The sequence below is a fragment of the Mytilus galloprovincialis genome, chromosome 4, assembly GCF_965363235.1.
Source record: "Mytilus galloprovincialis chromosome 4, xbMytGall1.hap1.1, whole genome shotgun sequence".
Lineage (NCBI taxonomy): Eukaryota > Metazoa > Mollusca > Bivalvia > Mytilida > Mytilidae > Mytilus > Mytilus galloprovincialis.
Window position 1 is genome coordinate 14,224,600 of NC_134841.1, and position 122,050 is coordinate 14,346,649.

General features: G+C 31.9%; 4 protein-coding genes across 10 annotated transcripts; 2 read left to right on the forward strand and 2 right to left on the reverse strand.

Moving 5' to 3' along the window:
* The first annotated feature begins 23,258 nt into the window (after positions 1–23,258).
* On the forward strand, positions 23,259–43,820 carry LOC143071413 (EP300-interacting inhibitor of differentiation 3-like). Its single transcript, XM_076245675.1, has 10 exons — positions 23,259–23,471; positions 28,554–28,634; positions 29,197–29,327; positions 29,763–29,890; positions 30,439–30,544; positions 36,089–36,188; positions 37,128–37,219; positions 37,853–37,901; positions 38,063–38,157; positions 41,080–43,820. The coding sequence occupies exons 1-10, from the start codon at positions 23,321–23,323 to the stop codon at positions 41,212–41,214; spliced, it is 1,068 nt and encodes a 355-aa protein (XP_076101790.1). The 5' UTR covers positions 23,259–23,320; the 3' UTR covers positions 41,215–43,820.
* Positions 43,821–45,470: 1,650 nt separating this feature from the next.
* LOC143071414 (ectonucleoside triphosphate diphosphohydrolase 7-like) lies at positions 45,471–66,721 on the reverse strand. Its single transcript, XM_076245676.1, has 10 exons — positions 66,450–66,721; positions 61,584–61,969; positions 60,387–60,537; positions 59,584–59,747; positions 59,066–59,199; positions 58,680–58,885; positions 57,093–57,417; positions 56,473–56,555; positions 55,602–55,763; positions 45,471–53,987 (listed from the first exon to the last, which is right to left on the reverse strand). The coding sequence occupies exons 1-10, from the start codon at positions 66,455–66,457 to the stop codon at positions 53,738–53,740; spliced, it is 1,869 nt and encodes a 622-aa protein (XP_076101791.1). The 5' UTR covers positions 66,458–66,721; the 3' UTR covers positions 45,471–53,737.
* Positions 66,722–66,892: 171 nt separating this feature from the next.
* On the forward strand, positions 66,893–73,160 carry LOC143071415 (vesicle transport protein SEC20-like). Of its 2 annotated transcripts, none has more exons than XM_076245677.1 (6): positions 66,893–67,051; positions 69,923–70,015; positions 70,565–70,728; positions 71,546–71,647; positions 72,173–72,294; positions 72,930–73,160. In XM_076245677.1, exons 1-6 carry the CDS (start codon positions 66,971–66,973, stop codon positions 73,115–73,117), a joined length of 750 nt encoding a protein of 249 aa, XP_076101792.1. In that variant the 5' UTR covers positions 66,893–66,970; the 3' UTR covers positions 73,118–73,160. The 2 variants fall into 2 exon arrangements, with proteins under 2 accessions (XP_076101792.1, XP_076101793.1); XM_076245678.1 differs by having other exon boundaries at positions 70,565–70,656.
* Positions 73,161–80,244: 7,084 nt separating this feature from the next.
* Positions 80,245–118,781, reverse strand: LOC143071416 (histone-lysine N-methyltransferase NSD2-like). Of its 6 annotated transcripts, none has more exons than XM_076245679.1 (20): positions 118,704–118,781; positions 112,293–112,598; positions 109,955–110,476; positions 108,819–109,532; positions 108,040–108,155; positions 107,260–107,355; positions 106,422–106,472; positions 104,359–104,596; positions 102,395–102,595; positions 100,166–100,351; positions 99,478–99,634; positions 98,884–99,012; positions 97,334–97,413; positions 93,762–93,874; positions 89,691–89,960; positions 88,617–88,738; positions 83,763–83,899; positions 83,229–83,335; positions 82,323–82,533; positions 80,245–80,860 (listed from the first exon to the last, which is right to left on the reverse strand). In XM_076245679.1, exons 2-20 carry the CDS (start codon positions 112,588–112,590, stop codon positions 80,460–80,462), a joined length of 4,149 nt encoding a protein of 1,382 aa, XP_076101794.1. In that variant the 5' UTR covers positions 112,591–112,598; positions 118,704–118,781; the 3' UTR covers positions 80,245–80,459. The 6 variants fall into 6 exon arrangements, with proteins under 6 accessions (XP_076101794.1, XP_076101795.1, XP_076101796.1 ...); XM_076245680.1 differs by lacking the exon at positions 118,704–118,781 and adding an exon at positions 118,586–118,674; XM_076245681.1 differs by lacking the exon at positions 118,704–118,781 and adding an exon at positions 118,409–118,433.
* Between the last annotated feature and the right edge of the window lie 3,269 nt (positions 118,782–122,050).

The window sequence follows — 122,050 nt, forward strand, 5'->3', positions numbered from 1 at the left end:
CAAGTTCTCTCAGATCTCCTGTGCCAAGTTAGGAGCCTGAAATTCAAAAGTAAAATAGTATGGGAATGGGGAATGAGTCAATGAGACAACAACCGGACCAAAGAGCAGAGAACAGTTGCTGACTATCAATCTTTTTTCCTTCATTGTTTTTCTATACATAAATAAAGGCAACAGTAGTATACCGCTGTTCAAAACTCATAAATCGATTAAGAAAAAAAAATCTGGGTTACAAACTGGCCTTTAATTTTCTGATGTCGGGCCTTTTATAACTTGCTACACGGTATGGGATGATGCTGTTCGTTGTCAATTGTAGTACAATGATTTATAGTTGTTAACTTCAACGTGATTTGGTAAAAAGTAAAATCACAAAAATACTGATCTCCAAGGAAAATTCAAAAAGGAAAGTCCCCAATCAAATAGCAAAATCAAAAGTTCAAACACATCAAACGAATGGATAACAACTGTCATATTCCTGACTTGGTACAGGCATTTTCTTATGTAGAAAATGGTGGATTGAACCTGGTTTTATAGCTAGCGAAACCTCTCATTTGTATGACAGTCACATCAAATTCCATTATATTGTCACCGATGCGTGAACAAAACAAACAGACACAATAGGCACAAAATGTCAAAAATAGAGTACAGCAGTCAACATTGTGTTATCATCTTAATCACTATAAAAACGATAAATGTAACGAAGAAGCACAAAAAGGCATACATCAAAATTAACATCCTCATTTTGCTTATTTATACGATTTTATTTATCTGTGTAAAATGCACCCATAAAGAATGGAGGGTTTTAAGTACTGGTGTAAAATTGCGCGTTTGAAATTCGCACAGGTAGACATGAAATAATTTTGTCGTTCAAAGTATGACGGGATACATAAATACAGTCACGTAAATTGGTGGAAAGTTTTCTTACTGGGAATCATACCATATGTTAGACTTTTTTTTACATTTATCAGTATTCCCGCAGCAAATTATGATAAACGTCAACAGGCTGCATGCTTTATTGGGGAAATTATAACACAAGTGGTACCAGTGAATAAAAAATGTGAACTACTCGAAAGGGAACAAACCATATCAAATCTTTTTTTTATTTTTAATCAAATGAAGTTGTTAAATAGTCAAATGAATGAGTTCATAAGAGCATTTGGCTGGAATATTGCTTTCAAATTAACAGTTAAAGTCCCATAACTCTTGAAAAACAATACCAAAACTTCTTATCTTAATCGACAGGGTGCCTTACTGATTGAAGCAAATGAATCCATGTATACTCGAGTTAGTGCGCGACGTGTTAAAATCGTAATTTTAAAAGTTAAGGGCAAATTACACTTGAATTCCAATAGAACAATATTCTAAAAGTATATTACCTTTTATCTGGTAGTAAGTTTTATAATTCTTACACTATTTTCAAAATTGAAAGGAAACTTTTTCCATCGATTCAAATATTACATACAGATTTCTCTAGTCATTGTACGACGTATGGAAGGGTGGAAAGATTTATTGTAGTACGTCTTGTCTATGACGAGCATATAAAAGGCAGCAAATCGATTCAGATCATTCTAAAGAGAAAACAAGTTGAATGTCAAACAAAAAGGATATGGAGAAAATAAAGATATGGTGTAATAGAGAAGAAACTTGTATGGAAAATACAGTTTTTACCTTTTTATATTTTTTGTTTCTATAATTCGTTTATCAAAAAACCTCTAGGAGATCACGGGAAGATCTTAAGATATTGAATAAGAACATTTTTTTTATAATTGTTTTACTATAAACACAGAAAAAGGCAAAGGGGGAATTAAATAGTATTTAAGCACATACAACTGTTTGTTAATTTAAAGAAACAGAAATGATTCAAAGTTATCAACTAAATTGCGTTGGCGGCTATAAAGGAATTGAAAGATAGTTAATATGCTATCAAAGCTCTATGATCATCTATTTCTTTTCTTGTCACAAAACTTCCATCGATTCTATGTAAAAGACAGGAAAGGTTTTGTTTTTATTTTAAGAATCATCAATGATAAAAATACAAACCCACCACCGTGGATGTTTGAAAGAACGAATTATAGGCGTCTGTGTGTTTGATGTTCGTTGAGTTCCTGCTTTAATCCTGTGTGCTATAGACAAGATTGTACACATGTCATTCTACTTGTTATTGTCTATTCATCGACATTTTTTACTAATTAAACGTGTGATCTAAGTGACATTTTTATTTCCGCAGGTCTTAATAGATTCTTACTGTTTTATTTTGTCTGCACGGTGACATTTCTAACGTCATTCCGAACGCTCAAAGCATTTGTTTGTAATGTAGGTAGGGTTGGAATAACAAACAACCGTCTTAAAGGGTTTTCGTCTAGTGGGTATTAAAGGAATACTCAATCCATGGACATTGAACTTGTTAACGTTGTCTCATTGTATTATTTAGATTGCCGTGAAATGCACTTGTTAAGTAGAATAGAAATCTATTTTACTTTATGTAACAGATAATTAATTAATTCAACTTTTTAATAAACTGATTAACAATTCCATAAAAAATCAGGAATTTCCTGGTTCAAGCTTAAATATAATTGTAATCATGAATGAATTTTCTAGAATGTTTTTCTTTTCGTTGAAAGCGATGAAGTCAATAGTCAGTATTAAGCATGACCTTAGTTCACTGGGATTTTTTATTTGAAGTTAAGAAAAATTTATAGGATTAATACATCCATTGGAATGAGAATGAAGGAGTGACAGCATAAATACAGCGAAATGCCAAATCTAAGATTTAAGTGCAATAAGGGTCCTTTAACAAAGCGATAATTTGTGTTTACCAACCAAAGCAAACAACCAGGTATGGTCTTATTTAGTGCATTATTGTTAGAATTTGATCGAATCTAAACAAAATAGATTTTCCACAATTTTCTAATGTATAGCTTTAAAAAAAGCTAAAATGTTTCTATGTGTTTTTTTTATGTTATTTTTTTATTTTGCAATGAAATTCTGTACATTGATTATATTCTCAAATATTAGTATGCAAAACGACGATTCTATATTAGCATTTAAGTAGGTGGAGCTTTTCAGAGTAAGTGTCAACAGAGGGGCGAAAGATACCAGAGGGGCATTGTGACGTCTGCTTTGGACCTTTTTATACTGGTGTCAGTGTCCTGTTAGATCTTCGTAAATAAATGCAATTTTGCTACAGGGTGGATAATAAACTCGGAAACAAATTGTCCACTAGCAGAGACATCGACCCAAGGATAATATAAGAAGGGCAAAAGATACCAGCGGAAAAGTTAAACTCAAGACAGTACACAAGACACAACATAGAATACAAAGGACTAAAAACCACACCAAACACTGGGGTGATCTCAGGTGCTGCAGAAGGGTGAGCAGATCCTGCTGCATATTTGCCATCCGTCGTGTTGCTCGTTTTATTACAAACCAGGTAAATAGTCTAATTTTGTAGGTCACATTCATGAAAAGGGAATGGGATTGTAGTTACGACGTAAGGAACATATCCGATATCATCTGTGAAACGGTTATTTCATAACGGTAAATCAACTCGTCATGGCGTCCGTAAAATTTACGAAGGGATGATTTCAACCTCACTATTTGAAACTCTTGGTTTAATAGCTTCCTTGTGAGCAGCAATCCGCTGTCAAGGAAATGAAAGTCCAGGAATATTTTATCAATTGGGAGATATACTCCGTATGCAGGCACTCATGGATTGTTGCTACATAGAAATGGAAAGTTCACAATTGGGAAGCTGAGATCATCTCGTTTGTCGTTTGTTTTCAACCAACCCTCATTGTCAATTTCTAGATGTAGATCAAGAAATGAGGCAGACTTAACTGTATCTGTTGTATGCTTTCTCTCTAGTACAAAGGGACAAATCCGTTCAACATAGTTACCAGATTGAGAACATCATCTATAGAGCGGAAAGTAAAGTTAAAGGATACTGCTAACTCTTAACACTTTCCTAAGAAGTTTCTGTATGAATTCAGCCTCATAATAATAGAGAAACAAGTCGGCTAGGAGAATGTTACACTTGGTTTCCATTGGAATGCCGACAGTCTGTTGAAAAACGTGTCCTCCAAACGTAACAAATATGTTGTCAATCAAGAAATCAAACATGCATTCGTTCATTGAAACACAATGAATAGATATGGTGCCTTTTTAATTTCGAGTTTTCTGCTCAGCATTTGCTCAAATTTTCTTTTTTTTTTATTTTATGTTTTATCTACTTGTGCTAATAATGCATGTAACTCTGTTTAACAAACAATCAAATGTTCTGCACATATTTATTTTGATTTCCCGTCAAGATAAATTAATTCTTCTTCTGTCTGTTTTCTCTGAGTAGTATCTACATCTCAACAACAATTACAAGTTCATTTTCCGATTGACGGGTTGCGTGCGTTAGTTTAGACATTTGACTTATAGTTCAATAGTTCAATTAGTTCACATCTTACATTAAACAAAATCTTCAGATGATATCATAACCTTGCCGTTATTGGTAAGGAATTGTGTTTTTTGTAAAAGTCAATAGCAAAAATACCAAACTCCATTGAAAATTCAAATGGAAAGTCCCTTATCAAATGATAAAATCAAAAGCTAAAACACATCATAGGAAGGGAAAACAACTGGTATAGTCCTATGACTTGGTACAAGCATTTCGTATTGTAGAAAATGGTGACTGAAACCTGGTATTCAATGCTAGATTTTTAATTCTAATAGGTAATTATAAACTAATATTCACAGACATATTCATGAAATGAAGACAATGTTTTGTTTTGTTTTATCTACCATTTGTTTGAATTCGATTGCTCCAGTTGAGTCTTGCGTAGACGTAGCGTACATCTAGGGTAAGAAAACCATAAGCCTTGTATCTCAGATTAATTTTGACATTAATTCATTTTGATTGAATTTCAATTGTAAATAAATTATCGACAGACTATTAATGATGTACGTTTCTAGAATTGTTTAGACCTACTAGTGATAGTCAGTGACCCTGTATGATTATCAGCATATTACATAGAACATTTAAATAGAATTTCTATAGTATGACGCCATCCAACTTTCTTTGTTTCTAGTCCTAGCATCTTATGACTATGTTCACTCATTTTTATTTAGTCCTTGTTACACAAATTTTGCTTCAATAGTTACATTCATGATTGTGTGGTCCAGTTTCTACTAAAAACAACTTTCTGTCTGTCAATCCATATATTTTGCTAGTTTCATTTAGTTGTATGTTAGCCATACTATGCGACGACAGTTTCTATTTGTCGAATATGATATTTTTTTTCAAATGTGATGCATACATAGTAATACTTGAATTAATCGCTTGCTTTTTTTTTCTCTTGGTTGACACTTGTCACAAGTTGATTTGCATTTTGATATAATGTTAAAAATGTATGGGAAGGAAGTCAGGCTCTAGAGAAAAAATAATTAATCCAGAAAACTACAGAGCATCATGAAATCAGTGATGAGATATATTAAACTTTTTGTACGCAATTCCAATTATCGTAAACAGATCGATCAATGACAATTGTCATTTTCAAAACATACTACTAGTAGTATAAACATCTTTGCACTTACAAAGTTTGCTGATTTATTTTATTTTGTACGACTGTTTTAGTGAATGCCCCACCACTACATATATTTTGGAAGTGAAGTGTCATAACATTAAAGTTAAAAATTTTGTTGCACTAGATACGCATTTTTCGACAATTGACGATTCCAGATTAATGCTCGAGACAAAATTGTTTGAAAATCCAAACTTATAAAACTGTTGCAGAGATGATCACATAATGAAGGACCTTATATAGTTAAATATGGATACGAATTAGAGCTTTGCACGAAGTGAAAATTCTAAAATGGAAAATTTCATAAAATCTGAAAAAGTCTAACGCTATCCAGTAACGGAACAAGTGGAAAACAACTTCTATATTCATGACTTGGTACAGGCATTTTACGCAGCAAATAGTGAATTAAACATATTTATAGCTAGCTTAATATGCCACTGGTATAGCAGTAGTGTATAGTTCCATTATATTGACTGATATATTCCTTGATTTTAAATCATTTCAAAAATTTATAACAGCAAATCCAATCAAATAATACCCACATGTTCATTGCAGTGCCGAAGTAAAAATTAAAATGTTTCCAGACACTGCTACCAAAATTAATAGATCATACATTTACGTTAATGTGTTTGACAAATTTCCCCATTGCACGTATTATTGTTTTTATCCTATAACAAAGTATGCGAATTGTAATGTATGGTCAGTAATTTAAAAAAGCACAAATGTAAAGTATAACACAAATACATACCAGTGTGTTTATTTTCAAGTCTTTCGAAACACCCAGATATAGATAGCCAGGGCCGTATTTGGTATGACTTTTCGGAATGGTATGATTTAAGGATCATCAGATGAAATATATTTTTTCAATATTATTTGGATTTCAAACTGCTTCGATTCAAGCACCACTTATGAGTCTAATGACGACTAAACTCATGTCTACTAAATTATAAGCCTGTCATCTTTGATGAGTATTTACAACCACTCAGTAGATACCACTGTTGCATCACGTCAGTATTTTTTTTGGTTTTGACAATATTTTGTTTTAATTGAATTTAAATTGTAAAAAAGTATGAAATGTTCTTTTTTTTTTAGACTTGTCTACACCAAATAGTTATATGCAGTGACCCCTGTATGCCATTATGATGCGCGGAACATTCAGAAAGAAGGTTTGTTATGCATAGGGTAGAAATACTACTAGAAATGATGACCTTCCAAACAAAACACTGTTTACAAATTACAAATACAAAGTAAATATCTATCACAACCTTTCTGCCACATCTCATCTTAGATCGAACATAAAGATATGTCAATACAATGTTTATGATTACGGAAAACATCTTCCTTAAGAATAATTCCTTAAATCTCAACGGGCACTTGTTTCACAATTAATTATTTCTCTCTTAATTCAATAAAGACGAAGTCAGATCTAGATTTATTTCCCAAATTGACTTGTTGATACCAAGATGTAATTTGTATAACTTGAGGTATAAAGATATCATTATTCACACAGATTTCCAGACCATTTCATTACGGAATGAGACTATATAGTCAGTTCGGCAATTAATTTACTATTGATTAGGGAAAACAAAAACAATTAATTTAGTGTGTTTGATGAAAAGACAAATTTACTGAAATAATGTAAAGATCATTTTTGAATGATGTATATAAGCAAGAACATCCGTTTCGAATCAAGTAATTACTAGCTATAGCAAGTTGTCATAATTAAGAACAAAATTGAAATAAAAATCAAATGTGATGTGCCATGTCTAGCTTCATAAATAGGAAAAAAACATATACTATGAAAACTCGTAACTTGTAATTTTTTTTAATGGTTAAACATTTTAACACCCAATTTGATATAATAGTATATAAAGAGAAAAATGCCCCTTGGCAAAGAGAGACGAAACATACCAAAAGGACAATCAAACTCGTAATTGCAAAATAAACTGACCAACAGAAAAACCATAGTACACAAAACACAACACAGAAAACTTAAGACTGAGCAACAGTCAGGTGACCCGGAAGTGTAAGCAGATCCTGCTCCACATGTGGCACCCGTCGGGTTGCTCGTGTTAGTACAAAGTAATAAGTCTAATTCGAAAGTTCACATTCAGAAAAAGGAGACGGGATTGTGATTACGACAATGGGGACATATCCGTTATCATATTCAATAGTTATTAACAGTCAACTACCAAGTAAGCACACATAGGAAAAGAGGAGATCGCATATACAATCAAATTTCTATTCAAAGACTTCTCCAAGCTATCTTCGTCATTCATTAAATGTTCATAAAAATACAAAAACATGTGAGACATAAAAAAAAGACTAAAGAAAAAAGTAAAATGTATTTTGATATACGTAGAAATGCAAGTAATATGCAACTCTAGGTGAAAGTGTTTACACTTTGGCCCAATAAGACGTAATGAGAAACACCACAGAAGAAAGAGGAAAAGTAGAACCCATGTATCAATTATGGAATAAGTATAAGGACACCAGACAACAATACAGAAACAAGATATAAATATAGGAACGAAGATAAATGTATATTAAACTAGAAACCATGTTATGAAAATGAGAGCATTTCAAACTAGTTCTGTGAGAAACTCATATTCACATTAAAGGCGGTGATGGGGTTGTGTGCTTCGATGGGTAAGCATATACTGTTTTGTGTCCGACATGCGTATTTGTCGGAACCAAATATGTTGTTCAAGGTTAAAAGAACACGGGACACTTGTAAAATATTTCTGCGATCATTGGGAAATATTCATCTAATAACTGTAAACTAACGCGTGATGGTGACTTTTTAACTTTTGTTGTGATTTTTTAATGTGTATCGTATGCTACCCACAATAGTTTATGTTGAAGTCGGGGCCGTTTTAGCTACCAGGAAATGATAACGTGTGAAATAAGGTTTCTGGGTAAAATTGCTCTTTGGTATTTATCAATGAATATATTTAAGTCTAGTTACGAAGAATGTTTTGTTGGTTTTTTTAGGTCTATTTACTTTTACTCCATTGCAATGATGAGATGTAGACTTTTCGCTTGGTAGTATTTCCAAGATGCAAATACTTCACATAGTCATTGTTGAAGGCCGTACGGTGACCTATAGTTGTTAATGTCTGTGTCATTTTGGTCTTTTGTGGATAGTTGTCTCATTGGCAATCATACCACATCTTCTTTTTTATAGTGGAAGCTGAAAGTTTTCTGGTGTTTCCGACTTATGATGTGTTTTAATACCTTAATATCTACTGCCTTTTTTCAACCTTTGAAATCACAACAACTGCTCTAACATCAACCACTAACCCTAGCAGAAAGAATAATAAGGCTTTATTTATGTGTCTAGTTACTGGGTTCATGGTATAATAATTTCCGTCTTTTGAAAGGAATTCTTCAAGCTTTATCATGTCATCACAATGACTATATGTCTTGATTTCTTACACACGAACTTGTTGTTTTTGAAATGGGTGGTTTCAGTTGTTTTAGTGCTATTGTATGGATTTAAGGGTCATTTGATTTTAAGAAAAAGATGACGGAATATATAAACTCATAGATACCAGAGTTGTATATTGTGTACGCAAGACGTGCATTTCGTATACGAAAGACTCACCAGAGACGCTTGAATCACATACGTTGAAAAGGCAACAGAAAGTACGAAGTAAAAGAGCATAGGATTAAAGACCCCCTGATCAGTAAAATCTTAGATAATTAATACAAGTGCCTACCTACAGGTTGGTTAATGTATTGCCTGTCTTTATTGAAATTTTAGGATTATCACTTTCCTTTTTACTTTCTTTTCTGTTTTGCTATACAGATACTTAGCAGTAAAACAAAACACAATATACGTGCTTCAAAAGTAAGATTAGAAATTTTTTTTCAATCTCAACAAAAAGCAAAGTAAAATTCCTAATCCTCGCCTAAAATGGTATTTTTTTATTGCAGTTATTTTGTATTTTGTATATTCCAATGCTGCAATGGGATCGAGAATTACTTTTTGTTTATGCTTTTGTTGCAGCATTTTATATTTAATTTGTCAGCAAATTGATATACATGTAATTATGTGTATTTAATGATCACAGTTGGGGAGTATTCCATTATCTTTATTTTATGCCAGATCTAGAGATCAGAAGATAGGGAAAAGTTTCTATATGAAGGATCAAGAATTTATATAACGAAAAAAATAAATAAAAATATTACATTCAAGGAATCAAACATAATAAAGAATGCAAAACACTCACCGAAAGAAAACCTTTCAATATTGTTTATCAACGATACCAACATAAGGATTGAGGTTTGATTGTAACTCTTAAAATGTGATTATCAAACAATTATGAAAATAGAGAAATGTTATCTAACTGCTAGTGTGACAACCAGCCGCAGACGATGAAAGGTATTGAAAGTGTAAAACACAGCAAAAACGTTTGAGACATCGATTAAGAGCTTGACATATCTTTAGACTCGTGGCTATTGTTACAGTTTGCTGACCTAAACATAGGTTGTTTTAATTGTGTTGTTTATTGTGCCGTTATGCGACTATCTATGTGTGTATACTCCATATCTCTTTAAGATATTTCAAACATGTAAAAACGTGACATAACCCTTGCCAATAAGTATCGTTTTTTATATGTTTTGTTATTTGATTTTGTCATGTGATTATGGACTTTCCGAATTGATTTTCCTCTAAGTTCAGTATTTTTGTGATTTTACTTTTTATTTAAAGGTTCTTTGTCATGTAACCGATCAACTTTCCAATAAAAAACGGATTGCGATATCCTTTGCAAGATATCTTTTCGGTAATACATCGACGAACTTCATTAAATTCTAACAAGAAACCGGACCGAACGCAACACCATGAAAAGGGTAAAAGGAATGAAATATCTGAAAATATAAATGGAAAGTTGGGAACGAGAAATCAGCTCTAAATAGTGTAAATACTTTTATTGTGATAAAATCAAGTCAGAGGGACTATATAAAACAAGTATGTAAGGATTGAAAAACAAGTGCAATAGCTCTGATACAAATTCATCTCTAACTCATCATAGATATCAAGAATAACTTACGTTCAGGGTAAAGTTTTCTTGTACAACAAAGATGTCAAAATCCAAAACGATCAACTTATTTGTTTGGTTTATCTCTTAAATTATGATTTCAAATACAAGACTTTTCCCGTTAGAAAGTATGATTTTTTTTAATGTAACATCAGGTTTTAGCATGGAAATTCTATATTAGCACTTGCGTGGTATTACCAACTTCTTCTCATAGATACCAGAAATATAATATTTATAAGAATGTTTTTTTCTTGTTAAACAGAGATATCAAATCCAAAACGGTTCACTTGTCTGATTGTTTTTTTTTTTAAATTAAATTGTGATTACAAAAACCAAATTTTTCTGGAGTTAACTTTATTAAGGTAAACGACACTTACCAAAGAGGAAATCCTGGATAATTATAGGTATGCTCTATGTCTCTTTGGAATATCAACCAAAGATGAAGAACTGGATCTTCCATCACTGTATTGGATACCTAAACTACATAAGTGTCCTTACAAACAACGATAGATTGACGAGTCTTCCAAGTGCTCCACGAAAGAAACTTTTTCTAAATTATTAACTTCAATTTTATCTGTAATCAAAGCAGGGCTTCAAAGTTAGTTAGAAACTGTCTGTTCTATGGGTGGCGGGAATCAGATGTGGATACTTGACAATTCCAAAGATCATTAAGAGTACAGACAATCTTAGATTCTTTCATCTTGTATTAGTATTTAAACATTTGACGTTTCTACACAAGCTTTCCCCATTCCAAACTTAAAGACATATTGAAAGAGTTGGTATTACTTTGTTTCATAAAACAAAATGGCCAACGTAGATACAAGTATCTATTCTTAGGGAGGGGGAAATCCTACTTTGTAAAGGATCACTCTGATTCAAACAAAAAGTCTCTGAAAGTTACATTATCAAGATGCTTGATTTCTTGATTGACAACATATTTGTTACGTTTTTTTCATCTAATTATCGGCTTTCCCATGGGAAGCAATTGTGTCCCTCTTCTTGTCGACTTGTTCCTTTATTCTTATGAGGCTGACTGCATACAAGAACTTCTTATGAAGAAAGAAAAGAATTTATCAATTTTCATTAACTTTACTTTCTGCTATATAGGTGATGTTGACGTTTCTCACTAAATAATTCAAAATTTGGTGACTATGTTGAACTATTCCATCGAACTAGAGATAAAACAGATACAGTTAAGTCTGCCTCATATCTTGACTTACATTTATAAATTGACAGTGGAGTAGGTTGAAAACAAAACTTTACAACAAAAAAGATGATTTCAGCTTCCCTATTGTAAACTTTCAATTTCTATGTAGCAACATTTTAGCTGCACCTGCATACGGAGAATATATCTCCCCAATTGATACGATATTCCCCGGCTTGTATTTCCTATCACGATTTCCTTGATAGACGGTTGATGCTCACATGGAAGCTATTAAACAAAGAGTTCCAAATGATGAAGTTGAAATAGTTCCTTCGTAAATTTTACGGACGCCATCACGAGTTGGTTAACCGTTATGGAATATTTGTTTCATTGATGATATCGGACATTTCCCGTATGTCGTAACTACAATCTCGTTCCCTTTTCACAAATGTGACCTACCGAATTAGACTAGTTACCGGGTTTATAATACCATGAGCAACACGTTCAGTGCCACATGTGAAAAAGGATCTGCTTACCCTTCTGGAGCACCCGATATTACCCCAAGATGTTGCTTAGTCTTTAGTTTTCTATGATGTGTCTTGTGTACTATTATTTGTCTGTTGGTGTTTTTTTTTTCTTTTTTTATTCATGGCGTTTTTTATTTTTGAGTTTGACTGTCCCTCTGGTATCTTTCGCCCCTCTTTTTGAAGAGCTTATACAACCAAAAAGGACGCAAATTATAGTCAAGTACCGACAAGGAATCAGAGCTATGCATGAGAGACTGAGATATATTTTTAGATAAAAAATATTTCAAAAATTTCAAACAGTTAATTCCAAAAGAACAAAATCGTGTTTTTTTATGCCACTACCGAAGTACTGGCTACTGAGCAGGTGAAATAAGTTTCGTTAAAATCATACAGATTATGTATCAGTCGAAAGTAAAAATCATTTCAAACAACTTTATTCGTTTTTCAGTTGCTGTTGATTATTTTACGATGTTGACTTCTTTTAACAGTCTCAACATAACGGAAAATAAAATTTAGCTTATATATATTGTCAAGAGAAAGAAGATTGAAGAATCCATAAAGCGTTTAATTCGGTTATATATCCCAAGCTAATGTCTTTACTTTGAGTAAGTTATAGAAAATCTATTTCATTTATAAAAACACTCAAGGGAAGCGAAAAAAATTATTCTTACCCAACGGCAATTTATTTTAATGATAGTTTTTATCTTTAAAACGACAGTATAATATAATTGTCCAGGAGGAGACAATTGAATGACGTTTGTACTGATCATTTCTCCATGTTTGGGCGATTCCAATACTCTTAGGACAGTTGTACTTTCTGTCATCATTGATACTTTGTAGAGGTCATGGAGTCAATAGTTAACATCATGCTTTAAGTTGTTTTAAATTTGATTAAACGCAGACATTGTACTGAACACCATGTAAAACACGTTTAAACTTTCTAAAATGGTATTGAGTGCTACAAAATATCCTCACATATCGTCAGCTTTTTTATGTATGTTGTTTTTTTTTTTTTTTTTTTTTTTTTTTTTTTTTTTTTTTTTTTTTTTTTTGGGGGGGGGGGGGAGGGGTTTAAAGTGAAAACAAAGGTTTTTGTTGTTTATTTGTATTATTTTTTATTTTAGACGAATTTATTAGTTTTGTCTTTTCATTTCCAGATGCGTTGATTTTGGGATTAGTTACATTATTTATATGATCTAAAGTGCAAACTAAAATGGAACAAGTTTGTCAAGCAAATATTCGCGCCTTTTTATGTTGTTGTAAGATGTCAATCTTAATAACAATGTTTGAGCAGACATTAATAAAAACAAAGCAAGAAAACCAAACCAAACCTTTAACTTGTAAGAATTAAGATAACAGCTGGAAGAATTGAATGCTCCTTTTTGTAAATGTATTGGGGCTATAAAAGCGTTGACTGAAGTGCAATTTGTATAAAGCCCGTGAAAATATATGATTTGCATCTTTATAAATTGTGTCTTTTTACACTTTTGTGTTTTCTTTTCAACAATAGAATTTATTCATTTTACTATATCAATATGTTAGTATTTACTTTTAAGATTAGTTTTCAGGGCATACGATACAGTGACAGGGGAAGTAATGACATTGCTAACGTAAAATGTTATTTTCGCGACGTCTAATGGAAATGTTTCGACTGGGTTTTTTGTTATGATTTTTAAAAACTTATTTAACTTGAAAACGAGTACATAAACCCATCTTTTTTTTAAAATGGCATTATGTTTAATACCGTATTAAGGTTATATGTGCCAATTTAAATGAAAAAGTCAACATTGAAATTTGTTTAAATTAAATAAATATACCGCAAAAAAGGCCTTTTTCTTCTAAAATCCTGGGGCCTGGTTTTCGAAAGTATCTTATGACTAAGACATGTCTTATGATGGTCTTATGACATGTCATAGTCGTAAGATATGTTTTCGAAAGTGTCCCAAGTTACGATTTGTCATAACTTTTGTCGTAAAATTAAGACCCCTCGCGACATGACTTATGATGGTCTTATGATTGTCAACTAAAATTTTAATCACTTCTCATGTATAATTTCATGTTAATTGTAATACAAATATTTGTTGTGTTTCTCAGTATGCTAAATAGTAAAGATTTTATTTTCTCAACTACTTGAATTAAAATTTGAATCTCCTGCGACATAAAATTTGGAATTCTTTTTTAACTCCTGGTTTTGTATAATGAATATACATATTATTTCGTTCCTAGTATATTTGACAGTTACTGTACTTTATTAACGGTGCACGGGCATTTCGTTAAGCGGGTACTCGATGTACCGAATCTAAAAAGTATTCACAGTTAAATAACAATGCATGTATGATAATACACGAAAGCGAAGTTCAAGATTTATTATATATTACAAACTAAATTTAAACAAATTATCAACTCATATTTCAATTCCTTTTTGCATAAAATTTCATGTTCATTATAATGAAAAAAAAAATAATTCGTAAATATTTAGAATTGTAATAATTAATATGCTCATACTTTTCATTTTCATTTTTATATTCATCACTTTTTAATCATTATCTAAAATAATAGAAAATAATGTTCCCTTATGACAGTCTTATGATACTTTCGAAAACCAAAGAACAAATTAGGAGCATATTTATGTAATGAAGATTTTCTTAATGTTTCTATTGAAGTAAAAAAAAATATGTATGTCCATCCAAAGGATAAAAATATTTAAAAAAAAAACACGAAATTTTTAGTAAATGTTTCAAATTTCGACCCCTTTTATCTCTGAAAGTATCACATGAAGGTATATTTTTTTTATCTCATATTTGAATTGCTTAGTAAAAAATAGATTGTATGCAAATGTTCGTAAAAATTCATAATGGGATCGCAACTTTATCGTATGCCCTTTTAGAAGAACGTTACCATATGGTAGATATTCGGTCGACAATGAATTGAACAGAATAAGGTTAGTTTTATATTTCCATATAACCTCTTTGTGCCCTACAGTAGTTACACAGATAAATGTAACCAATATATGCATGTCCCCATATAATGTTATCATACAAAATGTGAAATATAAATGAATTTTATAAATTATAATTGCATTTAAAGCGAGGAAAGTTGGTAGCTTTGCACGAGGTAAATATTTCTACTTATGTTGGTGCAGATAGTTTAAAGTGATATTATTATTATATTATCATTCTCAGGTTTTTAATATAATTCGTTTTATCAGATGAGAACGTAATTTCTACACAGGCACTTGTCTCAGAAAAAAAATTCCTATATACTATTAAGGTATATAGGAAATTTTTTTCTGAGACAACTGCCTGTGAATGTCTATTCTTGTTTAATTTTCTGTGATGTGATCGTAATCAAACGATCATGGTCCGTTCTGAACTCAATGGTCAGAAAAAAACATTAAGCAAACTTGACAAACAATATGTCACGCATCAATGATTTATTATTTAGTAATGTGAATGGTTGCAGAGAGATAAATTAATAGGCAGTGAACACTCTCGAATTAATTTTCTGGTAACACTATTTGGCCTTATGGCTATCGATTTAGATTGCATCATGGACATACAATGTTAGGTTTAACCATATATAATATATGTCTACAAATACTTGTTAATCGTTAGTTCAAAAACTTTGCCTATATTGACTGTAACCTTCTCGAGTTATTTAATTTTGTTTGACATATTACTTGTCCACCGACTTCACGCGAGACATTCAACTTACATCATAAGCAGCCAGGCAAACGGGTCAGGTTTGCCATTAACTTAAAAGTTCTCGTAGAGTAAAAGTACAGTTTTATTTCTTTGTTTCATTTGGGTAAAAATGAGGTGGAATGTACAAAAGGAACAATCAAAACTCATACATGTAATTCGTAGAGAAATTGGGGGAAAAACGACGAAAAGACGAACAACAGCCTACAAAACACAATTTTAAACTGAGCACAAAAATTAATAGTTATTCTGCTCCAAATGTGGTATACGTAGCTTTGGTAATGTTAATTAGTTTAAATTCTGTGATGGCTCAATAAAAAAAAAGACGAAGGAATTATGGCTACGACAATAGAAAACGTCGGTGCCATCTGAGGCGTAGATATTCCATAACGGCAAACTAACTCACACTGCGTCCGTAAATCTTTTAAAGGAAAAATTACAACTTTATCACAAGGAACCTATGTTTCAATAGCTTCCTGGTTAGTGGAAATCCTTTTTCAAAGAAACTATATTGTATTAGGAACGCAAACATTAAAAATAGTTTTTCAATTGTGCTCATACTCCATGTGCAAGCGCCGTATACTGTGTTACTACATAGAAATGGAATGTTCGCAATTAGAAAGTTGAAATTATCACTAAAGTTCATACATAAGCCGACTTAGACTGACAATTTCTAGATGTATGTCAAGATGGTAGACGGTCATTAATATATGGCAATTGTAAAAGGTAGTTGATTGAGACATCGTGATGAGTAGGTGGTGTTTATTGACATTGGCTATGGCTGTGTCTATTTCGTGGATTACAGTTGAAAATGTTGTATGTTATATAGCATATGTTTAGTTCTGCAGCAGGGACGAGATATATAAATCATAAAGTCTGTCATTGTAATCATATGATGTTGCAGTTTTCAGTTCTCAAATCCTTGAATCATAATTTTGTCCACGGAAATTTTGCAATTGTACGGGCATAACAATGTGGAAACTTGCATACGGGGTTTATATCTCCCAATTGATACGATATTCCCGTGCTTGCATTTCCTATCATGATTTTCTTGATAGAGGGTTGCTGCATCCAGGAAGCTATTAAACCAAGAGTTCCAAATGGTAAAGTTGAAATCATCCCTTTGTAAATTTCACGGACGCCATTACGAGTTGGTTGACCGTTATGGAATAACTGTTTCACAGATGATATCGGATATGTTCCTTACGTCGTAACTACTATCCCCTTCCCTTTCATGAATGTGACCTATCGAATTAGACTAGTTACCGGATTTGTTATAACATGAGCAACAGGACGGGTGCCACATGGGGAGCAGGATTTACTTACCCTTCCGCAGCACCTGAGATCACCTCTAGTTTTTGGTGGGGTTCGTGTTGCTTATTCTTTAGTTTTCTATATTGTGTCATGTGTACTATTGTTGGTATGTTTGTCTTTTTCCTTTTTAGCTATGGCGTTGTCAGTTTATTTTCGATTTATGAGTTTGACTGTCCCTCTAGTATCTTTCGTCCCTCTTTTGCACCAATCAAAAAAATAATGAATGGGTTATGATAAATTAAGATATAAAACCATGTCCTTTCAACTATAGAAGGACAATTTAAGATATTGGTAAACAGTGTACAGGTCGACAATTGTGTTCAAATGACATGGTTATAAAGTAAACAATTTAGGTTTTCGTACGGCCGTCAGCTATACCGTATACATTCAGTGTACCTTTATAATATACAAATGCTTAGAAGAGAAAAATGTTGAATATTTAATAAAAAAAAAAAAACAAACAGCTTTATTTATAACCATTTAACTTACTAAAAACAAATATGACAGAAATGAACAAATAAAATCCACTGATTTACAGGTTCCTGATTTGGGACAGGCACATTAAGAATATGGCAGTGTTAAACATACTTGTACGCGTTCAACCTTCCCCTTTAAGAAATTATCAAAGTCATTAAAAATTTAAAAAATAACAAAGCCGCTGGATATGATGGAATAAGAAACGAGTTTATTAGGTAAAGGGTCCTCAATGCTCTTCAACTTTGTTTTTGTTTGGCTTTTTAACTATTTTGATCTGAACGTCACTGATGAGTCTTATGTAGACGAAACGCGCGTCTGGCGTATAAAATTATAATCCTGGTACTTTTGATAACTATTTACACCACTGGGTCGATGCCACTGCTGGTGGACGTTTCGTCCCCGAGGGTATCACCAGCCCAGTAGTCAGCACTTCGGTGTTGACATGAATATCAATTATATGGCCATTTTTATAAATTTCTGTTTACAAAACTTTGAATTTTTCGAAAAACTAAGGATTGTCTTACCCCAGGAGTAGATTACCGTAGCCGTATTCAGTGGCGTAGCTGGGTCATTTTTACGTGTACGCCCGAGCTTTGGCGAGGGGTCTAAGGGGGTGCCAACCGCTCAATGTCAAAGCACCTGCTGGTAGTGGTTTCGAGGAGACGAAGTCCCCGAAAGCTATCGAGTTATCGAGAATGAGATCTACCAGTCCTGTCAGTAAAAATTCATTAATAGCAACATACTTTTGAATCTAATTGGTTTATTTTTATGTTTAATTTTGAAATATGTTTAACTTATTCATCGTGTTAAACTGGAAACTAGTGGTCATTGGTTTTAGAGAAAACGTCCAAACCAATATTACTTTCAAATATGTTTAAAGAGAGCCGTGAGTGAGCATACAATCGACAAAAGCACCTTTTAATGGACATGCAAATTTAAACCTAACAGGTGCAATATAAAAATTCCCTGGAACACCTATGATTTCTTCCCACAAAAAGTGAATCAATTTATCAGTCCCTTAAATTGTTTTTTTTTTTTAAAACTAAAATTCTCTTTTTATATTTTTTCTTGATCTAGAATATCAAAGTGTGCCAATATTTCATGACAATCTATGATGTTTTATAAATTGATAATGAAAAAACAATTAATTGCGTAAAGAAAGTCCGGCTATGCGTAAAGATCAGAAAATAAACGTAAACAAATGCTTTCAACATTTTAAAAACCTCTTTCAAACTTTTATCAAATTCGATAAAGGTTTGACAAAGTAGTAAAATGTTTAATTAAGAATAAACAAACTTTAAGCCCAAACTGTGACCACTTATTAATTGAAGAAAGAATACCTTTTATCCGTTAAATGCGGGAAAATTAAAGCATTATTATATTGCTCTGGATACTTTTTTGATCATAAACATTTTTCTTCCAACTTTCGTAAAATTTCACGGAGAGCCATTCAAAACACTTTATCAATTCGAAATCTTAATATTGACGCCGCCGACGACGCTTTGACTCGCTTTTTAGACATAAATCACAGGCTCGACAAAAAATGCAAACCGCATATCGAATCTCCGAGCAGATAATGAATTGTATAAATATAAGAAAAGTACGCAGAATTCAAAGTAGATTCAGACTTTTACAGAAAATTGGAAAAAATCTATAATAGGATCTAGTTGATTAAAGTAAATTCAGTCCATTTTTATTCACAATTACAATCCACTGCAAAAAGAATCACACGGCTGATGTGCTTTTAACCAGATTTTCTTATTTTATTTATTTTTTTTTTTTCATTTACAAAATTTAAGTGTACGCCCGGGCGTTTTGACGTAAACGTAGCTACGCGCATGGTATTTGGCACAACTTTTTGGAATTTTGGGTCTTCAATGCTCTACAACTTTGTATTTGTTTGGCTTTTTAACTTTTTGATCTGAGCGTCACTGATGAGTCTTATGTAGACGAAACGCGCGTCTGGCGTATAAAATTATAATCCTGGTACTTTTGATAACTATTATTAAAAATTCCATGTCTGTATGTTTACCTCTTAACGTAAAATTGTTCAATTTTGTATTCGACCGATTATACCCGAAATCTGGTCAATGGGAATAATTAATTTCATTTATAAGAATAAAGGAGCTCTGAACGATCCAGACTCGTATCGAGGTATTACACTGGTATCATGTTTAGGTAAAGTATTTACAGCTATACTAGACAAGTTTGCACACGAAGTAGAATTACTCTCAAAATGCCAAGCGGGATTTGGAAAAGGGTATTCCACACTTGATAATATATTTAGTTTATATTGTTTGTTTCAACTTTATTTACTCTCTGGAAAACGTTTATTCTGTACATTTGTAGATTTCAAGAAAGCCTTTGATACTGTCTGGAGGGTAGGACTGTGACAAAAGCTTATTTCTAGTAACATAACCGGCAAAATATTTAACTCTATTTATAACCTCTATTCTAATGTCAAATCATGTGTAAGACATAACTCGGGTTGTTCAAATTTCTTTCCGTGCGAAGTTGGAGTTAGGCAAGGTGAATACCTATCACCCTTTCTTATGTCTCTTTTCCTTAATGATCTTAAAAGCTATTTTATTCATGATATAACAGGTTTAGAAAAGGTAAATGAATACTGTATCAATGAACTAACCATTTACATTCGAATTTTCTTGTTATTATATGCTGATGATACAATATTATTGGCAGAATCAGCTAACTATTTACAAATAATGTTAAACAAGTTTGATGAATACTGTACTGACTGGAAACTAAATGTAAACATTGATAAGACAAAAGTAATGGTGTTTGAGAAAGCGAAGCGTAAAAGAAATATGAGATTTATGCTAAGGGGCGAGGAGTTACAGCTCACTGACAGTTATAATTACCTGGGATTATTAATAAGATACAATTGTAATTTTAATTCATCAAAGAAAAAACTTGTTGAACAATCACAAAAAGCACTGTATGCATTATACTATAAGTTAAGAAATGTAAACATCCCTTCAGATCTTCAGTTTCGACTATTTGATTGTATGTAAACTATTTCAAAACACCCGTTCTCGTTTATTTCGGTTTTTATGCGATTCCCTCAGTACAACACTACATAAACATTAACTGAAAAGGTGTTTCGCCATATCCGTAAACAAACATATAAGAACAGGGTTTGTATTAAAAATATCAATATATTGTTTTATTTTCAGTTTAGCGGGGGATAATACCTCGGCAATAGATATACAAACTATTTTTATGACTCTCTCCTAACTTAAACATTTTTTTCATTCTCTAAATCTAAAATCAAACAATTTAAAATTGCATTTACATAAAAAAAAAAAAAAAAAAAAAAAAAAAAAAAAAAACGCGATGCATGGTCGGTGTCTTCCTGCTTAAAAAAACATTGAATCATGCATGTTCTGAGTATAGTTAGTAACTTTGAGCGCAACAAATGATACAATTGGTAATTTTATCACAATAATTTATGATAAATCCTTCATGTATTGATATACGATTCCCAATTGAGTTGCTAATATATATATAGATATATATCGATGAATTATAATACCCTGAGTTTTCAGTGGCCTTTCAAATTTCCCGCGCTTTATACCAGTCAATACCTATCACGCCATCGCGGCAGGGCCTATAAAACAAATTGTCAGTTTATTTTCGTCCTGAACATGCAGGACATAATAGGCACTAGACGTAATGATAACAATCGATCAATATAAATTAAAATTATTGACAATATCAATATACGAATACGTGTAAAAATTAAAAGGTGCTCCAATAAATGGAGGGATGTCAACAGAAGATATTTTTTCGCGGGATGATGACGTAGATTAGGTATCATGTGTAAAAACGTCCGAACATTTATTCCGCCCAGACTAATTTCTTTAGTTTTTTTTTTCAATTTTTTTGATACCGTAGTAGAACCACTTTAAATCTAAAATGCTACAAATGAAATTATTGCATTTTTTTTTAGCGATACGGTCTCGTGCTCTTGTAAATTAGAAGAAATGTAAAATTGCCGAAACGTATCACTAAACTCTTATTTGGGATCTAGTTATATTATTTATATAAACTTATATGATGCATGATACAACAGTGCTATAAGTTCTTTTTTTTTTTAGCATTTTTTTCTATTCTTTATGAAGTTTTTCCCATTACACTCTATTTCTTATATATTAATGCCCAATTGTCCTGTATTGCATTCTTTATCTTTTTTTTTTTTTTTTTTTTTTTTTTTTTTATCTATTTCTTATATTTTAGTGCCCATTTGTTCTGTATTCTTTATTTTTTAGCCCCATTTATTCTGCACTTTTCGCCCATTATTCTTTGTTCTTTAAACCCCATCTAGACCCTCATACGGTGTATTAGGAACAGTGTCGTAAAGCAAAGATATTCGCCGGCATACGTTCGGAGGGTTTAGAAAAATGCCAACGGTTAAAGTGCCAATGAAATGAAATATATGTAGTATTTGAACTTGAAAAAAGAAAGTCGAAGTCTTTATTCATCAGATTTGAAACGAACACGCGATACCGTTTGTTATGACAATATACTCTTTCTGAATTGTATCAGAGACATATAATACATGTATTATATGTCTCTGATTGTATCATTGTTTCCGACTGCTTTGTTAGCTTAGTTCTTTAGATCCATACTTTCTAAATAGCCAGTGTCACTAAGACGACATCTTGAGTCCTGAAAATCTTTCTAGACTCACCATTTTAAAAACTGATGAGTCCAAAGATGCATCACGATTTCAATATTTTGTATAAACTATAAACACACTAATCATCATTTTATACCAAAAGTTTAAAAGTATTATGAATTAAATGTTATTTCATTATCTCTATTAGGTCGAGGGGGCAATATTAAATCATATTGCAATAAAATATCTTCAAAGAGAAGACTCTTCTTACTGTTGTACTCACCATGACCAAAAAAGAAGTCCTTGGACTCGCCTTCAACAATCATTAGTGAGAACCCTGATACTAGTAAACAAAAAGCCAGCTATATAATATTTTACCGGGTATCCGCATGTGTATCATCTCCCATAGGTTTAACATAGCAAACTGAATTCGCCAGAACCCCCGCTTCCCCTAATATTACTCAGGATCTTTGATTTCAAAGTTCCTCGCTAGACACTATGTTTCCCTATACTGTAAGTTTGATTTCTCTATTGACATTTTTTTCTGTATTATTGATTAGTTATTAAAATAAAAATAACCCTAAATTTCAGAATTCATGATGCAATAAAATCAGTTTTGTGATTGTATGATCGAAAATATGAGGTAAATTACAAGTTTATCTGTCAATATGACAGAAGTTTTTTTTTTTATCCCCTTTAACTATATATGAATAATTATCGCTTGTTTGACAACCCAAACAAAATTATGATGTTTAAAATAAAATTCGTAATTTTAGGCAATCGGGTCGAAAGCATTAATTTAGCTACACTCTCAAAAATCTTCCGGGGAAAAAAGTGGAAAATCCGGAACAAAATTCTGGATAATATTTACACCTTACACCATGTAAATATTGTGAAAAATGCAAAATAATGTCGAAGCGGGCAAATAAGAATACAAACAACCAGGCGGAAGATGAAGATGATGGAGAAATCCCTCAGGAATACTTACGAAATACCCAAGATAAGGGCGAAAGGCTTAGGATACGAACTGGCTACAGAACACTCATAGAAGATTTGAATAGTTCGTGTTATATGAAATTTCTGAAAACAATTTGAAAAAAATACGTTTTTTCTATGCACCACTATACAAATCCATGACTGTTTTAAAATGGTGTTTCAAGCCCATGATGAAATTGGGCCCACCCCAGTTTCATGTGTGGTGGTGGTGTGTGTGTGGGGATACAAGTCAAATCGGCACCCTTAAACTGTTAAAAAATGTAGTTCAAATCGGCACTTGGTTAAATTGGCATCTCGTGATATTGTTGGCTTTTTTCAAAACTTTTGGGGGCATTTATGGTTGGATTTTTATAAATAAGGCCAAGACGTAGAATTGTCTAAAGTATGTTTGTTTATTTGATAATAGCTTTATTTTCAGGTGTTTTTGTTTTCTCTGATGTGAACACAAACAATATTTTTTTATGATTCAATTTGGTTGAATATACATGTATTGCGAAATTTCTGAACAGAAATTAATATTTGTGTTTATCTTGTGAAAAAATGAAAATGATCCACACAAAATATATAACCAAATAAACAAATAAACCTGTGCCATTCTGCTTCTGTTGGTACCAATTTGCTTAAAATCAAATTAAACCAAAAATGAACTCAAAATATTTTTTTGAAAAAATGTAGTTATTTATACAATATCCAGGTGTAATGATAAGTCGTTATCCTAAGGCTATTTTTTTCTTATTTTTTCTGTACACTTAGCTTTCATTTTTTATTACCATGCATTGTCAAGCTTGGTAACTCATAATTATTTGTCAGTAACTAAATGTACGATGCTGTCCCATACTGAACCTTCTGACCTTGTTTGTTTACATTTAAATTTCAATGGCGTCAAAATCACGTGATTTCAATTCGTTCTACCCAATCAAATTGCTCTACTGTCAATTAGGGGATTTTCCAGTCTACGGCAATTACGTTATTTCTTTGTGGGATATTGCTTCAAAATAGTTTGCAATGATTTTGGGTTTTATTCAACAGGAAAACTCTTTTTTTGCCATCCCTTTTGACATCAATGGAATTGTGTATGAATATTTATCTACAGTCATGATGGTCAGAATATCGATCTTTTTATATTTTTATAATGAATAAAAAGAAAATTCTATGAAAAATAAATGTAAATTATTTTTCATTAACCTACTCTATATTCCTGTACAAAATTATGGCATGGGCATCGTTTTTTCAATTAGTTTTCCTTTCATTTTGGTTGGGCTTTTTTCGCGGGAAAATCGCGAAAGACGTAAGGAGCATGTCATTTTGAAATTCCTAAAAATACGATTTGCTTGACCTGTATTGCCTGCCACAAGATTGATGACGCTGAATGGAATGTACACAAAGCAATGGAGGCCGGTAGTGGGATTTTGTAAAGTTCTAGAATGTTTTTAGACATTCGGAAGTCGGGATTGAAACGAGCATTAGAAATTTGGCATTTTTTAGCAATAATTGAGAACAACAATGAAAACTTACCTTCAGAAATGTTTTTTTATTCAAAAGTGCAGAAAAAATGTATTCTACATTGTTTTTCTACGCCGGAAGTAGCGTAGTGACGTCAATGCGGAGTTTCCCCGTGTGTTAAGTTCAAACACAAATACATAACGAACTGACAAGATGAACGATTTTAGACTACTACAGGATATATAGCGAAAAATGTCATGTGATGAATACTTATGGCCACTCTTTGTACATATATAAATTTATTGTTTTTAAAAAGTTTTATCTTTAATTCATCGGTTACATTATTAACATTTTTGTTGTTTTATCTATTTACAGGTAGCTATTGCTGTTTTTTCATCAAAAACTTAATAAAACAATGAAGCCCTTAAATACCCAAGCTGTTGTTTAATTTTAAGAGAATATAAAAATACAAAGGGAAACTACAAGTTCCTTTCATCACTACTCAAACTAAGCATGCTAAGTAGCAACTGAGGTGGATTTTTTTTCAGGAAACTTCAAACAGAATTAAATCAACAATTATGCAAAAAGTTCAACTGGTTAAAACACGGATAAGAATATCCAATGACTACATCCGGTGCCGATTTGACTAGAATTTGTGTGTGTGTGTGTGGTGGGGGTCAATAGTATGTCCCTGTTCACCTAAATGCATTGATCCACCTTTAAGTTGGTTTCAAGCCCCCCACAGAACTCCCCTTTTCCCTGAATGCGCACCTGCAACAGAACCGCATGTGCTCGCAAGTTTTTGGTGTAAAAGTAGAAAATTGAAATTTGAATATTCAGATGTAACCAGATGCAGAGAGCATGAATTTCATTACAAAATAGCTTGTCTCCAGCAGTTTCAAACCTGGGAGTCTGTGTTACAAGGCAGTGTGTTCAACCACTGAGCTAAAGAAGTACTTCCTTAGCTCAACTGCTTAAGGCTGACTTAGTATCTACTACATTTTCTAAGGGAAGTAATCTTGTCACAGTGGCAGATACAGGCAACCAAAAAAATATCAAAATCATGTACATTTTATACTAAGGAATCTGGGTCGGCCCCTCCTAAATCACTTTCAATCCCATTCACTTCCGTCCCCTTCCACTTTTCCACATGACACATTTCATTTTTGCATTTGCACCCTTTTGAAAGGTTCTGTTTTGAAAATTTTTAATCATGGTATTGTTTTAAATACTGTATTGCTAAAGATATGATAGATTAAAGAGAACAATTTTTTTGTTGTGCAAAAATAAAGAGACATTTTAAAAACAAAAATGGTTTTTTTTTAAGTGCTTTGGGAATTATTTTTGACAAATTGAAAAGTGTTAACAAGATTGATGTATGTACTCAGTGTTCTCCCCAGGCCGTTTTAGCGCCGCGATTTTCAGCGCTATTTCAATTTCCCGCTGTCCTATTGCACTGACCGCGTCGCTATCCCGTTCAACCGCGTCGCTATATTTTTTTTCGTATTTTTTAAAATTTCCCGCTTATTTTTCTTTTCGGATCACGTGATTGACTGGTTAACGATTTTTGAAAATTATTTCTGTTGTATTAAAGTAACTCCGCGTGACCAGTCTAATAAATTTTACAAAATGGCGTCGTTGAGAGATCAAAATAAACAAAGATTTCAACATTGACATCTATTTAATGAATATATAGAGGCATATATGAATGAAATGAGAAGAAATAAATTGACCGCATTTCCCAACGACATTCACAAACTTGTTTAACGAACTTTGAACAAACACTGATTTTAACAACGATCAAACTGGCTTCAATGAGCTAGTCTTTGAAGTATTAATTATCACCCAATCGAACTAATACCTGTTTAATCAGCAATTCTACAGTAATGAATTTTACCCTTTGAAAACAATTAAGAGGATATGATTAGAAAAACAAACCCCAAGCTGATACTAGACTTGAGAAATTCACTTTCTCGATGTCCAGCTTGGGTGAAGCCAAGTTAAACGTCGTAAGGTTAACAGAACACTGCTACATTTTTTAGCTTTATAAAGATCCCGAAACGTATGAAAGGAACGGACAGTGCTAACAGAGACATATAATACATGTCTCGGGTGCTGAAAAGTTCATTTCTATATTATATATAAAGGGAAGTTTTACCCCCTTCTCTGACAACGTTGTCTCGACCATTTTTTGAACCATCTACGATTATATCATTACTTTTTTTGCGTTTACAACCGAACTGTCGAACCTGTATTGCTTGAAAGAAGCATCCCTGTTATCAAGGGATTCATTATAAGCCCGTATTTTACGATTACTTGACCATACATGGCTCTTTTTCAAATGGATAAGGGAATAAAACAAAACGAAAATTTTGTGTAAATATATATAAAATATCGATATTTGTCAACCAATCATCAATATATCTTAATTAAATATTGCTTTAAATTTAATGTAAACAGAGGATGGCTTGGATAAGGAATATTATTTAATGCTAAAAAAAGACTCAGGTGTAAACAGGAAGTTATGTCAGCCAGTAAGGGAGATAATTTGGGAGGGAAAGACCTAAAAGAAGTATTGTCAAATCTTGACAAACTTATCTGGTGGCATGTATTCAAATGTTTATAAAATTATCAAACAAAACCTGTAAAGGTGGTAGTTGTTTCAATTGGCATACATAATGTATTTGATTGGTAATTCACCTTTGAAATAAAAAAAATCTCTTTAAAATATTTTTAAAGGATTTCTTTCATATTCATAATTGGAATAGGTTAGCCTTTTTTTTAAGCAAGTCTTTGATAAGATTTGAATATTATTAAAAGGTCAATTTCATTTCTTCCTTTGAAATACTATACTCATTTTTATTGAAAAGTTGTACTTTGCTAGAAATGTTAATAAAAGTAAATGTAAAAAATACCAATCTTGTCATAGAAAACTTTCTCACAGAAGCTGACAATGACTTTATTGTTGGTCCTACATGTTCTGCAACATCACCTGTTAGTGATAAGAAATCTTCACATCTAGGCAGTCTGGTATAGACCCACCATGGAAAAGACTTCTCCTTGGGTTTTATAGACAGATGATATGAGGATTATATGTATTTACAATGGAGACAAAAAGACTTTTCTTCTATCATGTCTATATCCAGACAATAACATTAGCAAACAAAGGGGTAACTTCCATGAGCATCATGAGGACATCATTACAAGAGAAAACATCAATAGCATTATATAAGAAAAACACATAACAAATCAATTACAAACCAACCGCGCGCCGCGACAAAGTTACTGAGAATTGTCGAAAATCACGCGCTTACCACAGCGCTATCCAAAAATCCTGGGGAGAACACTGATGTACTTATGGTTTTTGGGGGCCTTACATGTAGTATGCCAACTCTGAAAAAAGCTGATTTTTATAATAACTACAGAAGTACGACTGGCACAGCTGACAGAAGAATAACGATCCTAAAATTGAGAAGAAATGAGAGCTGTGAGATCCCAAAATTTGAGCAATACAATCAAATGACTTATTATACAATAGATCAAAGTGAATGAGTCATTAGAGTAGTTGAGGTTTATTTAAACATAAACATGCACATTTAAACAAAGTAACATATAAACTATGTCATTGACAAAACATTAAAGTATTTTGGATATATATGATATGAAACATGTATATATATATATTATATCTTATTTATTTCAGACAAAAAGCATGAATTAGTGAATCCAGAAAACAACACTTTAACAGAGGCATTAGAAGTAGCCAATACTCTGAATAAAGATGGTATGTATATATTATTTGTTTTTGTACATGTAAGTAAAACAAGGGATATGCACCTTATATGACATCAGATGCATGTACTTTGACATAACAATATTGATTCCTTGTATTAATTGTTTGTTAAAAGGGAAAATTTAAATGTTTGTATATGGACTGCTTTGGCATCCCACTGCCCCAACAAGTCCCATTAAGGCTGGCTTATTTTCAAAAAAATCTTGAACTGTTGAGATTGGATCTTTCATGTTGTACAGCCACATTACATGTAGCTATAAGAACATTAAAATAATTGATATTTACTTTTTGTAACTCACCACTCAAATGATAATCCTTCACTATAATCATAATAAGGACCTGGTTTAGAGACTTAAAATATATTTTTCTTTTAAAAAATGAATAATTTAAATTCTTCTAGTATTTGAGCACTTGTACATGATTCTTCAAAAGGTATGTTTATCCTGGCCTAAAAAAAATCATACTTATTGATTTCATCTTTTTTTGTATCAGAAATTTAAAGTGCTATTAATTTTGTAAACATGTAAATGTAGGTGAACTTTTTAATTTTCAGTCAGGACACCTAGAGAAGGGGCTCTTGATTCAACAGCTATACTCACAATATCCAGTTTAGCCAGACAACAGGCAGACAACTTAAACACAGATTTTGTTAGATTTGAACCTATAGAATTTGCTGAGAAATTGGTTTGTACAATATATGTGCTTTTGATTGTTTTAATTTTATACTTCTGCTCAAAGGGATGGGGTTTAACATTTAAAAATGAGATGTGGTTTGATAAGAATTTTAGTCAACTATCCGCCAAAGACCAAATGACAAAGACATATGTAAGATAGGAACAACTAAAAAAATGTACAAGTAAATGTACAGCATTCAAGAATTACTACCAAAATCAAAAGTGTAAGTAATATTTCAAAAAGGCAGGAGCAGGTGACAAAAAGTAAATCAATTCCAAGAAGAAAACCAATGAAATAATCTATGTTAAAAGCAATAATATGAAAGCAATTATTGGCTTTTGACAGGCGTATAAGAAATATTGATTTAAAAAACAGAAATCCATCAAAGTAAATGATTAACATTAAAAAATGCAGCTGGTATTTTAATGTTGGTTGTTTTTTCAGGTAGCATTTATACAGAGAGAGAACAATGCTCCTTCAGATTCACAAAGCAGGATTTCACCTGATGGATGGAAAAACCTTGGTGCCGCAGGGCAGAAGCTGTTTAGTAAAAACCCACCATTTCATTTCATGTATGTTATTAATATCAAAATAAAAAGATATGGTATGATTGCAAGTGAAACAACTTGCCACCAAAGATCAAAATGACATAGAAGTTAACAATTATAGGTCACAATACGGCCTTCAACAATGGGCAATTATTAATTAATGTCTTGCTTGATGTTTTAAAAGGATATCATCATATGGCACAAATTTTTACAATTAACTTGCATTGGCTACCTGTACAAATGTATTTAAAGTTATTCAACCTATGGGTTTGTATTTAGAGTTAGTAAGGTAATTCTGAAAAACCGCTTGAATCAAAAGCTGGCTTAATACAAATTGACAATACTTTGAACTGCACCAAATGTTGAATTACCAATTAAAGTACAACAAACTTACAATTTATACCTGATGTATGAACAGCAGTATCAACAAAAGATAGAACATAAAGTTATAAAAAAGATATTTCAATGTTAAAAACACAAATTCTAAAGTTATTTCAAAAAACTTGTGTTGACACAACCAAACATATTTCTTAATGATGTTCTGATATGGTACAGTTTTTATTGTTTTACAGGGCAGGGTCTTTTGACAGAGATGTGAAAGAAAGACCACAAAGAAATCCTAATGTAAAAAAAATTACTGATAAGGAAACTATTGACAAAGAGACAATTCCGAAGAAGGTAATACTCCTTATGTTATATTGAGTATTGGCTACATCTAAAATTAGTTTATAGAAAGATTGTTTATCTGACCTTGACTAAAACTGACTCTTTTTTCAAGGTTAAGTTGTCTTGACAATAGTCTATCTGGCCTTGACTTTGTCTGACACTTGTTCAAGGTGAAGTTTTTGTATTAAGATCAGCTTCTCCAATAAGTAATAGTGGGTTAACCTTTTTGCTATATATTTGTAACACTCAGAAACGTGTCCTTCCCCCCCCAAACGTGTCCGATTCCCCCAAACGTGTCCACATCAACGTCACTCAGTGACTGAACTGCAAAAACATGTCTAGTTGTCAAAGGGCGCCAAAGCGTGTCATTTGTATAAACGCTCAATCGTGTCCATTTTTTAATAAACCCCCAATCGTGTCCATTTTTGGAAAATTGACGCTTTCAGCGGCATGTTTCCGATACTAGTGAACTGAACTTCCATTACATTTCTCTGCCTACCGCGCTTGGTTCGTATTTACTTTCCATTACATTTCTCCGTCTACCGCGTTTAGTTTCGTATTTACTATTTCATATACAAACTGGAATTTGCTTTTATTGGTATCATTTTTGTGTAGTAATCAACCGGGAACCAGTTTACATACCTCTGGTCCTTCTTATTACCAAAAAGATCGAAGTGTACCAACCAATGTTGTTAAGATACTCATAAATCTATTTTTACAACTTTATTGATTATGTGAAGTAAAACTAAAACATTGTTAAAACATTAAAGATATATAATTAATCGGGGAAAACTTGATAGTCTTTTCTTTTTACAAACAACTGCCTTTTTTATAAGAAAATATAATGTGTCCTTGTTGGTCCACTTTCTACTGGTTATGAGACAGATCGAAGTACTGGAAATCCGACTCAATCTTTGTTTACAAAGTTACAACAGTAGGCCGAGTTCAATTGAAACTCTCGAGTTAACTTTACTTACTCGGGTATCAACAAAACGATTTTACTTGAACCACTCGAGTTAACCCCTTGTACCCTGGTTCCAACCCTCACCGGGCCAGGGTTAAACTCGAGAAACACTTGAATGACGTCAAACCAATGAGAATATTTTATTTTTTATGCTTGGTCAGGCCTTACCCTAGAGTTACTTTGATTTGTTCTGAATATCAACTCTAGTGCGTTCACGTGATAATCTATTAACTCTGAATTCGATTGAAGAGTTTCAAGTGAACTCGGCCGTAGAGTCTGTAACAGACTGTATCTGTATGACATGTATATAAATTGTCGATATCGATGCTGGCTTAAATACAACGGTTTTATTGGCGGGGCGGGAGAACAGATTTGAAGCTCTCTATGTTTGATGCATGCACAGCAGTGTCGTCTAGCTGATTCGGCGCGATCACTGTTACGGAATTCTAGTCAAATCGGCACTTGGTTAAATCGGCACCTGGTTAATTCGGCATCCGGTATAGTCAAATCGGCATCTAGTCAAATTGGCACCTGGTAAAATTGGCACTTGATATAGTCAATTCGGCACCCATGTTAGATTTGTTTAATATATATTTTAACAGTATTTTAAGCAAAAACAGTAGAAATAAGGAATGGGTTGTCCAGAAATTTTACAGTATTTACCCAAGAAGAGTTAGATAAGGAAGGGGTTGGCCAGAAATATTAACCTTATTTTATCATGTTTATTCACATTTTTAAGGGTTGAATTATTTATATATATTATTGATGCCTAATTGACTTTAAATAGGTGCCGCTTTGACTAGATGTCGATTTAACCAGGTGCCGATTTGACTTTTTCTATTGGTGCCGATTTGACTTGTACTGTCTTGTACCCTATTATTAAGGCCCTAAAGTGAGTTTGAATATTGTACGGTGTTTTACTTGGTTGAATGTCAATACACTCACAGTAAGAGTTATTCTTTACTTGCTTTTCCACAATAATTGTTGCATGGTATTCTTTGAATTTCTCGGCAGATATGGTTCTCTTCGGACATGCTATTAAGAGGAATTCGTCTGGTTAAATAGCGTGAATCAGTCCCCCAACTTCTTTGTACATAAATACTAACTTTGGCTTCAACGCCTTGTTCGTCCTTGTCTGGAGATTTTGTTGTAGTTCCAGTTTGGCAAGTTTTTTGGAGACTTATCCATCCTCTTTTGACTTGTAATCTCTGGTGATAAATTTTGCCGCTTGACATGTTTATTTTTGTTACCGAGTAGGGGTTGCATACGATAGCTCCATATTAAATTATGAGATCAATTCCTAAAGGTCTAGTTCATTATTGAATCTGACACAAATTTCAATAACTGGAATGCCACCCAAGATGAATATATGGGGCCATAATAAATAATAGGTTTGTTTGCCCAAACGCTACCTACCCAGAAAAAAGTTGCCTTCTCAAATTCTTTTATTGTCCTGATTTGAAGAAGTTTTTTTTTTTAAATCAAATAGGCATGAAGACTAATAAACATCTGATACTTCATTTTTTTTTTTGAAAGAAAATGCCTACCTACCTACCCACTGTCTCAACCTTTGGGTAGGGATTGGGCAAACCAAAATATTTTTAAGTGTGGCCTGGTTACCCTCTATAACAGCATAATTACTTAATACCATGATGGTTCAATGGCATAAACTTAAATGGAGACATAATTTAACATGAAAGATTGTGGATTAGTGTAAAATAAAAAACTAGCTTACTATGATATATGGTTAAAGAATGAATATCAAATTATATGGGTCATGGGCAGAGTTGTTATAAAATATCAATATGGCAGTGAAGTGGTTTCAAGTTTCATATAAAGGGACCTGACTGACATGAAATAAAAAAATCAAAGGAGAATCCCTATTTGTCTAATCTTCAATGTGAAATAAAACAAGTATAACAATATTGTGTAAATCTACAGAAATAGAATTTGCTTCAAGTAACAGAAATAACTACATTTGTGTATGTCATTAGTAACTTATTTAATGAGTATGTGGGCAATTAGTCCTATAACATATGACCTCAGGAGCATTATTTACTATTTCTATTTACTGTTCTGATATTTTTTTTAACTATCAATGTGTCACACTTTGCATTCAAAAATTTAAAAAAATGAAAATATCAGTATAAAAACGTTAAAAATTGAATAAGAATGCGAAGTCATATGTTATAGGACTAGTGGGGTATAAGAGCTTATTACAACAGGCTCTTCATAATCATTTGGTTTGAAAGGATACTAATAGTCTGTATTCTTGATTTAGAAAAATGTAATTGCAAGAAAGAAAAAAATACACATTACTTAGAATGCTTTTGATCATTCAGGTAGTTTTTATTTAGTACGTACAAAAGAACAGCCAGTAGTCATTGGATATTGTAGATCATATAAATAGTCTTGACCTATTTATTAGTACAAAAGAACAGCTAGTAATCATTGGATATTGTATATCATTCCAGTATTCTTGACCTATTTATCTGTACAAAAAACCCAGACTGTAGTCATTGGATACTGTAGATCATTCATGTAGTCTTGACCTATTTATTTGTACAAAAAAAAACCACAGCCAGTAGTCATTGGATACGGTAGATCATTTAGGTAGTCTTGACTCTTGACCTATTCATTTGTATTAAAAAAAACCAGTCAGTTGTCATCTTAACTTCACACACTTATATACGTATATCAATTATATCCTTACGAGACATGTTGCAATGTTCAACTTATTACGGTATGTGAAAATCAAGACTTGCATAAAAAATATCCCAATATTAGAGGCAGTGGCGTTATTTTTCCTCAGAGCTTTCAGCTCTTTGATTTAATAAACCCCCAATCGTGTCCAATCCTCTAACGTGTCCATACCAAGCTTTTAATTTTACTGGAACTATCATTCGTGTTCATATTATAAAAATGTAGGTTATTTCTGTGTTTTTTTTATTATTTTCCTTGTATACTCATTTTACGATCTTTTACTATTTCATTAAAAGATCAAAATAAATTACTTAAATTCTTTTTCTATGCTCATTAAAATGTTTGTAGCATTTCACTCTTTATAATGTGCCATACGTTGTATTATGGAAGGCAACATTTTTTTTAATTTCTGCAACTTTTATTTGAAACGGCCTCTATATTACATAACAGACATTGAAGTAGTTTCTTACTGAAGTCATAAACAAATCGGTCTTTACTCGCATTTATTTTTCTTTAGATTAAAATCTAAACTAGTGGTCATCCCAAATAACCGTAAAAATTAACGCCCAATTTCAAATTCCCGGTTTGATGATATAACCTATCTACAGTATATATCGTTAATATGATATCGTTCAAATAACGAATGAAATATTTGGCACTGGAGGTTTTTTCTCTTGTTTGTGTGTCTTTAGTGACGCTTGTAACCTAAAATTTTATCAAAAATTAGAACTGTTAAGAAAAGATGGGAGGTCAATTCGACTGAAAGCCCACCTTGCAATATTCTGAGTAATATTAAAGGCATCATCGGAGTTTATTAGTATAAAATAATTTACATAGTAAACAATTAATTCAACTGTACTGACTAGAATTATTTGTATGTTCGCTTTAAAAGAGCATGAAATATTTACAACTGGACAAATTAAGTCAAAAGTTAACGCATATGTTACATATTAAATTTTCAGTAATGATAATCATTAACAACCGGCATTGAACAAGTTAATGCTAATAAATTACTACTTCATCAACTGTGTTCCCCATCATAGAACTGCCGTGGACTTTATTGATGTCGCGTTTAGGACATGTATTAGCGCTAAAAAACACGAGACGTTCTGGCGTTTAAAAGTGGACACGTTTGGGCGAATAACAATAGTATCGGGCACGTTTGGGGGTTCTGAAATCGGACATGTTTGGGGAATATTGAATATTATGGACACGTTTGGGGAGAATAGACACGTTTGGGGGAATCGGACACGTTTGGGGGGAAGGACACGTTTGGGAGTATAACATATATAATGATGGTTCAGTGTAATTCTCCATTGTTCAAGGTTCATTTTACCGTGGCCTTGTTTTCACAGATCACTTAGAAGTTAAGTTTTTGTGATATCTGAGTTTGATCTCAAAGGCTTGACATATAATTCAACATTAATCAATAAAACAGGCAAGACATATTCAGTTTGTGCACTCTTGTTAGTTTACGATGAATGGCAATGAATGCACATCTTAACAAGGTCTAAAAGGGGTATTTGTTTATTGAAACTTATCAAGAAAGTAACATTTAAGTATCAAATTTGTTTATATGGTTTTAAACAAGAAAGAGTATTATAAAGTGTACCCATCTGTTTTTCAAATGAACAATAAAGTAGCAACTGGTTCATTATTGGATCTGCAACCAAATGAATCTCAAACTTCTAAACAAATTTCAGATTTTGAAATATAAGGTACTTTTAAACTGTCAGCACCTTATTATATTGTGCAATTCCTACTTTTTAACTTTTGTTGTTTAAATTAAGAATATATAGCAAAACAAAGTCTTGTTTATATCAATAGGGAAGAGAATAGGGAACTAATTACTGAAATGTTCTCAATTTTTCTATATTTTTGTTTTTCAGATGCAATCTTTTGATGGCAGTGGTGGTAAAAATGAAGCCACAACTGCAGAAGTAGAAAGAGTGTTGGATATTTTACAGAAACTTTATAAACAAACAGATGGTACTACTTTTTTCTTTGTTTTGCTTTCTCATACATATGCTATAATGATTTTGCTTTAGGTGGTACCCAACACCTTAACTAAAATTAATTTGGCTCGTTTAATTTTCATAAAATTTTGACAAAGTATTTACTTTGACCCGTTGACAAAAATATAAAAATTTCAAAAAATTTTAACCAACCGTTTTATCAGAAAAACTACACTGGTTATATAGCAGTTTGACAAACACTTATTTTGATCATCGAGAAGCTTAATATTCCCTAAACAACACAAGGTAATTAAAACGTTTAGCTGATTTTACAGAGTTATCTCCCTGTAGTGTTAGGTACCACCTTAAAGACAAATTGATATATAGTTACTTTAAAAAAAGGAACAGTAATCAACTTGTGATAAAACTTTGAGAGTCATATTAATGAATGGCTTTTATCTGTCACACTTTACGAACAGCATTAGAGTAATATTATCACCATGTTTCGAGAAGTGACTATATGATGAATAACCTTTAGAACAATATTTTTTTTTAGATTGATATATCAGTAGCCATCATGGCCATATGTCAATCTAATACATGTACAGAGGTAATGATTATATAAAATGAATAGCTGAAAACCCAAAATCTCAACACTGAATGTCACAGGAGCAACTAATATGAATGTATGGGAGTATTCAACCATACAGATATGCGGACAGCTCTAGTTTCCATATTGACTGCAGTAAGGATTTACTAGACAAACTTAAATTGGGTGTAGTCTTGACAGTGGAAAAAGAGGAGGTAATGCTAACATAATCCTATAATATTAGCTGAAGCATGCCACTGGTTGCTGGATTTTCTCACTGTGTTGCAGACCCATTGGTAGCCTTAGTATGTTTTTTACTCTATGGTCAGGTTTTTATCTTTTTCACACATTCCCATTTCAATTCTCAATTTTATTATATTTCAGAAAATCCAATTTGTTTCTTTGAATTTGTTTTAAATCCAGAATCATTTGGTCAGACTATAGAGAATATATTTTACACATCATTTTTGATAAAGGTAAGTGGCTTCTTTACTTAGTAACTGTGCATGATTGAGTTGCATTAATCCCTTATCATAAATAAATAAAGGTTGAAATAGGCCTCCTGACATATGAGTAGAAAAACAGACATGAATGTTAAAATGTATTGAATCATGGCTGAAAACATCTTATCTTCTATTAAGGACAGTTGGAAATTCAAAATTTGTATAGTGCATTATTCATTGAAACTTGATTTCATGTGTATGTGGGTACAGGTTGAACCACACATTTAAATGTTCAATTTATTACAAATTTTCTTAAGTCTTGTATACAGACATTGACAAAACCACAAAATCAAATATTCATGAAATTTAGTCCCCACCAAAATAAAATAAACTCAATCTACAGTACAAGAATAATGTGTATATATATTAATACACAAATATTAAAACAAAATATATATTAAAGTTTGATTTGGTGAACACATTTTAAATATTGAAAGAAGAAAAATTTGGTTACCAGAATTTTTTTGCAGTAATTGTCTTGGCAAATATGCTAAATATTCAGTTTAGATAACATAAAATTTGCACATCCCCTTTATTTTTTGTTTTAAAAACCATGCTGAATATTCAGTTTAAAGAATTTGCACAGCCTCTTTATTTTTTTTGCAGGATGGTTTAGCAAAGACAACACTTGATGAAGATAATTTACCATTAATAGGTAATTACCATTAAAGTTATGAAGTAATGAAGAAAGCCCAAGAAACATATGCATGTACTGGTAAAAAAATTGAAGAAAGAAGTAATGGGTGAACATCAATGAGACAGCAACCAAACAATAAACAAGTCAATGTTTTCAAAGTATATGGTTTTATTTTTCAGAGCCTGTAGAGAACAATGAAGGTGAAAGAAATAAGCAACAGAGCAAAACTAGGAACCACCAAACAATTCTGTCTATAACTCCAGCTGAATGGAAGGTATGTAATGAATTTTAAGGAACATTGTTTTTTATGTTCTTATTTCAAAAACTATAAGCCAGGTAAACTCAATTTAGTGAACGTCTGGCTGTGTTCATCTGACCTTTTTGGGAGTAGATTTTGATTCATTCTCAGCTGTAAATGTTTGTCTCTGCTGGCTCCTGCTTATGTCATGTTGATTTCTCATATTTTTCAATAAACCAATAACACATAAAATGCAAAGATTTCTCAGATTTCACCAAAGTTTTTTTGTTTATTTTTATACGACCGCAAAAATTTTAATTTTTCGTCGTATATTGCTATCACGTTGGCGTCGTCTTCTGCGTCGTCGTCGTCCGAATACTTTTAGTTTTTGCACTCTAACTTTAGTAAAAGTAAATAGAAATCTATGAAATTTTGACACAAGGTTTATGACCACAAAAGGAAGGTTGGGAATGATTTTGGGAGTTTTGGTTCTAACAGTTTAGGAATTAAGGGCCAAAAAAGGGCCAAAATAAGCATTATTCTTGGTTTTCGCACAATAACTTTAGTTTAAGTAAATAGAAATCAATGAAATTTAAACACAAGGTTTATGACCACAAAAGGAAGGTTGGTATTGATTTTGGGAGTTGAGGTCTGAACAGTTTAGGAATTAGGGGCCAAAAAGGGGCCCACATAAGCATTATTCTTGGTTTTCGCACCATAACTTTAGTTTAAGAAAATAGAAATCTATGAAATTTAAACACAAGGTTTATCCCACTAAAGGAAGGTTGGGTTTGAATTTGGGAGTTTTGGTCCCAACAGTTTAGGAAGAAGGGGCCCAAAGGGTCCAAAATTGAACTTAGTTTGATTTCATCAAAAATTGAATAATTAGGGTTCTTTGATATGCCGAATCTAACTGTGTATGTAGATTCTTAATTTTTGGTCTCGTTTTCAAATTGGCCTACATTAAGGTCCAAAGGGTCCAAAATTAAACTTAGTTTGATTTTGACAAAAATTGAATCCTTGGGGTTCTTTGATATGCTGAATCTAAAAATGTACTTAGATTTTTTATTATTGGCCCAGTTTTCAAGTTGGTCCAAATCGGGTCCAAATTAAACTTTGTTTGATTTCATCAAAAATTGAATAATTGGGGTTCTTTGATATGCCAAATCTTACTGTGTATGTAGATTCTTGTGCAATAGCAAGAAATTTTCAATTGCACAGTATTGCTCAATAGCAAGAAATCTTCAATTGCACAGTATTGTGCGATAGCAAATATTTTCAATTGCACAGTATTGTGCAATAGCAAGAAATATCTAATTGCACAATATTGTGCAATAGCAAGAAATTTTCAATTGATTGGAGTTATCTTTCTTTGTCCAGAATAGTAGTTGAATCAACGTAAATCATTGTTTTATACAATAAACAATGTATATTCACTTTTACTACCAACTGATAATTTAAAACAATCTTTACCATTCAGTGATAACAAGCACCTTTTGTTACATTTTAATATATTATGATGTATTTAAATGAGTAGTTATTGTTGCAAACTCCATTAAAAATTTGAATTGAGATCAGTTTTGGAAAAAGGGAAAGGGGGATGTGAAAAAAAAAAATGGGGGGGGGGGGTGTTAAATTTTTCTCATTTCAGATTTCATAAATAAAAAGAAAATTTCTTCAAACATTTTTTTGAGAGGATTAATATTCAACAGCATAGTGAATTGCTCAAAGGAAAAAAAAGTATTTTAAGTTCATTAGACCACATTCATTCTGTGTCAGAAACCTATGCTGTGTCAACTATATAATCACAATCCAAATTTAGAGCTGAATCCAGCTTGAATGTTGTGTCCATACTTGCCCCAACCGTTCAGGGTTCAACCTCTGCGGTCGTATAAAGCTGCACCCTGCGGAGCATCTGGTTCACAGTTAAATTACTTTGAAAAAAGTTAATGACAGAACTATATATATATCTTTGTTAAAACTTAGATATATATAGGTGTTATACCACCAATTGATTTTCCCCTAAAAGTCCCTGTTAAATTGCAATTTTCAAAAATAATACAGAATTTATCTTTGTTTCTAATAAAGAAATAGTTGGTATGAGTAAAGTTTTATCCTGTCTAGACAAAACTTCAATTACGTTTCATTGCATTTAAGAAAATAACCATCACTGGAGGTTAATCAATCAAAATATCACCCTTTTTTCCTGTGTACCAGCTTAAGAAACCATGTAACTTGAAGTTTTCAAAATATTTTATAGAAACACCCAAGATATATGCTTATGACTCAGAAATATTTTACTGCAAGGAAATGTAGGAATATTGCCCTACTACTGTCAAATTCAAGGCAATATTTTTATGCCCCACTTACTTCACATGTTCCTAATGATATGATCTTTCTAATTTTAGTTCCAAGTTAAAGTTTTGACCCCAATTTCACGGTCCACTGAACATGAAAAATGATAGTGCGAGTGGGGCATCTGTGTACTATGGACAAATTCTTGTTTTACTCTTTTTTGTATGTAACCAGATGTTATGTACTATGATTTGTTGGTATTGGACCTGAAAAGACTGGTCTTACATTTCTATGAATGCCACTAGATGAAGGGGGCGTTAAGTATTACCCTCGACTGTCCCTTGTTCCATCCCAAAAATATTTTCATAAATAACCTTGAGCTGTGGCATTTTTGTCCTCAGACACATTTTTATGCCCCACCTGCGATAGTAGATATACTTTCTTTTGTTTTTATGCATCATTTATGGGCATTATGTTTTCTCGTTCATCCATCTGAACCGCTTCAGGTTAAAGGTAAACTATGGACACATTCTTGTTCCATATGAGTTTGTCTAGTGTGTTGTAGAAAACTTTCAATGAAGGTAATAAATATTTGATGACGTTCCTTCTGTTGTAATGAAATGATCAGATTTAACTTAGAATTTATTTTTTTTTTCATTTTAGGAATTGATACGTGTCTATCAAATCGAAGAACCACTTATACCAACAAGAGATCATACAAAACCTCCAGCTAAAAAACCATTAATAGAATCCAAAACACAGAATAATACAACTCCACGTGTAAAAGGAAAGAAATGATTTACATAAACAGAAGCTGAAATACTGAATGGTAAGCCACCATCTTGGAAAGGAAATAAATGAAGCACATAAAGAAGAAGATGGGAAAAACTACAGAACAACCTAGATTGAAATGATAGATACAAATAGATACAGACTTTCTTTTCAATGTGCCTTAACTTTTTCATATTTCTAACCAACAGTTAATACTCATAAACCAACACTTTTTTCAGTGTTTTTTAAGGACATATACAATAATGTGCAAATAAGACTCATGTAAAACCAAATTTCAGTGAAACTTATTTAACATTTCTTAGGTATTATTATTTCTATTTTTTTGTTGTTTTGTTGTTATCTAGTCATGTAAACAATTAGGAGATGCTTTTTCACTGATGACTTTCCATTTTGAAATTTTGTAAACTTAAAAGATGTGTCTATATATTCAGTACTTACATTTCATCATAGAAAAAAACAGTTTTGGATGAATATGTCAGGTTTGGAAAAAGATATTGAACAATTTTGTTTTTTTGGTGTGTAACATTTTATTTTTAATTGTGAAATATTTACTGTTGGAAAATATGTTATGTAATTGTATTATTTGTACAAAAAAAACTGCTGAAAGGTTCTTTTCAAATTTGAATTAAGGTTACCACTCATCAATACCTTGGATAAGTAAGATAATTTGAAAAATCATAAATGGGAGATCATTAAGAAGGAAGGGGGTGAATTAAAAAATTCAAATTAACTCAGGGATTGTGCCTTATTGTTTTTTAATCAGATTCTCTTTAAACTCTTTAAATCTTGATAAAGATTTGAACTATTCAGACCCTAATAAGTTTGATTATCTTTAAAGTCTTGAAGGGAGGCCATTTATTAGAAGGCTACATGTTCAAATGAGCATTGTGTTAGTGAACTTGTTCATTAAAGATTATTTCATTACCGGTATATTTAAATTGGTAGCAGCCAGAAAGAGTGCATTCCTATTTCCATACTCGTACATGTTTTGTTTTCAACATTGTAGATATTTAAGTCACCTTTACTTGCATTTGTTTTACTTTTTTACCTGTTAGGCCATGCAATTTTAGAATTGTATGATACTTTTGAAAACGACCACTAGTGTTTATTGCACACACAAAATGATAAAAATTCCTGTTGGTTTTTTTTTAACCAGTCTCTTACAAGTGCAATGCTACAACATCTTTAAAAACTGACAGCTTTTGAAAATTAAACTCCTCTGGCAGAGCTTGCTGTTATACTGAAGTGAAACCAAGTGGAGAGCCAACATACTTACCCAACTTTTAATTCTACAGATGACGCAACATTTATAACTATAAGTTAGCAATAATTTTTATCATTAGATTTTATTATGGGCAGCAAACTATTTAGATAGATCATGTGAAACTCTTGTGTTCAACTTTTGATGTCACTTATAATCAAAGGAATGTGTATTTCATCTTACATTAATACAATTAGTTTTTTTATTACATGTTTTCTTCATTTACTTCATTCTAAGTTACTGAACAAAGATGTACATTTTATTTTGTGATAACATTTTTAGTTTTTAGTTTTTAATGTATCAATTGTTTTTAAACTAATGTGTGAGAAATGTTTCCTAGATTAAGGTAAACATGCTGTAAATATTATACATGTTTTAGTCTTTTAGTGGTCTGGTACAATGTAAAATCAGTGTTAAACCATCGACCCTAGATGATTAATGCATGGTGTCAACCGAATGCATTAGTAAATGCCTTTATCTTTCAAAAAATTATATCTGTCTTTTTTTACATAGACGCTTTCATTTAAAATTCATGATTTTTCCTTTCAGTCAACCCCACCCCATATAAAATACAAAATTGTAATAATTTCTAGGGAAAACACTGTATTAAGCTCTTACATACTTTCTTTTTATTTGATCTGCATCTTCTTCCTTATTGGATTAATAATATTTGACTAAATATTTTTTGGTATTGAAATAAAGTATACCTTACAGCTATGTATAAATCATATCACTGATGTTAAAAACTTGAAGAAATTTAAAGTGTACTGTACATGTATATAATTGTTAATGACAATCAATAAATGTGTTTCTTATTATTAAAATTACTTGCCTTTGTTTCAAATGTTTCTTGTGAAAACAAATGTTTAATATGTATTAAGAATAGTGCTGATGTCAATCTTCTAAAATGGTTTCCTAAACACTAGACACTGAATGAGTTTTGTTTTACAGGTCTAAAAGATATTCCTATAAAATTATTTTGATGTATTTCGAAAAATATAAATATCTTCTGTTCATCAGACAGGTAAATACTCTTTATCAAGTCTCCCATATGATTTATTTATTCATTTCCTACCATCTTAAAGAAAAGTTCAGAATTTTGGTAAAATAGTCAATCCACTTAAACTAAAAATCTGCAGATAGTAATGCCGTTTTGGGAAAGATGAGGGGAAATTTTGTTGATTTGTCCATTTCCTTGAATACTTGATTTGGGAGACTTGAATCACTATCTGTATGAGGTTGTAAGTTTCATAGAACTCATTTCATAACATATTGTTATTTTATTATTTTTATAGTGCCAATTGTTTTTATTGAATTATTAAAAATGAAATAAAATGTGAATAAAAACATCTTTCTGTTTCATTACTGATATAACCATTGAAATACATAATCCTTTTTTTTTTCGAACTGGAGAACATGCATAAAATTGAGAATTGAAATGGGAAATATGTGAAAGAGACAACCCGACCAAAGGGCAAATAACAGCCAAAGTCCACCTACAGCAAGAAAATTCCACACCAAAACATATAAATGAAATAAAAAAAAAATCATAAAAGACTAACAAAGGCCAGAGGCTCCTAGTAAAGTTTTCGATGAGTCTCTTACAACTCTTTCACCAACAGTTTATATTTTTTAAAAGCATTCATGAATATATATTGCTTGCATAAGTAAACAAAACATCAAATACAGGTTTATGTTTATATGATGTACTATATTGAACTGGTGCCTTATTAACTCTTCATTCTGTGCATCAAAACCAGAAAAGCCTAAATAAAACTTCTAATTTTACTGCATTTACACCTTGGATATGTTTACACTTCCACTTTATTTTATTTTCCTCTAAAAAGACAATTTTTCATAAGAAATAGAAAATTTTGAAGACTCCTTCCGCTTGACAATATCATATCTTTCTTTCTCATAAGTCATTACAATGGCAGCTTTACAAGGTAGTTCTATAACAAACAATTTCAATTACCAACATGGAATGTATCTCTAATTCTGTGCAAAATGAAAGGAAAATTTACGAACAACAATTTGTAAAAGGAATAAAATGAATTACACAAAGCCCTGGACACCTCCAAAAGAGTACATATACAAACAAAAACAACAATTAATGGCACATAGTGAATGTAACACAACATAGTACAGACGTAACAAGAAGTTGTCCTAAGTACATGGATGCCCCATCTGCACTATCATTTTCTATGTTCAATGGGGTAAAATCTCTAATTTGGCATTAAAATTAGAAAGATCATATCATAAGGAACATGTGTACTAAGTTTCAAGTTGAACTTCATCAAAAACTACCTTGACCAAAAACTTTAACCTGAAGTGGGACAAATTGAGGAAGGAAAGAACGAACAGATGCACAGACCAGGAAACATAATCCCATAAATGGGGCATAAAAAAGGAGCTCTTTATAGCTTGTTGTTCAGTGTGAGCCAAGGCCCCATGTTAAAGACAGTACTTTGACCTATAATGGTTTACTTTTATAAATTGTGACTTGGATGGAGAGGTGTCTCATTGGCACTCATACTACATCTTACTTTTTAAAAAAAAAACAGGTTGGAATTAAATTCTTTCCAGAGAATTGCTTTTCAACCTAAAATACCAGAATATGAAATACTACAAGATTTCCTCATTAATGAGTATCATTTGGGCTCAGGGGATAGGTGTCTCAATGGCAATCCCCATATTTATATCAATAATCAGCAAACTGATAAGCATACCTATTTAGCTATGTCTCACGAACTGGAAATTCTCTGCTAGCAAGACAATAAATAAAGACATTTACAGGTCTATCAATAAGAGAACATTGTCATTTCCATAAGTCAAGCTCCAAGTCTAGACAAAGTATTGATGAAGAATCTTACAGACAGTCAAAGATCTGACACTAGCTTGAACACGTGAACTCTTGACCATAGTTTTTAACTTTTTTCTTATAAACCTATTGGTATACTATAATTTTATTCTGGACTGCAAAATGAAATCAACAGTAACGAATGTTTAAACATTTATTAAAAAGACAAAAAATATTGAATAACAAATATTTCAAACAAATATAAATATCACAAATCAAATATCATTTTTGTTAATATAAACCGTCATTTAACTTACTAAACTTCCAAATAGAGATTTTCAATATCACACCCTAATCAACCTAAGACGTCAGTATAATCCCAAGAGCTTTGATAAAGAAATAACATTGGTAAAGGGTTGATACAGTGTGTGATATTGAAAGTCGTATTGTATATGTAACAGCCACTATGTTCCGTCAATTACTTTTTTCCGGCCGAACTTTTCAACTAGTTATTTTGTTCCCATTGAACTTTCCAACTAGTTGGTTTTTTCCAAGTGCAGTTGAAAAGTGCCGGAACAATGTAGTTAGTTGAAAAGTTCTGGTGGAACAGAACAACTAGTTAATTCAGTCAGAATGTTGCCTTCATAAGGAATAAGTTGTAATTTATTGTTATACATTAATCTGAAATTGATATTTTTAAAAGTACCCACATGAGGAGGAACTTTTGGGCTAGTTTGTTAGTTCCAGTTTTGACTTATTTGCCAAAGAGGAACTGTGTGACTAGTTGATAAGTTCCTTTTGACTTTTGTAATCAGTATCTTGGGTCACCTTTGAAAGGTTCAAATATAATATGTTGCGCTTTTACTTTGAATCAATTCTCCAAATGGAACTTTGTGACTGGTTGATAAGTTCTGTAGCAACTTTTGGGCTAGTTTGTTAGTTCCTGTTTTGACTAATTTGGCAAAAAGGGACTTTCTAACTAGTTGATATGTTCCGTTGGAACTTTTCAACTAGTCACTTTGTTCCGGTGGAACTTTTAAACCAGAGGAAGAACAAAGTAACTAGTTATTAAGTTCCTCCGGAACTTTTCGGCTAGTTAGTTCTTTCCACTCGGAACTTTCCAACGTCGGAACAAAAGAGCATTTACATATACACTTTATAATATACCTTAAATAAAAGCTTTTCTATTGACATAATGTAAAATCAAGCCTTCAACAATGACTTGTATCAATATCATCATTAATTGTTGTACATAGTAATAGACTAATTGCCATTTATTGTATTACATCAAAAAGTGTACTTGCAATCACCACTTAATATAAAATAAATACAATAAAACCATTAAAACAAATACTTTAATAACTGGTCAGCCTTTCTTCAAATCAAAATCTAGACAATAATTTCATTTAAAGAGTTCACAAGAGAGTGTGAGTTGCAGGTCTGTAGCTAAGAATTTCCAGGTGAGGTGGGTGTTACATGGACCTGTGAAGCCTGAATTTTACAGTTACAATTCAAACAAATCATCGACTTCAACTGTACTTATTTGTTTTCAAGGGGGGTTTGTACAAACCCCTCAAACCGCCCTGGTCACAGGTTTGGGTTGAAATGTCTCACCTACTTTACTGACCAAGATTAATTTTATGTTTAAAGATTTAAAAACAGAGGATTTACTACAAGTATCACATACACTTAATATTATCAATGATCAATGACCATGAAGTCAAGGTCAGATACATTCTACCAAACAGACATGTACACCTGAATAAATCCATACACCACATACACATATAGTTGACCTTTTACCTATAGTATCCAAGAAACAGACCAGACCATGAAAACTTTACATTAACCAATTCAATGAAATACGATAATGAGGACAACGACAGATGATACCTGCCAGAAAAAAAAATTAATGATAACCACAAAAATACTAAATTTGGGAAAAGAATTTGTCATTTGTTCACTGAAAAATGTATTTTATTTTTATATCAGATTGGTTCTGTTCAACTTAAAACTGAATATAAATTCTATTTTTGTAGCTATTGAAAGATGTCAAAATATAAATTTCATATTCTTTATATGTATATGTAAATATTTAATTGTATATTTTAGAAATAAGGTATAACCTTCCAACACTGTCAACAGAAACAAACTTAACATCTATATATAGAATTGAGGTTTTTTTTCGTTTCTTGTTGTTGCCATCTTTTGGTAAAAACCACTTATAATAACATTTATGAATTATTAATAAATGTGACTGTATAAATGAAGTTAAACATTTAAAAATGACTATATATAATAGACAGATTTTTATGTTAGCTCCACAGTAAGCAATCTACTGTGTAATTTAGGATCAATATGGGAAACAACAATAATTTAAAGTCTATGAGGACTAATGACTTGTTTTTTTTGCATCATAAGCTATCAAATTCGTTGGGATAAAATAACATTGTATTAATACATGGAGTTGTATATAATTAGTTTTCATATTCTTACCATAAATTCAGATTTTTGTTAACTCACTTCCCACTATACATTTTTAAGTACATACTGACATTTAAGTTCTACAATATGAAATCATTTTGATATTCGACAACATACATACACTAGACACCCAATGAAGGCACTATCGAAATAAATGAATGGGTAGTTTTATGAAAAAGTTGAAATTACTAATTCTGGCATATATTCAATTTACAAAGTGCCTTTAACAATCAATGTTAAAGTTAAAATGCAACAGCCCACAAGGGATGATAATAAAATAAACAAATAACTCATCATAATATAAGCAAATAAATATATTATAGGAACAAATTTATCATCAGCAAGTTAATCAAAATACACATAAAATGCTTTGAAAAAAAAGTTATATTTATAAAGAAGTTGCCATTTTTGTGTCATTCCATATTCTCATATCATCATAGCTTTTACACAAACTTTCATTTTTAATAACAACTAAGATAATAATGGATGGGAACATTTTTTTTGTCCTTTTCCCTTACAAACCCCCAAAATAAATTCCTGTGCACTCAGGATGGACAAATCTTTGAAACCATAGGTACAAATGTCTGTGTTCTGTGAAAAGATGGTTTGTTGGGGAAATGGCTATAAACTGGTTTTAAAATAAACACAATGGGACTAAGTAGCAAATAAGCATGTCACTGTGTACTTATTCTATTTTGTTGAAAAGGGGGGGGGGGGGGAATCAAAGAAAATATTTATCCTGTATTCAAATAATACTTTCACAGGGTTTAGGATGAACTATAAGACAAACTATTTTCTGAGTGATTTATTGTCCCAGATTTCATTGGTAAACATCACTGTAATTGCTTATTACAATTTGGGGGGAAATGTAAAATATTCCTATTTATAAACAAATACCCTGTAATAAATATATAAAACAACCAGATGCTCCGCAGGGCACAGCTTTATACGACTGCAGAGGTTGAACCCTGAACAGTTGGGGCAAGTATGGACACAACATAGGTTTCTGACACAGAATGAATGTGGTCTAAGAACTTTAACTTAAAAACTTAAAAATTTTAAATTGGACATTTACCTATTATGGTCCAATATCCAAAATCTAAATATATGGTTAGATTCAGCATATCATAGAACCCCCAAGAATTCAATTTTTGATGAAATAAATAATGTTCAATTTTAGACCCTATAGACCTCAATATGGACCAATTTGATGGCCAGAATATTAAAAATCTAAATACATGGTTATATTCAGCATATTGAAGAACTCCATATATTCAATTTTTGTTGAAATCAAAGTTTAATTTTGGACCCCGATTTGGACCAACTTGAAAACTGGGCCCATAATAAAATATCTAAGTACATGTTTAGACTTAGCATATCAAAGAACCCCAAGAATTCAATTTTTGTAAAAATCAAACTAAGTTTAATTTTGGACCCTTTGGACCTTAATGTAGACCGATTTAAAACAGGACCAAAAATTAAAAATCACATACACGGTTAGATTTGGCATATCAAAGAACCCCAATAATTCATTTTTTGATGAAATCAAACAAAGTTTAATTTTGGACCCTTTTGGCCCCTAATTCTTTGACTGTTGGGACTAAAACTCCCAAAATCAATCCCAACCTTCCTTTTGTGGTCATAAACCTTGTGTTAAAATTTCATAGATTTCTATTAACTTATACTAAAGTTATGGTGCAAAAACCAAGAAAAATGCTTATTTGGGACCTTTTTTTGGCCCCTTATTCCTAAACTGTTGGGACCAAAACTCCCAAAATCAATCCAACCTTCCTTTTGTGGTCTTAAACCTTATGTTAAAATTTCATAGATTTCTGTTTACTTATACTTAAGTTTTGTGCGAAAACCAAGAAAAATGCTTATTTGGGCCCTTTTTGGCCCCTAAATCCTAAACTGTTGGGACCAAAACTCCCAAAATCAATCCCAACTTTCCTTTTATGGTCATAAACCTTGTGTTTAAATGTCATAGATTTCTATTTACTTATACTAAAGTTATAGTGCGAAAACCAAATGTCTTCGGACGACAACGACGATGCCAACGTCATACCAATATAGAACCAAAAATTTTTTAATTTTTGCAGTCGTATAAAAAAATGCCATATCCGATATTATGTTTGTTGAGTCAGTGGGACTAGAAATACATGCAGATTACAAAAAAAATGATAACAATCATTCAAGTAGCCAATTATATAAAAGTCAACAACTCATACAATTTGAATTACAATCACAAATATATTGCAACCTGTCATATAAAACAAACCACATTATTTGCAACAAATAAATATAGAACAAATAAACTGCCATTTCTGTTACATTGAAATTCAAAAAAACCTTTTTGTTAACCTCAAATACTCAAATTCATGTGGCTTTCTTTCTTGCAGACTTTCAAAAAATGTTTGGTCTTCAAAGCTCTTCAACATCGTATCTTATTGGTTCAAGTGTAACAGATGAGTCTTTTGTAGAAGAAACACATGTCTCACATACAAAAGTACATGCCTAGTATCTTTGAAGTATTTGTTTATATATATATATTTATAATTAAAGTTTAATGAGGGATTTAATAAAGCCTATACAAATCCTTTATAAAATGGTTTGAATAATAATATCAGATTATTACATGGCATTTTTCATATCGCATGTATTATCAGCCCTAGGTTCAATATCAGCCCAAGAGCCGCATGGCTCGAGGGCTGATATTGACCAAGGGCTGATAATACATGCGATATGAAAAATGGCATGTTATGATCTTTTTATCATATGCTTCAACAGTAGAGAAAAATAACAGATTATATATTGATCCTTTTACGTGGTTCCCGAAGATTAAAGAGTAAAAATGTTCACAGCCGTCGGACCCAAAATTGATACATTCAATATGAAATCTTTCTATCATATGCCTCAACAGAGAGAGAGAAAAAACATTTTGATATGGACGAATCGACAAAAAAATAATACAACAATATACATAATGATCATTGTTTGGAAAAGTCAACTTTCTAAAGAAACTTTCTAAATTATGTTTCAGAAAAACTTAAAAAATGCATTTATTAAATAATTTGTTTGTTTGTTTTTTTAATTTTAATTTTTTTATTATTTTAAACAATATACTTTCCAGTATTCAAATAATTGTTTTGTACACTACTTTGTAATGTTTTTCACTGAAAACGTAGCATTAAGGTGTATTTTCCGGAATTGGCTGAGTATTACCGGAATGCCATGTGATAACGTTACGGAAAGGCATGTGATAACAATCGAAGCATGTGATAAACTTTTCATATCAGCCCGCTAAGCACCAATTCATAAAAATATGGAATTTACGTCAATTTAATGCTATTATCATACTGTAAAATTTATATGTTATTTAGTCTAAGTATATGATAACATATAATATTTTACATATTTCTGATTATCAATAGACCATACATTATTGCAGTGACACTGAGTAAGGGCAATCCTCCTACTTGAATTTGAAATCATTTTATGCATATAAAAATAAGTTGATGTATTATGAATGTGAATGAGACTATACACCAGAGACCAAATGCTGTAGCTGTAAGCAACTATATATCACTGTACAGCCTTCAATAATGAGCAAAACCCATACCATATAACAAGCTATAACAGCATTGACATGTCAAAATGTTAAAGTCAGAAAAACAAACTGCTTGATTTATGTACACAACAATCATACCTGCCAACTTTTGAAAATGGCCATGGGGGTTTTTGTGCGCGGCACCATTTTTGAGGGTAGAATTTTTTGCGGCATTTTTTTGTGTGATGATTTGGCTCCTAAAAGTGTCTGACATACTTCTTTTTTGGGGGGTGATAGTTGAAGATGCTATTATAACCTATCTTTTTTTAAATTGTTTGATTGTTGTATTCTTTTTGTTGAGATAAACACCAGTAAGATGACTTTATGTTTGTCTGATACATTGTCAAGAAATAAAAAAAAAGTAATAATTTTAATAATTTAATAACAAAAAAACCAACAATATATGAGGGTCTGGAAATGGGGGGGGGGGGGGGGGGTCTGTTGTTCTGTAAACATTTAATTTTCACCCCTTTTTTCTCTAATCTTCAAAAAATTAACCTCTTTTTTTTCTAATCTTCAAAAAATTTGACCACGCATTTCTCCAATTTTCATTTTTTTTTGCCCGTTATTCCCTTATCTTCATTTTTTAAGGGCATTATATTCTTTAATCATTTAACCACATCCAAACCCTCATATATTATATAGATCAATATCACAAGCAGTACTAGAATGTTTGGAGACATCATTAAGGCCACCGTGGTCAACTTTAAAGTCTCTGTTGCAAACTTTACAAAAGGCATGTGACAATCCTAACGTTGATTTAGACAACCAGCCCCTGTACTTGACATCATTCTCCCATTTCTCTAAGTATTTGCACGAAGCAACACGCTTTTTTTTCTTAGGCGGTGACAGAACTATTTTGCAAGTGATAACTCGCCCATCATGATTCCAATTTTTTATAAATTTAACACCCTAGCTAAAAAAAAAACAACTCAAAATTTCGATTCTTTGATTGTTTACTATGCCAACATTAATCTACTGGTGAATGCATGATCACTAAATTTTGATTGGATGAAATTTGTCAGACAAGATTTGTCTCCCTTGGGAAAACTTTCAAAAGTTCAAAATCGGGAACAAAAATATTTTTCGTGTAAATTTTACTAAAATCGTGTTTTTTGGCTATTTTCACGATCACGATCGTGTAATCGGGACAGAGGGTCAAATTCATGTAATACACGCCTAAATCGTGAAAGTTGGCAGGTATGAACAATTAAAAAACAAAAAATGGTAGATACCAACCGTAAACAACCACTGACTTGAGACAGGCACATACAGAATGTGGCTGGGTTAAAACATGTTGGTGAGCACTCTACTTCCCCTACCCTAACCTATGACAATGATGTTATGGTATATGGATTATATCTTGTTTTGAGCTTTTAAAACATCTGACTGCCAAATTTACATCAATATATGCTCACAAATATTGATAATGTAAATGTTTTATTAATGTTTCACAGTAACCACAAAAATCTAACTTTAAGAAAAAATCTGATATACACAATCATACCAGAACAACCACATCCATAATTGAAAAAAGTTTAAAAAACATACTGTAGACTTCAAATTGCTGCTGCATGTATCTTATAAAGACACAACACCCACAAACTTTAAAAACAAGTCTAAAAGTTACTTAATTCTCAATTAATCATACTTTTAGTGGATAAAATTTTGAATATGTTGAACCGTTTTCAAAATTTCTTGCTTATCTCTTAATGACTTTTAATGAAGAATGTAATTACTTGTATTAAAAACATACAAAGTTTTATATGCTTTATGAGAACATAGTAATTTTTCTCATCCATTACTCTGCACTAATTTTAAGTTTATCATTAATGTTGATTCATTTATTTTCGTGGGTACCAATTTTCATGGATGGCAGGAAAGTTGCCTTTCGTGAATATGTGATTTAGAGGTTTTGCCAAAGTCTACATACAACATGATAAAAAAATTGGTAATTCGTTGAACATTTGATTTCGTAGTTCACCTGTACCCCAAAAAAACCATGAAAATTGGTATCCAACAAATAATAATGAATCTTCAGTATTAAAATTAGTATTATTAAAAGTCTATTTAAATTATTATACATAAAGTTCATATACAACATATTATGATAAAATATTGGACCTAGAAACATGATGGTCTATTTTAACTAGCTTGGCACCATTACTATATTACTTACCTTATGAATTATGTATATAAAACATGTGATTTACTTCATTATAAATGCATGGTTCACAAAATCTAATGGATATCAAAATATTTAGTAGGATTTACAGATAAAATTAGATATCTAAATATCACTTGAACACAAAATGATTTGAACACTTCCGTAACTTTACTGATTGTATATGACACTTTAAGAGTAATCTTTCACATTTCAAGGATACTGGTATCCATTTCCATATCTAACTCCTGGTTCATTCTGTCCCTCCTCGGTCATAAAATAGGACATAGATGGCACTCTAGAAAGATCAGCTTTTGGACACAACTTTAACCTTTTCACATATAAAGTGATAGCAGTTATTACAATTATAAAACATAATATAATTAGATATTCATTATGGAGTATTGTTCTTCGTAATGTCCATGTATGTTTCTTCTGTGTTTGTGACGTTTTCTCTATATCCCTGAAAAATAAAGGCATTATGTTAAGGTGGTACCCAACACTTTCACTAAAATTAATTTGGCTCGTTTAATTTTCATAAAATTTGGACAAAGTATTTACTTTGACCCTTTGACAAAAATATAAAAATTTAAAAAACTTTGAACCAACTGTTTTGTCAGAAAAATTACACTGGTTATATAGCAATTTGACAAACACCAATTTTGATCATTGAGAAGCTTATTATTCCTTTTACAACGCAACATAATTAAAACGTTAAGCTGACTTTACAGAGTTATTAGAGTTATCTCCTTGCAGTGTTAGGTACCACCTTAATATGGATTTAACCCCTGCACACCACAGGGAAGGATATTTCTTTAGTTAAGTATGGTAAACTTGGAAATTATTGCACTCTTTTTAAAATCGTGCTAAGTTTGACAGTGTTGTAATCGCAATAATCTAAACTCACATTTTATTTTTATATGAATCAAACAGGTTTTTTTCCAAATATCACAAAATTAAAATCGCATTTTAGTCCAAAATGACAAAATCGCAATAATAAATGCTTGTTATAATTTCTGAATTTAAAGTATGTCAAATATCTTAATTTCATTAAATAAGGCACTTTGAAATTCAAACATTTAACAATACTGGTATCAATATTAAATAATTCTGATTTGAGGACAGCATCATCCAAAACTTGTATTTGTATGACTGATACAGAAAGATAGATCATTGATCTTTTCTATTGTTTCACTCTTTCATTTTGTAGTTTTATTCTCCTGATATAGGTTTGTAGTAATTTTTAATGGTTTGGGAATGTCGTGTCAATTATTTTCTTGATTTGAATCAGGTATTGACTGGCTTTCTATCATTCTTAAAAAGAGTTAAGATAAACACAACATTTTGTAAACTTATTCTGTGATCTTTTGTTTGTTGTTAATATATTTTGACATGAATTATTTGTAACCTGATTTTATCATTGTCATAGCATTGAATAAAGTCTAAATGACAAAAGGGCATAACTCATAGCAGATAAGGAGGTCATTTTTTGTCAAACAAATTCTGCTACTGCATCAAGTAGAATACTGTGTACATCTCTCCATTCAAAAGTTAAAAAAAAAGACTTCATCAGCTCACCTGTTGACAATAATAATTATTTACCATGTATGGATAATACTGGAACTAAGTATTATAATTCAAAAGACTAATTTTTTTTATCAATTCTTTTGTTTGCTGAACACCCTATTTTTTTTACATTTCTTACATATCAATACAAAAGACAATACTGTGGATTGATTTATCTTCGTGGGTACCAACTTTCATGGAATGAAGACGACCTGTTGGATATTTGACTTCATGGTTTTGCCACAGTCTGTGAAATTTGTCAATCATTGAACATTTAAATTGGTGGTTCAACTGTACCAACGAATATAAAAAAGAAGATGTGGTATGATTGCCAATGAGACAACTATCCACAAAAGACCAAAATGACACAGAAATTAACAACTATAGGTCACCGTACAGCCTTCAACAATGAGCAAAGGCCCAAAGCGCATAGTCAGAAACCCACTTATAGGTATCCAACAAATAATAATTGATCCAAAGTACCAAAAGTAGGCAATATCTCCCCACATACCTGAGAGGTAGATAACGGGTTCTGTGTAGAAGAGCACCTAGCGTCCATTGTACTTCTTTGTTTTGTATATATTGTACAGATCGTAAACTGTGGTAACTTTTAGGAAACTTTAATCCTTCATGTAATACTGTAGTAATCCACGATGCTTTAAAACATTGTTGTCTGTATAAAAAAAAATACATAATAAAAATACTTTAGAAATATTATGTCATTCAATGCCTTAACATTTTTTTTAATACCATTTATATGTTTTTCAGATAGACTTACTTATTAACTGCATTTGAAAGCTTTAAAGCTAAATAACTGAAAAAACGTTCTTATTCTTTGTTAATTCAAGATCCAAGGAATAGAAATTCATAAAACAATAAAAATGATATTTTAATTTCCTATGGGTTTTTTTTCGCAAAAAACTTCAATGAAGTCATATTTACATATTTTTTTTAGAAAACTTCATATATTTGTGTCAACTTTTTGTTTAGTATCTAAGTAATGCAAAATTATTGTGTTGCCTGAGATGGTCTGGAATTCAACTCAAGGTTGTATGAACAGTAAACACTTTAGATTTTCTTCCAAAATTTAAAAATTGTGATCTCTACATCAGGTGCAATAGTTTCTTGAAAAGTTATAAGATCTTTCAAGACTTTAAATCATTATTCAGTGTCAGTTTGTTGAATGTCAACCCTATATTGTGTTCCTTTTGAGGTGTATAATGTCAACCCTATATTGTGTTCCTTTTGAGGTGTATAATGTCAACCCTATATTGTGTTCCTTTTGAGGTGTATAATTTATCTAGAATTATTTTTATCAAAACACTTTATAAACAGCTATTAAATACAGAACTGTAAATAAACGGTTTCTATCATCCTTTTACCTGAATCTTTTCTCGTCAGCTTGAGGAAACAGTTTTTGCTCATACCATGACTGTAATGTCATCCAGTTTGTACTACAAAACCTCTGTTATCAAAAGAGAAAGCAAGTAAATATCGATTAATAATAAGATTCAACAAATAATTGTGTCTGTTTATACAGTATAGAAATATGATTTTTACATACAACTGTTTAGTAAAAGATTAGTTTCATTCAATATAAGTTTTTATCTCCTATTTAGAAATGAAATAAGGGTCGCTAATTTTTGTGTGATTTTATTTTCATAGATGAGAGGTTATTGTAGTATTCAAAACATTTTCTCTATACATTACTGATTATCACCTGTATTCTTTTTTCAAATACGTAGATCTTGCAATTTTCTATTCCGAAACAAATAATGATATCTTTTATATACACTATCAATATTTTAATACATTCATAAAACAAGAATGTGTCCAGAAAAATACCTTAACAAAAACTTGAAGCGGAACAGATAGAAGATTGAACAGACGTACGAATGAACTTACGAACGGACAAACAGACACTAAGACCAAAAAACATTTTGCCTCTAAGATGGGCATCAAACTTAAGAAAATATCCTTTTTATCTATTTATACCACATACCTTAGCCTCTTCCTCAAACCTTTTGCTGTAATAGAGACCACCAATCCTGAACACATCCTGCATGGTATACCAGAATTCTGAAAACCCATAAAATTCACTGTTTCTGAAAATAATCTCTGGTTGGTGTACACCATTCATGGAACAGGAATCCTGCTCACATAACCTTGACCTGTTCAGGAGAGGTGTGAGGGAATGCTGGCAGGCTGAGTAGTTACCTGCCCCTTCTAGTACATAGCCTTTCTTTATTTCATATGACAGATCTTCTGGCAGACATGGATCTTTTATTATAACTTTTCTGTGATGGTGGAATGGGTGAATACCTTCACTTAAATACAAAGAAACAAATTAATTCATAAAAATTAAACTTATAAATAATATGTACATGTAATTTTAAAATATGATAATAATTTCAGTGTGCATCAAGACCAAAAGTTTCAGACAGTCTCAATTAAGTAAATACTTCTGCACACAAATAAATGTTTTGGATGGTTGCCATTTTTTAAAGACAATGATACAGTCGACTCTCGTTATCTCGAAGTCAGCCGGACCAGAGAAATATTTCGAGATACACGTAGTTCGACTCAAACAAAAACCTGAAGTTTGACAGAACAAGGGACACAACTCTTGCTGAACTTGGTAAAGCTAAAATAAATCCGGTCGAATATGGGAAGGGGATCGATATTCTGGTATCAGATCCATGTATTTGTATGTCATGGTCTTTCTTTGTTATAATAACATTATTTTTACTTATTCAATTGTTTCAGTTACATTTTTTCCTATGGCTTTTATCAGAGAGAGAGTAGTTTCATTATTCAGGTCGTTTATATTTGACAAAATGGTTTATACAAGATATTTTAGATAGTTTAGATTTCTCTTCATTTTGTTTTATCTCACTCTTTCTTTTCAAAAGAAAACACAACAAGATTAAAGACGCCGATTGAGTAGCTTTTAGGTGATTATCAACGGAAGGCATAATCCTTACTTTATACACACCCAAGCTCATTAGTTTAAATCACAATTAATTGTTTTGTAAACATTTTAAATACTTTTTCATGAACATTAACAATGTATCACTAATTATTTATAAAAATTCTATAAAAGATAATCTCAGGTAAACACTCGTGGAAATAGCATGTCATAAATCAATACAGTGGTCAGTGACTGGAAATTTAATTACACGTGTATTGTCAGATTACCTCTTCAATCCATTTAAAAATGCCGGAGGTCATGTTTCGACATATGTGTATTAGTTCGAGATAAATTATGAATTTTGAATGCTTTTGTTAACCTTGGGATCGTTAATTTAGTTCGACTCAACCGAAATTTCGACTCATCCAATTTCGACTCATCAGGAGTCGAATTACATACATTTATATGGAACAAAGTATGGGACCACGTGAAAACTTCGACTCATCCAAAATTTCGAGTCAACCGAGTTCGAGACAACGAGAGTTAACTGTATAACAATTATGGTGTCTAGTTCTACTAGTTTTACTAATTATCCTTGCTAAATTTCTTCTGTGTCAAGATTATATGAAGAGATGATAATGAAACATTTTTTTTCCAATATGGCCAAAAAAGAATCACCTTTTATTAATCTTCACTAATGCTTCATGTTCTTTCTGTATGCTAAGACTAGCTTTGTTGACCAACATCTCTTCATATCTCTCTTCAGCTTCGTTAGCACCAAATCCCAGGAACGTGGTCACATACACTTTATAAGTATGGTCAAGGTCGTTATTCTGACATCCAAGGTTAAACTCAGCTATTCTGTGTTTTGGTATAGATGAATCCTGATGCAAATGAAAGTTAAAACTATGCAGTTGACAATAAAAGCTTAATTGTTATTATTTTATATCTATAAGAATAGAAACGGATAATAGGCATTTAAATTCTGTAATATTTGATTCAATTTGTCTGAAACACATGTTCACAATTCACTTAAAATTTTTACTGTACATGTATCTTGTTACCTTTCCTGTGACTTCAAAAGCAATCTGGAAAGATCCACCTCCCATATCTAACATACCAACTGTTCTCCGTCGCATGTGTGGACGTGCAGACGAATCTTCATTCTTAAGGGACTCCACCCAAACTAATGGATGTTCTGAAAAACAAATTGCATAAAAGCTCAACATTAATTTAACACAATTTTACCATGAAGTTTCAATCTTATTTGGAATATTGGCATTAGGTTAAACCGTTAAACCGTCTCAAAATCAATGATACAAAGTCTTGTATGTACATCAACTTTATCAAATTACTTCTGCCGGTAATGCTTATCAATTTTCTAGAATTCAAAATCATTAAATATTCAAATGATTCCTTGTTTATACGTCTTCACACTGAGTGGCAACCCAGGCTTGTAAAATTGCTCTCGGGCCTGTAAAAATCATATCTACAGGCCAACAGCACCTAACTAAAAATTTTCAAAATTTGAGCTTCGGTAGATTTAGCAGTTCATCGTGAAGACTGTATACCACTATCATACCTTCTTCTCCGTGTCCAAACTTCTGTAGAACATAATTAACAGCAATCCAGGCATACACTCCTTCCAACTTTCCACTTATAACTTCAAAATTGGAGTCAGAAAATACAAATGGGAAACTTTTAGGTATATCATTCTTTAAATCTTCAAATATTGCTTTTTGACTTCTGAAATTACATAAGAAAATAACATATTTTCAGTGTTATGAGTGTCTTTGTTACATGTCTCAACAAACACAATGTACCTGTAAAGTACTACTTTGAGCTTTCCTTTAGTAATGGTGAGCTATCTTTACATAAAATTACACAAAACAAAATAAGTTTTTTCATGCAACTGCCTTTTGATGATCTGTAATATATGTATCAACATCATAAATTGTGTGGTGTGTGTTGTTTGTTTCATGTTTTTTGCTGATCAAGATATTTTTAAGACAAGGTAATGTACCCACAAAAGTTGTCTATTACAGTGGTTGACTTGTATTATATATAAATTTAATATTAGATTTTGGTTGTTTGAGATGATTTCATTCAAAATCTATTTAGTTCTCAGGCAATTTGGATCATGCCACAAGCATGTGACAAGGTTTGGTGGTACCTGCTGATGTTGATATTTTGGTATCATTCATTCAGCTGGTATTCATGTATATTCTAATCTGATATTTTTGTAATAACAACAAGCAGCTACTGATAAAAAATTTCCAATTTTTGTGTTCCAAATTTCAAATTATTTAATTCAGTTTGTCATTTTCTAAAAAAATGTTTGAGTTAAGTGTATGTGGAAGTAATTATTATGGCAAAGATACTAACTCCTGTGGGATCATCCTCATACCAGCTGTTGCCAGTATAAACAGTTGTGTATCAGCATGGTGAACAGACGGGATATGAGATGCAGCATATTTCAACAAGGGATTGATATAATCACTAGCAGCACCAGGGTTCTTCTCAAATGTATCTAAACCTGCAAATGAACTTCATGATTATTTTAACTTGCATTATTGTTGATGTATCATTTAGATAAAAAAAAAAGTTCAATTTATATATGTTTATAAATAACATAAATGCCCTGAATATTGTTCTCATCAGCACTACCATCATTATAAAATATAATCCTGATCACTTTCGCAAAATCATCAAGTTGTTGTGCCTTTTATTTAGGAGTTGATATGTCCTTGTACATTTATTACTTTGGACTGAAGAGTTGTTTAATCAGATCATTATATTTTCACCAGCAAGTCCACATCAACAACAGTTACATATACATCACAGTACATGTTGTCACACTTTGTGTATAATTGATTTTGCATAAGTACATGTTGTCATACATGTGTATAATTGTTATATTACTTGAGCAAATATTGTCCTTCTTTGTGTAAAAATGATACAGTCTCTGCACATATTGTCATACTTTGTGTCATCTTGTCATTCAGTGGTTGTTGTTTGTTAATGTGTTACATAATTGTTTTTGTTCATTTTTTGTACATAAATTAGGGGTTAGTTTTCTTGTTTGAATTATTTTACATTGTCATTTCTGGGCCTTTTATAGCTGACTATGCAGTATGGGCATTGCTCATTGTTGAAGGTCATACACTGACTATAGAAGTTAATTTCTGTGTCATTTGGTCTCTTGTGGAGAATTGTCTCAATTGCAATCATACCACATCTTCTAAAGTTATCAATTTTCAAATCTGCGTTGCAGCTTGTTCCTGTTTCCCAATAGTTTGAAATTTCAAACAATTATATACAATGACACAGGACCTGAATTAATATTGGCTGTGGTCTGCTGTGCTGTTATACCACTTTGGGCATTACTCATTTTTAAGGTGACCTATAGTTGTTAATTTCTGTGTCATTTGGTCTCTTGTGGAGAGTTGTCTCATTAGCAATCATACCATATCTTCTTTTTTACATGTATATTTGTGTAAAAATGATACAATCATGACCATGTACTAGTATTACCTGTGTACATGTTTACAAACAGTTAATTTTGTGTATAAATGATATTACCTGGACTAATTTTCTTGACCACAGGTTTTCCAGTTGGGTCCATTAACTGCTGTATACTAAGTAGATCACTTGGATTCCCTGAATGTGGTGGCCAAAAATAAATAAATATTCGACTTCCACTACTTCCACAATCTATCACTATACCAAAATGTACATTTGGTCCGAAGTCAATTTTAGTTGGAACAGAGGCCAAGGGTCTTTTGATATGTAAGTCCTGTGCATCCTTATCATAGCTAAACACAAATATATCGATGGAAAGGAAAACCAAAATTCCCAATAAAATAAATACTGTTACTAGGACAATCAGTTGCCGTGACGATAAATTATGGAGTTGTTTATTCATACAGGTACATAGTTGAATCATTGAATTACAGTTAAAATATATTCTGAAATATAAATGAAAAGTAAGTATAAATAACAGTAAAATAAAAAGATGCATAAAGTAAAAACAGAGCCTACACATGAAATTCACAATTCATAGCAATTAGTACAAATACATGTAAATAATTATTTTTTCAAAGACTACTGTTATATTTGTAATCTGGTGTAAATTTATAAGAATGGTGAAAAAGTTAAGGTTGCATTTCTGTAAATATAGACAATGCAATTTCCCATAGGAACTCCTTTTACGACTAAAACTGTACCACTTTTACTATGAAGTTTTGAAAAAAATCTTATCCTAGAATTGAAAGTTCATATGCACTACATTTTTTTTCAAGGGTCAAACTATAGGGCTGTGCAGCATATTTTCAATGTTTATATGCCCTGAACTTCTCAGAGTTTAAACTCACACCAATTTTCTTAACTACCCCTACCTGGAATGCCTGGAATGAAGGATTACCACAGATTTCAATGTAAACAATATGCACATGTACATTGTATATTTACTGGTAACATTCCCAAGTTATGTCTCTGTGAGTTGGAACACAGAGAACATAACTGGGAACCAGTATGTGAACAAAATTAATTTTCTATGAATATTCTAGATCTCCCCAAGAGAGGCGTGGTTTGAGAAAGTCTGTATTTACAAAGTGCAACCTTAAAGGGGCAAGACTTTCATTGAAACCCCCTTGCAAGTGTATTTTACTTTTTCCATGAAATAGGGGTTCATTTTAATGAAGTCTTTGACTTTTCACAAAAAAAAACTTTAGTCTTACCTTACCATGTAGGCATTGTATAAAAAAAAAAATAAAACAAGCATATACCTGGAAGTGTTTTTTGTATTTCGAGATAAACTTTTGAAGAAACTTAATAAACTTTAAAAACTCAGTGAAACAAAAAATTAATGGTACAACTAGTATCATATATAAATTTCTAGTGAAAAGGTTTTTGATTTACCTGTGTTGAAGAAAATCAATAACATCAAACCTTTTTTCAACATGTAACTTATAAGATACATGAAAATCTAATTTGTAAACATGTAATTATATAAACATTACATTTTTTGTATATCAACTGCTGGCACTCATTGTAGTTTACCATGTTAACATTGCAAAACATCATGTCTTTGTTATGCTTCTTTTATTTGGATGATGTTAGTTTATAAACCAATTGAGAATTGAACTAAGGGTTGAGTGCAGAAAAAGTTGAAATTAACGTACATGTGTATGCAAGCCATAAAAGTGATACATGTATTAAACCCCTAACAGGAGGGATTGTTCTGACATGAAAGTAGCTGCTAGTAGTCCTTTAATAAGAGGACACCATCTTATGGTCCTTTGATAATTAATGTATCATTGTTATTTTGCTTAGTTTCTTTTGTTACATGAACATGTACATGTAAAAGCTATTCTGAAATCAGCTCAGACTTCTTTAAAACTGACTTTTACTGTGCATATTGTTGTGTGTTTCTATATTCTACATTGGCTAGAGGTATAGCGGAGGGTTGAGATCTCACAAAACATGTTTAACCCCACTGTGTTTTTGCACCTTTCCAAAGTCAGGAGCCTCTGGCCTTTGTTAGTCAGATAGTCTTGTATGTTTTTTTTCAAATTTTAGTTCATTTACATGTTTTGAAGTTTAGAATGACATCCATTTTCACTGAACTAGTACAAATTTTTATTTCGAGGCCAGCTGAGACCCACCTTAGGATGTAGAATGTTCTCCCTGTGGTAGCCATTGGTACAAACTAGTATGCAAGGATTTACATTGTACATGTACAAGCACAGGGGCGAGTATCATTATGACATAGATGTGTTTGGGCAGAAATATATGCCACTCAATTGGTGTGTTATACATTGTGTTAATAGCGCTATTTACACAATGTATAATGCATAACAATCGACTGGCATACACATGTACATGTGCATGTATATTAATTTGGCTTTTAATGTCGATCCAGGCCCAAGTCGATCTGTCACAAGTTTTAGCGATCATAATCTTGATTGAATTGAGTAATTACAACTGGTGTAACTATAGTTTACTATTAAAGTAAACATGTTAAAAAAAAATAATTATAAACATAATAAATAGAATAATGAATAATGATTTGATTTAAACTAATCTATTACATGTGTAACAAGCAATTTGGTTGATTTACGATTTTTGGTGTGAGGGTCCCAGATGCAAGAGCTGTACTCAAGCTTAGGTCTGACTGGAAGCAAGTTAACTCGTACCACCGGAAACTCGTACCAAAACTCGTAACAACGTAAAGTCGTACCACTGGGAAGTCGTACCATTAAAAATATATTCAAAAATACGAATGTTTTATGGTGTTTTTTCTTTGTAAACTTAATAAAAAAAAGTTGAATTACTGGAAATTTATACTGGATTTTAATGAAAACTTAGACAAAAATACATTGTTTTTTTTAACTTAGACACTAATATAAATGTGATTTCTAAATTACCCTGCTAATTATTATATTATATTTCTTTGATTGAGTGATTAAATTAATAAACAAAACAGATGGACAGTCAAACTCATAACTCTTAAATAGAAATAAACTGACAATATTATGCTGCCAACACTACCATTACGTCTACTGGCTACCATTAGAACCATCATCAATAAAAATTTACCGGATGGACAGTCAAACTCATAAAAAGAAGTAAACGCCATGGCTAATAAATAAGACAAACCAGATGGGATGATATTAGGTACCATTTCTTTTTTTTTTTTTTTTTTTTTAAACTTTTCATATATCATGCATTTTTGACACATAAAATTAAGATGACTTTACTTTGTATTTTATAAGAGTAGTCATACATGTATTATGATACCATTATATAACAACAACAAATGGAAGTTTTTAATGACCTTGACTGGCTATACAGCCCTTGCACGGTCGACCCATTATATAAACAACAAATGGAAGTTTTTAACGACCTTGACTGGCTATACAGCCCTTGCACGGTCGGGAAATTATATAAAATATGTCCTGAATATTATATATAATAAATTTCATACTTTTAACTGTTGGTCATAAACAATTTACCTTTAAAACACAATAAATTAATTCTTTAAATGAATAAAATTCCTTTGAGAAACAAAAGAACAGTACCCAAATCTATTCAATGTTACTGATTTTGAACGATTAAAAATTAAATCCAGTAGTTATCAGTAAAAGTTTTAAAAAGAGACAACAAAGCAAATCTGCCACGGTATTGTCTATCCGATACACAAGGAACATTAGCTACAAATTGGTCATTGTACTTTCAAATTATATACACTTTACAGACTTAAAGAGTGAAATTACAGTATACATGGTATATATTCATCATTAAACACCAATCAAATGCATTTAAATAAGTTGGTACGAGTTAGCAGTGGTACGAGTTTGCATTGGTATGAGTTTTTTTTTTAGTGGTACGAGTTGACGTTGGTACGAGTTCACATTGGTACGCGATAACTATAATTCTAAATGACATGTATGCCTTTTCTTTTATTTTTTGGGATGAAACTTTAAGGTTACGTTTTAGAAAATTAAGTTGTCTGTTTCCATTAGCTGTTACATTATTTATGTGTTTATTCCATTTTAGATCAGATTGGATGGTTATGCCTAAATATTTTGTAGCTGTTTCAGTTTGGAGGATGTGACCATGAAGGATGTAGTCCTGCACGGTATCGGGACCGTTCGCCCTAATAACATGTTCGCCCTAGGTCCGTTCGCTCTGAGTTCGTTCGCCCAGAGTCCGTTCGCCCTACTATAAAAATATTAATATTCAGGGCATTGAAGTTGAATAAACTTATTCAGATATTTCAATGGTATATATATATATCATGTATATTTTTGAAATTTATGGAAACATTGAAATATTTAAAAGTTCATGGCTTGTTTTTGATCATTAATTGTTCAATTACAAAATAATTCGGATAACTGATTATTGTGAAACTTGTCTTCTGATGGATTAATAATAAAAACAAACGTTTTATTTTGATAAAATATTCAGCTTGAAATTAATAAAACTAATGATGTACGAACTGTAAATTATGAAACGGATTTACAAGTTCATTTATTTATACTGCATACTTTCATGATTGACTGATTACCATTATTTTGTTAACAAAATTAATATCAATAAAGATAAATACATTGTATTCCAGTATTCTACTCTGCAAATCAAAGGGAAAATGATAAATTGATTGCGGCAATATAAATATTCTGTCAATTTTTCAACAAACTTTAACATAATTTGTTCAAACACTTAAAATAATGCGACTAGACAACAATTAGAAAAAAAATAATAATCAGGGCGAATGGACCCTGGGCGAACAGGTATCAGGGCGAACATGAATCAGGGCGAACGGACCCGGATTCGTCCTGCACCAAAATATCATATGTTACGCACCTGTGCTTCAGAAATTGAATGCAAGTGTTGTGATTGCCAAGTTAGTGATATTATTGCAGATCATGAAAAAGTACTCACCTTCCCATATAAACTACAGTTCCTTTACAGGATATATAGAAAACAACTGTCAGTGTCAAGAGTGGTGGAAGCCAGTCTGGTTGAAAGGTACGCACGATCTGTTATGCTTCCTCTGTTATTGTCTTTAACCGAAATTCATAAAATAAAATATAATCCTTATTCTAAAAATTTGCATTTCTGGTTTTAGATGTTGCATTTAAACATAGTTTTAAATATAGTTTGACATGTCAACGTGGTTACTCTTCCCAGCCGGAAGTAAACATTAACGTAAGTGTCTTTTGCTTCAATTTTTAGTTTTTTTTTAGTTTTTTAGAAAAATAATTTTATTATTTGTTTTTTTACCAATTTGTGTTAAACTACTCTCAATACAAATATTAATAGTTTGTTTCATATGATTAAGTTTTGTTCTTCGGATTTAATATTTTGCGACAACTAACAATCGTCATTTCTAATGTTTACTTCCGGACACATGTCAAAGTTATTTTCGTTTTGATCACAGCTGGATTTTGTTGTTTTGCTTCATGGCTGCTGAAGACATCCAAGTTAGAATTTGTCTCCAAGAAATAGTAAAGTTAGATTTAGAGATCAAAGCTTGTATTCAGGTAAAGGTTAATTCTGGTCACATCAACTAAAGCATTTAGGAACATTTTAGACTCTCCTTACATTTACATGAAGATATCTTAAGGTTCATCATAACAAATGGACAAGTAGTATTTTTGTAAGAGATAAATTTGTCCTGGTAAAAAATGTCTGGGCGGACACATATAACTAGTAGAAAAAGTCCATGGTTACAAAATTTACTAGTATTTTTTGTCTGATGTAAGTAATTTATGTCCTCAGACTAATTTTCCTAGAAATTCTTGTCCATGTCATTAATATTCCTAGGTAAAAACGTCATGTCCTCTTAATAGGAAAAATATTAATAAATCAAATCATTTACGTTTAAACAATGGAAACTTTTAAGAGTTGTGTATAAATTTATATTTTTAATAAAGTGTATGTCCCCAGACTAATTTTCCTAGGAAATCATGTCCATCATCATTAATATTCCTAGGGGAAATTGTCCATGCCCTTTATTTTGAAAGGTAAATACAAATGTTATGTTTTGATATTGTTATAAAGAGTTGTGTATCAATTCTTTTAATAAAGTTTATGTTCCCAGACTAATTTTCCTAGGAAATTGTCCATGTCATTAATATTCCTAGGTAAAATAGTCCTGTATTTCAAAAGGAACATTTTAATGAAACAAATTATTTACATGAAAATACAATTTTTATGTTTTAAAATATTGTTCGGATCAAGAGCTTGGGCATTAAAAATTTAATGAAATGAATGTCCCCAGACTAATTTTCCTAGGAAATCATGTCCATTTCAATAATATTGCTAGGTAAAATGTCAGACCTATATTTTAAAAGATAAATATAAATGTTATGTTTCAATATTCAGTTTTAGAGTTGTGTTATAATATTTTAATACAATTGATGTCCTCTGACTAATTTTCCTAGGAAAATCGTGCCCATGTCAATAATATTCCTAGGTAAAATCGTCAAAGACGATGATTTTAAAAGATCAATATGAATGTTATTTTTCAATATTTGGTTATAGATTTATTAAAATCTATATCCCCAGACTTATTTTCCTAGGACATCATGTCCATGTCATTAACATTCCTAGGTTATAACATCACTTTCCTTTATTTTAAAAGGGAAAAAAATAATGAAACTTTCAAATCTTAAATAAGAATATGATTCTGTTTTTATTTTCAATAATTGTTATAATATGATAAAAATTACTAGTATAACGTCTTAGGACAATTTTTCCTAGGAAAATAAGTGCCAGACATATTTTACTACCTATGGACTTATTTTACTAGGAAAATTGGTCCTGGGACTATCATTCCTAGTAAAATAATGATCATGGACTTGATTTCCTAGGAAAAAAGTCTGGCAGACGGATTTTACTACCCGACCATATTTACTGTTACATTTTCACCTCAAAAACTGCTCTGTGTACAGTCTTACCTGTGCTGTTTTGAAAGTTTTAAGGCCAAGCATCCACTAGATATATAAAAGTTAAATGCATTTTGTGTTTAAGAAAGATAAAATCTTTCTTGGTTTTTGATGGCATTTTCGTGATCCATGATGATGGAAATTTATTTTCTGTGTATCGTGATTGACAAAAAAAATCAACTCATGAATCGTGATGAGACCCCATCAGGCCCCTCATATTTTGATGTTCAAAAAGAAACCGAAAAATACTGTAATGGTTTGGATGTTGGTTCTGTTGTTAGGGATTTTAGATGTGACGTCATTTTAGTCATTACCTCGTTTTCAATGTATTAAACAAAGAGACGCTACCATTAGGTACAAAAAATGAAAGGTTTCTTCTCATATCAAAGATTGAAAGGATATTTAAATTAATAATTGTTATTGTGCTCATTCCTATATATTACTATTAAAGAAGGAGATTTCGGTGCAAATGCGGGAAAATAAAAGAGTTAGAAAAATAAAGTTAATGATTTGAGTTCATTACAAATGTGTAGTACATTGGAAATTATTTTATTTATTTTTTTTATTAATTTTTCTACTGTTATAGGGAACCTTGTCCCCTTTGAAGCAATTATAAATAATCCTTCAGCCTTCAACAATGAGAAAAAAACCCATATTATTTATATTTGGCTATGAAGTATGATAAACGATAATACAGAAATAAAAAATATAAAACAATTCAATAACAAAAACTAACAACCTAATTAACAACAAAACAATTTAATGAATACAAATATGACACGACTTGAAACAACAAGAACCACTGAACTACGGGCTCCTGACAATCACATAAAGCTGGAACAGTGGTGTAACAGAACAACATGTACATACAATGTAGGAACCAACTATGATTATCAGTAGATAAAGGCTTGATTCATCAGTTGGGTAACATAAAAGACAGAAAAACAACTATCAAAAAAAAGACACAAGATATGACATTTATAAGGTTTTCCTTCCCGTATTTCAGTCCAACTGCTGAGTACTCCCTGAAGTTTGATTTGTTACTAACTATCTGTAAGATCGTTTTGAAGTAACTTCACTGGTTTTAAAGATAGACCATAGCGCATACCTGCCAACTTTTTAAAATGCCCATGGGGGTTTAATAATGTGCAAGATGAATTTCATTGTTCAACAAAACCATTAAAGGGGCTTTCAAATTTATTTTAATGTTGTGTATTACTATTTGATTCTTTATGCCTTTACACATGTAATCCTATAGCCATGGTAAAATTGATTGTTTTGTTTTAAATTCTGGATCAGATTGATACATGTACATAAATATATAAATTAGTATACAAATGTAATTTTTCCATACCACAAACATAGACCTTACATGCTTTAGTGGTCTATTTATTGGTAAATGTATGTTGTAGATTCTTTATATGTCCTTTAAGTTGTTCTTGATTTTTTTTTTTATTATTTCAGGATATACGAACACAAGCAGATTCCAGGGAAGCATTAGAAGAAATAAATACAGAAATAAGGGGGAAACTCCGTAAACTACGCAAGAAGATCGAGGTAATTTATATAATGATATATGGCAGTATAACTTAAAATAGATAATAAATGCATTTTGTTATAATTTTTATTGTCACAAATGATATACTAAAGGGTATGCACTATACATTTATCTTACAACAGTGACCAAAACTCAAAAGTTTTCATAGTAAAATTGAAAAAAGTGTATATTTTTGTTTTTGTCCATAAAGGAATAAAGTGAAATGATAGCTGATCTTTAGCAGTCTTTGATTGTTAAATTTGTTCACAACTTCTATTTTAACTGCTAGTAGTACCGGTAGGTCAATGATATTTGGTATGCTGTTGTACATGTTGTTTGTATATACATTGGTTTTTCTCATTTCCTCATATGATATTTGGCCCTGAATTGACATGGTTCATTGTATTGACTTTGAATGTTTTGTTCTGTTGACTTGTTCAATTATTGCCATTTTAACGCCAACAATTGCATTATACAATCAAAATTTCATAAAGGCGAAAAATATCTGTGTCAACAGTTTATACTTCATAAATTGTCTGAATTTAACTTCTATGTTTGATATTTTGTAGGATCTAGAAAGACTTGCTAATGAACAAGACAGAGAAGAGGATAGAATAACCTTATTACATGATGTTGGAAACCACAAACAACAACTTACTAAGTATGTCATCAGGTTTTATAATTCTATAACCTTATTACATGATGTTGGCAATCACAAACAACAACTTACTAAGTATGTCATCAGGTTTTATAATACTATAGCCATTCATGTGTACACACATGTAGAACTTATTATCATTAAACAGTTCAGATATTAGAAAATTGATTAACACATAAAGCCATGATTTGATTTGAATCTGGGTGTTTTAACAGCACTTTTAAGCATCACATTTAAGCTATTTTGTGGCATCCAGTTTTTATTGGTGGAGGAAGCCAGAGTGCCTGGAGAGAACCACAATCTTTAATAGGAAAACGGACAACACTAGTCAAGTAGATTGGAGTGGAGTGCACCCACACGAGCAGGGTTCTAACTCACAACCTCAGTGTTAACTGGCTAGTGATTACAGTAGAACTACTTAGACCACTCGGCTACCAAGGTCATCCTAAAGCCATGATGAATGGTTTATACTGTCAATTTATTTAAAAACTGACAAACACTTATCCTAACCATCTATTGCTGCTGACTAGATATGATGATAAATCTGAAAAAAAATTACACTTCAGAAGAAGGTGCATGTTTAAGTTTCTAACTTTAAAGTTCCATCAGAATAATTTACAGCTAAAGGCATACCAGCTTGATTTAAATAAAAATAAAAACAGACATAAAAAAATCAGAAGTTTATAACAGTGCTACTTGTATGTATTATGATCAAATTCTCAAATAATGGTGAATTTAGTATATATTCTGACCATTCATGAATATGACAAACTTCAGCATAAATACAATGTATAAGCAAACACAGATTAATTACAGAAATTATAATTATGAGAATTTGTTTTTTTTTTGTATATAATTGTACACTTTACATGAATATAATCCAACTTTTCAGTACTGTATCAACACTCAGACAGTCGAACTTGTCAGCTCAGCTTGCAATTGATCGATCAGAAAAAGACCAGCTTTTAAATGGAGGCACAGGACTACGGAAAAGGTAATATTATGCCAAACTTTTAAGCATTAATCTAAGTTCATTGTATATTATATATTATATAAAATAGATATGGTATGATCACCAATGAGACCACTGTCCACCAGAAACAAAATGACACAGAAATTAACAGCTATAGGTCACCATATAGTATGACCTTCAATAAAGAGCAAAGCCCATACCATAGCTATAAAAAGCCCCAAAATCCTGAATGTTAAACAATTTAAACTAGAAAACTAACAGCCTAATTTATGTACCAAACAAAATAATGATATATAAATATGCAACACATCAACAAACGACAACAATTGAATTACAGGCTCCTGACTTTGGACAGGCAGATACATACAGAATGTGCTGGTTAAATATGTTAGGGGGATCCCAACCCTCTCCTAACATGGGACATGCTTTTTGTATTATTACCTTTCCTCTTTAATTTATTTTATTTAGTGGTTTTTAACTCAGTGAAAAATGTATACCTGTATTCTGATAAGATGACAGATGAATTATTTATTTTATGATTTACAGAGGTGGTAATAGTAAAGAAGGACTGGCTAAAGTGGCTTCAGATATAACAGAAAACTTAATGACCCTGAATCGAAAGATTGCTGACCAAGTGAAACAAAGTGAAAGTACAAAGTCTACACTGTGTAAGTTATTACTGAAAATTGTAAAGGTTCGAATACTAGTAGCTGACTTCATCAACTGTAAGGTTGACACTCTTCTGTCAAGCTGGAACAGATTTATTATTGAAGAGAAGCAAACATACAACTGTTCCTTAACTATAAAGGTTTATTTTCAAGTACTTCATCAGTTTGTTGGGACAGTTTAAATCAATCTTGTTGAGATGACCAACATTAATCTATAATTATTGGGATCTTAAGAAATTGGACAACAATAAGACATTAATTATTGATTTCAGGAAAATCTTCATACAGATACATTTATCAGATAACAGAATGGGAGTTTTAATTATTACAATACTTTATGAATTTTCTGTAAGAAGTTGAACTGTTAACTATTCCTCTTGATAGTTATGATTTTAACATTAATGGGCTATCTTTTTGTTCTTTTGAAATTCTACTGTAACTTGAGTATGTGGAACTGCTATCTTAATATTCAAAGATAACATATACCGCATTCACCGTATATTTGATTTTATACTTAAAAATCATAGTGATTTAAACATTTTCTTATCCTGAACTTATTATGTATACATAAAGCATACACAGCATAGAATATAATCATTACCAATGCTAAACCTTACACTTTTCTTTTGTTTCAGTGAAGTCTTCAACAACCATCACCAGTACCCAAGAAGAGATGAAATCTATGGGAGGACATATAAAGAATTCACAGAGACTTATAACAAAATATTCTAGAAGACAATTTACAGACAAACTACTTATTTTCTTAGCATTGGTGTTTTTCTTTGTGACAGTACTATATATAATGAAGAAGAGAATATGGTAGTGTCCATAGTGTATTTATTTAATAAATTGTTTTTAATTTTAAATGTTTATATATGAAGTTGTCCATTTAAGGTTATATGTAAAACTTATAAACATTTGCTGACATTGCAAATACAGTTTAGTTGTGTATGGATTATTGATGATAGAATTAATGGTGAACTTTTTGGTTAAATGAATGCAATATGTAAGTTCACCAATGAGATTTAATAAAGTGTTCAGATGTACTTCTCTTGAATGAATAAAACAGCTAGTTAAATTCTTAGGTGTTCCAGCTGATATTTGAACTTCCTATATGATCTTAATATACTGTATATGGTTTCAAATCACTTATTCTACTAACTGTCATAAGCTTATAAGTACACCATATATTATTTGTGTACTCCTTTAAAACTATCATTAATTTATACTACACCTATTGATTGTTATGAGAAATAAATTATTTATTCTCCTAAGAAAATTCTGATTATGCACCAAATTTTCTTGCAGTCTGGTAATTCGGTTTATTAGGTATTATTGACATAAACAAGAATGAAAACTTTTTATATAACAGCAACTGTCTTTAAAACTGATGTTTTTCCTATGTCTTTTATAAATTTAATATCAAGAGTTGCTCTCCATACACCAAGGTTTTGACTATTATAGGATAAAAAATTGATTTCCAGTAGTTTTTATTATAATGATTTCTTACCTGGGACAGGCACATAAGGAATATGAGGGTTGAACATGCTTGCGAACAATCAAACCCCTCCTTTTGGAACTGTGTTGAAACAGCACAACAGACCACAGCCAATATTAAGTCAGAACCTGTGTCATTGTTTATAATTGTTTGAAATTCAAACTTTTGGAATAAAGGAAAACGCTATACTGCAGATCTGAACCAGATGCTCAAAAATCAATAAATCACAAATACTTTTTCCAATCCAAAATATATGAATCCACTATAGTAAATCCATCTTTCAACAAAATGTGAAGAAAATCATATTCCTGTAAAGTTCATCAAATTCCAAACATCATGATATGATTTCCATAAATAAATTCCTTCAAAAACCAGCTTTAAATTGCCAAAAACTGCAGAGCTAAAAATCAACTCACTACTCTATTGGCAGCCATCTTAATACAAACAAAATAAAGTTGTATGCATCACCTGAATGTAAATGTGGAATAGATAGGTTGAACCATAGCTATGCTTATATATTCTCTGGTAATGACACATGTTTCATGCATTACCTGCTGCTTATGATCTTATGATCAATAATATTTTAATCTTCAACCTTTGTATTGAGTTGTGCCAATGTTAATAAACCTGCATATCAAATATGATTGACCTACCACTAGCAGTTCCCACATAAACTGACCTTATAAAACTAATACTTGTACACAAAGCAACTTTTCAAAGTCAAGAAAATCAGATCTGCCAATGCTAATACAACTGCATACCATATATCATTAACCTACCACAAGTGGATCTCCAAAATTTGACCTTTCCACAACTAATACATTGTTGATGATGCTGCAATCAATGCCAGCATACCTGTTTTTTTTTCAACTTTCATCAAGGCGAGATAAAAAAAAAACAATTTTAAAACTTCGACATAATCCTGCAACACTTTGTTTATACCTGCTCCAAGTCAGGAGCCGGTCAGTGGTTGTTGTAAGTACTATATAATTTTGGTTGATTTGTACATTTATCAGGTTTTTTCCTCTTGTTTGAATTATTTTCAGCTGGTGTTTGTTCATTGCTGAAGCCATAATTATGGTGACCTTTTGTTATTCACATATATTGCTATTGTGAAATGTCATCTCATTGGAAATCATACAACATGCTATCTTTATAAGTCTTATACATGCATTTCTTGGCAGTAAGTAATCACATCTATTAACAAGAATGTGTCCACAGTACACAGATGCCCCACTCATACTCTCATTTTCATGTTAAAAAAAACTCTTTATTTATCCATTATATTTAAAAGATCATATCAGAGGGAACATGTGTACTAAGTTTCAAGCTGATTGGACATCAATTTCATCAAAAACTACTTTAACCAAATGTTTTAACCTGAATCGGGATTGATGGACGAACAAACACACAGCCTGAATCCAAATATGTATATATGATAGAAAATTCAGGAATTAGTTCTTCAACAGTTTGTTAGATTAAAGAGTTCACTTAAAATTCATTTTCTATTTACCTCTTTAAATTCATTTTTCACATAAACATATTTGTTTATATGTTGGGGCTGAATTTGCAGTATAAGTAAGTTTTGATGACATACAGTTACCAATAGTTGCTTTAAATTACTTTACTTGGACTTAGGTTGATAGTTGTCTGATTGGAAATCAAACATCTGATGTAGTATTTATTCCTGTAGATGTCATATAAATGAGTAGTATTTATCCCTGTAGATGTCATATAAATGAGTAGTATTTATCCCTGTAGATGTCATATAAATGAGTAGTATTTATCCCTGTAGATGTCATATAAATGAGTAGTATCTATCCCTGTAGATGTCATATAAATGAGTAGTATTTATCCCTGTAGATGTCATATAAATGAGTAGTATTTATCCCTGTAGATGTCATATAAATGAGTAGTATTTATCCCTGTAGATGTCATATAAATGAGTAGTATTTATCCCTGTAGATGTCATATAAATGAGTAGTATTTATCCCTGTAGATGTCATATAAATGAGTAGTATTTATCCCTGTAGATGTCATATAAATGAGTAGTATCTATCCCTGTAGATGTCATATAAATGAGTAGTATTTATCCCTGTAGATGTCATATAAATGAGTAGTATTTATCCCTGTAGATGTCATATAAATGAGTAGTATTTATCCCTGTAGATGTCATATAAATGAGTAGTATTTATCCCTGTAGATGTCATATAAATGAGTAGTATCTATCCCTGTAGATGTCATATAAATGAGTAGTATTTATCCCTGTAGATGTCATGTAGATGTCATATAAATGAGTAGTATTTATCCCTGTAGATGTCATATAAATGAGTAGTATTTATCCCTGTAGATGTCATATAAATGAGTAGTATTTATCCCTGTAGATGTCATATAAATGAGTAGTATTTATCCCTGTAGATGTCATATAAATGAGTAGTATCTATCCCTGTAGATGTCATATAAATGAGTAGTATTTATCCCTGTAGATGTCATATAAATGAGTAGTATTTATCCCTGTAGATGTCATATAAATGAGTAGTATTTATCCCTGTAGATGTCATATAAATGAGTAGTATCTATCCCTGTAGATGTCATATAAATGAGTAGTATTTATCCCTGTAGATGTCATGTAGATGTCATATAAATGAGTAGTATTTATCCCTGTAGATGTCATGTAGATGTCATATAAATGAGTAGTATTTATCCCTGTAGATGTCATATAAATGAGTAGTATTTATCCCTGTAGATGTCATATAAATGAGTAGTATTTATCCCTGTAGATGTCATATAAATGAGTAGTATTTATCCCTGTAGATGTCATATAAATGAGTAGTATCTATCCCTGTAGATGTCATATAAATGAGTAGTATTTATCCCTGTAGATGTCATATAAATGAGTAGTATTTATCCCTGTAGATGTCATATAAATGAGTAGTATTTATCCCTGTAGATGTCATATAAATGAGTAGTATCTATCCCTGTAGATGTCATATAAATGAGTAGTATTTATCCCTGTAGATGTCATGTAGATGTCATATAAATGAGTAGTATTTATCCCTGTAGATGTCATGTAGATGTCATATAAATGAGTAGTATTTATCCCTGTAGATGTCATATAAATGAGTAGTATTTATCCCTGTAGATGTCATATAAATGAGTAGTATTTATCCCTGTAGATGTCATATAAATGAGTAGTATTTATCCCTGTAGATGTCATATAAATGAGTAAGTGTTGCTGTCAACAAGCAGTAAATAAAGAAGAATATCTACCAGAAGCTTTAATTTCACAATTTACATAACACTTTACAAATGATGTATGAACAATTCCATGAAAAATTATATACTCCAGAATAATGATGAAATCAATGTTAACCTATAAATGATTTACTTTAACTTTCGTTTTACCTAAGAATTTATTGTAATGGTACTCCTGTTTTACCATTATATTAGAAAAACTTTGTACATTACATTTTATTTTTATTATTGAAATTTGCCTGCCAAAATCTAGCATTAACTCTTATTTCTTCTTCTGAACTCCTGTATATTTTAAAAAAAAAATGAGAAGTACAGTTTGTTAACCTACAAAATCATACAATTTGTCTAAATCTTACTTATAGTATCATGAAACAAGAATGTGTCCATAGTACATGGATGCCCCACTTGCACTATCATTTTATATGTTCAGTGTACCGTGAAATTGGGGTCAATACTTTAATTTGGCATTGAAATTAGAAAGATCATATCATAGGGAAGATGTGTACTAAGTTTCAAGTTGATTGGACTTCAACTTTATCAAAAACTACCTTGACCAAAATCTTTAACCTGAAGTGGGACGAACAGACGAACAAACAAACGAACGGACTGACAGACCAGAAAACATAATGCCCCTCTACTATTGTAGGTGGGGCATAAAAAGAGACATTGCTTTGTTCCAAGTGTTGTCAAATGAATTATCTATTATTGTGTAACCTATACCAGAGATCATTTACTTCAGACTTGTGAACAATAAATTTCAATGCTACTGACCAAATTTACTTTCTTTTTGAATATGGCATTTTGCTTCCCTGTTTCTCATGATTCACAATACTGTAAAACTGATTTATATGAGGTGATCTGTTGAAATAATAGGAGGGGACAGAAAAAAATTGTTTTTTGGTTTTTGAACTTGGGTCATAGGTCACTTATAGTTGTCCATTTGATATATGTAAAATTACTAGTTGTGGGCGAGTGGTTGGAAGACCGTATTATCCTTTCACCTCCATTTTAAATGAATAAGTCCTTAATTATAAATCAATATCATTAAAATACTGAATAATAATTATATAAGAGGATTTACAAAAAAGAGGATGTGGTATGATTGCCAACGAGACAACTCTCCACAAGAGACCAAATGACACAGAAATTAACAGCCTTTGTCTAGTTTAAAAGTTTGTGCAATAATGGTCTACATTTAATAACAAATATGTAATTCAAATTTTAAATATATATTTTTTTTATTTCTAATAGTTACTTTTCTCTTTTTAAACCATTTTAAAACTGTACATTCAGCTAAATAGTGCCCTTCCACTTCTAAATTTTAATTCAATATATCTTTTTCTTAACAAGACAGCTGAAAGAAATTTAAATGGAAGGAGTTTTTGTGGAATTTGACTTGCATAACAGAAAGATTAATATACAATTTTACCTTTCCACACCTGTATTTTTAAATATAATTACAATATTTATAAAGTAGAACTAAAGTAATGTTAAGATATTAAAAATCAACTTTCAAACCCATACTGTACAATAAAATATAAGTTAAAACCTCTGAAAGAATTTTGTCATAAATATTCCACCACACTAAAATACAATTCTAACATTTTTGTGTTAAATAAAATTTAGAATAAAACAATTTGAGAATTAACACAATAAAATACAATAATCTATTTACACACTATATAACTAGCTCATGAATTATTTCACATACAATATAACTTTAACAAGGTATTTGTATTTAGAATGGGAACTTTTTATTTCAATTATTGAACTGATAACTTTCAACTGCTCTGTTCTCTACACATTATTTTTATAAACATTGGAGAGTAACACACAAGTTTCACATGATTGCATGGAATTCTCTTTCAATCTTTCATTCAAGTACATCACATTTCATTAAAATAGTGGACTGAATTTTTTTTTTAAAGAAAATTATCATGATAAGATAAAAATTCCCTATCAGTTGTACTTGCAATATAAAGTTTATAATCTGCCTTTAGTTTTCCCCATATCAGACTGGGAAAATGAGGACACTAGCATTATTCCATTGTCTTGTACTGATAAGTAAATTGATTTAATTTTATTATCTCCCCTTGTACAAGTAGAACTGGATATTTTCCTTTAATCATATGCTACGCTCTACTATCGTGTTTTCATCAATATCTGTGACGACAAGGCACAATGACAGATGGATTTCTATATAGCCCTCCCTGTTACCACAATTTTGATCCTCCTAAAAGGGTATAACTTGAGCTAATAAAGTTAAAATTATTAATAGTATTCAAAATTGAGAGTAAGTTTCAGAAAATATGTGCAACCTGATAATAATCCTGAACATATCACACAAAGTGTCAACATTTCACTACCATAAATATCAATAGTTTAAAACTTGCAAGACACTTTAATAATGTGTCCAAATATAACAATAAAATGTTAACAATTTCACCCCCCCCCCCCCTTCTGCATAATTCTAACATTATTTTTATTTTAATTCAGTTACCATAGAATGGATGCTTAATTGAAACACTGGTTATATCATTTTCAATAGTAATTTATATTTCTCTGCTTTTTTTTAAATTGTTGTTATTTATTTTGTTTTATTTGAATGGAAAATATTTTTAATAAAAAAAAAAAAATGACAGAAGGTTTTTCAGAAAATAAAAGGATGAGTAAATCATGGCCATCAAATATTTCTAAAAATTACATATAGCTATTCATACAAAAATATTGAAATTTTTTCCTTTCTTTCTAAATTTATCCATAAAAATAAAAATGCCAGCCATATATATATGCCAATGAAGTAAATAAACTTTTTTTTATCAATTTATTTATATAATGTAAAGTTATAACTTTTTTTTAATTTGAAATTAATAAACATATTTGAAAATGGTAAAGTCTTGCCAAACTAACAGGCATGACAATGTGTGATAAAAACTAATGTAGATACAGCATCATTGGTATTATAAAAAATTATGGTATTCCTACCATATTAAACACAATGATTATAATCGAGAATATTGGACTTCACTATAATATGAAGAAAAGTGATTTAGGTAAACAGTTTATCACAATATACAAATTATATGCTGTTTCCTAAGTTTGCTGAGTAAATCTGAGGTCACATTAGGTATTTACATTATGTTTATTTTCAGGAAACACAGTTGTTGGATTAACTTATTAAATGAGAAACAACAATACTGCCCTTATCTGATTAATCAGAATACTTTTAATTTATTGTCAACTTGTTAACAAAGAGAATATGACAAATATTGTAACAGGATGAATATAACCAATAATATTAAGATACTTACAAAAACAAAGTTAACAAGTTCTTCTCAAATTTGTTATTTGTTAATGAACAATTCGAATTCATGCAATGAAACTTTTTATTTATGTGTGAAATCAAGATGCATTATGGGATACTTGGTATGTCTATAACAAGTCCTGAGAATCCATCGTCATCGCTATCGTCAAACATTGGGGCTACGGCCAATGGATCGTCTGTACCCTGAGATTTACTCTTTCTGCCTCGTTTATTTGCCTTCTTTTTCTCCACTGGTTTGTTATCATCTTCAGAGGCCACATCTGATGACACTGAAGACCTGGTGCTGCTGGAGGCTCGTTCATCCTGATCAGATATGTACAGATCATTTGCCTCGGAATCTTCATGGTCAGTACAAAGAAGAAAACCTTGTACTTCCCTGATATTGGTTTCTTCATGTACTGAACAGAATGAGTCAGGACAAAGGGCACATTTCTTGGTGGCTGGTTTACCACACTCATCACAATGATGCCACGGACAATCCCATTTACCTGTAATAAACAAAATACACATGAAGTCAATGATGCCACGGACAATCCCATTTACCTGTAATAAACAAAATACACATGAAGTTGATCAATAATCACAATGATGCCACGGACAATCCCATTTACCTGTAATACACAAAATACACATGAAGTCAATGATGCCACGGACAATCCCATTTACCTGTAATACACAAAATACACATCAAGTCAATGATGCCACGGACAATCCCATTTACCAGTAATAAATAAAATACACATGAAAATCAATAATCACAATGATGCCACGGACAATCCCATTTACCTGTAATAAACAAAATACATGTGAAATTGATGTCTATTCTATATATAAATCAATCAATAATCACAATGATGCCACGGACAATCCCATTTACCTGTAATAAACAAAATACACGTGAAGTTGATGTCTATTCTATATATAAATCAATAATCACAATGATGCCACGGACAATCCCATTTACCTGTACTAAAAAAAATACACATGAAGCTGATCAATAATCACAATGATGCCACAGACAATCCCATTTACCTGTAATAAACAAAATACACATGAAGCTGATCAATAATCACAATGATGCCACAGACAATCCCATTTACCTGTAATAAACAAAATACACATGAAGTTGATGTATGTTCTCTATATAAATCAATAATCACAATGAAGAAATGGACAATCCCAATTAACTGTAATAAACAAAATACACATGAAGTGGATGATGTAGATGATAGTTTTTCTATGTATGAACTCAACAATTAAACACTTTTTGAAGGTAACGCTTATTTACCTTCTTTTGAAAGGATGGAAGTAATTTATTACTTGAGCGGTTTCATGGTAGAGATAATGTCTCTATTCATGCCAGTAACTTTAGTGGAAAGTTGAAATCATCCTTAAAATAAATTAATGGATGCCATCACGAGTTGGTCGACTGTTATGAAATATTTGTTTCACAGATGATAATGGATTGTAACCACAAGTCTATCCTCTTTTCCCCAAATGTGACCTACCAAATTATAATTATCACCAGGTTTGTACTTACAAGAGCAACACAACAGGTGCCACACGTGGAGAAGGATCTGCTTACCCTTCCAGAGTACCTGGGATAACATCCCCATACATGTCTTTTTGGGGTTTGTGTTTATGAAAATTTTGTAGATTATTCAGAGCAAACTTGAAATATTTCATTATTACAATATCTTCTTTTTCTTTATCATTCCTGGAGTATTGTTGTCTATAACATAGTTTTGGTTGTCTAGTGTAATTTGTACTATTTATCTAGCTCACTGGAGATTTAGATCCAACTTCTAATATGATTCCCTTTTTTTCAATATTTCTGTGAATAGTTTTGACATACAAGTAGAAGCCCTTTTAACATTAATATCATGATTTTGGTTTCTTTAGTTCCTATATTAAATACGATAACATTAACTATATCTCTTTAATACCTACCATGTGGAGGTTTGCTCAGCTTAAGACAAGTTAAATGATAAGATTTTGGACATCCATTCTTGTCACACATGATTAACTCGCCTCCCTCGCCACATCTGAAACAATCATCCTCATGGGTTTTCTTTACTTCAGTTTTTCTCTTTTTCCGTTTCTTTTTATCTTTACTTTTGGCTTCTTTAGCTTTTTTCTCTTGAGCTGCTGCAGCTGCAGTCTGTCAAAAAAGATAACAAATACATTTTAACTTATAAAACTTGATATCTAAAAAGACTGTAATAGTTGAGCATACTTGTAGCTTAATGAAGCTGTTACACTAGTTAAACTTTGTGGTCCATATCCTAAAAGATTTGTATTATAATACTGATCTATCAAAATAAAATGTGCCAGTTCACAAGGTTTTATCAATTAGAAAATAACAACCATAATGCAAAAATTTCAAATATTTGTTCAGTGATTTAAGACGAGTTTGCCTTTTCGAAATGCCCATTTAATGTGATACCTGAATTCTTGAGGTATAGATGTAGCAGGTTTTGCAAAGTTTTTCTTTTCTCTATTTGATCATCAAAAAAGATAACTGACATAGAATAAATCTTAAATAGTAAGATGCATAACCCAACACAAGGTCTGTACGGCACTCCATGTTCTAAGAATTCAGTTGATATTAAATTCTGTATAAAACAAATTCTTTGGTATTTGAAATATTAGAATTAAATGGTTTTTAGAGATTATTAATTTGTCAAGGATATATATAATTAATGAGGCAGGGTGAGAAGAGCAAATAGTCATTCATCTAGAAAAGCCTATATTTTAAGTCATTATTTACCTATGTGTAGACAAAGTCTATGTATTTAAAGAAACGAGTAAAGATCTTAAATTCCTACATATATATAAGTGTAAATTCTGTTTTACCTTTGGCCTAACGCCCAGGAATCCACTACAGTTAGCAGCACCACAAGAACAACTTGTTTTGTCATTTCCCAAACATTCAAAGTTGTAATTGAATGTAAGCTCTGATCCTGTAAAAAAAACAAATCTTAGTCAATAATTCAGTAATGTTTCATAATAAATGTTTTAGGATGCAAACCAGTTCTTGGTCAGACTAATTTTTGGTTTGTGTGATGCAGTTTTCCTGTTATAAATACATTTAAATTATAAGTCATGTTTCATGATTACTGAACAACTGTCCCTAAATAATCAGATTAATTTTCTGGAAGCTGAGGCACTGATACAAATCCCTCTGATGTTAGTTCAGGAATGTCAAACCTTGTGTTGTATCAATAATGAATACAAAAAAAAACCAGAAATATATCATTACACATAACTCTTTAAGAAGTCACTAGTCTGAGCAATATAAATGCTTTACAAATAAAATTCTGAAAATATTCTTTTTAAATCTAAATTTGAATATTCTGACAGATCAATGTGTTTGTAACAATGTTTTACCTGCTGGAATATCATGCAGTGCAAACAGACCCACACGGACATCACCATTTACAGTCCACTTCTGTGTTTCACAGTTAGGTTGACAACTATGGTTCATAAACCGGGACAAGTTTCCTTTAGGTCCAGCATCTATTATTCTGTAATCAAATATTGTTATAAGATGAGTAAACTGATTTCATGCAGTACTTAATAATTTATGAAGGATATCTAATCATGAAAACTTAACATTAAATTATGATCATTGAGGAGGGAAGATGAAGAGGGGGGAAGATGCCCTCGACAGGTATGTATTAAACAGACCAAATCAAGTTTCCCTACTATTAGTTAACATTGACAATATAAGTCAATTGTGACAATTTATTGCACTTATTTGCTATGTGTTGTTTAAACAGTGGGGTTCAGAAAGTTTTGGAAATAAAAAGTGCATAGCACAGCAAAAACATATTGCCTTTATCTGTAATTATCTGAGAATATGAATTAATATTCAGAAGTAATCAAATCTCTTGTTATGAACTTTTTTATTTATAATACAGTCGATTCCACTTAATTGCATACCGCTTAATAGCATAATTCGGTTAATTGCATACTTTTCTCCTGCACAAAACCATTTCCCATTCATCTAATGTTAAATTGTACGGTTATATGCATAGCCCCACAAGTGGCATTTCGGTTAATTGCATAGAAAATAATTGCCAGCTAGATATGCTTAGTTAAAACTAACGAGATTTTTGACCGGAAACAGCAATTTGTAAGTATATTTTTCTTGAATGCATCATAATTTTTGATATTATTTCACATTTACTTATGTATTATTTGAATAAAGTTTTAAAACAGTTTCTTTCGTGTTTATATGATTATAAAAAAGCCTCGATGTGTACACAGGTAAAGTTTCCCATATTCTATTTTAAGCCTCGAGGTCATAAAAATGTCAATCAGCTGATTGTTGTAAAAACACAATCATTCTATGATCTTCTATCTCAAAAGGTGTTAATTATTGATTGCATTTCAAACATTGTTCATAGATTACATTTTGGGTGTATTTTTAAAACATTAACGCCTGCTAATTATCGATCATTATCCAATGTGCAATCTCGTAATTTGGCTAGGGGTGATCTACATTTATGTTAAATATTACAGGGCATTTATATATGGTTGAAGAATTTCATACATCAATCTTTCACTTTTAATATTTTTTGAAAAGAACATTAACTTAAAATTATTATATTTTCTCACTTTCAACACTCGTGTCCAGCAAATAACCCGTGTAGGGCCCCATTACCTGCTGCTTTGCATATATACGAAACTAACGAGGTTAAAGTAACAGTGTTACATCACTGTGCAACCAGTAAATACTGCATATTAAAGGCAGTTCATTACACATTTATTGTATCAAATGATTATAAACTGTGTAGCATTGTTCAACAGTTTGTTTTAATCAAAGCGTAACAATATAATTTGTACATCCGGGTCATAGAAACAATTTTTAGAACAATTTTATTTTCGTATCTCAGGTAAAGGAAAAGTCGGTACATAAATAAACTAAAACTAAATGTGTTCATAAACTTTATTGAAAGAATAAACAATGAAATAAAATGCATGACACTAGACAAATAACTTTTATTAGAATAAATAATCATTCATGTTGTAAGTGGATTATGGACGTTCATCTTTCTTCAGGATTTCCTTTACTGATCTGCACTATCGATGTTATTTGTCTCCGTATTTTGGCATTTCGGATATAAGCATACTCCGCTTTATTGCATAATTTCATCTGACAAATAGGCTATGCAAATAACCGGAATGTACTGTATAGAAATAAATCAGCCCCTGGGGACATAAAAAGAGTCATCCAGAGGTAAAATCTAGTCTTCAATAAAATGGCAAGTGTCTGTTCAATATAGAATAATACATGGCAAAATCCGTATTGCATGCTGTATCACCACGAGAAACCAATATCAGTCCTTCGGCCCTCGGGACTGATATTGGTGTTTAGTGGTGATACAGCATGCAATATGGATTTTGCCATGTATTATCTGTTTTTCATATATTTCAATAGAATCAGATTCATGGGACATTCATTTTTTTTTATAAATCGTCCGACATAAGCTAGAAAAGAACATTATGATTTTTCTGCATTTTTCCAGCTGACTTGTTTTTTATCGACTTCCTTATTTGCTTAATATCCACATCGTAATGTGCCCTACAATCTTATTATTCTCAATACATGTTAAAAACCATAATGTATCAAAATGCATCCACTAACGATACTGTTCTATTGTTTCAACTGAAATTAATATCTATCAAATAAATATAAGATGTAGAAATGCTTAAAGTTTTATTGTTTATTTGGCAATGATATTATTCATGATCGTTTTATTTTACTAACGAGGTGAACAGCAAGAAAAATATTTTATAAAAATTTTGCTATCTATTCTAACCCAATTAAAATCGTAAAAACTTGCATATGTTTAATCCATCAGGTAAGGCCAAAAATAAAATATTGTTTGTTTCCCCTCACCCAACCGACCTGGTAAAATCATTGCGACACGAAAAATTTTATTGGCCATTCTTGTCCACTATTTTTTTGTTGTCGCTATTTTGGTTATTGGTGATATCTTTCCGATGCTGTAGTCAACGAGCATTGGGTTTTGGTGATACCTTTCCGATGCTGTAGTCAAGGAGCGTTGGGTTTTGGTGATACTTTTCCGATGCAGTAGTCAACGAGCGTTGGGTTTTGGTGATACCTTTCCGATGCGTTTTAAATCAAGGTATTTTTGCATTGAAGGGTCTACATGAATTGGAATCAAGGAAAACAAACAAAATGCTTTGCCACACGATTTGTTTGTGTGCAAGGGTGATCTTTTTTGAAAATAAAAAAAAAACCTGAAGCATCTTTCAAACCGCTGATTGCATCTTGATTTGCTTTGTGTCTAACCTCTGTTCCTGTTTAAAGGATAAAATCTTGAAGACTGAGTAAAAATGGGCCAACTCGTGCTTTAAAATCTATCTACTTTGTCTTTGAACAGGTTGGGCACAAGTCAGGAAATGTGGAATACATGTATTCCCTGCTTTCTGGAAACGTCCCTGTTTTCTGGTGTAAAACAAACCCAGTTTAAATGGGGTTTGCTTTTTTAATTTATGGCATGAAAATTACAAAAGGGCACGTTATAACTGCATCAGTAGAATTCGTAAATGCTTATTAAAAGTATTTTAGGAAATACAAAACATTAATATAAAGTGAAGCCTTGTTTCTTCTAGAACTCGAAAAAACATACAAATCTTTGTTTAGAAATCAATTGACCAAGCTGCATGATCCAGGTGTAACTGAACATAACTGAATGATGTTCACTTCTATTGAAAATATTTATTCATTGAATTTTAATTCCCAAGTGATTAACATACATGTATCTTTTTGTCATCTCATAATTGATAATCAAGGTATGAATTGGTGAACAAAGGAATTGTTTTGTTGTGAGTTATGCATCAAATTAGACTTGAAATAAGCTTGATTTTTTAACTAAAAAAACACTTGCTATCATTAAGCATTGTTATCACAAGTAGAATGTGCGCTTTTGTAGATTTCATTACATTAAATGAATAGGAACAAGAATGTGTCCATAGTACACAGATGCCCCACTCCCACTATCATTTTCTATGTTCAGTAGACCATGAAATTGGGGTCAAAACTTTAATTTGGAATTAAAATTAGAAAGATCATATCATAGGGAACATATGTACTAAGTTTCAAGTTGATATAACTTATACTTCATCAAAAACTACCTTGACCAAAAACTTTAACCTGAACTTTGCACTATCATTTTCTATGTTCAGTGGACCATGAAATTGGGGTCAAAACTATAATTTGGCATTAAAATTAGAAAGATCATATCATGGGGAACATGTGTATTAAGTTTCAAATTGATTGGACTTCAGCTTCATCAAAAACTACCTCGACCAAAAACTTTAACAGAACGGACGAACGGAGGCACAGACCAGAAAACATAATGCCCCTCTACTATCGTAGGTGGGGCATAAAAAAGGAGGTCCCTGTATACTGTTTTTTTTTTTAACACCAGAAAACTGGGGTGTACACTGAATTAGAATACAGGGAATACCCCTTTTCTTGACTTGAGCCTTACCTGTTGAATTTTGTACAAATTCAATATAGAAAACCATATCAAGGAATAAAATAAAATAATTTGCCTACCTACCTATCCATACTCTAACAACCTCAGTCAGGAGAGGGGAAACAAAGATATTTTTAATGTTGGCCTAATGAAAATAATTTTACTAAAATTATGACCAAATAAACAATAAAACTTCAGAACTTCAGATATTTCTACATCTTATTTTTCGTATAAAAATCGCTTGTAAAGTTAATAGGTAAAAAATTTTGAAAAATATTGATTTTAGTTGAAATGATAGGACATTTTTTCCAGTGGGAACTAATTTTTTTCCTATGCTAGGAAATACAGCAACTGGACGTCAAACGTTGACATCATTCGTATTATGATGTCACGCCAGGTATGCGATATAGGTTTTGCTATGCGATACGGGTTTAGCTATGCGATACAGGGTAGGTGATACAGACTGGAAAACAAACCCTTTATTAGATATACCAAATTGCTGTATTTTGTACTAAATATATGATAAATATGTTAAGCATATATAAACAACCAAAAAATGAAAATCACATAGGCTAGATAAAGATTTCTTAACTTTTGTACCACCCATAAAGATTGCAACCTATAGTAGCTCACTCTAGTCTCATTTTTTCTATTCACCCTAACAATTAAGACATTTATCTAGTTTTATTATACCTTTTAACTCTGAATGTAATAAGAAGAAACAAACCTTTTATTATCTAATGTTAACATGTAGAAATTCATCACATTATCATCATGCGCTTGTTTAATTCTCTTTTTAACCTCATCTTCATCAATTAAATCACCAACATATTCATTAACAAATTGTCCCTGAAATTGTAAACAGTATCTTTAAATAATAAAAGAACCTTAGTGAGCGCGCTCACATATCCCACGTCCCTACATTGTCATTGGAGAAATGAAATAAGTGTAAGAAAAGAAAATTGTATAAGAAAAAAAAATTGAATCATAATTTTCTGTCAATATGCACATCTACATAGTATGTCCTTATTATCTACAAAGTTTCATGAAATGCTGTTGTGTGGTTTCAGAGGAGTTGTGATGACAAACTGTTGCAGAAAAACATTGAAGCAAATAAGTTCAAAGGAGCATAACTCCTAGAAAAAAATTTGAATCATAATTTCCTGTGGATATGCACATCTACATATTATGTCCTTATTATCTAAAAAGGTTTCCTGAAATTCTGTTGTGTGGTTTGAGAGGATTTGCGATGACAAGAAACAGGACTGACGGACGGACGGACGGACGGATCAAAAACATTATACCCTCTGCAACTTCGTTGCGTGGGGTATAATAAGAATGATACAAGATATTAATGGTAAGATTTGAGAGTGTTCCAAGGAATATGTGTGTGTGTCCTGCTGTCACCAAATAATTTAAATAGAAATAGCTATGTTCATGATTTGATATAGAAAATCTAAAAAATCAGTAACAGATTAAGGTAGGACAGTCCTCACATTGGTTATTACAAAGTGTATGTTAATAATTCAATATAGTTATCACTATTTTATAATTCAAATTATAAGCAAATGAGACCTTAGGGGGTTTGGAATATTGTAAATTGTTTTCCATTGTTGGTCAGTATATTTGTTTTTCAACATTTAAATCTGAACAGCAGAAATAAATAAAATTCATACTTCAATTCACAAGTATATTGTTAACAAAATTCCTTTACTATCTATTCTATACCTTGGCAATTCTGGATAATCAGTATAAAAGTATCAAATTTATCTAATGCCGCTGACATTTAGTAAGGTCATACCTTTTTAACAGGAACATTTGTTTTTAGTCCCCATCCTTTGCCAGGAACTTTATAAGGTTCTGAGTCTGGATATTCCCGTTTCTGGTATCTCTGATTCTGACATTTCTCTCCAGCTGGACAAACAGCTGGATGACACTCATACATTAACATTCTGTTGAGACAGTCTGTGTCAGAACTACAGGGATTATCTTGTTCTGGTTTACACTCACACCGTGGAATCTCCGTCAAATCAGCTTTGTAGATCTGTACACTGCCTATTGGCAAATTTGTCTGTAGAGATATAAAGCAGGTTAGTTAGCCTGACATACTGTAAATTCAGAAATTATTGTGTGCATTCATAATTGCAATTGTGTCATTTTAACTAAAATTTGATTTGAATATTTGCAATATTGAGAAAAATTTGGCTAATTCATATAAAATTTTTTTAAATGTGAGTTTAAATTATAACTGTCCCACTTTTCGCAATAATAAAAACATTGCAATAATTTCTCAATTTACAGTAACTTGAGCTTCAGTAGTGTGAACAATTTGTTAAGTTATAGGCATTTAAAGTTAAGTCTTTCATTATAAAGATTTCTGTAATTTAGACATGTAAACAATGTTACCATCTAAAATTATTTTCCCAACTTCATATACATTTTCTGATCCAACAAATTTGCATAGAGACATGGAGACCTTTATCTTTGTACAGTTGATTAAAATAAATGGGGAATGTGTCCATGGGACACAGATGATGCCCCTGCATATCATACAAAGTTATAAAGGGACATAACTCAAGAACAGTAATCAAAGCGCTGTAAGCGCTGAAGGCAGTTAACCAAAAACCGAGGCAACCGTAATAATGAAAACTGTGGCAATGTTGCCTCAACATTAAACATTCATATATAGTCCATTCATGTTTATGTAATGATTTATTTATTAAGGCAAATAATTTATATGTTATCAAGGTTTCAAAACCAATGCATATATCAATGTATATTTTTTTATGGTGAGTCTGCAGTGGTACAAGTTCCCAATGATTGCAGTTGTTCAACTTGGTAGTTGAACGGACTGGTTTCCCTGGAAAGAAAACTGAGTTTTTGTTCTATAGTACAAAAGTTATGAGACACGAATCAGACAAATGTTCACTACAACAGGGATCAAAGGTGAGGTCTGACTGACCTGCCCAAAGTAAATGTAAATGATTTGTTATTTTGTCCTATACATATGAATATATATAATTTAGGGGTGGAGACCTCAACGGTTTTCATGTTCTCAAACAGGTAGGGGTAGGCAGAGGATTGAGGGGGGCCGCGCCCCCCCTTTTTGGAAAAAAATTGGTTGCTAAAATAGGGAATCACTGAAGCGTGACTGGAGCAGGCCCTTCTTAGGACAGTCAGTGGGCCCCCACTTACGAAAATTTCTGGATCTGCCACTGGGGATAGGGTGACCCTAGGGACTTCCCCTACATTTCATTTTATTTGTTATATTGTCCCATGCATGAATATATATGGTTTAGGGGTGGGGATCTCATTGGTTTCAAAGTTCTCAAACAGGAGGGGTAGGGTGACCCCAGGGATTCCATCTATATTTCATTTAATTAGTTATAGTTATTTTATTTGATTTGTTATATTGTATAGTTAAGTATGAGTATATATGGTGTAGGGGTAAGGATCTTGACCATTTTCAAGTTCTCAAACAGGAGGGTGTACAGTGACCTCAGGGACTCCCCTATCTTTCATTTGAATTGTTATATTGTCCCGTACATGAATATATGGTTAAGGGGTGGCGATCTCAACGGGTTTCAAATTCTCAAACAGGAGGGGGTGGGGTGACCCAAGGGACTCCCCTATATTTCATCTGATTTGTTATATTGTCCCATACATGAAAATATATGGTTTATGGGGTGGGGATCTGGACCATTTTTAAATTCTAAAACAGGAAGGGTGGGTGACCCCCCAGCGACTCTTTCTATATTTCATTTGATTTTTCATATTGTCACAAACATGAATATATATGGTTGCACCCCCCCCCCCCCCCCCCCCTCCACTTAAATTTGCAAAGCATGGGTTGTTCTCAGCTTAATAAAGAATATTCCGATAATTTTACCTCAAATTTTTTTAGCCTCGCTCTGCTCGGCGAAAATTTAAGTTTGCGCCCTTCCTAACCTAAAATCCTGCATCTGCCCCTCATATGGTTTAGGGGTGGGGAGCTGGACGTTTCCAAGTTATCAAACAGGTGGGGTAGAGTGGCCCAAAGAATGCCACCTATATATCATATGATTTACTTACATTTAGGTATAAATAATATAGTTGCATTATTTGTGAAAATAAAGAAAGACACTTTCAGCTACTTTAATTGACCCTTCAAAATTGAGAAAAACAAATAACCCTTCGAAATTGCAGTAATATGTTTACACTTTAAAAGCATCTCACATGCATTATCATCATTTATCACTGATAAAGAAAATTTAGACTGTGACCATGAATATGTATATTTTTAGATATACTGTTCCCAGCTGTCACATTGTATTGGATTTTTAAATTAAAATTTGTCAAAAAGTAATTTTGAGTTTCTGTACCGAGGCGGGTGTAGGGGGGGGGCAGGGGGCCCGGCCCCCCCTTTTTCGGAAAAATTTGGTTACTTATATAGGGAATCATTGAAGCGTGACTGAAGCGGGCCCCCTCTTACATTGTAGGTCAGTCAGTGGGCCCCCACTTATGTAGATTTCTGGATCCGCCACTGCTGTATAAAATATTTTTCTGCTTTTTCTTTCTTTTACATATATCTTCTAGTGTTTATATTCATTTACCATGCATAGATTTATTTTTTCATCTGCTTTGATTTATTTAGTAATTGATCGCCAAACCCGGAATTATCCTTATCCGCTTCCGGAATCGTATCCGATATTGTAAAATTTTGTCTTCACGGCCGCCATTGTTATGTGTTTACAATGTTGTTTTTGTCAATCAGATACGATTTTACTCGAATTTATACAATATTTGTCGGCGATTTTCTGTATAAAGCTAGCGGTTGAACAAAATGAATATCGCTGTCATAAATAATAATGATAAAAATAAGTTTTTAGCTCGTTTAATTGGAGACTTTGGTGAACATGGTGAAAAGGTTTGCAAAGTAATTTCTTATTTTCTTTCAAGTAGAAGGCAACTACGTTGGGCGTAGCTAGAAACCAACTATCCTATTCGAAATTCCGCTTGCAAAAGTGGAAGGTCGAGGACCTCGGACCACCGCTAATTTACACACATGCCTCTAAATTGAAAAGCTACGAAAATTTCTTTTTCTAATTTGAAATTGCCGCCAACAGCATGAACAGTTGAACTTATTATATAATAGACTACCGACGTAGTTGTACTACGTATTGATGACAAACAATATCCCTACGACTTTTGCCATTTGGGAAATCTAAACTACTTGTCTTAAGAGATTTTCGGCAATTAAATAGTTCATACAATTGTTCTTTGACATCTTGGCTAGAAGCACAAGTCATAATGAACTGCACAAGGATTCTTAATAAGCACTACTTCCTATGTGTAACTTCAAAACTTTTGGATAAATCGACGATCATTTAAGGTTTTTCTGGTCATATTTTTTGTAATCCAGAATAAAAAGTATTAAAAAAGTGTTCAATTAGTTATATATAACATAGTAGCGAGCTAGGTAATAACAATGGCAAGTATTTCAGCATTTATTGGGTAGAACACAAATCTAGGGTGCTCGCATAATGCAGCTTAACTGCATAAAAATGACCCTACCCATATTTGTACTTAATATGAGTCTTGAGGTACTGTGGATTCATTATTATTCGTTGGAACTTGCTTTCGTGGATTTTCATGGGTACCAGTATACCACGAATTTAAATGTTTAAAGAATATTAAATTTTCTATAGCCTTGCATGCATCCCCACAAAACCACAAAATTAAATATCCACGAACATGTACGTTCCTTAATCCACAAAAATTGGTACCCACACAAAAATGTTTTGTATTAGAGGTACATTCAATACTTTTTATATCTTCTTCTAAGGAATTAATCATGTGCAGATATAATCCTAAAGAACATATAAACCTTTACCTTTACATATTTAAATGGTGCTGGTTTTCTGTCTTGTCTTTCTTTCTCCACTTGTTCTTTGTTGGCTTTCACTGCCTTCCATACTTTGAATGCCTCTGTTGCTTCATAAACACCTTAAAACATTAACATGGCATTAATCATGATAAAATCCTTTAATGAATAAAAAATTTCTTTTTCTTTTTTGGGAGTTATACAGCAAATAATTCTTTATTCCAACAGTTAAAAATAAGAAAGAAAATAACTAGAGACTCTTAAGTGTCGCTCACCTTGGTCTATGTGCATATTAAACAAAGGACACAGATGTATTCATGACAAAATTGTGTTTAGGTGATGGTGATGTGTTTGTAGATCTTTCTTTACTGAACATTCTTGCTACTTACAATATTCTCTATCTATAATGCACTTGGCCCTTTAGTTACAGAGGAAAATATTTTGTAACATTAGTAAAAAAAATTTAAAATTGACTCCTTCAGGGGTCAACTGACCATTTTGGTCATGTTTGACTTATTTGTAGATCTTACTTTGCTGAACATTATTGCTGTGTACAGTTTATCTATATCTATAATAGTATTCAAGATAATAACCATAAAAGCAGCAAAATTTCCTTAAAAATGACCAACAACCAGTTGTCCAATTCATCTGAAAATTTCAAGACAGATAGATATTGACTTGTTAAACAATTTAACGCCGTCATATTTGCTCTAAATGCTTTAGTTTCAGAGTTATAAGCCAAAATCTACATTTTACCCCCATGTTTTTGCTATGGTGGCCATCTTGGTTGGTTGGCTGGGTCACCGCACACATTTTTCAAACAAGATACCCTAATAATGATTGTGGCTAAGTTTGGTTAATTTTGGCCCCATAGTTTCAGAGGAAAAGATTTTTGTAAAAGATTACAAAAATTTACGAAAAATTGGTAAAAAATTACTATAAAGGGCAATTTCTCCTTCAGGGGTCAACTGACCATTTTGGTCATGTTGAATTATTTGTAGATCTTACTTTGTTGAACATTATTGCTGTGTACAGTTTATCTCTATCTATAATAATATTCAAGATAATAACCAAAAACGGCAAAATTTCCTTAAAATAACCAATTCAGGGGCAGCAACACAACACCTGGTTGTCCGATTCATCTGAAAATTTTAGGGCAGATAGATGTTGACTTGATAAACAATTTTACCCCGTCAGATTTGCTCTTTATGCTTTGGTTTCAGAGTTATAAGCCAAAATCTACATTGTACCCCATTGTTCTATTTTTAGCCATGGCGGCCATCTTGGTTGGTTGGCTGTGTCACCGGATACATTTTTTTAAACTAGATACCCCAATGATGATTGTGGCCAAGTTTGGTTAAATTTGGCCCAGTAGTTTCAGAGGAGCAGATTTTTGTAAAAGTTAACAATGACGGACCCTTTGGGCCAGGCGAGCTAAAAATGAATGGAAATTGGAAAACAATTCCCTCTAAAAGAGACATCAGATTTAACATCCCTATTAGGACAGGACATAGCTGCAATTTTATACATCCTGCATAACCAAAATGGTGCCACTTTAAGAATAGTTTTACTGTCTGCCAAAAGACTAAAGTGACCATTGATCAAATATGTTCAATGAAACAGAACCTTAGCTAAAAAAGAAAAAAGAAACATATATATACACAATGGTATTCCAACTGGATAAAATAACAAGAGGCTCTCAAGAGCCTGAATCGCTCACCTGAATTTTTTTGGTTTAATCTCTCATCAATGATTATTTTGGCTTTTCAATTTATTTAAATGTTCTTTGAATCGTCCTATTTTCTTCAAAAGCAAAAAAAAATCATTTTCTCCTATGTTCTATTTTAGCCATAGGAGCTATGTTTCTTGACATACAAGGAAATGAAATATAAAATTTATACTAGATACTCTGAAACTCTGAAACTCATTTAGCCTAAGTTTGGCTGAAATTGATACAGCAGTTTCATAAGAGAAGATTTTTTAAAGTAAGTCAACATGATGAACAAATTGTGAAAAAAGTCTTTAAAGGGCAATAACTCCTAAAGAGGTCAATTGACAATTTTGGTCAAATTGACTTATTTGTAGATCTTACTTTGCTGATCATATTTGCTGTTTACAGTTTATCTTTATCTATAATAATATTCAAGATAATGACCAAAAACTGCAAAATTTCCTTAAAATTACCAATTAAGTGGCAGCAACCCAACAATTGGATGTTTGATTCATCTGAAAATTTCAGGGATGATAGATATTGACCTAATGAACATTTTTACTCATGTCAGATTTGCTCTTAATGCTTTCGTTTTTGAGATATAAGCCAAAAACTGCATTTGACCCCTATGTTCTATTTTAAGTAACGGCGGCCATGTTTTTTGACGGATCAAAAAATCAAAGCACACACTTTGTGCAGGATAATCTAAGGAACAACCATGCTAAGTTTTAACCAAATCCATTCAGTAGTTTCAGAGGAGAAGATTTTTTAAAGTTAGCAAATATGATGAACAAATTGTGAAAAATTGTCATTAAAGGACAATAACCCCTTAAGGGGTCAATTGACAATTTTGGTCATATTAACTTATTTGTAGATCTTACTTTGCTGATCATATTTGCTGTTTACAGTTTATCTTTATCTATAATAATATTCAAGATAATGACCAAAAACTGCAAAATTTCCTTAAAATTACCAATTAAGTGGCAGCAACCCAACAATTGGATGTTTGATTCATCTGAAAATTTCAGGGATGATAGATATTGACCTAATGAACATTTTTACTCATGTCAGATTTGCTCTTAATGCTTTCGTTTTTGAGATATAAGCCAAAAACTGCATTTGACCCCTATGTTCTATTTTAAGTAACGGCGGCCATGTTTTTTGACGGATCAAAAATCAAAGCACACACTTTGTGCAGGATAATCTAAGGAACAACCATGCTAAGTTTAAACCAAATCCATTCAGTAGTTTCAGAGGAGAAGATTTTTTAAAGTTAGCAAATATGATGAACAAATTGTGAAAAATTGTCATTAAAGGACAATAACCCCTTAAGGGGTCAATTGACAATTTTGGTCATATTAACTTATTTGTAGATCTTACTTTGCTGATCCTTTTTGCTGTTTACAGTTTATCTTTATCTATAATAATATTCAAGATAATGACCAAAAACTGCAAAATTTCCTTAAAATTACCAATTAAGTGGCAGCAACCCAACAATGGTTTGTTTGATTCATCTGAAAATTTCAGGGCTGATAGATATTGACCTAATGAACATTTTTACTCCATGTCAGATTTGCTCTTAATGCTTTCGTTTTTGAGATATAAGCCAAAAACTGCATTTGACCCCTATGTTCTATTTTAAGTAACGGCGGCCATGTTTTTTGACGGATCAAAAATCGAAGCGCACATTTTGTGCAGGATATACTAAGGAACAATCATGTTAAGTTTCATTCAAATCCATTCAGTAGTTTCAGAGGAGAAGATGTTTGAAAAATTGTTAACGACGACAGACGACGACGACGACGGACGCCAAGTGATGAGAAAAGCTCACATGGCCTTTTAGGCCAGGTGAGCTAATAATTAAGTTTACCTTTGCTAAATATCTTAGCTAAATGCTTATTTGCTGTGTTTTCTTTTGAGGCTTTGTCACCTTCTTGGAATGCAAAACACCTGCAAGTTAGAGAGTGAAAACAGGAATATAAAGGTGTAAAAAATTTGTGTAGCCAACAAATCCTCCCCATATATCATGTATATCTTTAGTTGAAATGCAAAAATGAGAAAAGCAGAATAAAAGTCAACAAGGTGTGTTTTTATGATCAAGAATAACACAAACGTCATGTAGTAATACCTCAATTGAACAAGGTTGGAGTTAAGAACAAGGCTTCCAAAACGGTCATTTGTATTATGTCCGGTAAAAGTCCGGCTAGGCAAAGCATGAAACGGTCATCTACTTTTTATTTCAAGGCTTTTTCGGTCATTTTAACATAATTCACGATCTTTTTGACCCAACATTTTGCCTTTAATATCCACACATTTCCGGTCATAAAAGTGACATGACGATTAATTACTATCAAAACAACCCCTACTTCAATACTTTCTAATTTTAATCAAGGCTAATTAGTTGTTGGACAGCTGAAATCTACCTGTTCATGTGACAGGTAAACAATTTTCAATACCAGACATCGTATAAATTGATCGGTCTATTCACAATCATTTTCTTACATTTCAGCGGTTTGTATCTAATTGATTTAGTCCAAAAGATTAAAATTATAAGAAATTAGTTTATCAACATGATTTGATGAAAAATTTAGAAAGGTTTTAAATAAAAAATCGTCAGAACTACTTTGTATGAAGTAGAACACGTGGGCGCATGTGCACAGATGGGAAATTTAATTATGCATCCTACATTTCTTAATAAATGCTAAAATTATCATTGATACCTGTATCTAACATTCATTTCAAGTATTTTGTTTAAGAAATAACGTGGAAAGAGCTTTTTCAATCAAGTCATGCTTTGTAAGCGTACACAGATTTTACGCATTCGTTTATGGTCCATGTTTTACCACTGTCAAGTCAACATCTGGTTTTAGAAAAATGTAATTTTAAAAACAAAAGGAAAGTTTGACAATGTCATTTTGCACAAATAAAGAGCCTAATGCAGACATGAGCATGCTGATGTGCACACTTTGAATGATGCACTGCCAATTTAACAGTTTACATCCGAACATCAAATTCATATCAAAGTAAAGTTTAAAATCGTTTTTTTTTTTAAATCTAATATCAATCATTGGAATGGCCACCTGATTACCATAATTGCCTTTTGTGACTTAGTCTTAAGGGATTAAAATCGGGATCAGATATAAAATGTTCGGCTGGCTCAAATTCTTTTTGGAAGCCCTGGTTAAGAATACTATTATTTTACAATAGGAAAATCAATTAAGATCTGCATTTCATGGTAAATGAAATTAAAAAAAAAAGTCATACTTCGAACAGACTTTAGTAAATCTCTTCATCTGAGAAAGATTGAACTTTATATTTCATTTAGAAAAAGTATTTTGACTTGTAGAAGTAATGTATTTGGAGATTATATCGCATGAGAATGCTGTCCAGTCTAAAAATGATATTTGTTTTGCTACATACCTTCCTTTATGGATCCAGTAATAATCTTTCGAACCAAAAAACTGTACAGGAAATTCTCCAACACCATGAGCTTTGTGCTGTATATTATGTGGAACATTGGCAGGATGACACACTTGACATGGCCACCATCTGTAATAGGTGTAATGAACACATTTAATATTGTAAAAAACAGCATATCAAATTGAAATACTTTCATCAACGAACTCATGTAGTCTCCTTTAAATTAACACTGAACTTGGTTACCATAGCCAATTTACAGCTAGTCAGAATAGTCCAAAGCTCTTTTTTTTTTTATTTTGCTTGGCCATGCATAAAATTTCAGTTCCCCATAAATTTTAAATGAAATGCCTTTGTAAGCTGCATCATATTGTTCAAAATAATCAAAACATTCAGGTTGTTTTATATTATCTGCAAAATGCTGAATTTTCTGTTTATTGTTGATTACTTATAACTTAATAGATAAGGATCACCATGATCTGTGGTCTATTCAAACATTTACTAACTGCATTTGTATCAAATTCACTTTTCCTTATATTTTATGAAACTTTTGGAATAGTCTTGGAAAGTTCATTTACATTAAATCAAGTTAAATACCTGTATGTTCCTAACTTGACCCATACAATATCGCCATATAACGGTCTTTTCCCAGCAGCACACTCAGCACAATAAAAGCTTCCTTCTGTTGACTTAATCTTGACACAGTCTGCATGGAAAGCTGCTGGGCAACTCTCACAGCATATTAATGATCCACCTGTGAAATGACAGAAATGAGCCATACAAAATATTTATAGGAATTATCCCATTCTGATATAAAACTTTAATTGGTAGATGGTACAGGACTAGTACATGTAAAATCAATTTAGTATGATTAATATACCAAAAGTCATGATAGAAGATATAAAATACTTAAAAAGGGCAATTAACCGAATTTTGCATAGACAAGTGGAACTTTGTATTCTGAGAAAAAACTAGGACACCTTTACATGGCTATATTAAGCTAAATGGCAAGATCTTCAACCTAAACAGTACAACATTAAAGACTTTAAAACCAAAAGAAAATCTATAACTAGCTCTTGTTGGTTTTGTAGGCATCTAAATTTATTACAGCTACACGATAAATATCAGCACATGCTATACTGACTGTACATATGTACACATAATTGTTTTGGTATTTAAATAAGCCTTATTGAAGGTGTAACTAATGAAAGACCTGGATGTTTGTTAAGCCTAGGAAATAAATGTGACTATACATGCTGGTTGCTTTTTTGGTTATCAGACTTACCATTGTTACAAGAGAAACACCAGGACACATTTACATGACTATGTACAGCCTTATTTGACTTTGATGGTTTGAAATGTTTAGGACAAACAATGTTATAACCAGGCAAATTAAGACTTCCAGCTCCTATACAGAACTCTCCAACATGGTATGCTGTGGGACATCTCACACACCGCAATAATCTTGCACCTGAAAAATAACATATGTGTTTAAATCTTCTAATAAAACAGTCAAGCTTAAACAGTCTTTCTTCTTTTAATTTAAGTGGTCTTTCTTCTTTTAATTTAAGTGTTCTCCAGATAGAATGCTAGACTGCTGTTTAATGAATTTGAAATTGGCATTCCTGTTTTTATTCACATTACAAACTAGCAGATTGAAAATCCTACTCGTTAGGTTAATACTCAAGTACAAAACAGAGCTCAAGATAATGTCATAATGATAACTGAATTTGCATATAATATTTGTCATGGATTTGCAATAAATCATTCTTCATTTTCATCCGCTCTATTTCGACAAAATACTAATAAGTAAATAACTGTATAACTCGTACTTTAAATCTAGAAATATTTTTTTGATGTACAGCATTTTAACTGGGTATGTATAAATATTATTGATTAGTGTTACAAGAGCTCTCCTTAGATATTCTATATTTATAGATTATTGTTGATCATCTCAACCAGATTGATTTTCTCGCTTGAGCCAGGACGGCGAAAGCGAGAAAGGCAATCGAGTTGAGATGACCAATGATAATCTGTTTATCGCTATTTTACCTATGACAACCGCATGTCAATTTCATTAGCAACGCCATGTGCCTTCGTCCATTTGACTTCTATGTATTTGCAGAAAAAAATTCTTATAAAATTCATTTTTATGAATTAATATTTTTTCCTTGATGTATGTTAATATATGATTTATAAGAACTCTGACTATTAATTTCATAATTTTTGGTCAATAATTAAAAAAGTTTCCCTTTAGGTCTCTATGTTAATTTTATTTTTTGAAGTGTTGATTACCTGATGGAGTGAGTACAAGTAGTGTAACGGCCTTCCAATCAAAACAAAAACAACATACATGTGCTTTTAATGTTTGTTTATTATGTACCATGTGACTAGACCTATTTGAATATTAAAGGACACCAATGAAATGATAATCACTTCGTAGTTTTGATTATTGATTTTATATCAGTATATAAGTTAACTTATAATACGCAAGCTTTTCATGCTTTTAGTATGGTGAGTTGTACAACAAGACAAAGAGGCTCTGAAAAGTATTATTAAAATTAATATACATTCAGTTATTTGTTTTAAAATGTGCATTTGCACATTTTGGAAGCAAACAATTTCGGAAAATAAAAAATATGTTTATAGTCATAGCTCATATCAACTAACATAACATATGAAGGTAAACATATATAACAATATTCATTTTCATATGCTTTGCCTATAAAGTACTATTTTACTAGTTTATACAATTTCTAATACTTTTAAACATAAAACTGAAAATGCAGAATCCTATCATATATAGAACGATTAGTACAATCACATGACATGAAATCTAAGTTTGGTTGCTGGTTAGTAAAGGTCATTTTAATATTTGAATATACAAAGTCACATGATGATGGTACACATAAACAAACATTAAAAGCACATGTATGTTGTCTTTGTTTTGATTGAAAGGTTGTTACACTACTTGTACTCACTCCATCAGGTAATCAACACTCCAAAAAATAAAATTAACATAGAGACCTAATGGGAAACTTTTTTAATTATTGCCCAAAAATTATGAAATTAATAGTCAGAGTTCGTATATATCATATATTAACATACATCAAGAAAAAATATTAATTTATAAAAATGAATTTGTAAGATTTTTTTTCTGTAAATATATAGAAGTCAAATGGACAATAGTTTCTAGCGATAATTTTCCATCTCAAGCGAGTAGCATGATATGAAAATAATCACAAAATAAGATCAAAGGAAAAATGCACAAAATAGCGATTAAACTATCCTAATGAATAAGAAATTTGAAATACCATCTTGTTTCTAAAACCTATAGCATCTCCTGCATAACACAACCTAAAGAAAATTAATTCAGATAGCATCACATTCAAGAAATAAAGCATCGCATTACCATGATGCTTAAAGGCCATAAGAAGAACACTGTACCAGACACATTGAAATTAACTAGCTCACATGTTTGTATGAAATTATTTTTGTGAAAAAGTGTTCAAACCTTTCGATGACTTGTCTTTCTTAGTTTGTTCAGCACAACAACTTTCACAGGCATGAAGTGGACATGTGAAGTTTTTATTCTCACATTTAGCATATTGAAGGGATTTAACACAGTCCTCATGGTAAAATTTTCCACATTGTACAACTCCACACTTTCTTGTGTTTGTGTCAGCTTTCTTACACTTAAAACAAGTGTGATTTCCTGCAAAAAAACAACCAAAAAAATAATTTTATTTGGTCTTCAAAGTTGATCAATTTTACATGAATATTATGAAATACATGGAGTGTTTATTGCCCTTACAGAAAATATACATGAAGTTACAATCCCTTTCTTTAACACCCATATTTGTATTCTCATAACATAAATAACAGATTTCTAAAATTGAAAATATGTTATGTTATATAATAATATTTTAGATTTTAACGAGAGAAATTTATGTATTACTGAAAAATTATTACACCAGGGTTTTCGATATCACAAACTAGTCAAAACATTTACTAAATTTTATCATCGGTATAAAGACATCATTCGTAAACATAGCTCAACATGCAGACTTCTAATACGTTCAGGTATTTCACATCCAATTTTTTATGGAAATATTCTTTATAAAGAACAAAGGTGTCAGTATTCACCTCAGAAACTTACAAAACCTTTGAATAGACTTATTAAGAAGGGATATAATTACGATACTGTTGTCAAGTCATTAAAGATTGCATATTTTGGCGTTAATATTGAGTCACTGATAAGGTCTTTGCATCGGAACTAAACACATTTATTCTAAAAACAGTTGTTGGCATGACACGGGTTATGTTCTTCTCATATATGTTATGATGGTATGATACTAAACCCCTAACGGGAAGGATTGTGCCTGATGTTCATATGATGAAATCATAATCTTTTAGTCAGTTTAATTGAAGTCTGGAGCTGGCATGTCAGTTAACTGCTAGTAGTCTGTTGTTATTTATGTATTATTGTCATTTTGTTTATTTTCTTTGGTTACATCTTCTGACATCAGACTCGGACTTCTCTTGAACTGAATTTTAATGTGCGTATTGTTATGTGTTTACTTTTCTACACTGGTTAGAGGTATAGGGGGAGGGTTGAGATCTCACAAACATGTTAAACCCCGCCGCATTTTTGCGCCTGTCCCAAGTCAGGAGCCTCTGGCCTTTGTTAGTCTTGTATTATTTTAATTTTAGTTTCTTGTGTACAATTTGGAAATTAGTATGGCGTTCATTATCACTGGACTAGTATATATTTGTTTAGGGGCCAGCTGAAGGACGCCTCCGGGTGCGGGAATTTCTCGCTACATTGAAGACATGTTGGTGACCCTCTGCTGTTGTTTTTTATTTGATTGTTGTCTCTTTGACACATTCCCCATTTCCATTCTCAATTTTATCAATTGGATATTAAATAAATGTGATTAGTTATATTAAAGTTGGTTTCATTCTATGTTTGTAGTTGATTGTGGTTTGTCATTTTGTTTTTCATTTACTGTTTTAGCTTATTATAGAGTATTGGTGATGCTCATTGTTGAAGACCATAAGGTGACCCATGGTTGCTTAAATCCACTTCATTTGGTCCCTAGTGGATATTTGTCTCATTTACAATACACTACATCTCATAATATTTATATGTACAAATTTGTTCTGAATTCCTTAAATACCAAATACATTTATGGTGCACCATAATAATTGATCAATTTGATGTCCGAATAACAGCATAATGGGAATCATTATTTGAGGGGTAGTAATATCATGGATCGGTAGGTAAAAGTGAATCATAAATTAATATGGTTAACAAATTACAATTTTTCTATTATCTTGTATGCATACTTTGGCAAAACCATTGGAATCAAACATCCATGAAATTACATTGTTTTCTCAACACTGATACCCACAAAAACAAATAAATCTACCATATTGAATAATGCAATATGGGTAATTTATTTAGGATACTGGTACCTGTTGTACATTCATCACATTTAAAGTTCTCAGCTGCTGTATCTTTGAGACCCAGACAATTAGCATGGAAGGTGCCCAAACAAAGACCAGTACAGTCCAACAAATCTCCATCTTTCTCACATATCTGACAAATCTTTTCTGCTTTTTGAGGACCAGAAGAGGCTAATTTCAAAATCTCAAACTCAGGTTCTTCGTTTTCAAGGCCTGTAGGTTTAGGAGCAGCACTCTTTGAATTATCCTAGAATGTTAAAAACAATGTTTACACTGAATTATTTATCAACATACAAGATTATTAATTTCATTTTCTCCCATATAGATAACTTATCTAACATGCCTTATATGGTTTTTACCAATTACATGACTTTAAAATAATTAGTTCAAGCTTCCAAAGCATAATGATCTTATCCAATGCATAGCTTAAATTTGCTAATGATGTAACTTTAAAGACAGTTTTGTTATTATTTTACCAATTTTAAGTTTAAACAGTATTTATTAATGAAAAAAATTACCAGAATAAAATATTACAATGTTACATGAAGTTCAAATATGGAATTCAGAAACAAGTTTGGAAAATCTTATATAAATCAGTCCCCCAACTATACACATGGAAAAAAGTATTGCAACACCTTGATTTTTAAAAATTTGAAAAATCAGCCTCTTTTTTTGAATGGAATATAATAAAATATTTGTATAATATTATTGAAACATAGTTTATGATAACATTTGCATTGAAACGAACAAAAAATGTTTGAAAAAAAAATGATTTATATAACCACAATTTTAATAACAAAATGAAGTGTTTTTTGTACAAAAAAATGCATTTTACAACTTTTACTGTAGTCGAACCATACAATGTCAGACATTTCAAAATTAATCTTCAGATGACTGTTCACATCATGGTTGATCGTTATACACCAAAGAATTAGTACTTTGTGCACAGCCTCCGTTCAAACGGCCGCATCTAAACGTCTTCTGATTCATGCCAAAAATCGACTTATTTGTTGCTAAGGTAGCAGCAACCATTTCTGATGAAGAGCATTGTTTATTTCATGATGTGTTTGAACTGGGGTGTCCTTTCGCGCACGTTCCGCCCAATAATGTTCCATATATGCTCGATATGGTTCAAATCCGGGCTACGATCCGTCCAAGGAAGATGAACCGAGTTCCATTGGAACAATGGATCTTCCTCCACGATGCTAATTTTCAACTTTAGCGAGCTCTGCACTACATTGGATACGGAAAACTGTGTGTCTGTTTGTAAGCAAAGGTCTCTGAAATGGTCTTATCGCACGATAACCAGTAGCGATGAGTCGATCACGAACAGTTCTTGTTAAAAAGCTCCTGTATGCCCACCACTCTCTTTTTAGGATTGTATTGTATGCAATGGGTTTCCTTCTGACCAACCTTCATTATGCTTGATTTTCCCTAGCAAATGGTATAGGGGTCTTCTTTATCTCGGAAGGTCTTGAACATCGTTTAGTACCTTATTTTTAACTCAAAACGACTTATAGTGGAATGGTGATGACCAACAATATGTGCAGTTGTTACAGCGACATCCCTGCTTCTCTCATGCTGATAATATGCCATCTTGTTGCAGTTTAGAGTTGTCGAGGACCCATTACAAGGTGTCAATCACATAACTTTAAAAACTTGGTTATTTAATGTGTTGAAAACAATGAGGATGAAAACATCTGTTTTGCTGTTTACGGGTACAGTAGCTGCATGTGAAGATAAAAACTTATCGATTCGATATTTATTGATTAATCTCAGGTGATACTTAAATAATGTTTAAGTTGTTCTATTTTACCAAATTTTATCACAAAAAAATAAAAAGTGTTTTTTTTTATTTCAATTTCAATTTGGTGTTGCAATACTTTTTTCCATGTGTATATTTAGACTTGTATGCCATGCACTAAGTTTACCATTTTTTCTTGGAAGGTCATATTTATGTTTGTATGTTGGTTATCTACAGTAAAGATCAAAGATTAAAAACCAAGAAGTTATAGGATAATGTAGATGTTTATCAAAGTCAAACTGCCATATAAATAAATGCGAAAAATTACCTGATCTTCTTCATTTGGTACAACAGTTTCTTCTGTTTCCATTGGCTCAACCTAAAATATTCAGTGTAAGAATACATATATTGTAAAGAAAGATGGTCTGTTGTATTGATATGGATGAAACTCAGCAATGTAAAAAAAAATTCTTTCTTAATAAACATATTGTGATCATGACTATTCTTTGCCTGATAGAAGTCCACATTGTTAAAAGTTTATTTATACTGCAGCTCTTTTCAGCACTCCTTATTCATACAGATGGTCCTTGAATACAGTTGATAATTGTTATTTTACTAAGTTTTTTTTCTGTTCGATACATATTCTTACATCTGACTGAGTTTAACTGTGCATATAGCTATGTGTTTGTTTTCTACATTGGCTAGAGGTATAGGGGGAATTTTGAGATTTTATAACACATATTTGACTCTGCCACATTTTTTAGCCTTTTCGAAAGCTTTTGTTAGTCTTGTGTGTTTTTTAAATTTATGTTTATATGTGTTTCAGAGTTTAGTGTGACATCCATTTTGCTGATCTACTATACATTATTAATAAAGGGCAATCTGAAGCCCATCTCCTGATGCAAAGTATTAAGCTGCTTCGAAGACCAATATATAGCCTTAGACCGTGTTCTGCTCTACATTTTTTTGTCTCTGTCTATTCTCTATTCTATTTATGTCTAATAATGCTTTTCTTTTTTTTTCTTTTTTAAAGTATATAGATAGTTTTGAAATACAATACATGCAAGAGTCTTTGTCCCCATGACAGTATGTCCTGATTATTTATAATACAGTTGGGCCTTGAAACCTAGACAAATAACAGATTCAACTACAAATAAAGGTGGTACCTGATCACTAACAACAGGCTTTGATTCTTTTACAGATTTTGAACGTTTTACTTTAGGAACTTTCTCTGGTTTTTCCTGCTCCTCTGGTTCTGTTGACTAAAACAAACATTTAGTATGGCGTTCATTATCACTGGACTAGTATATATTTGTTTAGGGGCCAGCTGAAGGACGCCTCCGGGTGCGGGAATTTCTCGCTACATTGAAGACCTGTTGGTGACCCTCTGCTGTAGTGTTGTTTTTTTTTTTTTATCTGGTCGGGTTGTTGTCTCTTTGACACATTCCCCATTTCCATTCTCAATTTTATTTAGAATGATTTTTTACTTTTTTTTAACAGTGGAGTACAAAGAACTCTCTCTTCCAAAATTTAATACAGCCAAATGGTTAGTAAGATAAAGATTTTATTTCTCAAATGTCACATATTTCATCTTAAGCATATGGTTGAGTATATTACCTTACCTGATTGATGTTCTAATCAATTACATCCGAAGAGCTATAATCATGATAATTAAACATTGCATTATTAGACAATATTTTTATTGAGTAATCTCCCTTTGTCAACAACTTTTAGTCATGCACTACTTTTCTGCAATTTGTTAAGTTGTTCATAACATAGGTTTCTTGATAGATATGGTTAAACACATACATGGTAAAACACATACACAGTATTTGGTCAATTTATTGTATTGGAATATTAAAGCATCAATAAATTGCCTAACATGGACATTCATTGTTCACCTGACTGCAGTATGATCTCTACACCAAAAACTAATCAGTATTCACCTTTTGTGAAGATTTCTTTTTCTTAGAAACCTCTTCCTCTTCCGGTACAACTTCTTTCATTTCTTCTAACTCAACTTTTTTTGCTGTAGGTTTACTCATACGCTTCTTTTTTGCTCCTGTTCAATAAAAAAACATACATGTAGGGACAATAGTAAAAGTGTTCATATATCAGAAAAAAAGGCTTCAAGACATAATTTGTTGTATGGAATGAATCCAAATTATAATATGAAAATATGCAATCTTCATTCAGACATGTGTAACACTCTCAAGTAGACAAGTCAGACTATCCTTAATTATGACTTGTTTACAAACACCATGTTACAATTAGCTAGGTTTAAAACTCCTCCATACATGTATATAGGGAGTTGTAGGCATCTGTGACTAAGAAAACATTTCTTTTTATCATTTTTAATTGTGGCATTATATTATACAGACAGATAAACATGAAAATTATTTTCTCTTGTTAGGAATAGCAACTCAGTATCAGAAATGACTACCTGAAAAATTCCAGTGTTAAGCAAATTTAAGCATTTGTGCTCAAAATTAATTGATTTCAAGCATACTTGTGTTATTCAGCTTAATCTAGAAATTAACATTATTTACCGCATAATAACAGGACATTGACCAGGAACCACAACTCTCCAAAGGAACAATTTATGATTTACACAAGGCCATATCATAGTGCCTGACAGCTTTTTGTAAGAACATGAAAAAAAAAAGTTGTCTGTTGCCAACTAGGTAATCCAACAGGCATGTCAAAAGTTACATAATTTACATACCTGGCTCATCAGAGGCAAACTTTGATTTATATCGAGCCTTTTGTTTCTGACTCATCATGCACCATTGTTGTTTCATTAAGTCTGCAAGCATTTCTTCTGTAAAACCGGGATGCTCTTCCATCATTGTATCTTTGTTCTTTTGACAAAATACTTCAAAACATCCTTCAATTTGTTGAACTTTTGGTGTCTCTGATTTTACTGGTGTTTCCTCTTTAGATACTTTTATCTTTTTTGCTTTTGGAATATTAGGAGAGTCTACATCTAAACTTAACTTTCTTTTTTGTACTTTAGAATCTTTTGTTTTTTCTTTAACCGGTAATGAGGTTCTCTTTTTACTTTTATCAGATTTTTTTTGTTCAGAACTTGATTCAACATCTCCATTTAGCGGGGTCACTTCTGAAGCAACAAGTGCTACATCAACAGGTTTCGGTTGTTCATAGTCAAATATATATTTTTGTTTACGTTCATTTCTTGACAAAGGCAATGCTGACTCAGCTTCCAGTATTGCTATATTCCAGGCTTTTAATCTACCAGGGTAAGTTTTATATAATTTTTCTAGTCTAGGACGATCTGATTTTTTCGCATTATCAAATGCTTGTTTTACATGTTCATCGTAATCTTTCTTCCCTTTAAACTCCATCACTGAAGAGCTATAAACCCATCCTCTTTCACATTCATCACCAAAATATTGCATGTGATACATCCTTGATTTCCCTATAAAACAAAAGTATATAATTAATCTGTAAACATGTATGATCAATTCTAATAAGATTCGTTTTAAGAACTAAAAATGCTTAGCCTATGCGTTACCTATCCCTATTTAAGGTTTAATTTACGTTCGCATGAATATGGATTCAAATGAAATGAATTATTGATTTGCAAGCCAATAATACATCAGCAAAGTTTTATTTTGAAAAATTGAATAAAAAATATCTAGATAAAGTGAAATATTATTTCAAAACTCAAGTTCTCTACATGTTTGAAACCAAAAAAATCCTGAAGCTCATATCCCTTTTCATTCTATTCTAAACATATATGTCTCTAAACAAAAGTAAACATATGTTCCAATTTCACTTGGTCTACTGACACCTTCTATTATAGTTTATCAAACATGAATGTGATTAATATCTTATTACCTTGCATTTTTGTATATATACCAGTGTGTGGATCAAAGGATACCATACATGGCCACCATGGATGTCCTGCAACTTTCCCCCAAAGACAATCACCAACCAACCATTCTACTGGTTTTTCCTCCTCTAGTACCGTTAAAGATTCTCGTTTTTTTATTTTAACTTCTGGTGTTTTCACAGCTGTTTTAGGTGACCCAGTCAAATCATCACTGATAACTTTAGGTTTGCGTTGTCTTTTACCTTCAACAACTTTGTCATCAAAAATATTTTTGTAACTCCCCCCTTTCTTTTCTGGTGATTTCTGTGCACTCTGTTCAGACTTTTCAGTAGATTTTGAAGTTTTAAGCTCTGATTTTTCTGATGATGACTTTAACTTTTTTTGTGATTTTTGTTCCTGATTGTTATCAGACTTTACTTCTGATTTGTTATCTGGATCTAAGGTAGATACTGCACTCGTTGGTGGAGATTTGTCTGGTTCTTTTGACTTTTCATTTTCTACCAACTCTTCATTTTCTTTTGGCACACCTAAAATGACAAGAAACACAATGTATATATTTACTCAGTGTTCTCCCCAGGCCGTTTTAGCGTCGCGGTACCGCGACGCTATATTTCTTCCCGTGACGCTATAATAATTACCGCGACGCTATAATTATTTTCAGGATGTTATTTTTCTCGTTCCTAAATTTTGAACTTTCATCTAATTACCACTTATGATCATAAAAAAAAAAATATATCACTTTTAATTGTAATCCCTTCAAGTCGGACAATAGAGGCAATTTAGAGTGGTTAAATAGGTGTTAATTGCCCTTTGGGTGATAACTGTTTGGATACGAATACCCCAAGCTGTCACTTTGACATGATTAATACCACGTGGTTTGCAATCGGCAAATTTCGACAAGGAGAAAACGTAATCAGAAAATCATAAATCATAAAAAAATCGAAATATATGTTTGCTAAATGAAATTTCAAAGAAACAAACAATTTTTCTCTTTTAAAATGAGGTTGAGTCTTAGCTTTTTACGACTTTTGATATATTAGTATTACTTTCTTTCTCTTCCTGTTAAATCGAGAGTGAAAATTTTGATTTTGGGCAAAATAAGTTTTGTACTTTCTTTAGAAAGTGATCAAAATTTGCTTGTGCATATGTTTCATCCATTTAATGCATTAAAAACGCCATATTCATTCCAAATCTCTTGTCAAACATTGTTTTTTTTTCGTATTTTTCATTGCTTTCGGCGTCCATTTAATATTTTAGTGCAAACTACTGATCAGAACCGGACCAGATATGACAAAAATCCGCATTTTACAATAATAACTACATATGCACAAATGGCACAGTAGACAGAAAACAATGATACATAAAGAGAAAACTAAGCATTAACAGACTACTTGTAGATAACTTTGTTAAAAATATATCATTTTGTAAAAAGAAACAACTGGGACCATGAACCAATATGTTTCAAAGACATGATAAAGAATTTTTTCTATTCAAATTTTTATTAAGAACCCATGTTTTTCCTACATATTTAGTGCAATTGTATCTATACAGGTTGCACTATAATAAACCATTCATTCATTTAGCTGGGTATAGGTAGGGTAACTGGAACCACACATATTTTTATTTAGACCAAGAGGAAAAAAATAATTCTGGAACTATAAATGAATATAGAAAACATAAACTGAAAATACTGTTATCATGGTTATAGTTTAATTGTATTCTCAGTTATGAATTCAACAATATAAAAACAAAGAATAGGGTGGAATAGAATATTTTATTTACCAAATAAGGGCCTATAGCATACAAACAATATAATACATTTTGTAATAAACAATAATGTATATAACATAAAGGAAATAAAGCGTTGCCACGACACGATAAATTACATTGAAAAAAAATACAATTTATTTTTTTACGCCAAATGTGATGCTATCCAACATTTCTGGGGAGAACACTGTTTACTAACAAAGAATTTCCTAGCTCATGAAAGAAGTTGACACAAAAAGGGTTTGTATAGCAAGTTATTTTTGTGGAGTAAAAAATTCAAATTTTCCAGGTTTTCATTTTTTGTCCTTTTCAGAAAGGTAAGATACAATTTAAAGTACTTACCTGCATGTTCAAATGAGACAATTAAATAAAAGTCAATATAAAGATTACAAAAACTATAACAAATCACTTCAGATTTACAATTTTTCATAGAAGTTACATCAAGTTTTCCCTTAAGAAGTTTCTCAAGTTATTAAAGCTATCATAATATTTCATGAAAATCCAAACTTGCAAGCATGGCCTTTAAACTATTGATCTACACACAATATCATAATAGCTCAAAGCAATTCTACTAACCTTCTTGTATCTTCTCTTCTGATGGTTCCTGTTTTAAATCTACATCCATTGTAACAACCTTGCTAGCATCTTCTACAACCAACTTAGCACCAACATTTCCTGGTGGACTAGCTACTTCCTTCTTAGCACTAGCTTTACTTTGAGCAATTTTAGGGTTCCTATTCATCGTTGGAATTTGTGGTAGAATATGGCGAAAGCCTGATGGGGCTTGTGAGGTTCCATTCATGGTTGGATTTTTTTTAGGAGAGGAAGGAGATTTTGCTTGATGATTAGGTACCGCAGCAGACTCACTGTCCATACTTCATCCTACAAAAAGATAAAACATTATTTGAAGTAACAAATAAAGTAATTACAAATAATTATACAATGCAGCCAAGCATCAATTTCCTTCATGCAATCAATATAGATGTCAAAATTTGCCTTGATGGCATCACAAGTAAAACACTGGCAACTTATAATTAATAAGCTTCTCAAACTATAATCGTTCTACTAATACATAAACAAGTCAAAAATAAGTCTCATTTACTCATCAGACTTAAAAAGTGACATTCTGCAAATTAAAACTTTGACCTCAAGACACTCAGAATAGAAAAAAAAATTGTTTGACCGCTACATATGTGTACACAATTATCATGGCAAAGCTAATAAAATAGGGAAGTACATGTATAAGAAATCAGTTTTTCTTTTTTACTTTTAAATTTTGCACGTCACAAAATTCTTTAAATCGTGCTGTTGACTGAGTTGTTTAACTACAGAATAACACAAATTTTTAATGATTGGATTTACCCAGTGGTTAATGGTTGGTAAATTAATGGTGGCAAAGTGATTATTTCATAACACTCAATTCCTTATTTTAATAACAACTCTCACATCGCATTTGACACGACTTCAGGAATAAACCGACCTAGGGTCAGCACTTAAAAATTCAGTTAATCGTAAACAGACAAAAATTTTTTTTGGCCTAATAGGACATGTCTGTTGTAATCGTTTATTGATCAAATTTTACAGACCTATAACCTCTTTTGTAGGATGACATATGGGAGGCAAGTCTGCTGCTGGACTTATGTTAAAATGTTCTATTTATATTATCAGGAAGATGTCAAATTTCAAAGAAGCAAATTGGGAAAGGCCATATTTGGCCAAGATTATTAAAATTTAAGAATCAAGATAGAAAAATCTTTTTAAGTTAATGAAAAGACATGAAAAATAGCATGGACAGTAACACAGAACTTTTTTGTCAAATTCATATCTGAGAACATTGGTTAATACACCAAAAAAGAGATTTTAGCTAAATCTGACAAGCTTGTTAATTTCAACCAAATTCAGAACTGGGAAACATAGGGCGCAGGCTTCAACAAACTACATATTTAAGTCAGATATGTAGTGTCATAACAAACATTATATAAAAAGATCTTTCTTGTCAACACATGCACTCTATGTTTTTTTGTTAAAAAAAAATCATTGGAATTTAACTTGCTTTTTTTCAATGTTTGTGAAAAATCAAAAATAAGTGCTATTTGTGTACGTGACGTCAAATGAATTGAATAGAACTCCAGTATATAGATTTTTACCAAATGAGATATTTCCTATATCAGATATTGATCAGGAAATAGAAATAGGGGCCATTTCAGAGCCTTTTCAAACCTACTCTTTATAAACAATTTTCTTTCAAAGTCTTATATCACTATGAACCGTGTTATGTTTTAAGGGAATTTTTACAAGCTAAAAGAATGTGTTTTCCATCCATACTCTGACATATAGTCTATATTCATGTACATTGTAGGTCATAGTGTCAATAATTGAATTCCATGTCAATAATTGAATTCCATGTCAAGTCACTGTAAACTTGTCTGCCACTGAATTTTGCAAGTAAAATGTATGACACAGGTTATGTTCTACTCATATATTTTATGATACTAAAACCCTAACGGGAGGGTTTGTGCCTGATATTCATATGATGAAGACATAATCTTTCGATCAGTTTAATTGAGGTCTGGAGCTGGCATGTCAGTTAACTGCTAATAGTCTGTTGTTATTTATGTATTATTGTCATTTTATTTATTTTCTTCTGTTACATCTTCTGACATAGGACTCGGACTTCTCTTTAACTGAATTTTAATGTGCCTTTTGTTATGCGTTTACTTTTCTACATTGGCTAGAGATGTAGGGGGAGGGTAGAGATCTCATAAACCAGGGGTTTATCTGGGTATTTTGGGAAAAAGGACCCTGGCCAGTTTTGGGAATTTTTTAGCGCAGTTTTCAATGAAATTGGGAAAAACAACCAATATACCAGATGTTAGTTTTAGTGTGTTTAGTTCATTAAATTTGTTTTTAAATATAACAACATGGCATTAAAGTTTATTTGAGTATCAAAATAATGAGTTCTAACTTTTTAAAGGATTGTTATTTTTTTTTATTTTGACATGAAAATTTGTGAACTAAAATATTTTAAGTTCTGTATAAAATATATCCTGTTTCTATTTTCTTTTATATATATCTTTTACTTTTCAATTTTAGTGTTGCTATGATAGCTGTCACATGTTTGGTTCTTTTCATTTTTTATTAACTGTATTTGATTGACAAACCCCGAATTATATACTTGTCCGTTTCCGGATTTGATCTGGTTTTAGTATTTTCCCACACTTCCTGTTTATTTATGGCAGCCTGTTGTTTGTCATTCAATATGTTTCAACTTGGATTTACACATTACTTGTTGACGATTTTTGACATAAAGCTAGCTGTTGAATAAAATAAACATCTCTGTCATGAATAATAAAGATGAAAATAAACTTTGTGATCATTTGGGAATTTTACTCCCAAAATTGGGAAAAATGTAGGGTTTTTGCCGTTAGGAATGGGTCCGAAAACCGGACCCTGTGGAATGCTAGAAAAATCCATGTAAACATGTTTAACCCGGCCGCTATTTTGCGCCTGTCCAAAGTTAGGAGCCTCTGGCCTTTGTTAGTCTTGTATAATTTTTAATTTTAGTTTGTAATTCGGAGTTTAGTATGATGTCCATTATCACTGTTCTAGTATACATATTTTTTCAGGGGCCAGCTGAAGGACGCTACATTGAAGACCCATTGGTGGCCTTCGGCTTCGGCTGTTGTCTACTCTATGGTCAGGTTATTGTCGCTTTGACACATTCTCTATTTCCTTTCTCAAATTAACATAATAATTCAAAACACTACATTAAAGCTATATTAATTTCAAACAACAAAGCAGCATACGACTCCATGATCACCATTTCAGGTAGTCCGAGATTACTCTGACGTCCAACGGCTGTTTTGCCAGACAAGCTGGGGCCGTGGGACGTGTCCCATATCAAAAAGTGGATATTTGCCCACCCAAAAATAGATGCGCTGCTTCGTCGCTTCTGGAGCCGACTGAGGGCCTTGGAATTATATAAATCAGGCAACAATCTCTTCATTTTTCATTTATCTCTTCATTTATGTAAGTTTCACCTACATGCCAACCTTTATTTTTATATATTCTAACAGTTTTCACAGACACCCATCGATTTCTGCATTTTGACTTTCACTTTCAAATGGACGTCAAGTTACGACAGAGTTCGTGGCCTCGAGACTCAAATATGCAAATATTTATATTGTTTTACCTTCTTTATAGGAGATCGCTGTTTAACATTTAGAAGCAACCACGTTTTTTCACCTCCTTTACAGGAGATCGGTAATAAGTATTTAGTTCCGACCACGATAACAATCGGAGGCTCTCTGACATTTAGGTAACTTGAATGGTAAATGAACGAGGTGTTACACAGGGGCGTAGCTACCTAAGGCTCACCTAGGCACTTGTCTATACATAAATTTGCCGATTATACCCCCTTTGGAAATTTTTTTTTTTTTTAAATTAAAAATTTTAATTCTAATGCGTATTATTATTTATACATGACCCACCCGTATTCGAATCCCGATACTAGTATCCTGGTTAAGTACGAGCAACAAATATTGCAGCAGAACACGACATCCAGCCATCAGTTCCGCATGTCGCTGGACGTCAACGACACAGAGCTAACCCCCCAATTCTTGAGCCGTCAGACTATTGGAGAGTTTCGTTGTACTACGTATTTCTAGACCACTTGGTCGCTGAGATTACAAAGCGGTTGATTAGCAACGAGGAACGCTTCCTTGACTCTTATTTTTATTTCCGGCCAAATTAGGGAACTTGACTCCAGAAATAGCAGACAAAATTTACAACTCTTACCGTTCGGATTTAGGTGAAAAACCAGAATTTGAAGATGAGATCGCACGATGGAAAGCCCGTTGCCGTATTGAAGACAACAGACCAGATAGACTTCTTGGTGTCCTTAACGTAACAAGCGCCGATCTGTACCCTTCAGTGCATAGGATTATTTGGATTTTATTGACAATGCCCGTTTCATCGGCAACTAGTGAAAGATCCTTCAGCGCAATGAGGCCTAAATTAAAATATTGTTTGTTTGCCCTTTTCCGACCCTATGTTTTGAAACAGGGTAGGTAGGTAGGTAAAATATTTTATTTTTCTTTCCCAAAAAATAACTGAGCTCGGTACATTTTTTGTCATGGGTAGGCAGGTAGTTATAATATTTTATTTTATAGATACTAATCTGCATGACGTCATTTTTGTCTGTATTGCTTTTGTTTAAGTATGTTTTTGCTAATAAATTTCTGGGACTATTAGACTAGTATAGAGTTCCAGGAAGTTTTGAAGAAAAAAATATCATGTAGAATGTGAAATTAATTCATATGAACTACTATTTTGTTTTCAAATATGAAAATATAGGGCTGTGCGGCATATTTTCAACATTAATAATTTAACTTACACTAATATTCTGTCCTACGTTCTACCTGAGATCGACAATTGGAGACGAGCGACTTTCAAATCTATCTCTTCTTCATATACACCGACACCTCAATGTTGATGTTGATGCGAGTATAACTGATTTTATCGGCAGAAAAAACCGCCGACTTGACTTTGAGTAAATGTATCATTGTCCGCGTTGTGTATGAAACTGGATCTGAAAGTTATCAGTCATAAAAGTTCAGAAATATTAGATTTGTTAACCAATTTTTGCCCAAATTTGAGTTAAAAGATGCGTTCAAAAAAGTTGAAAATCTTTTCCTTTGACAGTCTTTGGGCCTTAATCTAAAACTAGTCTGATCTACACTGGGCATATTGTAATAATTCTTTTTCTTTCAGATTTTTGATTGTACACTACTACTTTAATTCAGGTGTTAATGTCGGGAGGCTTCGCCCCCCTGAACCCCCTACCAGGGCTCTGTCCTGGACATGATGGGGGCCTTCAGCGGCCCCCAGACTCCCTGCCGATTTGTGTCTACAGTTGATTTGATACCTAGCTACGCCCCTGTTACATTATGGTCATTTGCACTGTTTTCTCGTGGTCACGTGATAATCTTTGAAAATGAAAGGCAAAATGCAGAAATCGATGGGTCACTGTGAAAACTGTCTAAATATGAGAAAATAAAGGTTGGCAGGTAGGTGAAACTTTCATAAATGAAGAGATAAATGAAAAATGAAGAGATTGATGCCCGATTTATATAATTCCAAGGCCCTCAGTCGGCTCCAGAAGCGACGAAGCAGCGCATCTATTTTGGGTGGGCAAATATCCACTTTTTGATATGGGACAAGCTCTGACGTCCCACGGCCCCAGCTTGTCTGGCAAAACAGCCGTCGGACGTCAGAGTAATCTCGGACTACATTTCAGGGAACAATGAAAAAAAAAAAGATTTTGTTACAATTATTGTCATAAAAAGATTCATATCAATTAAATGACACATCATAAGCTATAATGTATTGTTATTAGTCCAAATAAACCAAAATGTAACCTTCTACACTTCTACAGAGTTTGATCAGTATGACCACAACAGGCCTAAATCATAAATCCTTTATTTTGTTGTTGAGCCAATTCAATGAAAATTAATATTTGAAATAATCAGCGTCAGTAATTTTAAAGACAACTATTCGTGCATTCTACTCATGAATATTTAATGTTCAAGACATATATTGTCAGAGATTTACAACAGAAAGGGATCACAACAAACATGTGCACTTGGAATTTAAAAAGGACAACAAATCTTTTCTAATAACCATTTAGATACCAATTTTCTATTCTTTTGAGTGTCCTGTCAGTACAGTTTCAATATACTTAAACATCTCAACTTTATCTGAAAGCATCAACAGGAAAAAAAGGTATGCAAAGTATCATAATATACTGAAAATTGTAAAAATGGTGAAACTGCAACAAATGCATCACAAAAAGGGTACTAATTCGTTACAAATCTGGCTTGTTCAACAATAATGTGTTGTGTGAAACTGAAACAATTGTAAAGTGGCTGTCACAGTTGGTTTTAAACTTATTGGTACTACAAAGGTTCAACAATAAATGATTTTTACTTCCAATGTTGGTTTCACCGGAAGACACCATGACCGATTCGGCTTCCTGTCGGCAAAATACGGCGGGAAATAGACAAAATCTGATTGGTTAAAATTTCTTCGGACAAATCCGTCGAAATCTTCAAATGCATTTTTGCGCGAAAACTTTTAACAGGTGCTTTGAGGACAGCATGAAGTATTTCGAATATAAAACTAAAGCAATTTAACATCTTGAAACAAAGTGTATGGAAATTATTCCTGCAGACATTATGGATTCTAAATTAAAATCAAATCAAAGACATGATATCCATAATCGGCCGGGGCGTAGCTGCCGTTAGGCACTTTAGGCACGTGCCTACACATAATTTTTTCACAAATATTTTTTTTTGTTAAAAAAAATAATAAACAACGTTATATATAGATGAACTCCAGTGAAGTTGTCACAACTCGAATGTCATGTGTACACTAGTCTCTCGTCCTTAGTGAATGGAGTATTGGATAGAATTGAATGTTTTTATGTGTGTGATGTGTGTACCTTATATAGAAACTATAAACTAGAACTTTGGTTCAGATCATTTAAATTCTATCAACAAAAACTTGAATGAACCTCAACTTAGACACATGAATGTTTAATTAGTTGTTGTTAGTTTTCAACTAGCTTTCCACTTTGTCTTCACCCGACTTGCCAATGTTGGTCGTCCGTTTGGCTGTGCAGGATGCATAAATACGTAGTCACGTCTGGTCAGAATAGGGACATTTAATCTTATGCCTAGTTGTAGAGAGAATGCCACTCTTTGAGGAGTTCGTAGTTGGTCTACTGAAAGGCAAAGTTTCTGCTCCTATCCAATAATCCCTCATTTTCCAATGCATGGCATTTTCAAATTTCCAGACATTCGTCCTGTACAACACCTAAATTACAGGACTAAGTTCCCTGTTGTGTTTATTGTAAATAATCAATTTGGGGTTTTTTTTGTTCTAAACTTGCATAAATATTTTACACTGGATGTTTAGAAATCAATCTATCAACTAGCTTCCAGTAGTTTTGAGTACTCTCAGATCTACGAGTAATGACCACAATTATTCAAATTCCTAAGCAGGTAGGGATTTTACAGTAGCGCGGTATATAAAGATCTCGAAATACGAATTTCTTGAATTTTGTAACGTTAGTATGAACAGAACAGAACTTTTGCACTAGGCATCGGCTATGTGTGTATGTGTTTGTGTGGCTAGGGTGAAGGTATAATAATCAAAATATTGATGGTTGATGTCTTTCTAGCCAAAAGGATAGTGTTATTATATTATTATACAAATATAGCCTTTGTATGAGGTCGATACAAGGATATATTGACCTGAAAGAAGTATATTGACTGAGGACGAAGTCCGAGGTCGATATACTTCTTTGGGTCGATATATCCTGTATTGACCTCATACAAAGGCTATATTTGTTATATTATTAATTTCCGACCATGTTTGTGTCAAAATCGTCATTTAGGTTTGTTGGAACTTTATAGATATTACATTGTCTCCTTGACAATAACAACATATTAGTTGTTATTTCATTTACTTTTTTTTTTTACATCTTATGTATTTGAAGATTTTTTTTCGTCAAATAATCGATCACAGGTATCATTTATTTCAAAACAAACCTGAAATTAATGACATGACGTCACAAAGTATATCGGTTTTTAGATGTTCTAAAAATAACCGTGCAATATGCTTTTTGCCGGTCAATATGCTTTTTGCTATCCGCCGTTTTCTCTCTACCTTCCAAAATATAGTTTAACATGTGACTATCCCTAAACGAATCAAATTTGTTAAATTATACGAATTAATAATATTATACTATATCAGTGTTTACGTGCACGTGCGTATTTTTATTAATGAAGGATCGTCAATATGTACTATCCATTAAGTTAAACGTATATATATATATATCGATCATAACGGAATAGATTTGAAAATACCAAACAGGGTGTATTGCTTAATTAAAGGGATACGCGGATCTATGATGGGCAGTACATATTGTAAATATATTTTTTTTTTAATATTTGATTTTCCAATTGTACTGAGTTATTTAATTCCCCATTCAGATGTTATGGTAAATTATTCATAATTCTTCGAACTTTTCATCATGTATATTATAATTATCATGATTAAATGACCAGAAAATTTAATATTTTTGTGCATAAAATTTTGCAGCCAAAACGCTGAAATCCGTTTTCCGTCGGGGGGGAGGGGGCTTCGCCCCCTTGAACCCCCTACCAGGGCTCTGCCCTGGACCTGTTGGGGGCCTTAAGCGGCCCCCAGACCCCCTGCCGATTTGTGCCTATAGTTGAATGAATGCCTAGCTACGCCCCTGATCGGGACATAATATATAGCCTACTCGCTTCTATATCAGATCGAGGAATTGTATATTTTAAATATACAATTCCTTGATCAGATCATGGATTATCACTGACTTCACAGGCATTTGTCTGAGATTTCCCCCCCCCCCTCCCCCTAATATCCCTTATATATAACAAGGTTTTTTTCTGAGACAAGTGCCGCTGTGTGACTGCCTAAAGATAACTGTTCTCCGACTACTATCTATCACTGTGTTAATATCTGATATAGTACGTATAGTCTCAAATATTTCCAAGTGAATTGGTATAAATTCTATCAGAGACATGCATGTATGAGGGTCGTATTGGGAGTACCTTCATAAGGAATAACGTTCAAAGTTCCTGACAAATCAAATGACGTTAACGGTAGTTTTTGGTGTATGACGATAAAATCTTTTAGACGATAAAAGCATCGACTGACTAATAATGCATATTAGGACTTGACTAACTTGTCACGGTCTGAGAGTTACTATATAAACAGTCATAGTAGTCTCAGGTTGTGTTAAGTCAGTCTTTTTTGCGATAATTTGCAAATAAAATATCATAGTGTCACAGCAAACCAGAGACCAGTCCACCAAGGATTTTGTAGTATTTATATAATTTCTTGGTGTGTCCATACACATTGAAACATAAAGAACCAATACCAGTATCATTATTTTTTTAAAAACGATAACACACTTTATTTCAACACTGTTAAATAATAATTATACTAATAAGATGGAACTATAGATCATTTAAATTGGTTAAGAATGTATTTAGCTTGGTTTTTAAAAGTTCTAGAGTATCAAATACTTATAATAATACAGTTTTCATGATATATGTCTCTGATCATGAGTATACACAAAAACATGACATACAGATGTCTCTGTATTGGCCGCGGATCCAGGGAGGTGCCGGGTTTGGAACTCAGTCTAATATTTTACGATCAATGGTTTTGAATGAGGATATATGGTTGGAACTCACCTTTTATCCTGGATTGGGACACTC

Excerpts from the sequence above, each read along its gene's own strand:
- LOC143071413 (XM_076245675.1), top strand. The coding sequence starts at position 23,321 with ATGTCGAAGCGGGCAAATAAGAATACAAACAACCAGGCGGAAGATGAA. Across the intron at positions 29,891-30,438 it reads AACCCACCATTTCATTTCAT|GGCAGGGTCTTTTGACAGAG; the intron begins GTATGTTATTAA and ends ATTGTTTTACAG. Across the intron at positions 37,220-37,852 it reads ACACATCATTTTTGATAAAG|GATGGTTTAGCAAAGACAAC; the intron begins GTAAGTGGCTTC and ends TTTTTTTTGCAG.
- LOC143071414 (XM_076245676.1), bottom strand. Across the intron at positions 59,748-60,386 it reads ATGAGGATGATCCCACAGGA|AAGTCAAAAAGCAATATTTG; the intron begins GTTAGTATCTTT and ends ATGTAATTTCAG. Across the intron at positions 58,886-59,065 it reads CTTTTGAAGTCACAGGAAAG|GATTCATCTATACCAAAACA; the intron begins GTAACAAGATAC and ends CATTTGCATCAG.
- LOC143071415 (XM_076245677.1), top strand. The coding sequence starts at position 66,971 with ATGGCTGCTGAAGACATCCAAGTTAGAATTTGTCTCCAAGAAATAGTA. Across the intron at positions 71,648-72,172 it reads GGCACAGGACTACGGAAAAG|AGGTGGTAATAGTAAAGAAG; the intron begins GTAATATTATGC and ends TATGATTTACAG. Across the intron at positions 72,295-72,929 it reads AAGTACAAAGTCTACACTGT|TGAAGTCTTCAACAACCATC; the intron begins GTAAGTTATTAC and ends CTTTTGTTTCAG.
- LOC143071416 (XM_076245679.1), bottom strand. The coding sequence starts at position 112,590 with ATGGACAGTGAGTCTGCTGCGGTACCTAATCATCAAGCAAAATCTCCT. Across the intron at positions 107,356-108,039 it reads AAAAGAAATCTTCACAAAAG|TCAACAGAACCAGAGGAGCA; the intron begins GTGAATACTGAT and ends TGTTTGTTTTAG. Across the intron at positions 89,961-93,761 it reads CACCATTTAAATATGTAAAG|ACAAATTTGCCAATAGGCAG; the intron begins GTAAAGGTTTAT and ends ATATCTCTACAG.